Source organism: Myripristis murdjan, chromosome 15 (genome assembly GCF_902150065.1).
Source record: "Myripristis murdjan chromosome 15, fMyrMur1.1, whole genome shotgun sequence".
Taxonomy (NCBI): domain Eukaryota; kingdom Metazoa; phylum Chordata; class Actinopteri; order Holocentriformes; family Holocentridae; genus Myripristis; species Myripristis murdjan.
Window position 1 is genome coordinate 22,755,976 of NC_043994.1, and position 143,170 is coordinate 22,899,145.

Consider the following 143,170-nt stretch of genomic DNA (forward strand, 5'->3'; position numbering starts at 1 on the left):
ACTCTATCATCTATCTGCCATCACAGCATCAGCTGCCTCGCAAGACCCAAGACACAAACACAAATAGCTTGAAATAGCAATCTTTGATCCCAAGAATTGTCCGTCCACCTTCACAAATGGGGAAAGCTTTATAATGGCCATAATGTGTCGCTGATGTGTGTGCACATTGTAGTTGTGACAGTGCCTGCCATGCTGAAATGTGCGATAATGTCATATTTTGAATGAGCAGTTGAATATAGAGAGTGTTAGATTTACCAAGGATTATCACAGTTTTGTCTGTGAAATAATTTGTTTGGCTCAAAATGTTTTGCACGGTTCACATTCTTCTTCTTTCTTTTTTTCTTTCCCCCCTCCTTCTTCTTCTCTATTTATGCCTTAACAATGGAATTCACAACATTTTTTTGCACCTAAACACAGACTAGCTGGTCCAAATGATGCAGTACAGGCCCAGACAGCAGTGCATAATCCAAGTGATCAAAGGCTCTTCATGCAATATGAGGGTTTTTTAAAGGTCAACTGCAGATTTGCCATTTCTTATAAGTCCTGCGCTCTCCTCTGGCCTGCCAGGCATTAAAGGTCACATCATACTACTCTCTTGCAGACAAAAAGATGGCAAAGGGCTCTGTGTGGAGGAGACCATTCTTCATTTAGCAGCGGCCACAAAAGTGGACACTTGTATTACATTCTATACTGTCATGCCAAATTCACAGAAGGCTCTCTCGCCGCTGACTTTTAAAACACACCCTTCAGCCTGTGAAATTATTAAAGTCATTCCAGCTCCTGCATTGTAAATACTGTAAGTATCTGCGAATTCCTCTGTGTGCTTTTTCCCTAAATGATCATTATCTGCAGCAGTGGATTTAAATCTTATCAGTGTTTGCATAGAGACTAAATCTTACAAGCATCAACATGTCATGTTAACCAACACAATCCTTGGTTTGACGTGTGTGTGTGTTGTCGAACACGAGATGCACAACATGTTTAAAGCCAGCTGATGGAGCCCCTCACAGCACCAGCGAGTGTCAATTATTTATTATTTCTTTTGTTTATTTATTTATTTATTTGCTGTGTCACAGCTGATAGTAGGTGAAAATGAATCTTCCTGTTTTTTAAGGGAAAAAGGTGTTAATTAACAGCAACACTAAGCCTGAGTTTAACTAGGAGCAGAAAATCAGATATCAACCCCATGTGACTCACATTTCAAAGTTTTTCCCTGCTCCAGCAGCAATGACAAGGTCGTATGTGGGTCACACAGGGTTTCAATTAGACTTTATGCTTTTCTGCAAATCCTTACGGGAATGATATTTCTTTCTTTTTTTTTTCTAAACAGTTTAAAAGTAAAATTATGGCTAGAAGATGTAATACAAGAAGAGCAAGCTGTTATCTTGTCCTTCAGCTACTTTTTAAAACATGTGACTTGGAGTTATCCTCATTTATTTAAGAGACATGCAGATTTATGTAGCTACACGTTGCCTTGATGAATGTCCTTGGTTTCTTACTTCATGCAGTTAATAAAGTTACTGTGATCGTTTATACATATTATAAGAACCAATACTTATGAGTTTGGAGTGACTGTGTGTGTGTGTGTATCTATCTATCTATCTATCTATCTATCTAATGAATTGGATATGTCATGCTGTATGTATGAAAATGTAACAGTTAAAATGAGTGAGATAATAAGTTAAAATACCATTTGTCCCAAAATGTAAGCAGACCAGCATCAGATTAAGTTGATTGGTTTAGTTATTGACATTTTACTTTTTGCCATAACAGGACAGAGAGCAAAATAGAACTAATTAAGAAATCAAATGAATTTAATTAATCCATTGTGGCTTGCGGGAACCCAGCAGAATTGCTAAGGCTTAGCCAAATAAAGCCTACATACATGGTGATGCATTTGTGTGGTGCAGTGTTAAAAACACTGCCAAGTGCCCTTTGGCATTCGTGTGTCTTCTTTTTTTTTCTGTCTGTCTTTGTTTCTTTTATTTTGGCTTTGCATGAAAAAAGACACAGAAGCAGATTTTCCATGTAAAATTGACCTGAATGAAGGAGAGTCAAATATGTTAATTGCTTAATCAAGCTTTCTCTCTTTCAGTAACAACAAGTTACAAGTTTTAAGTGACCAGCTGCAAAAAATAATGGCAGCTTGTGGAATTTTTTCAAAAACTCGAAAAGAGAAATCCACTCAGAGATACTCTTACACTGTTATATATCATCTATTTTCACCTCATAAATCATGACACATTGCTCTCCCCTATGTGAAAATAGTCGCTTTATAATATAAAAAGTATTAATATCAGTATCAGTAATGGTGGTTCTGGTCGTGGTATTTCTTGGAATCGGATCAAAACCAAAATTTGCGGTTTTGCTGAGCTGTATCTTCTAGATTTCCCAGAGTGACTCTCAGCACATAGAGGGGGCATGAACTTGTTGCATTCAGGTGGAGTTTACTTGAAGTGGAGAGACAGTGACAGCACAGTAAGAGCAAGAGAGAGAGACTTTTTCTTGTTGAGAAAAAGCAGATACTTAAACTGAGCGCAACAAGACATTGTTGCTGCATTGCGTTTTGGTCTACTGTGGCTACTGTCAGTGGAAAAATTAGTGTCTCTGCTTCTTCAACAACAGATTTCTCCCAGTGTGACTATTGAAGTTTGGTGAAAAATAGGGGAAAATAGAGAAAAATAAAGAAGCTGTTGCTCTTTGATTCTGAAGGACTGACTGCTGGGGCTGCAGTTTAATTAGAACAGAGGAGAAAAATAAATATGCTCTTAAACTCTGCAGTGTGAGACACTGTAAATATTTCAAAGTGACATCATGTCATTTGCTCCAACCCAGATCCACATGCATATATACATTTATGGATGTGCGCACACACACACACACACACACACACACACACACACACACACACACACACACACACACACACACACACACACACACACACTCACACATTCACAGATGTTCTCTGAATCAACATAATACATGCTTGACAATTTGCTAATGTTCATCGTTAAGTGAATACGCCTCATAGTTGAGGTCTCACTCTCTCACCCCCTTCTCGCTACATAGGTGTGTGTGTGTGTGTGTGTGTGTGTGTGTGTGTGTGTGTGATTATAACTGCTATAGCATAACCATGGAGATTTCAGCTCAGTTTCCGAGCTAATGATGATAAGGCTCAGTTAGTAAACTGCTGACAGCTGTGCCAGGTCATTTGTCACTGGTGAGAGAGAGATTTTGAGGCAAGACATTAATGAATGGTGCTGCCACACTGCGACTGTTCATACTGTGTCAATAATGTCAATTTTATTAATTCAAAAATGTATGTGACATCTGCTTGGATGACAGCGTGTTCACCAATAAAAGAATAACAGAGTCCCTCATGCTTCTGCATTGTCTGAGTTAACTCAATACAAGCACATCTAATTTCCACAAATGGCAGCTTTACCAGGCATGTCAGACCACACACATACAAATACTGCAGCTGACTGTGCCATCACATCCTGAGCAACCAACTTTGCTAAGAGTGCTTTCCTGTAAACGCAGAGCAATAGTGACAAGCAGAAGTAAATAAGTCCATGAGGTATTTAACTCTGAGAATAAACACACGCAACAACAACTTGATCTGCAATCTTACCCCTTCTCCCATTTCCCCCGTACCACCCCCTGTCCAGTATACAGTAAATAACTGAAGTGAAGAGAGTCCTATTTCTCCAAACCACATAACAAAACTAAGACAATTGTTTATTTGTGAGAAGGATCCATAATTTTGGCGGGTCAGAGGTTTTGTTTGCATTCTGTGTTATGGATGAAAAGTGTCTGAGTGGTGGTTTTACTGTAACTTTTGCATGTATTAAATATATGAATATATTAATATTTTATACACTTGTTTAAAAACAGAAGAAGTAAGTTTCCAGGATATTAATAAACACACAGAGGGTGTGAGGTTAAAAAAAAAAAAAAAAAAAAACATTATAGGGAAGAGTGACATGTCGGAGAGACAGAGAAAAAGGGGTTATACTAGAAGAGCATAAGGGTAAGGTCAGAGAAGAACGAGAGAGGAAGAGAGAAGGAGAGACCTCCCCCAAGGTCATCCCCTCTCCATTCATCACAGTCTCAGTGGTCGCCATGTCCCACCACGCTATGGCCATGAAGGTACATCATTCCCATGTTGCTCTCGGAGACAAATTTCCTGGCTGGCATGACAGCTACAATGAATGTCTTTTGATTATTCCCCACACACCTCCAATCCAAAGACAAAAAGCATTATTCAGGTACAAATCAGGAGCCAGGAAAGGATAATGTTTCCTGAAAAACCACTCATGTGTTGATAACTGATACCTTAAGTCATGCATATTGATTAAGGCCTGGAGGCATTAGCGACGTCAGTTGAATTCGCAAAATGGAGATGCGCGGTGAACGCTGCCTTGACAGTGAGTGAGAGACGCTTAAGCACATTTAAATACAAAGGGCTGTGCTGCAGTGATAGCAGATCTAAATAACATAGAAATGCAAATGCTGTGTAAAAACGGTTTATTTATCAAAGGAAGTAATGCTTCAGCCACTGCGGTTACGATGCACCACTGTGATGGAGTGTGTTTGTTAAATGAGAAACCGTGCGGCCAGGTGGATGAGTCATTTTGAAGTCATGCCCTCGCCAGACAGCCCCACTGTCCTTTGTAAAAACAGCACTAGACATATTTATGGAGGAGACTCTATCCACTTTATTGGCCACTTTACGTTAGCAAATTACCTCAGAAAGAGGCTGGCCGTCCTCTTTTAAGTCTCTTCATTACTGCTGTTATGATATGTACCATGCTGCTGCTCTCAGTATGCTCCCACCTACTGCAAGATGCTCTCTTATTTAAGTATGAGACGGCTGTGAAGCCCCATCATCTGTAATCATGATAATAACAACGCAGACATGCCTTTAATAAAGAGCTGTGGCACTCCAGGTGTTCTAGAGCCTGATCAATGTTTGTGGAGAGGTCACAGGGACAGACGGTGTTTGCAGCAACACATTTTTCCTGGAAAAGTGTGTCTGGCTTCTCGGCATCTACCTCAGCAGTGGAGTGAGGCACCTCTTCGTATTTCCTGCTGAAATCCAATGTGGCATCTTCAGTTTCCAGAGGGGCGCGTTATGGCTTTTTAGTCCTGATCATGAGGTAACCATCACCACAGAGAGGAGGTAGAGACCACATGAAACCAAACACCACCTTACACGTGTATGAAATGTGGGACTCTCCCACAATAAAAGGCATGCACGCTCTTGCAGACACGTACGCAAGCAAATATATATACGCACACACACACATACGTGCACACAAAAACGCCTCTCAGACACATACCAATCACAGCTCCACCAAGCTCAGAGGCATTTATTATTAATAGAGGAAATCATAGGAGGCTTTTAATTGGAGATGCTCTGGTGGTGTCTCAGAGGTAAGCGGGGTGCTGTCACTGTCGATCTGCAAACTTCCTCAGCTCGGAGAAAAACGGCAGGACGTCGCACTTTCATGTGCACCTCCTGTTGACTATGAAGGATGTAATTTGAAGCCGTCCTTCTCCCCTCACCACAGCCTCTGATTAGCAGCCCTGACTCCCAGACTGGAGCATGCTAATTCGGGAATGGCAGTCTGGGAATCACCACCATTAGTGGCAGGTATAGAGAGTAAACGGCAGGATATGCAAATGAAAGGCAAGTATCACCTTGGCTGTCAATCACCAAAATTAAATAAAAAATTCTGTAGGGCCCCTAATAATACCTCGCCAGAGGGAGGGAGTGGAGGAATGCAGATGAAGAGAGACAGGGAAAAGAGAAGTACAGAGGGAGGAAATGAAAGCAGCGTGGAATCAAAGCCTGCTGGCCTGCACGTGTGAGGATGTGATCATGGCAGGCATTCAGGCAATCTGTCTGAAACGAGCTCAGACACTGACGTTAGTTAATGACAGGGAGGGCTGTGGCGCCAGGCCACTCCTCATCATCAGTGGCGCGTTTATGTCTCTTGTCACCTGTTTTGTCTCCTTGGGACAATGTTGCAAATTCCTGTGTATTTTCAGCTCTGGTAACAACAGGATGGACCTGACCATTCATTACACGGCTCAGCTCGCACAGAGCCTCGGAGAAAAACCCTGCACTTTAGTTAGTAATTCAGTGGGGATGCAAATATCACACATACCATATGAAGAGAGAACAGTAGCTCATCCCTGCCTAAAAGGACTTGGTGGTCTGTGGATATTGCTGTTTCTGAACCCAGTCCCACTGTGCCACAGACTTGTTGGTCCATCACACTGTGTGGGCTGGCATGGGGATCTGAAAGTCCCTCTTGTTTGTCACATATTGACCCACTTTAGCTGACGCCTCAGCAATCAGAGCCCATTGGTCTGTGTGCTCTGTACATTCATGAGTGTGTGTGCATGTTTATGCACCCTCCAGCGCCACCTCTCTTCATGGAGCTCCCCAAGAGGCTCCCAAGGCCTTACCTCATTTGCACTCATCACAGCAACTTGGGACTGGGCTGACAGGCTCATTTCCCCCTCTCTGCATGGAGCAGCACAGCAGCGATGTCTAGGAACAACTAGGCACCCAGAGTGGTTTTATAATTAGCTACTTGCTCTCTGCCACTAATGTACAGGGAGAAAGTACGTCTTTGTGTGCGTGTGTGCTTGGCAGGCACTCAACATGTGCAAGGGACTGCTGATGAAAATACGTAGGTGCATGGCGGCGTATGTTGACTGAGGTCGCAGTGACGGGCTTGAGCGAGGTGTGAGAGGGAGGAAGGCGGGGTTGTGATTGTCCGCAGATAGCATTCGCCGTCTCACAGCTCAGCGGGTGAGAATTGTGCCTGGGGCTGGTGGCTGATTGCTTTGATGTGAAATGATTGCGTTTAAGTGCCTCTGGGGTGTGCAGACCACAGGCATGGCTCTCTGCCTCACCATCACATGGCCAGCCGAGGGTAAGTTAGCCAGTTCTGCAACCCGCCGGCTCCCCAGAGCCCAAAGGGCTAGGGGGCAGAAGTGGCTGCTGGTACATATGTTATGGGAGGTGGGAACGCAGCTGTTGGTTGCATCTCCAGGTAATGCCTCCAGATAACAGGGCCTGGTCATGGCAAGGAGGTGAAAATGAAACAGGGAGGAAAGGTCTCTCTAGGAAGGGTTAGTGAGGGCACCTCCTGCGTCCCTGAAGGAAATGTACCTTCAATGTCAGCGAATACAGCAAACACAGGATTGTTGCATGTATGAGAAAATAGAAAAAGTATGGAAAATGTCATCGATGTGACTTCAGGGTGTTTTGTCATTTTCAGAATTGTTTATAAGGTTGATTATGTTCACAAGACGAACCTTTGTTACCAAGATAATACAGGCTGTTCGACATCTGCTTTATTACCGCATACTGTACAAAGAAATAAGTTCATACTCATGCAGGCATTAGACATTTTCAAGCCACACTGGTTTACAATGTTACACCATATCTAATCTCATTTCATTTTACCTGTCTAGCACCTCTGTGCCCTTTTTTTCTCCCTCTATAGGACAGACAGCATCTGTTGTTGTTCAGCTGCGCTCATACGGTGAACAGAGCATCCACAGAGTGTAGAGGTGGAAATGGAGCGATCAATTAGATTTTAACAAATGACTTTCTAAGTGCATTACCCAGCAGCTGTTAAATCGGTCAACCCTAGCACTCTCTCTCTCTCTCTCTGAGGGGACAGAGGAGAGGAGGAGAGGGCTTGTCTGCGCTACTCGCTACATCATGGCAAACTGCAGAGAAAGTCAGCCGTGGCCTGGGGCAGAAGTGTGCTACTCGTAGCATGGCTGTGGATGGAGATGGAGGATGGAGGATGGAGGCGGGTCACTAGGACCCCTGGGGCCCCCGGTGGAGACGATGCGGGGACTGAAGGCCAGGAGACAGGCTTGCTACACATGGAGGACCATAGTCACCTCAGGCAAAGGCCGGCCAGGCCATTCGCTCACTGTTTCCACTCTTAAATATATAATGAAAATATATCCCTCTGTTTCTGCTACACACAGGCTCACAGCCGCAGACATATAATGCATAAATACACAGACACATGTGCATGTACGCATAAACACACACACTCTTCACAAAGAACAGACCTAGTTTTAGTCCTAGCAGTAACCTCAGTCTTTAAGGGCGCAGGCAAAACTCTGTTTCAGTTCCCTAAATGATGCAGTTTTATGGTGAAGTGCGACTAATGGCTCAGCAGTACATCTTAAAAGGCCACTTAAAAGCGAGCAGGGCCATAAACTGCGTGACACACAGGAGTGAAATCTGACCACACTGTGGGGTCCATCATTCTGAAGGAATGAATGCATTGTGTTGGATGTCTGTATGTGTGTGTGTGTGTGTGTGTGTGTGTGTGTGTGTGTGAAAGTGCGAGAGAGAGAAAATAGAAATTATTGGATGTAACTCCAGTTCTAAGAGTACATGCAAAGCCGCCTAGTGGACTTTGCTATTGGTTGACCTTATTAAGGCATTTTCTCACTAGGGTAAATAGGTTAAAATAAAAATGATGTTAAATTGCTTCTTTTCAGTCACAGTTATTTATTTTATCACATCACACCAAACTAAAAATGTAAGTAGTTGTCACTTCTCAAAGTTTTTTTTTTTTTTTTTTTTTTTTTTTTTTAATTTACAGAATACTGTTTTACTCTTACTTGAGTAAATTTTCTTACAGGATAATGTTTACTCACACTCAAGTACATTTTTGGATGAGTCAGTGTACTAGCTCACTCAAGTAGCATTATCCTCTACCCACCGCTGCTCCCACCTTGGAAAGAATGGTTCAGAGCTCTGACCTGCACATCGTCACCAAGCTAGGTTACTGTATTCAAAAAAAAAAAAAAAAACATCTTTCAAAAGATAAATGCCGTTTGTGGTTGCCATTTGGAGCTGTAGTCAATAGTTAATTCAGAAAAAAAATCTTTCCAATTGCACCGGCATTGCAATCATCGAACACAATAGAGCAGAAAGCCCCTACTTATGGAAAGTACTGTAAAAAGGCAGAGAAGTTGACAAAGTGTGCCATTAAGCTTTGATAAGACAGTAGCAATACTAACCCTTTAGGAGGTGGGAAAAAAAGATCCTGCCTCCCTGTCAATTTGTGTGGCTTAGTTCCTTAAAACTAAGGTTTCATCAAGATTCATTAGAGTAATGCTTAATATAGATCTGTGCAAATAATCACTTCATTTGCATAAGATGTGAAAATATCTCCTTGGTGTTAGTGGCCCCTGGGTAGACAACATGTTGATGTTTTCAAAGCAGACTATTGAGCATGTCTGACATCAATATGTGTGATAAGGTGTCTTTTTTAACAACCAGCTGAGCTTATTTACCCTCTCCCAAGCCTGAAAGTGAAAATGAGCAAGAATTCCCGTCTGGATACTTAGCATTTTTAACGTTTTGCGTAGTGTGTTTTTAACTGTTTTTGTCTCTTCAATTTACCACTTGCAAACATATGGCCAGGTATTTAGAGTACATGTCTGTATTTTCCTTGCATGAGGATGACTGATTGACTGACTAAAAAGATGAATTTTTTCATCCAGCCATTTGAAAACACCAAATTAAGAGCGAGCTTATAAGTGAGTGGATTCTCTCTGAGTCTTTCTGCCCACATAGGCAGCAAAGAGAACGCATCAGCAAAGTAAACATCTCTATTCCTGACTCATTCTGATAAAGCAAAACATAATTTTGTTTATGATGAGAATTACTCTCAAAATTAATTTCCACAGCAATTAATCTCAGCACCTCACCTTTAAGATGCGTTTTGCTCTTTGGGAGAATTGATAAAACGAAACATAATTAAATCGATTATTTTATATATTTTTGTAATGACCAAGCTCTAATGATTTTCTTGTTTTAATGGAGTTTTTCCATTATGAATGGCCTATGTTGTTTGTGATGTTCAACAGCTTCAGGGCTCACACATGATGGATATTTAATAAATATCCCTTTATTGAGTTTTATTCCAAAGGTACAGCTCAAGTATTACCTCTCTTGTCCAAGCTGACTTACATATCCACCTCCTCACATACCCCCCCTCCTCCTCTCACTCATCTCCAACCCTCAACCCTTATAACCCCAGTGAGAAGCATTTCTTAATTAAACCTTTATTTATCTACTTGATTGGTATATAAGAAGGGACAGGGTTAAGACTGAGATTCCCTATCTCATATTGGGACTGGGCTGCTCTCACCCTCAAGGGAATGGGTCTTTATAATCTGAACATTAGGCCCTCTGAGAGCTGCAGTTTGCAAAGGCGTGCAAGCGAGGGTCTTAATAATAAGGATAGAGGCCTTGCACAAAGGAGGTGGGACAACCGGGCATTGTGTGCAGAGATGAGAAAATCAAAGTGATGAGGTTTCCCTAACAAGAAAGAGAGAGGAAGGATGGAAATATGTAAAAAAGGAGGAGGAATGAGCATGCAAAATAAAATGGAGAAGAATTCTTACCTGATAAAGACTCTCTCATGTCTAACGGTTGGATCACATTTGGGAAAATTGTATTTGTTTGGATTTGAATCATAGCCACATTGCACTAGCATAGTATGGAATCAAAGAATGCCTTATTACCTTTTTCACTTTTTTACAGTGACTCGGAGGCAGAAAGCAATTACACAAACAGCAGTGCGGTGAAGAACAAATCCTTTGAAGGACAACTCCACTGAATTTCAGCACTGAAATGTTCACTCAACACCCCAGGACTTGAGGTGTAATGCATTTTTTGGTTCAGAACTCTTAGTACGACTATAAAATATGCATCAAAAATCACAGGTTAGAGTCTTGGTTCCCAGGGTTTTTGGATGAGACTGTTCACAGATATTATGCAGACTCTCACAGGAGAAATCCACTGTTATTGTCAGATGAAAATCTCTGAAATGTCAGCTATTCAGGAGCTAAGAAAAACACACTTGTTTTCGGCTTGACCACCATGCATTTCTGAATTTATTCAGTGGGTTTGTCTCAATGCACAGAGGAGCATGTAATCCTTCAGCTTAAATTAAAAAGGATGTTGTGCTCAAAACTTTAAAGATTCAGTATCGATTCAGGAAACATGTCTGATTTGTCGCTGAATCTCATTTAGGTCCATTGTGCAACAATCATCTGTTCACTTCCTCATTTTTGGATTGTACTTTTTTAGTATGGCATAGCAAAGGTATACATTGTTTCCTTGATATAATCAGATGGTATTTTTAACATCTGATTAGTAATTTGTTGTCACTGTATGAATTGCCTGCAGACGGAATTTTTTAGGAACCTCCCAGTTAGATATTTTGTTCCTAAATGTTTCTTTAATTTCCCCTCTTCACCTCTTCAACAATGATGGTTTATTAACATGCAAGACACAACGAGGGGGTCTTGTGCTGGTCTCTCACTTATTCAGTTTAAGGTTACGGACAGGGTCCATTTTTCTAAATCAAGACTGTCTGAAATGTACCCAGAAGTCAAGGATAAATGAGATAGATGTTTGAGCCCACATTGTCCTGTGAGCCATATGTTTTTCTTCTGCCCACCAATACATAATTTTTGGTTTGGCTATTTGAATGTCTACCATAATGGGAATACAATATATCTACAGCCCTGTCACTGATTGCCATCTTTGGGACCTCGGTTGAGTCAGGTCGATTACATTCTCTGCAAAAGAAAATTATTAATTTCACATATTCACTAGCCAGACATTGCCTTCTCCTACAATGGAAATCTCCTCACCCTCCCTTTGTTTTCGCACTTGCTGAAAGATACTGTGTTATTTTTCAAACTTGAGAAAATTAAATATACAAAGACAGGATATACTGTTAAGTTTTTTCACAACCTTTTTAAACACACTTTACACACATGCAGGTCCTGCTGGACTAAGGGCTTATTTGCTAAATTGTGTTGTCTGTATGTGTACCCTTCACTGTAAATGAGCCAGAGTGGGGTATGTGAATGTCGTGTTTGGATTCTTGGGGTTTTGTACTTTTGTTGGCTTTTCTTCTGCTGTTTTTTTCTTTTTCCCTGATAAAAAAAAAAAAGAAATTACACCCACATGCTCATTGTTCTGTTATCTATTTTTATTTTATTTATTTATTTATTTTTTTGTGAAAATATTTTGCAAAAATATAAATGTACGACTTTTTGTAAAACAGTAGTAATACATAAACAAAAGTATTGGGCCACATTCACACTACACCTACAGGAGCTTCTATGACATCTCATTCTAAATCCATAGGCATTAATATGGAGCTGGTCCTTCCTTTACAGCTAGAACTGCTTCCACTCTTCTGGGAAGGCTTTCTACAAGATGTTGGAGCATGTGGGAATTTTTGCCCGTTCATCCAGAAGAGCATTTCTGAGGTCAGACACTGATGTTGAACCAGACGGCCTGGCTCGCAATCTCCATTCTAGTTCATCCCGAAGGTATTGGATGGGGTTGAGGTCGGGGCTCTGTGCGGGCCAGTCAAGTTCTTCCACACCAAACTCAGCCAGCCATGCCTTTATGGAGCTGCTTTGTGCACTGGGGCTCACTGATGCTGGATGTGTTGGTAAGCTGAAGCATTAAGATTTCCCTTCACTGGAACTAAGGGGCCGAGGCCGACTCCAGAAAAACAAGTCCATGGCATTATCCCTCCTCCAGTTGGCACAATACAGTCAGCCAGGTAACGTTCTCCTGGCATTCGCCAAACCCGGAATCGTCCAACAGACCACCACATAGAGAAGCGTGAGTCATCACTCCACAGAACACATTTCCACCACTCCAGAGTCCAATGGTGTCGTGCTTTACACCGCTCAATCTGACGCTTGCTTTTGTGCTTGGTAAGGCTTGCATGCAGCTCCTCAGCCATGGAAATCCATGCCACGAAGCTCCTGGTGCACAGTTTTTGTGCTGATGTTATTGTCAGAGGAGGTTTGGAGCTCTTTGTGTGGTCTGCCACTTGGTGGCTGAGTTTCTGTGGCTCCTAAATCCTTCTGCTTTGCAGTAACACTTTATCGTTTATCATGGAATATCTAGGAGGGAAGAAATGTCACAAACTGAATTGTTGCAATGGTGGCATCCTATTACATTACTATTATAGTAGTACCACACCAAAATTCAGACTGCTAGGTGCTTGATTTTTTACATCTGTGGCAATGGGACGGAATGAAACACCGGCATAAGAGGTGTGTTCCAATGCTTTTGTCCGTATAATGAATCATTTCTTTAACATGATGGTAGCCCTTAATTCAAACAGGTTTTGTATGCGCACAGCCCCTGGAGGCCAGGATGTGAAACTGCATTGCAAATAGATGCCAAGTAATCTCTCATTAAAGATCCCCCCCCCCTTCCCTCCTCATCCTCACCCCTCCCCACTTCGCCCAACTACCCTCCTCACTCCCCACAGAGAACAGCTTAGGTCATTACAGTCTGCTGTCAAAACCTGTGACCGCTCCGCGTTGGAGCCGCCAGGATTAAGGGCTGTGAAAACAAGAACAAGGAGGGAAAGGAGGTGAAATCTGACAGAGGGAGCAAGGCCTTAAATATTTTCTCCTGCTTCCCCTTTTTTTCCCCTGCCACAGTTGACCGCGTGCTGATTCTTGCAGCCACTTTGCGGCGGACTGCACTAATGCGTAGGGAGATGGAGTAACATGGAAAACGTGGAGAAAAGAGACTATTGCTCTGAAATTGTGGAGCAAGTATCTCCACCTCACCACTGACTCAAATAACCACAGCTCTTGCTTATTTCTGGCCTTGTAGCAGAAACTATAAAGCCACAGAAAAGCCTTTAAAAGAAATGTAAATTCTCAGGAGTGACTTGTAACAAACGCGCCCAGACTTGGTCAGGTGGTGCCTTCACAAGAAAAATAATAAGCTGCGGCTGCAAGGAAGTGATAATATATTGAGCTGTCACTGTGCCAGCCTGAGATGCTGACCTAGGTTAAATAATAACTGCAACTAACTCTTAGCTTTTGTTCTTACCAGCTTGGCCAGATGGGCTGGACTTGCTGCGATGACCTCCAGAACTTTTTAGCCCATTTTAGAGTCAGTTTAGTATATTTTTTGTGATTTACAGCTGCCCCGATGCTGCAACCCCATCAATCTGGTGCTCCAAGCAAGTCAAGGCAAACAGCAACAATTACAGGCAAAAATTTTAACTAAATCTTCCTGATAGGAGGATGAGGTGGAGGATAGAGTCACCTCATTTCACCTTCCATTTGTTTTGTGAAGCGAATGGTCATTTAAGTCGTTATGATGTAAGGTCACATTATGTATTACGCTGGATGTAAACAACCAGGTCCTGCTGACAGACATAGCACGGATTGGAACGATGAAGTCGAGGCCTATGTGAAAATCATCACACATTGCTGTCTGCAGCTCATGACTCATCTGACAATCGAAAAAGTGCGTACGTGTGTGTTAATTTCCATTCAACAATTGTTAAGGTTGACAGCAACAGCAAATTGCATTCTGAATCAGGCACGTAGGGGTTGAAGGGTTGAGTCTGCATTCTTGCATCAGACCTTTCTCTTGCTATATATATATATATGTGTGTGTGTGCGTGTGTGTTTTTATCTGAAACGGACAGATCAAGCCATGTAGGTGTCAGTGAGCACAGGCCCAATTTGACTTTATCTCATCCGTTTACTCCTGTCACTGTCTATGTTGACAGCAGCATAAATTTTCCATTTCAGCTCTACAAAAGATCATCCTCCGCCTGTTACAATCAGCACCCCCGCGCTATTTCACTGGGAAAAAGTTCAGAAAAAGTAATTCCTTGTCAATTGAAAAACCTTAGCATAGCTGGTTGCATTAAGTCTTACGCTCTATATTAAGTCAGCTCCAGCACGTCGGATAGCAATAAGTTGAACCACAGCTCCATCAGCCACCAACATTAATTTGAAATGAGTGTGAAATCATTTGGTAACAACTGCTGCATCCGACAGCGGCTCTGAGTCTATTTGGGCCTGCTGTCCCGTGGAGTGGGCCTGTTTGGTGTTTTATTTACCATCACCTCCATGCCCGGGACTCCGTTAATCCTCTGTTTGTGTTCAAACACCTTAGCTGGTTGCTCTGCGTCAGTCTGTCTCCATGCTAGCTGCTGTGAGCAGACTGTCTAGCTGGATGCCAGTGGAGCTAATCTGGCAGGCAGCCTGCTGTTGGGGACGACGCTTGATTCCAGAGATGTGCGAGAGAGGTTGGAGAATCAGTGCTGTCTGTCTGCCTGCCCGTCTGTTTCCTGTCTGCATACAAGACTGTTCTTCTATACTACCTGACACAAATACATAATGCAATGTAACAGGCACACAAAGACAGTATCTTGCAATGCGTATATAAAATACTTAAGTATCTAATCTTTGGGTTTTAAATGTAGATTTTGCCAGGAGTGTCATGTTTTTGTGAGATGCAGTTATTCTTCAGTCTAGGGCTTTGGGATCTGCATTTTATGAGGGCCTTCCTGAAGTCTGGGAAACTCCTTTAGCCCTTTCATTTTGATTGGTTTTATTTCAATTTCAATTGCTTACCATTGTTTTTTTCACATTGTGCTCGTGTAATTTTCACTTTGAGATGTAAACTGTGCATGTTTTTTATGTTCTATTCTGTGCATGTAACTTTGTGTACACCTGCACTGTTTGAAGAACTACATCTTGAATGATTTGAACTCCCCTCTCCATGTGAACTAGAGCGAGACACAGGTCTAGCCTAGGCAGCTGATTGAATCTACCCTGTTATTGTTTATCTGCCCTGGCTTGGCATTTATATTAAATAATTAAAGTATGTTGCATGGGCCAGCTGGCCAGCTGACCATGTGCTGAACTTTTCTTTTTAAATTATTAAGTTAAAAAAAAAAGTTTTATTTTTCTCCTCAGTGTGACTTTATTCCACACCATGCTTATATATATTCGAGATTACACACGGCAACACTGAAAGCTTCAAAACCCCTACCGCTTTTGTGCTTAAACAATCAACTTTGCTTTCAACCTGTCGCCCCCTGTAGGCCAGACTTGGCTGCTGACCCTGTTCTGCAGGTCCAAAAGGGTCATCGGCAGAGCCTGCGTTCTGGCTGGGGTCCTTCCCCTCACCCCACTCCTGAATGGTACCCTTGATTATCTCATGGTTTTGCTGGATATTCCCCCATCTCCTCTTTAAAAGGACTACATTACTTCCAGCTCCCCTAACTTGTCAAAACCAATTTGCTTTCCTATTATCCCTCTCAACTGATTTCGCCATGACCCCTCCCCGCAGCCCCCCTCAACAAATCCTCGACCCTCCGCTTCCCTCAATCAAAACCCCCAACACGACCTGTGCACCCCCTAAACTCCCTCCGCCGCCAGGACTCCTGTGATTTTTAGACCCCGCCTTCATCTGTATCTCCCCCCTCTCTACTTATCTCACTCTCCAAATGCAGCAGAAGACCCGCTTTCATCTCTAGGCAAAACTTTAAAAGGGAAGAAAAACAACAGGTGGCACCCGCACCCATTATACACACTCTAACATACTCTGTGCGCTCATGAGAGAGAAAGTCAGAGTGAGTCACCAAAAACTAAATAAAACTTGTTTATGGAGACCAGCAAACCTGAAAAACTTTGTGGTTGCCAGTGTGGGCAACACTTCCACCATCATATCCTGCTCAGTCCCTCATCCCCTCACTTGCTGCCCCAGTCCATCCCTCTCCCGTCAATTAGCGCCTCACCAGTGACAACACAGAGGATCTTCATTAGAGGAGAATGCTCAATTATATCAGTTGATATTCCTTTCCAAAACTAATTATCCAAGTTGCATGGCACGGCTGACTGAGCCTGCCCTCACCCTGGGGCGCAGTGGTTACTGATGTGATTTGGTTTTGGCTCCAAGGTCTGCTTTCCTTTCCTCTCTTTTGTTATCCTGCCTCCCCTCCACACTGATTCAATACAGTTAGCCCTACTATTGCGTTACCTATCTCATTATAGTTCCTTCCCCCTCCGCAGCTCTCCGTATCTTTGACCCTGTCTGGATTTTTTAGGGTGCGTAGGTGTTTAGGAGGATTTTACAAAACGCTCACATGTTCACCGGCAGGTAACTGGCAATTATCAACAGTCAATTATCAGTTTTTTTGCCATTATAAAGTGATACACCATATATAGGTCCAATCTGGTTTCTTCTGTGGTAATGAGACAGATAGAATTAGTGGAAACGTGGCAATTCTACAAAAAGCTCATCATAGGAGCCCTCTCTATATAATCCTGCTCCCTTTGTTCATCCTGTGGGGAATAACAAAAATAGACAGCCTGTAAGACAACCATAGCTGATACAGAAATGGTGCAAACAGTGTCTTCTCATGAGAGGCGACTGGGAAGGAGGAGAGAATGGCTGAGAACATATGGAAGAGGCTTTAGCTGCTGTATGTTGGCTCACAGCATGTTTACTTGGCATGGATCCACTAATGAATAGCGATGACACCAGAAATATCTTGTTTATGTAGACAAATTAAAGAGAATGAATTGTATACTGCTCAAGTGTTATGTGCTCAGAAAGCCTTCCAACAGGGCTCTTTATTATGCTTTTTATGTTGCCGTTGTTGTTTCTTTTTTTTTTTCTTTTTTTTTTTTTTCATTTTAATGCGACTAATAGTCAGGTGGTTCAGTAGCTTTTTGGCTGCATGCTGACTTAAATGTTGACACCTAGTGACAGCATTTTGCTTCAGTTTAGTTCAGTTCAGTATAAAGTCGAGTATAGTTTAAAACAGTGAGCAGAAAAGAGTGAAAGAGACAGAGGGAAGGGCGACAGAATATATCCAAAAATTGTCTCCGAAAAATAATCTATAAACTATTCTCCAACTCGCTCAAGTTGTTGGAGGATTCTGGTTTCAGAAATCAAGCGAGGTGTGTTGTTTATTCCTGTATAGTGCCTTATTAATTACTGCAGGAACTTAAGGTAAATACAGAGAAATTGTTTTAATGGAAGTAATGCACACACAGGAGGGATTTAGCTGAAAAGAAAGGCTTAATAATCTTTCATCTAAAGAGCATCACATCCATATTAATCACTCTGTTTGATATTGCTTTTAATCGTTCATGGGATCAAACTCAATCATGCTGTTTACCTTTCCGGGTTTGCTCTATCTTTCCTGTCAGCTTCAGGTCCTGTCTGTGGATCCCTCACTGCCCTCAACTCAGGGACAGGCTTCACAGAAGGTGGGCCATTTAGTCACATTTCAAAGTAGCTCAGGCAGGGGAACACACTCATTACACACAATTCTCCTTCTCCCGTTTCCCCCTGGCTCCCTCTTTAGTCCCCCTTCTCCCCCTCTTGCTCTTTCTTTCTCTCCTCTTCCCTGTTTCAAAGACCCAAAGCCCGTGGTCCTCTGTCCGGAGTCCGGGGGTAGATCACTTTAATTCTGCTTCACAGATCTTTTTCAAAAAGACTTGAGACCCGGAGACCTCAGAACCGGTGACCGTTGGGTGAACCTGGGCCGACCAGCCAGGACCCGGGCGCTTGTAAACACAGCCATCGTCTCACATGCTCTCATTCCCCCCGAGTGCTTTTGTTCCCTCCCGACAATGGCACAAGTATTTGATGTTGCGCGGTGTGTGCTCTTTAACTAGGTTGTGTTTGTTTGTTTTTGTACCCATTGGTCATGTCCATCCACGCCACTGATATTGGCTTTCTCTTGGCAGACAGCAGTTGATCAATGATTTAAAAGCAGAGCGCTGCCACAAACAGACAACTCATTAAGTTGGTTTCTTGCTGTTGGTTATTTTGAGGCAACGCATCCAAAACTCAAGGTTGCCAAGACAGCTTTGCTCTTCCCAGCCAAAGTCAATCTACCGTTTCTCCAGAGAAAGGAGCAGTCAGGTTGGCCGGTGTCGGCTGGTCCTGGATTCCACTGATGGTTCATAAGTTCATGTCCACATGAGGGAGGAGCCAGCTGCCCGATGTCATCAACCCTGTACAGGACTCCCCATTTGCACACGACGGGTTTGAACACAGCCATTCATTCATTCCTTCATTCATTCATTCCTGCTGTAGAACATTATTGCATGATTCTTAAAATACAGGTTTTATCTGAAATTGTTCACATCTCGAACTGATCATCTTAATCAGTACTGTTGTCATACTCATACTCATGTCATACTCATAATCAGTACAACCAAAAAATGAGTTAAAATGATATTGATAATTGTAATGAACGGTTATAAACAGAAAAACCCACTCAAAAATATGGAAGATGATGGCATTCGAGATGTGGGCAAGCCTATCAAGAAAGGCATCAGTAGCATCTTTCCAGAGGGGGCTTGCATACACAACTGATATATCCTTTATGGAAACAATAATGCACAAAAAAATGCCACAAACATGTCATTTTATATAATGTTCAGTGGCTTGAAAAGTCAGTGAAATCTGGCTGGGTTGTTTAGGTCCTATTGCAAAAACCACACTGTTGACACAAGTTTTCTTTAGCCTGTTGCTTTCGCACAGCCTCCTGTAAAGGGCAGCCAGCTCATTCCTTTGATGAGCGACAGTGGGATTTGTGGTGATAATGTCTTCAGGTGCCAGAGGATTGGGATTAAACATACTCCAATTTAAACGGCAAAGTTGCCATGGAGATGACCTTCACTTTCCGCTCAGATGGCATACATGTGGAGAATACAGTGACTGGTGTTATTGTCCAGAGAGACTCCAATTCCACGGGGGCTTTTGCCGTGATTGCACCTTCAAATCCTCCATCAAATTATAAACTCTGTGCTAGAATATGTCTGTCTGAGAAAAAGACCAAGTGACATTTCACACAACAATAACGCAATTTAGGGCATGTGGCACCGTGCATGAACAACCTCAGTTCAGTGATTCATGACTGTAACATTGTTGAACATTTTGAATTGAACTATGAGCCCAAAAAGACAACTTCAGAGAGCTTCAGACACCTCAGCAGCACCTTGACCCACCTAACCCCCCTCAACCCATCGGCTCTGTAGGTTTAAGCAACCCCACACCCCTCCCATCCTAATTAAGGTGAAAGAAAACCTTCCAAATAAAGCTGATGAGGGCTGACGTGGGGCCACTCTCTGGGCTGTCTGCGGACATGAGCACCCAGAGCAGGCTCCAGCGGAACAGGCCTGGAGACTCACGGTTTGGGGTCAGTGTCTATCCCCTGCCAGGGCAGTCCGTTCACACTCTCACACCTGCCTGTCAAAGGAGAGACCTGCAGGACATCACTAGGGGGGCAGGGAGGGGAGAGGCACAGAGGAAAGAGAGAGAGAGAGAGTCAGAGAGAGCTGGTGAGGGAGAGATTTCTCATTTTTAAATAACAAACATACCCCATCAGATAGCAATAAACAGTACAACAATTATTATCACTATTGACTCAAACCTATCACAGTGGCACCCACGAGGCGTGGTTGGTCAATATGAACTGAAACTCTCTCACAGATTTGGCTGCAACGGCTCAAGTCAAAAGAATGGCTGGACTGCCTCACAGTGGTGAATATGTGAACTGCAAGCTTGGAAAAAAAAAAGAAGAAGAAGATGCTGGCCCAGATTTACTAAAACCATTAATGTGGTGCTAAAATATTTTCATCGCTCAAAGTCAGAATTAAGACCTGTCATTTGTGCAAGACAATCTTCTCAACCAATCAGAGTTGTTTTTTGCACACGGTTAAAGTTTTTGCACACTTCATTGAATCGGGGCCATTGCGTACTGTATAATGCTTACATGAAGTCATGCAGCCCACACACACACTCAACCACATGCGGTGCGACTGAATAATCACCTCCTTGTTATGTAAATAAAGGGCGAACTCCTGTCTATCATCTTATGGGTTTGAGAAGCTCCTCTGATGTGAGAAACACCACTCTGTTTGCATTTTCAGAAAGAAGCTGCTGATACTGATGAGATCCACATATACGGTGTCGTAGATAGTCGTTCATTTCCTGCTGAGTTCATAGTTTTGGATTTATCTTTTCCTGCACAGTCATACCCAGTTAACAAATAAATCTGCATGCATTAATAAGCAGAAGGTTGTGAATATCACCATTGCAAATAAACAGAAGCCAGGAGTATGATGCTCAAACATGATGCCAATATATCATATCACATATCATATCATAGTATATCATATCCCTGCTTTCACTGTTGGATTTCCAGTAACTGGAGTATGAACTCATCCTGATTAGGGCAAAGATACATTCACATGTACCAACACAAACAGAATACAGTGTGTCCCACTTATATCAGCTCAACACAGAACCAGTCACACAGACAAACACACCGATGCACAAACCACACATTCCCAAAGGTGCTGGACACATTGCTCAGAGAGACTAATTATCAAGATAGAGGCTGTCTAAACTGTCAATAATCTTATGATTGATTGTACAACAATGGCACGTATATATTCTGTATCTGCTGGCAACGCTTTATTGAAGCTACATCGTTTTTTTAGTGGCTGCACCTTTACATCAGATGAAAACAAAAATATCTAGATGTCTTGTGCGTCATTTTGCACGCATTTCCTTGTAATTCAGTGGGACACATTTGATATCTTTGGAAACCTTGGGATCTCTCCACTAGAATTTAAAATAAAGCCTTGTGGGTTTAAAGAAAGCTCAGGCACACAGTGTGCATTTGTAATGACAAACCCACTGATGGGACTGGCAGAGTTTAAGAGGTAATACATTCTAGCCCGGAAATTTCAATGTATATATATATATATATATATATATATATATCATCATTTTATATTTAACACAGCTTTTTTGGCCTGCACTATAGACTTAGAGATTATATAGTCTTTTGTATCCACTCCTCCAGCTCTCCAGAGAGAGCAGGTATAAGTCAGATCACATAATTTGCGCTCTCAAGATAAAGTGCAAAAGTCATTCTATTCTAAATCTTAGGATACTACACAAATGTCACAGCAAAACTATAAGTCCCTGTAGGAATATAAAGTGAGGTGAAGTGATGATAACTCGGGAAAATACCATAAAATACCAAAAGATTACTAGAAACCCAGCCCCATGTACCACAGAAAAATGTGAGGATGCTGTAGGAATAAGACGCAATTAATATAGTGTTTTATGAGCAGCATGCGTTTGTGTCAGATACATGTTTTTCCATGAGTTAAGTGTTCATTTCCTGAAAGAAAATTGCTTTTAAAATTTCAGTGAAGCAGACAGAAACACATGGATGGTACTTCCTCATGAAATGATTACACACACATAAAGACATAGTTTAAAAAAGACTGCTATATTGGTTGTATTTAAAACAAACTGAAAGCAAACACTTCTAACCTCTGGTCTTTTATCTGTCAATGCATACACTCAGTATTACCTCCATCGCTGCATGCAATAGTGACATACAGTTCCATACAATATAGAACATGCAATAGACCAATGATGGGAATAATGTCCAGTTTATTAATGATTAGATTTAATTTGCACAATGACAAGTGTACATAAAGGAGCATGTAAAAGAATGCAGGAAACAATATGAGTGTGCAGCTGAGACTCAAACCTGCTAGGGCTGATAACAACACTTCACCTACACACTTTCAAATGAATGTCCTCATTTAATACTAAAAATGTTGTGCATGGACATCCAGCAGCTGAAGGGGTTGCATGTCATGTACATTATATTACATGAGACAGAAACACATTATGGACTATGGAAGTACAGTATGTTCGAGCACAAGTAACAAGCCAATTACCGCAGAGGGAAATGACACAATATCATGTAAAGTATATGTCGCCCACTGGACACACTCTATAGTCAAGGTGCAGAGCTTCTACAATCTTTCTATCTTTATATATAGCCTCCCTCCTATAGTCCATCCTCCCTTGGAAAAAAAAAAATGCACAGTAATTCTTTAAATGGCTTCAAGTTGAGTGGATAAGCCTCATCAGTGTAATGCACCTGGCCACAGACATGTAAAAGGCTTATGTGGATTTGCAACACGTGAGCACAGTTGTCTCACTAGTGTTCCAAAATATCTCAGTCAGACTGTAAGTACAGTCAGTGTGTGACTTGCAGGTAAAAAGCTAATCGTTAAGTATGCACAAGTTAATGGATTTCTCTGTACCACATTTAGCCACGGTAGCATCAGCTGTAATCGGGGATATGGCCCCTAGTCAATGAAAAAAACCTGAGGAGGGCGTGGCTATTTGAGATCCAAGATATAGGGTACATTAGTGTACAATTGCACATTTCGGCATTATATTCAACTGATGACTGTGTATCTTAATTGTTAAAAGGATTAAAAAAAAAAAAAAAAATCTGAATGGGACCAAGAATTAACAGTGATGGAATGGTTCTTATTTACATTAGTGTGGTAAACAGACAGGCAGGTAGGTAGGCAGGTACGTTATGAGGAAGGGCTGCTGCAGATATAGGTATCAATGACTGAAGCAAGCAGGTACATAGTTCTACTTTTGTCCTCACACAATCATTTAATTGCATGGGTGACACATCAACATCAAACAAGGAACCTGAGATCCAATTATTTCCTCTTTAACGTGGACAACAAACGCCAAACGCCATCCATGATACTGTAAATTACCCCTGCCTGTTGTTTCGGTACTTTCGGCATGATCTTCTTGGCTCCACCAGTTATTGGCTTACTGAAATCTACTGAAAGACGCATCTATCTGAGTGCCTCTTAATGGCAGCAGTCCAACATAGTATGCACTATCCACGCAGTCACAACAAACTGCTCAAGGTCTTCTTCGTGCCTCTTAGAGAGATACGAGGCTACAATAGGTATGCACAGTAGCTCAGAGGGCAGGAGTTTGGGAAGTAGGTAAAAGAGCATGTGCATGTTGGGGTAAATGGGTACAGGTGTACTAGTTGGCATCTGTTGTGTAGATAAGGGTATACAGCAGTTGTTGGCATTTCTGTTGCAGATGGATACCAGTGCAGTAGTTGGCATAGCTGATGGACAGCCTTCTGTCTACTTAGAAAAAGATGTGGAACAATAGTGGCAGAAGCAGCAGTAGACTGTTGAGTCCCGGCAGCTTGGAGGCGAAGCCCGACACGTTGCAGTCGTCACTGTAGCAGCAGTGAACTCTGACGCCCGGTGCCCTGTACCCCTGGCTGTTGGCCTGGCTGCAGAAAGACCTGTAGGAGCACGATTTCATCACCCCGCCTGAGAGAGAGACCGTAAATACATGTCAGCTACACTTGTTTAGTATCCATCATAGTCTGTCAGGTTTTCATTCCCTTAAGAAAAATTGGAATACACATGCTTTGGCATCTTGGCATGCTGGCTTTTTCAAATATAGCTGTTTGAAAAATTTGTACCTTCATACCCAAAAATGGTAGAAACCTTGAAAGAACTTCCGCACTATAAAGAGGCCGACTGATGACCATAAGGACAAAAAAAAAAAAAAAAAAAAAAAAGATTTATTCCATAATTGTGCTGAGACAAAAACTGCAAAATAACTAAATAAATAAATAAAGATTCAGAAAAAGAAAATGAAAAAAGCCACCATCAGTATTTTCTTTTATTGCAAGTACCTTCAAGGTTTTTTCTATGTCTGAGCTTTGGAGCCCATTTTCTCTTTGTATTCAAGAAATAAGAGTTTGGACATTTTCGCAAACTCAACTTCAATATCCAGAAGTCATGTGATGTGATGTCAGTAACCTGCACACAACATGCTCATGCTTATCAACCCTGCTGTTTTGTGATGCTTAAACTGAAAACATATGCCAAAGAGGCAAAAGATCAAACATCGATGGGCCCAACTGGATGGTGCTCACCCCTATTTGAGGAGCAAGTTTGTTTTCCTCTCTTAAGTTTTGATTTGTCACTTCCTGTGGGTTGAGAAGGTTTCCCTGCTGACACCAGAACATCACTTTGAGAAGTAGGGTAAATCTGCGGGGTCTCAATTAAGGGAAATGGGACACTCTCCTCTGTGGCAGCCTCACTTTGTGATTTAGGCTGATATTTTTTAGATAAATGTTTTATATTGCCTTGAGCAGCTTTAAATGAAAATCTAAGTGAATTAACTTATCATAATTTTGTGAGGGGGAATTGTCTTTGTGGCAAGAACACGTGGTGTTTTAATTAAGGATATTGACTAAGCAGCGGAAGCAAAGCTGTTCATTCCCTAAAAAGCCCCAGACCACCTGCTGGCTGAGAAGTGTTTCCAGACAGCAGCCTGTCTCCCATTTACACACACACACACATCCACACATCCACAACCACATCCACCCATTCATGCTGACTTATGCATTACTCTATTGTTTTATTGTTTTTCTACACTGCATTATCTACATCTAGGCTTTCTGTGCTCTCTCTGTGGATGTTTATACTCTGGATCCTCAGTTAGAAAAGCAAAGGTCAAGCGAGCTGGTTGGACTCACTGTCATGGCCAATCACTACAGCGCAGGCGTCCGAGTAGCTGGGACAGGATTTGGAGCCTTGCCGGTTGCAGTCATCATTATTGGAGCCCATACAGGTGTAACATTGTAGAGCCTCACCTGAAAAGCAAAGAAAAACACACAGTAATGATACAGTACATGCTTAAGCATACACTACACTGTAATCAAAACAATCACATCACCTGTCCACATCACACAATGTGAAGAATATTGTATAATACTGAATCTGGGAGATGTTTGAGATTTTGAGCTTCAAAGATTTGACAGACCAAACAATACCGCCTGAGCATGAAGTAACAATAAAGATCATGAATATGTGGCTCACTCAGTTTTGATAAGACCTTGTAATTCCAAGTTTATGAAATGTGGCAAAATCCCTGTTGATGCAACACAGAGGAAGAAGGGGTAAACACTGATGGCAGTCCTCCACCAAAGACAAACATTATCAAACCTACTAATAGGCAGGCGGACTCAGTGCCGTTCTTACTGGTAGGAATTAATGAGCTGACTGTGCAGTGAGTGCAGTCGTTTGATCGTTTTACCCTCTCTTTTCAAAATGAGAATTACAGCATGATTGGAGTTTTTGCTCATTTCCTGCATTCCCTTGTGGAAATCAAAGAAGGTCCTAGATGTGTTCCCAAATATGCACATTAATATGAAACAGTGACCAAGACTGCTTTTGAAAGGTGAACTATTATAATCTGATATTACCATTATGAGGCACTTTCACAACACAGTCACGATGATTACCTTTACCAACCAAATTTGAAATCTTTGGGGTTATCATCTGTGAACCGAATGGGAATGAAGACGTGCAGGAGGTATGGCAAACCTCATTAAGAAATATCCCTTTTTGAATTTAAAAATGGCATATCAATGTAAACATTTTCAAGATTACCTTTAAAAGCATGCATATATATATTTTTTAAAACGAGCAAATACTCAAATCATGCTGAAACTGTCCTTTAAGGCAAGCAGAGCTGCAGCTGTCTGGGGACATTAAGGCAAGAAACACATGGGGTTATTGTGACTGCATTACATAATAGCATCAACTCCATTCGATATAAATTCAGAGCCACTGTCAGGTAATGTCAAACAGTAAAAGCACAGATCACAGCTCTAGATTGTTTAGTTGTATAATCTTTATTTACCAGAGGTACATGGGTTGGGTACATGCACAGGTAGGGTACATTCACATCTGGTGATGGGTGTTGGAGTGGGGAAAGTAACATTGCTGCAAGACACACTTACAGTAATCGTCGAGGGAGCTGAAAGCAACAATCACCTACTTCCTCTTCCCATATCTTCCCAGGTCCTCCAAGGAATGGAACTAGCAACCTCCCATCCTCCCTCAAAAACCACAGCTCTCCAGACTGCGGCTACACAAGCCCACCCCCACCCGCAGCATGACTAAGGCACTAAAATGTCTTTCTAAATCTTTCCAGAGAGAAGAGCAGAGAATCACTTGTGACCTTTTGAAACATCTCTTTTACACTTCCTTTTGAAATCCTCCATCTGTCTCTAAAAATCTGAAATGGCTCTCTTCAGAAACAGCCTTTCATGCTCTTTGCTAAGAGGATCAAACAGAGCCTGACTCACAGGAACCATTGAAAGCAACAAACGGTCTCCACAACACCGCATTTCTTGTTTTGGCCAACAAAACTAACCTCTTTTAACCCGGGACACCTTTCTCTGATCAGTCAGTTAGGGATGACTGGAGGGCACAAAAGTGTTCAGCGCTCAGAGAGTTGAAACGCTGTTTCTCCACACAGGTTCAGACAAGTGAAATTTTCAGATCAAACCAGCCAAATCAATTTTTTGTGACAGCACAGGAAAGCACTAAAATTTCAGCCTTTGGAACTGGCCTGTTACAGCGCTAGCACAATTTCAACTGTAAAACAACAAAAGATGCAGCAGCAAGCCAGAGTTTCACATGTAATTATGAGTAGTTGATCTGTTTTTCTTGAATTATAACATTTGTCTGTGTGATATAGGCATATAAATGCCCCCTGCTGTCTCTGGTTGACCCCAATCCATCATGACAGCACAGCCGCTCTCCATGCATGCTGGAAGAATTAGCCTCCAGGCCTATTAGGAGATTAACTGCTCGGATTGCATGCTAGTTACAGAAGAGGATGGCAGATTAAAGGGAAGCAAAACTCAAGGGAATTACTGGAGATATTAACAGCTTGTTGTATATTAATCAACTTACTGTATATCAGTGTTAGAGATCGGGGTTTTAATGTCAAATTCCTGGCCAAAGTGAGTCAATATGCATGTAATTTTTTGATCCGGGCTGTTTTGTTAAGCATCACTGAAAGTTGGGGCCTTTTAGCACCAGTCGCCCTAATCAACAGGTTCCTGCTTGTCATGACGATCAAATCTTAAGTTCTGAAGAAGACAAAAGCTGAGATACAAAGGATGAAGAGACCAGACAGTCATGGGCAACATGGACAAAGCAGATAAGAAGGTAAATTTGAAGGAACTCTCACAGGGGAAACCAAGAAGGGCTGAGGGTTACAGACAGAGGGCAAAACAGAGGCACAGAGGGAAGGTTAAGATGGAGAAAGGCAGGACAGACGTTAATAGAGTAAAAGAAAATTAAAAGTCCTTACTATGTGTTGCTAGGAGGACGATAGTGAACAGGAGCAGCGAAAAGCACTGGACAGCTCTCATGTCGCTGGTGGTCCTTGGTCGTCCTGATGGTACAACAAAAAGCAGGTTGTTTGCTCCTAAAGCCCCCTGAGCTTAATCTGAGTGATGAAATGAGCTAATATCCCCCCGCCTGTACCGGCAAGGAGATTACCAGCTCCTCTACTGGGCCCTGCAGCTCCGTCTTGAGATCCAATAGTCGTTTCCTTGACCAGACTGAGAGGGTAATACAGTGGGATTCATCCTGTGTCACACACCTTGCAGACTTCCATTCTTCAGCCACACCCCCTTCCACACCTTGGCCCCGCCCTAGCTTGCCCCTGTCCTGACCTGATCCACCCTTTCCTCGTGTGTCATCCATAGACCCTCCTCATCCCTGCTGAACCAGGATTGGCCACGTTGTCGCGATCACGTGTGCTCATGTGCGTCTCAGACTGACAGAGAGCAGCACATTGAGAAATAATCTTGGGTCAGGTCAACTAAATTCGTAATGCTGGCCTGGAGAAATTCTTGGTACCCTGTCTTGCAAGGTGCGAAACACCAAAGACAAGGTTTGATTTTGGTGTACGTTGTATCAAATGGGAGCTCCTAATTGCATTTATGTGTTTAAAAAAGACAGAGTGACACCAGTATGCTGTATTGCCATCTTTTATTGCACTTTGTAAGCAGATGCTGTACAGTAGCTGTGCAGAGAAGTCAGAGATGCTCCTCGGAGTGACACAACAACCATTGCAGGACTAGGACAAATCCATCCAAAATTAAATTACCCCTGGTCACGACTGATTACAGTAACAATTAGATTCCTTTATATCAAAATAAAATCAAAAAATAAAATCCCACGATTTCATCAAGAAAGCTATGACAAGTATGACAAGTATCTACAAGGTTACATGAAGAAAGCAGGTTTTGAATGACAGAGCAGCTGTATCAAAAATGCATGAGTCTTTTTTTTATAATTTGAATTTCCTATATACAAACATAAACATTACAAGTTTATCTTTCCTCTCTCACATGCAATAAGCTATTGTTATTGTTTGTATTCTCTTAGTGGTGTAATTCAACATTTTATTAACTGATCTTTACTCTTTTTCAAAGGCTATCTTTCTTTTGTAATAAGAAGAGACAACAACAGTAGTGGGTAAACAGTCTTCTCCATCAGTGGCTGTCATGGCAACATCATTGTAGATGATTTAACCCACAATCAACGCTCTCAGCTTCTTTCATTTTCATACTAGCACACGAAAACACACACTCTCATACACACATGCACACATACGCCCATTAGTGATATGGTATGCACATATTTTAAAACTTGAGACCAGACCCCTGATACAGTAAAATACACTGACACATCAAAATGTACAGGGTGATAAAGAGGAAGCCGCTCCTGTGGATCCTGTTATACACAAAGTCAGTAGGAAATATAACTCCAACACCATTTTGGCCTTAGATGTCCATCAGTCCAGTGAGGAGTGGTAAAATATTCCCTCTCCTCTTTTCCATGTCCCAGGTAAATCTCTGACAGCCGCTTCCCTTCTCTGTGAGATTTGGCCGGGATGTGGCGTTGCCGCTAACTCTTCCCCATTTTGGCGATCAGCTCATCACAGATCTTTGTCAACTCCTCAATCTCTTTGTTCTGTAGAAAGAAAAAAAATCAGGAGCCGTTATATATATGCATTTGTAAACCACTGTCATTTTCATCTTTAAAGCAACAGTTCACCCAAAATATAAAACTAAGTTTCTGTGTGATTTGTCAAGGTTTCCGGTCTGCCATGAGCTCCCCTGTCTCCCAGCACCTCAATATGCATGTCTTGGGTAGTTATAAAAAATTTACATGTGCAGCAAAATCTCGTTGACATGAATAAACAATATAATCCACAGTTTTTAAAAAGCAAAAAGTTTTTCTAGGAACTATTTTCTGCTGGAGAATGCCAACAAACTCTATCTATCCACTGCCCAGAGAGGCAGATAGATAGAGTACGGTTTGTTTGTGTTGTACAGCTGATCTTGAGTTTTCTACATGTAAATTTTGGACTTTGTGCTCCAGAAAACAATACCCATCCAACCCCATTGTATTGGCGTACTAGGACACAGGGGAGATCGTAGCAGATTGGAAACCTCATCAAATCACACAGAAAGTCTACGGATGGACTGTATTAGGATTAAGTGGGAAATGTCTTTTCTCTCTTTTTTTTTTATTTGGTATTATTAGGTTGAAATGCTCCTTTAAATTGTAACTGTGAACTCTGAAATGCGCTCTCTAGCTCTTAACATTTACTTTCCACGTTTTTCAATAGCGTATACTCCTTCCTGCTGCGCCCAGAGACGATGTAGAAAATAAACCCCTACAATCAATACCTGCCTGAAACAAATGATGCTGGCTTAGCATATGCAGTGTGATTTCATTTGAGACACCCTGCAGCTTGGATTACAGACTGGAATTCGTATTTTTGCAGGTCAGGGCTGGTGTGCTAATGAGGAAACTCACTGACCTTCTGCTCCAAGGTGCGCTCCAGAGAGTCCACCTTCATCTGCTCCTTCCTCAGGCTGGCCTGGTAGGCTGCCTGCTCCTGCTTTGCCTTGGCTCGCACCTGGGCTATGTCGGAGTTGGCCCTGGTAACACACGTCATGGGGATTTCACAATAACAGAATTTTAGTGGTTGACACCAATAGCAGTGAAAATCCATGGTTAACGATACCTGATTCGATACCATGGCAAAAACAGAAATCCCATTCAGCACACACTCCTTTATTTGTGTGTTTCAAGCATTTAAACATACAGGCTACACTACAATACGAGCACTGAGTTACAAATGCAACACTGACCTGCAGCATTCAAGTAGAAAACAAATCACCCCAGCAAAATTTCCAATCAGAGGAACTGCATTAAATGTCTTGCTGTAACAGTGACGTTGATACAAGCCACGCTAGTAACAATATTATTTGTAGCTGTATCATTTTCAAAGTAGGAGTACAGTATGCAACATCTACAGCACACAGATAATTATAATGGCCCAAGTCTGAACAAATGTAAGCTCGGCATTCAGCCGTTGCGTAGCTCAAGTGTACTGTGGTTATTTTCTTAGGGGAAAACCATACTTTCATGGCTGAATGAATGTGAGACAATTATCTGGACTCACTTGTCTAGTTTCTCCTCCGCATGAATCTTCAGGGCTTGATAGCGCTGCTCCTCCTTACGGACCCTGGACAGATACTCTTGAGCGCATTTCTTCAGCACCTCCTCGTTCTGAATGGAGCAAGAACAGTTTCATTACTGAACATTCAGTTGAAATAATATTGAATCTGCAGTCTGGCCAAGTTCAATGCCCATATCGCAAGAGCTGCAATACTTTGAAAAAGGTAAAATGTGTGGCAAAATTTAAATGAAGCGTTGTGGTGCTAGAGATGCCCTGGCATACAAATTATATTCTGTATGTATGTTTACTACAGACCTCAATAAAAATCACATTATTATCATTTTAATATTTTTTTTAGTGAAAATGAAAACTATGATGAAAATATTATCATTCCCACTAGAACAGTGAATAAGACTGCAAATGCAATATCTGTCAAAATAATCTCAATTTCAATTTCAATTTCATTTTTTTTTTTTTTTTTTTACCATATTGTACGGCCGTATGAGCTGTAAATTTTGGATGACTGTGAAAGTTGGTCAGGCTGTGAGTGCTCATTAGAAGTGACTAATTTCGGTCAGTGTCTGCATGCGTTTGTGTGTGTGTGTGAGTGCGTCCTGTACATGCATGTGCTCTTCACCTTGCGGAAGCCCTCCAGCACATCTTTCATCTTCTCGTAGCGTCGGAAGAGATCTGCCAGAGACTTTTCCACTGAGTTGAGGTCTGCCAAGGCCTGGTCCTTCTCTATTATCAGCTGCTGGATGGTGTGGTGGGACAGAGACTTCTCTTTCTGCTCATCCTCTGATGGATATGACACAAATACACTGTAGATCAGACCATCACTGTACATAATAAAGACACTAGTCTAGAAGATCCACACAGAGTAAGCGCATCTACGCCTACACATGGACACATGTACACACACTCACACACACATCCATGCACTTGACATTGTAGAAAATGGATTAGTTGATTAGTACAGAGCTGAATGGCATTTTTAACCGTTTACTAATGAGACTTACGGATAAACCTAGTGGAGCATGCAGACAAACAAAAGTTGGGAACAATGGGAAACTCAAAGAGACCCGCGAAGAGTTAAGGCAGAGGTGGTTGCTGGCTTTTCTTAAGCGGCTTCAGAATTAAAATGACAGCAGTTTCCAATGTCACCCCCTTCACGGTTTTCCTTTCCTCTCGATTCCTTTCCTTTCCTACCACAGGCTTAGATAATAAGCAAGCTTAACTCGCTAATCCTACCTGAATGACTTAGGATTTTAGGGGCTCTCCAGAGTACATAAGTGAATGTGTACCAAGATCTCAAATGTTACAACCAATTTTTTTTTTTTTTATTACGTCTTTGCCAGGCAGCAGCCTGGAGGGGATAATGTGGTCAGTTGTGCACGTGTGTGTGACTGTTTGTGTGTATGTGTGTGTGTGTGTGTGTGTGTGTGTGTGTGTCTGTGTCTGTCTGCAGCTTATCTCACATACTAATGGGCCTATCAGCTTAATATTTTTTGTTCACAGCTATGACTGTATGATCAAGGACCTGTTGCGGTTGCGGTGAGTCAAAACTTTTGAAAAACCTGTTTTACTCCACAACTCCTCAGCTGTTTTTTTTTTTTTTTTTTTTGCTGTACAAGCACCAGAAAAGGGGAGATATGCAGGCAGTGCCTCCGTATTTTCCCTTCTCCCAGCAGGCAAAAAGGGGTGGTTTACTGCCAAAGTCTGAGCACTGGAGAGGGGGAGATACGCCTGGTGGAGATCTGCCCCTGCCGCCTGCACTCTTGTAGTTTAAATTTGAGATGGCTGAAGGTTTTATTGAATTAAATGTCAGGATCTGAACAAAACAGAAAATACCAAAAGCTGGTTTCCTTTTCTCAGTTTCAAAAAGTACAACCAAAAGCCTTTGACATATGAAAAACAAAAAAAAAATGGCAAAACAAATGTCACTGGATGAAGTGAGCACATCTAGTCCCCTCCCTCTGATGGACAGATGGACAGATGTGAGCAGACACAAACAACCGAAGGAAGATTCCACGTTACTTACCTGGCATGCCTGACAGGGTTATCAAATAGTAAGGGGCAAAGATGGGAGCAAAACAGAAAAGAAGGGACTGTGTTAAGTCAAGCTGGGAGGGCAGGACGCGTGAGAGAGCCGAGTGTTAAGCACAAGCAGAGACAGATTGCTCTTTTTGTGAAAGTGCTTGAATGAAAGTAAGAGAGCAGAGAGCAGCAAAATCAAATCTTCACAAAAGTCCAAAGGTGGCAAGGATGATGTAAGTGAAAGCAAAGATAATGCAGAGAATGAACAGAATGGACTTAAAAGTGGAATTATCTGAGTCCGGCAAGCCTGGACAAAAGTGAGCACAAGTGGGCATTTCTCTGTCCACTGGCATCATGTTTTCATATCAATTAATCAGAAAAATAAGCACAGAAAACAGCAAAGCTAGCATAAGATAGAGGCTCAATAAATAGCTAACTCTCTGGAATCAGCACCAGTGGATTAGGGTACATAAATAGCTCATGTATTCTGTTCAATTTGCAAATAAATGACTGGGGCAAAAAATAGTGGTGGAGGGTGAGAAATAAAACCATTTGCTTTTAAAAGAAATTCATGTGCATTGAGAAGAAAGACTGGGCTCAGTAGCCCATGACCAATGTTGGCTTTCTGTTCTGTGAATGTGTGTTTAACCTTGAACTCACCTATCATCTGAGCAATGGTCTTCTCATACTCAGCAACGATTCTCCTATAAAGAAAAATTACATCAATAGATGAGATAAATAAGATCATATCGGTAGGACACATTTTAATGCGTTTTATATTGCACTATTTCAAATGTGAGAAGTCTCTAAAACAATTCTGCTTTGCATGATTCATATGATTTATTTTATTTTTAACTCCACCAGCAAAGTTGGAAGGAGAATATGTTTTATCCCTTTTGTTTGTTTGAAAAATATCTCAAAAAGTTAAAGATAGGTTTGGCTGGAATTTGGTGGGCGGATAGTCCTTAGCCAAGAGATCAGTTGATTAAATTCTCTCAGCTGATTATTTTCATGGTGATCCAGATCTGGGATTGTCCCCCCTAAGACAATTTTATGCTGTACTCATGGGCTGGTGGGATGGTCCATCTGGGATTTGGCTCTGAAACAGCACTGCGTTAGTGTGCTATTTTTTTTTTTGTAAATCAAACCATGAAAACAAACAATAAACAAACATGCAGTAAAGTGCTACAGGCTTCAGGTAGCTTCAGCTTTGCGAGTTGCAAAAATTGTTCCAAATTGGATGCTGCTTTGCTTCTAGTTGTACAGGTTACGTTTGTGTTCTTGAAAATGAAACTAAAACTATATTTAGAGTTGTATTCTTTCATCTCATCTACACTGTTTTTTTTACAGTTGCCATCTGATTCTTGTTGCTGGAAGTTACCCTAACAGTCCGAGCCAACGTGCAGCAGGAGCCAATAGGAAACCTTGTTTTGGTAAAAGCAGGTTGCCAAAGAGGTAAGAGGATTGATTAGCCATGCCTCCCCCTTAGCTTTTTAGCCCCTCCTTATCCCAAACCCAATCAGTCTAATGAAGTAAGCTGTGTCTTATCCACACAGACCAAGCTGTGGCCAGCTGGACCCCCACCGAACACCTGCTGACAGACAGCAGAGGGAAGAGGTTTCAGAGCTGCCTATCTCCATCTCTCTGAACCACCATTAGTAGCATTTTGCTGGACATAGATTTATCATTTCTAGACATAAATGTGATGGTACTTAATCCCAGTTGTGAGCCGCAGTGAGGTTTTAGTGGTGTAAGCCAAATGGCAGCAAGTTAAGTTAAAGCCCCTAACACATGCCTCATGGAGCACATGTGATTTATCAAATAGCTACAGTACAACATGTCAGCCACATCCATAAAACCACCAGAAACAATAAACATCGTCTTGGTCTGTGTCTCCAATGTCCACTGTTACCACTCCTGGCATGCTAATAATTCATGGACATCTTTAACTGGCTCCCCACTACTTGGTTGTCACTGGCTTCGGTTTTCCTTTTGAGAGCGATAAACCGATTGACAAGCTCAGGTGTCAGTAATGATGGGTGGGGCCTGCAAGTGGGAAACTAAGCATCATCAGGACACAACACAATTTAAAGAAGGTGTCAAGAGGCTGTAAATCCACAGTGTATGGGTGGGACCTGGCAGCGGTGACGTGGTGGTGATTACGACCCTGTGCAGCACGCCTTACCTCATCTCCACCACTTCTTGTCGGCTGTCCTCGTATTTCCTTTGCCACTCCAGCACCTCCTTCTCTTTTGTCACAATCTGAGGAGAAGGGAAAACGTAATTAGGTAAATCTGCGGCATCCAGAACTGAAACGTGCAAAGATGCTACAACTATGCAGCACATATGCTACAGCTAGAATTGAATTGAGTGTCCTTGTGTTGGGTACCTCCTCTCGTGCTATCCCCAGGGAGTGGTCCAGCTCTCTGGGCAGGTAGGGGCTCTCCCCCTCGCTGTAGCCGGTGGACGTCCTGGTGTAGAGGGAGGACTTGGACACAGCACTCTCTACTGGAGACGGCACATCTCTCTGCTACATCCAGGAATCAAAGAAGAGGCGCGGGGGAGAGGGAAACATACCATTTACATATCAGGCCAAGCTACAGATGGGACACAACACACCCTTGGATGGGTGGGCACACACACATTCTCACCAAGATTCCTGAACCAAACCACAAGGCAGCATCAAGCTGTATCAAAATATACCACACAGCAAAATCAGTATGTAAATGAGGCAGGCTGGTGAGATTCCTGAAGACTTGGGGCAGCTGGAACATGATTGGATGATAGTCTTCAATGCCACAGTAGTGGCCAAGCGATTGGCTGATGCTGCCCATGGCCAGGAGGTTATGACCACCTGCTCATCAGTAGCTTGAATGTGATTGGGTCCAGGCAAAGCAAAGGGGAAGGAAGAGAGTGGTTGATACAACAGAAACTGCATCTTCTACAGTAGAGGGGTGGTGGGCATTGGGTGGCAAGGGACATACAGTAAGTGTTAGTCTTAAATGATGTTAAAGGGCACATCATAATATAATAAACTGGCTTTACCACTTGCAAAACAACATAATTACATCCACAGAGTTGATTGTCTGTACCCCACTATGACATTTGATGATCCATTTATGAAAGTCAGGGTATAATAACCACAAAATTCAGAGGATTTATTATTAGAGAAAAATTGATTTTGGATGTAGTGGTGAGACACATCGACAGACTCTGAAAGCCAAACAAAAGCACAAATGTCCACTAAAAACACACTCACAAAAAAAAAAAAAAAAAAAAAAAAAAAAAATCCTTGCTTGAGCAACAATTTGGGTCCCCTCTGCTCTGATAGGGATTTAACCATCCCCAGGAGAACAGGATTACAGGAAAAAAAAAAATGATTAAATGGTTGGGGCTCACAGGGAGACAAAGAGACTTAGAGACTTCTAATACACGGCAAAGAGAGGGAAGTGCGAGAGCGTTTGCTCCATTCCACTGGACGTGTTGACCCAAGTGCTATAAACCTTGAGAGATATGGTTCAGGTTATGTAACCAAAGACCTTGGCCTCCAGGCAGCAACCGATTGGGCTTACCGTCCCAATCCAGCAGTTTAAAAAGAAAAGGAAGAGCAAGTCATTCCAAACCTGTCCTGCAGTGGTAAGACTCATTATTAACCTTACCTTAAACCTCAGGCTTACATTACAATCCGCATGAAATCCCCCCAAATCTCATTACTATAAGTTGGCAGTGATATTTAAGTACAATAAAACAAAATGGGGTGCAATGGATGAATAGATGTGTTTTAAATGTGTGTTCTACTGGTTCATATGGCATATAAGCTGGATTGTGCATCAGGTCACAAGGAGCTCATTGTAAAAGTTATAGTTTGAGCACGGTTAGCAGACGTCCTGTGGACAAAGATCACAAGAAATTTACTATGGTATCTTCCTCCAAAGCTTTGCATTGAACAAAAGCAAGAAAAGTTAAGTCAGTCCTTAACATAGATGCAGATGATTCAGACAAAAATCATCACAAAGTGAACAGAAAATGGGACACAGTGGATATACTGTGAATCCACTGAAGACAAACTTTTGTCAAGACAAAAATGGCCAGACACCACAGAGTAACTACAGTATTCTCACTCAGGTAGATAAAGACACTGTACTGGAGACAACTGCTTAAGCCAAGTGAGGGTTACATTTTCTCACAAAGACAAGGTGAAGCTACAGTATGGGTAGGGAGAAGTAGCAAAGGGAGTGAGGTTCCTTAGGGATGAAGTGAGAACAGTGAGATCTTACAAAACATCTCAACCTACATGGATCTCAGGACTCAATATAAAAGCACTGGAGTCTACAGAAGCTGTAGTTGGATTAGGGCAGGGGTAGCAACTGGGAATAATGTTACTCTTCTTACTTTCATAAGGGGTGAACCGCTGATTTTCCATCGCCGAACGGTGGGCTTCTTGAGGCGGGACTGTGAAGCGCGTAAGACAAAATCATGAGCCATGAGAGAAAAGAGGACCAGAAAGTGCGGGCTCCGTCTTTTGGATGAATTTCTCCTCTGACCTGATAAACCTGACCCACCACTGATCAAGGTCCAAGCTTTTACACCATCAAGTAGGACAGCCGTCATTCTCAGTATTCCACGCGAGTGATACAACCAACAAATCCCCAAGGACTACCTGAAACTCCAGCCAACCTGAATATTTACAGTCGCCTGCCCTGATCTTGATAGTTGTTAGTGCTGTTAGTTTGGGTAAAGGACCAATTCACAAAACAAGAATGTGACTGGGACTTTGAGTGATGACGGCACATCATCAAACAAGCATATTGTTTTGATCGCCATTGCATGTCTGAGCTGCTTGTTGTAAATGAAGCATGACACATCCCCAGTCACATTCATGCTTATCTAGCTACTGTAAGCTTCTCCCGAACGGGCAACATGCATGTTGCCTAACATGCATATATAAGGCAAGGGACTGAGAAGGCACAGCAACAGTGGTCCAAAAGGAGAGCTGATCCAAAAGGGCTTGCTGCTAGTCAGGGGAAGGGGTAAGGGCATTAAGCCATGTTAGAGATGTCATATGTAGGGACTGGGGAGAGGTGGCAGGGCTGTAGATGTAGTGGTGCAGCCACCATGTTGATAAGGCCATGGGTTCACAGTCACACTCAGAATGGTGTGATTAAGGGACGGATAGGCAGGCTGAGACACACTCATGCACCCACACTACCATACAGTCGCACACTCATGCATAGACACACACCCACTCTCTCGGTACCATTCGCTCAAGATGCATCCTCGCACACAAACACACACACACACACATACGTTCACACACACATACAGCAGGTGCAGGCTGACTCAGCGCAGTACCTGTGGGGTTACATTGGAGAGGGAGGGGCACTGAGAGATGTTTTTGGCTACCTGCAGAGCCTCTATCCTCAGGGCAGCAAGCACCAGCTCCTCCTGGGCCGCACACACAAGGAGGGAGGGAGGGAGGGAGGGAGGGGGGAGGGATGAGGCAGGTGGCGGCCCAAGGATGAGAGAGCAAGGGGGAAGACATACAGAAACTTGAGTTGAGTGCACACACTTACTTTTCTGTCGACATCGCACACACCAACAGACACTCACACACTAAACAAAAATGCAACTCAAATAAGTGGAGGAAAGGAAAAATAGGAAATGGAAAAGGTGGATAACAATGGGAAATAAACACATTCACACAAGTACACTTTCTCACACCAGGGCCACATCTCTGCCAGCAGAGGCCATTAAGGTTTGTCAGGAAGGGTCATGTGCTCGTACAGTCTGTCAACACACCTGTAGCTTGTGGGCGAAGGCAGTGGGGTTGGTCTCAGCCAGGTCAGGCTCCAGGTACTGCAGGGGGTCGCCACAGTCAGACAGCCTGTCTAACAGGGGCATGGCCAGAGCCGGAGCAGGGGCCTCCACTGGGCTCTGGCTAGGGGGCTAAAGGGGCACCAAGGGGTAGGAGGCAGAGGACGGGAGAGGAGGGCAGGGGTCAGCGTGGCAAAGCAAGCGCTGGGCGTGTCAGTGGGAGCGTTGGGAGCTGAGTCACCGAGCTCAAGCTGGGAACTGAGTCACCGAGCTCAAGCTGGGAACTGGGTGTGACTGGCTAGCCAGCTGTTACCAGCAACGAGGCTTCAATGAAAGTCAGTGTGATTGATGGCGTTTATGTTGGGCGTAATGAGGCTACCCTACAGAATGTGGCACTCTGTCTCCCCCTAGTGGGTAAAAAAATGACATGGTATGAAAACTACAAAATAAAACAGCGGTACTTTTTTTCACAACACATGATAATGACTAATGTGAGGACAAGACGGCACATACTTATGTAAAGAATACTGACATCCCCTCAAAACAGACAGAAATCTTTAACTCACCTGCTCGTCCCTCTCGGCGCTCTGTGTTCGGCTGAGTGCCTCGCTCTCCCTCTTCTTGCCCTTGTCTCCAGCAGAGCCCTCAGGTCCGGGCCGAGAGCATAGCACCGGTGTCTTCATGCCTGCTGTTATCTGGGCCTCCATCTCCTCAAAACTCCTACACAGAGTGAGAGAGAAAGAGAGTGGGCAAGAGAAGGACACAGAGAGAGAGAGCTATCACAGCTATATGATGGATAGGGGTGTTAATGACGTATGTTGCAGGTGCAAGTGAAATATGTACTATTCTGCAGTGCACGTCATACTCGTTTAAACTAAGCAAACAAGTGCAACCAGCAAATGGCTGAATTTTTGTAAGTAAAATATACTTAAGTAAGCACTAATATGCACAAAAATGCTGTTCAGTGTGCATAGTATGTTTGTGTTGTACCCTGTGCAAGGAGAGCTGGGCTCAGATCCATGCATGCAGGTATTTTTGGCCAAGTTGTCAGATACAGAGTCCAGCTTCAGGTACAGAGATGGCTTCTTCGCCGACAGCAGCTAAAGGACACACAGAAAAGAAAACAGAAACAGTCTTCAGTCTTCCAAAAATCACATCACACGCAAGAAAACACACAGTTATGACTGTACAAAGCAACAGAATTATTCAGCGCACTGTGTACATGCTTCACAAACTCTCAGAATAACATCAAATACTCACAGGCAAAGAAGAGCCAATCTTCTCCATGTACTCAATTTCATAGTCTGGCGCTGAGAGTGAGAGAAAGAGAGAGAGAAAGAGAGAGAGAGAGAGAGAGAGAGAGAGAGAGAGAGAGAGAGAGAGAGAGAGAAAGACAATATAAGTGCTATCAGAAAAAGAGGACAGCCTGGGCTAGTGCAATCAGACGCTGAGAGCAGGTCTGAGGCAGGACTGAGGCAGGACGGTCTGTTTTTCCACCCCTGACCCAGATGGCCTGAGCCATACACAGCCTCTGGGAAGGGCTGAGGGAAAGTAGACCAGACCAAAAATCAATAGTGTTGCTCGATGAATACAGAGTAGAGACTGACTGCTGAATACAAAAAAATGACAGACATCCAATATTAAGCAAAACTGATCTTTGGTAGAGTGTTGAGTTGTATAGTTGGATTGTATAGGAGTTGACATGGCGGTGAAATATGCTTATTAGTTCCCCCCTCCCTCCATGTCTGGCAATCCAGAATACTCTATTTGTGTCTCTCCATTCCCTTCCATAGCATGGCAAATGGGATTCCAAAATAACAATTTTTGCACATAAACAAATGCGAACAAATTGGCTTATGCCGATATAAAAAAACAACCCCATTGTGCAATTACAATTATTTATGCAAGTACTGTCAGGTCGTATTTTCCTGGTACAAGGTTACTATATGGAGGTTTCCTGCAGACACCACCTGCCAGATCTGCTTTCCAATTCAAATAATAAAATAACAAGACATTGCTTCAAAAATGGGTGCCAAGACATATTTTTTATATTGGCATAATCTTCTTTATTGGTGCTCATTTATATGATAAAATGCTTTTCGAGACACACAAATACAGTATTCAGGATTACCAGTCCAGGGAGGCATGAAGAAACTAATAAGGATATTTCACCACCATGTGGATTCGTTTCACACCCAGGTAACTATACAACCCAACGCTCTACCTTTTGATTTTCCTTTAAGCTTAAATTTCCTTTATACCCTTTCTGTCTACAACCAGCAGCTATTCCTCACCTGGAGTCTGATGAGGAAGACTGTTCTCATTGACAAAGGACGTGAGGTCACATGGTTGAGGGAAGTCCTGCGAGTTGGAGGTCAAATCTGCATCCATGTCATGCAGCGCTGCCCACTTCTGATTGGTGGAGGAGGCCAACTTCTCCTCATCTGTGGCATGGTCATCCTGTTGGTGAAGAGAGGGGGCTTCCTCTACAGGTGTGGGTTCCTGTAACGTGAGGGAGAGAGCGGTGAGAAGAGCAAAGGAAGAGGGAAGAGGAAGAGATACAAAGAGATAAAACAGATAGAGCTGAGTCAGTGAGAGAGAAAGAGGCAGAGACATACACAGACAAGAGTACTCACTTGTGATGGGTCAGAGATTGGCGATTTCTTTGGAGACCTCTTCACTCTGAAAGTGTTACTGACAGAAAGAAAACACAAAAAATGATTACAAATAATCCAGAATCATGCCTACAGCAAAAAGCACTATTTTATAAAATCTAGTACCATCTATCCGACACCATATCTCTGATGTAAATGTGAGTCACAAATGCAAAATTATGAAAAAAATTGGCAAGATTCCTCTATACATAGCACCAATGCTTTTGCATAAAACAATTTGCATAGAACAAAAGTGCTGTATTTGCGAGTGTGTAACTTACTGTACTCTATGTGCAGCTGAACTGAACTGAGGTTTTTGAAGAGGGTTTGGTGAGTCAGTTTAGTGATTACATGGTCAACAATTGTCATAAATGAATGTCAGTTATGATTAGACCCAGAATGAGGTCATGATTTGATGTTTTTTTCCCCACACAAATTCTCAAATAACCGAGATCCTGGGTGGCAATGCGTTTGGAAATGTAGTTTGTTAGTGAGGAGGACAATGATGAAGGTATCATCTCCACCCTAGACTAACTCCACCACAGCCTGACCACAAACTTTTGCTTATCTTTTTTTTCACAGAAACTTTGTTGGTCGTCACAGTAGCACTGAATGAAAGGGTTTTTAAAAAATCACATTACGATTAATTTTAGAGATATTGCAACAGCGATGTGGTTCACAGTTTTAGTTGGAATGATAATTTTTGCACAATAATTTCATTTTTCACCGAAAAACCTAAGAAATTGGCAATACAGTGATTTTTCTTGGGGTCTGTACCAAAAAAAAAAAAAAAAAGTTTTTTTTTTTGTTTGTTTGTTTTTTTTAACATCTGGAGAGTACTACTTGTAGGCCAGGGCATGCCTGAGGCACCATAATACTTTATTTGCAACAATGTTTTGCCATACAGTTTATCATTATAAACAAAAATAAAACAAACAAAAAAAACTGTAGCTCCTGCAGTTTGGTTATTGCACTTCTCCATGTTACGATTCCAATAATATTTCAATTAATTGTCCAGCCTAAATGCAAAATACAGTATCTTGTAGATCTGAGCTTGCTGTTACATAAGATGTGAGGAAGAAAAACAAAAACACAGAAACCTTCTTGGGTCCTGATATACAATTTTTCTCCACGCTGTCACATATCTGTCCAGTGTTGCACTGCTAAAATAGTCTGACCTGATTATACTGTAGTTCCAAAATAGACTGACCTGATTATATTGTACACTCTTGGACAGTACTAAAAACAGGTATCGTGAAAACACTGAACCAAATCGACAGGACTAATAAAATTTAAGTGGGATTTTTTGATATTGGTTACGAGGGATAGTGATGTTTCTGTTAATACAAAGAGGGAAGGACTAATTATGACAGGGCAACATGCTGGAAAAAATGAGCCACATTGAATTAGGGGTCAAAAGGGGTAGAGGCTGTGTTGTCCCTGTACTTACAACAGACAACATAGAGAGGACACACCCTTGGACTTCCTGTGACATACGAGAATACACAGACACAGGTGACAGAGAGACAGACAGAAGACACTGGCATAACAAACAAGTGGACCACAAACACACACACACACCCACCAAGGAAAACTCACCACCACCAGTGTACACATTCTTACACACAAACACAACACAACATACTGTAAGTGAATGGGAAGCATCCCGTAAATGTTTGGTGATTCCATTATGATGAACTTACGATTTGATGGGAGTTTTCTTCTTCTTGGCAGGTTTGTTTTGATTGTGGTCTTCCAGCTCTGCAATGTTGTCATTGTCATTTTCAATGTCATTGTCATTGGCTGGCACCTCAAAGGAGGCAGAGGCTTTGGGTGGGGAGTTGGCCATCTTATTTGAGGGTTTGAATGGGTCTGTGGCGTCATCAAAGTTATTTGGGTCAAAGTTATAGGAAGGCCTAGACAGTTTGGGGGAATTGGGAATTCCTTTCTTTGAAGTGAAAGGGTTGAAGTTGGGATCTTCCCACTTGTCAGGGTCAAAGTTATAAGATACATTTGGGATAGGCATGTCCTCCTCGTTGCCATTGGGGACAGCTGGATGGTCATTGTCCAGCTGCTCTGTCTGTGCTGGTGGGGCCTTCTTCAGCCCCAGCTTTGGTTTCCTCAGAGGCATCTTGCCACCGGGCTTCTTGCCCAGTTTCTTGGGCGGTGGTGAGGCCTGGTGTGATGCCTCACTATTCTCCTCAGAGTAGTCAAACTCCAGCCTTACTGGCTGGCGCTTAGTGACAATGGGCTGCTCCTCAGGGTTGGTAATTGTCTCTTTATGAGCAGCTGGAGGATCGTGGTGAGGCGGCTCTACAGCAGGTACAGGGGGACTCTCTGGGGGGGTAGGAATGGGGGCACCCTCAACAGCTTTACGACCCAACACGGGAGAGTTAGCAATTTTACTACCTCCTGTCTTAAAAGGGTCGATATTCTCAAAGTTGTCTGGGTCCCATTTGTAGGAGGCACTAGGGGGGATGGGGGAGTCCTCTTTGACTGGTGGACTCCCAGAGAGAGAAGTCTCCTCCTGACACAAAGGTAATACAGGGGTTGGAAGCCTCTCCTCTGGGCTGGTGTGACTGGTCTCCTCTGGGAGAGGAGGAGGAGTCTCCACACGGCTCTTCCTGGCCCTGCGGAGGGTTCCTCCAGGACTGGGAGCGGCAGAGGCTCTCTCTGGTTCGTCCTGGGCCTGGAGAGGGCTGGCTGTTCGAGGTTTGGCCCTCTTCTTCACCTCTGGAGTACTGCTTGAGGAGGCTGGCCTTGGACTCTCAGGGTTAGAAGTCTGTCTGAGGAGAGGCTTCTTCTTCACAGACCCAGTACGTACTTTCTTGGGCCTGTGGACAGATCCAGGGGTACTCTCAGTGCCTATGCTGAAGGACTCAGCATGTGGACGGAAGCCCTCGGCTATAGATTCGTCTACTGAACCAGAAGTGTCTAGCTCTCCTCCCTGGAGACTGAGAGAACGGGTCAGAGTGCGACTTGGCAAGTCTGCAGCAAAAAGGTCAATATTGTATGTGCCACTGGCTGCAATGGGCTTGTCCTCATCAAAAACAATGGAGAGAGAACGGCTGGGTGCCTGAGCTGAAGTCAGGTCAGAGGCAGAATCACTGACTGCGGTGTCTGCTACTGCAAAAGATGGAGAAATATGGAACAACATGCACATAGGTGTTATTTATTTAACCCTGAAATGGCAACTGCAGTAGCACTAAAGGTTAAAATGAGAATGAGGTTACAGTGGAGGAGGGTCTAATAAAGCCTGTGCGCACATAAAAGCTTATAGATGATTTTCGACACATTCAATTATACCGATGCTCTGAATTATTAAGCAAGAGACTCCCAGTTGGGCAGTCAGTTCAGAAATAAATGAAGGCTGACCACATGAGAAGTGGAGAGTGTGTTGGCTGTTAAAAATATCCCAGAGCCTCAGTAGTGTGCAGTGGGGATGCTTGTCTCAGCAAACAAAGACCTTTTTTCAGACATGTGGAGTAATACTTAATTCCACTAGATGGTGCAACAAGCCCTTCTTTCTCCCTCTCATTTCCTTGAAATTCTGCCTTTTCTGTGAGCTTAGAATAGTATTCACTATTAAAGCATCATATGAGGGCTTAGATAATTATGTTACTATACCTTGTTCCTCGGATGGTTCCTGCTGCTTGGGGAGTTCTGTTGGGGAAACAGCTTTCACAGGAGTTGTGGATTCAGGGGTCTCAAATGCTCCATCAGAGTCTGAGCTCCTAAAACAAAAGATACAGGACAGACTGGGTCAGCCTTGCTATTTCAGATTAATATCACTTGAACTTTGATAGCTGCTATGACTTGGTCTGGATTGTTGATGTTTAATTCACTCATGTTCTCTGCTTCGGACACAGCATATGATGAAAGATACATTCCGTCCTCAAGTACCAAGTAGTGAACAACAACAAGAGATAGGCTTGAGTATCAACACAGATAAATGAGTTACAGCATCCCTCATTAAAAAAAATTTATGAATAATTTTACTGTGTGTAGTATATCATGGATAGCTAGTAAGTGATATTACCCATGGGGTACTGTAGTGTTTCACTGTAATGAAAGAAAATTTTATACTGATTTACCTCAGTCAAACAGAGTTGCTGATTATCTGATGCCATACTATTTGAATGTCTTCAGCACACAATGTGCTAATAAGGCATTCCTCGTGCATTATGACCTGCTTTACAGTCCAACAAATTCACTCGATCATAATTAGATAAACAAAGCCCCTGTCCAGTACGTGTTCATGTGAATTAGTTTTTGGTGAGATTTTTATGGCTAGAAATGAAAGTGCTAAATCTGCAGTGAGGAGACAGATAATGCCACGCCTGAGACACAGAATCAGCCCACCAAACCCAACCCCCATACACACACAAGACCACCTAGAGACACCACAGCTATGTCCAAAATTAGACAAAGGGAATGAAGGAAAAAATGATCAATAAATTAAGGCATGAGTGATTACTGCATGATGACAGATTGATAATAAGATCACACAGATGTTATCATCCTGAAACAATATCAATTGATCATATTCGTCTACTGCAACCACACATACAGACACATACATATGTGTAACATAGCTTGCCACACTCCGCCGACTACCAAACACCGACCACCACACTGCGCCGATCAATGTATTATTTGGCGGTATGCAGCTCAGCCTCCCATCCTGCCTCACCTCTGTCTGACTGGCTCCCCAGCAGCCTTGATCATGCTGTCGTGCCGTGAGCCCCAGCTGAGACGCCGGAGGAGCCCCAGAGCAGGATCCGAGCCTGGGCTGTCTTCATCCCCTGCCCCTCCCAGCAGCGTGTCCCAGCCCCAGCGAGCCCACTGCAGTGGAGACAGAGCCTGCCACGCACTCACTGCCATGGCTGCCGGCTGGCTACACCTCTCCAGACCACAAGGCTACCGCCTGCCACACAGGTAGACACCCACCGCCTCCTCGACAAGCTCTCTTCCCCCTGACAATGTCTAGGACTTGGTCTACCCTTTCCCCTGTCCTCCCTTCTTTCTCCCTCCTCTCCTCTATAGTCTAATGTCTCTTAATTTCCTCCTCTTTATCTCAGTCCTGTCACACTGCCCCTATTTTTAATCTATACTCTGTCTCCACTCCTCCCCAGTAGGAAACAATGCCGTCCAATCCAAATGAGACTGGCTGCAGAAGCCCACCACCACCTGCATATATTCTGGCACTCTCTCTGCCTTTTCTCTCTCTCTCCCTCTCCCTCTCCCTCTCCCACCCTTCCCCTCTCCACTTCCCTCCCTTCCTCCATCTCTCTGGCTCCCCTGAATCACTCTCTGCGAGAGGCGATTGCAGCCGAGTGTTACTATGTCAGAGGCAGGTTCCAGTTCATACAGTATTCACACAAGAGGAGAGGCAGTGTGCTGCACACCAGTCTAGTCTGCTGCTGATGTGATAAAGCTTGCTCATTATTTTAGCCCCTGCCACCTCTTTAACATATTCTCTATCCCTTCAGCTCCTCAATATTGCCCTTCTTCGCCCCAAATTCTAACAAGAAAACCAAAGCTGACGGTATAAATGCAAAGAACAGACCCAGATGCTACTCTATAAACCCAGTACGTCTTAACTGAAACACTGAAACAGAATAGCTACATAAAGCAGAACGTCTATAGACATGGTTTTTAGGTACTACTACAAGGTATTATTGAAAGCACTCCTGAAATACAGTGTAAGCTGGATTTGGCATCGTCCTACTGAACAGATTTGCTTACATAGTTGTATTTAGTAGCTGTGAGATTAACATACTGCTCAGCCTTGTGCAGAGTAATGGTTTCTCCAACACATCCTCAGACAGTATAATGAAATGAGCCTTTTACGATGAACTATAAAAATGGGAAATGATAAAAGCAATGCCTAGGGCAAGGTTTACTGCTAACATTACAATTTCAGCTACCTATGTATGGTGAAGCCCCTCTTAAAAACACTTACATACACACACAATCACGAGAGCGGAGACCAGAGGGGGAGAGGAGATGAGACAAGGCGCCTCATTAAAATGAAAGCTATGAGTCTGTATTGATTGAACTTGTCTATACAGTTTCTTTACAGATCATATAGATGCTACCCACCATCCTGTGGGGGTATTTTGTCACAAACGCACAGAAACACGGAGCAACTAACCGCTCCTGTCATGAAAAAAGGGTAATTGTTGGCAAGGGCTCCAACATCTGCTACCCGGCATTATGTTCAGTACGTCAATGACAAGGATTCAGAGCTGAATGAGACATAAAGTGCATCTAGAAGGAACAGAAGAGGAAGGTTGGGAGATATGGGCGCCCATATCTAATAAAACCCTCTGACTGTCATGGTCAATATGTCCACAATATGGCCACTAGGCATGTCACTGCAGAGATGGGGGATCTTTCCAGCCAGCGAGGTGGTAGGATAACACAAATTCTACTTGAGCTCCATGAGCTGGTATCAGCATTTTCACACAGAAATCTCAAGAATTTGTCAGGCTGCACAAATGCGCCAAACAGCAGGCTAAATCTGCAACAGGGATGCAGCAGCACCTGCTTAATAAATTTTTCACAGATCGACTCTGCTGATGCTTTACAATAAAACACATTGATAATGCCTCTAGAACTTGGTGCAATAATATGAGATGTGACAGGGCATGGCCAAGAAGGGAAGCAGGTCTCTAATCTCTGTGAAGGCCCAGTGGGTCCAGCAGGATCACACTGGGCTGCCTGTGGATCCACCTGGATCAGTCACTGAGAGCAGGGATCATGGTGTCAGACAGTCACAGGCAGTGACACAGACAGCCTCAAGGACAGGGCAAGTGTAACGGAAAAAAAATCAAATACACATGCACCATAGAAAGGCAGATAAGAAGGAAATTAAACCACTCAAAGGAGTGAAAACTAATCCATGAATCAGTTTAGATCAAGATTTCATTTTGCCAGCATGTACACTGCTCCCTCTTGAAAAGGCAGAGCTGGATAGAAATATCACTGAAACAACAGTGAGGTAATCTGGGCTCTTTTCAGCGCTCCGTTTATATCCTTGCAGAGGACACGTTTCATATGGCTGCAAACACAGTGTTGCCATGGCAACTGGAGGCTGTTCACGCCATATGTTCCACTGAGGCGGAAGTGCGCGCGCACACACACACACACACACACACACACACAGAGATACACACAAACAACTGGTTTGACTAACCAAGAAGGGCCCAGTAAAGCCTGTTTTTATGATGTGGAAGACAAATAAAGGCAAATTATAGATAAATTATTCCAACAGCTGCCTAGAAAGCAGTCTCTTCTGCAAAACCATTCTGTTCACAATGGCTCAAAGACAAAAGAAAAATGATATTGCTGAATTTTCTTTCCTAATACTTCTATTCCTACCAGCATAGCCAAGGCTAATTATCCTTAAATAGCAACACTCCATGTAAGTGCGTTATCATTAATACAAAGGGAATATAGAAAGCATGAAATTATTCGCCAAAGCGCACAGTAATATATAGATGAAAAACAAATGAATCAGGTGCATAAGAATTTTGATTCTTGAAGTTTTTGTGTTAATGTCATCAAATCCTCAGAAGCCCTTGTGTTTACCTAGAGGCAGAATAAAACAAAGAACCAGGAAAAGTAACATGTGTGAGCAATCAGGATCTGGGGGCGAATTGAAACAAAGAGAGCAGCAGTTAATAGCAGCCTCTCACAGGCTGAGATGACTGCCTGGAGAAAGAAACTCTGCAGTAGGAGGTTGAAAGAGACGCTGCCTTTCAGAGCGCCAGACATGTCTCTGGTCCCGGCCAAATCTCTCTCGTCCTATGTAAACAATCTTTTCAGTGCTGGAGGGCGAGCAATCCTCAGCCCCGGGGGGAGAGGGGGAAACTGGGCTACACCTGCACACAAACCCAGTGCCACCTGTCATTCTGTAGTATACACACCCCTCCACAAAACATGTAGCAAACACAAAAAAATGAATGAGGAGCGGAAACAAATGTATCATTATACTGGAGACCTTGCAATTATCTCTTCTGCCAGGAGATTTTGTAATCACAGCATAGCAAAAGGTCATGGGTAATGATTTCTTTATGCGGAAAATGTGAAATTAATAAATGTGATGCCACCTATATGAAAGAGGAATGATGAGACACAGACATGGATCAGATGGAGGCTGGTGGGAAGGCTGCTGAATAAAGAAGTGGGGGGATGAATGGAGGAAGGGTGCTGGCTGCTGGTCTGCTGGCAGCTGTGTGATTAGCGGGTCATTGGATTAGCTTCTGCAGACTCCCACCATCTTCTCTCGACTGTCAAACGCCTCTAAAAGGCTGTCTGCCTGAACACTGACCATGACTGAGGCCATCTTCCTCAATTCCTTTAACTTGCTCGCTCTCCTTCACCTCTGCCTATCTCTCCGGTGCATTCTTCATTTGTTTCCTTAAGCCTCTCTCCTCATTCACCCTTCCTTCCATTACTCTTGGTTTTGACCATTCCTTATCAGGAGGATTTGTATGTCACACAGGCTTCCTGGAAATCCATTTTTCTCTGCCGTTTGAATTCTGGACTGGTGCTGAGGCCAAAATGTTACACACAATAAGCTCTTTTTTGGTCTGTCAGACATTAAATAAATAAATAAAAAACGGAGAGGCACAGCAGCACAGCAATATGAGAATCAGCAATTGTCTTCTGTCAGCAAGTCAGCAATGTGACAGGTCAGTATACTAAAAACCTGCACAAACAGTCTGCATTAGATGTGAGAGACACCTCGATATGAGTCAACTTGGACTTTGTCAGGAAATTTAGCAAAAAAGAGATGTGGACATTAGTAGTAAACATTATGCAGAATTTAATTTGAATGTCAGTTAATAGGGGTAAATGCCTGATTTGTACTGTATTCTTAAAAGAATTACATAATAGCATGAGGAGTTATAATACTGTATATGACATAAGGTACAGGTGAGAGCCACCGATGAGACCAATAGAGGGAGCTCTTGTGCTTTTTTGACACTTATGAATGAATCTCTGGATACCGTATATCAAATAGGCACTCCACCATATGCAACTACAATCAATCTTCATTTTACAAGATATAAATGTTGCTAAATCTCGTTAAATTCACACAGCAGAAACAAAGAGAGAGAGAGTGAGAGAGAGTCAGAGAGAGAGACGCAGGGACTTTGATCAAAGTGCTTCTCTCTCCAGCCTCTTCAGCTTCTAGACAGATGTGATTTAGAGGGTGGAGAGCAGCCAGTGTCTAAGTAGGGGCTTTGTGACGGGACAAGAACACAAAGCAGCTCTGTCCCCTGCAAACGATTCTTCAACCCCAGGAAATGAAAACTTATGGAGAATCGCTCTCTGTACCTTTTGCAGGTCAGATAAAAAGAACCATGCGCTTTTCTCAAATAGCAGATGTCTTGAAATTTCTCTCTCATCCTCATTCAGCCCCTGAAAAAAGTACTTCAATTGATCCACAGAGACAGAGAAAAAAACAACAATTTCTGTGGAGTGTAGTCCATTCACTCCAGATCCATGTTCAAAACAAAGAAACCACTGAGACAAAAGAGTGTCAGACGAAGATAATCTCCATTCAGTAATGCCTCATCTACTTTAATCTGAGACTCATATGGAAGCAGATGGCACCAAAAAAAACAATAAGCTAGGGTGACGCCTGTAAAACAGAGTATCAGCAAGGAGGAGGTGCGAGGGGTGTGTGTGTGTGTGTGTGTGTCCATTTTGATGACGAGATCAGGAGCTAGGTTAATTCATAGCACCAGTGCCTCCTCCAGTGAATGCAGAGACAGCACAAACTCATTGGCCTTGCAGCGTGGATGATGTCATTCTTCCATTATAAAAGTCAGACTCACAGGAGAGTAATTCCTTTGAACACAGTGCACAGTTTGGCCCATCCCACCTAATTGCCTATGCATTACATCAGCCTAATATGTGTAAAATAATCATTTGAGATGGATACCAGTAGTAGACGTCCATTCACAAACTTCACAAAATGAAACTAGCTGTATGAATAGAAGCTGTGATGGCAACGAGGATATGGGATGTCTTTTTTCAGCAACTGTGTGACTGCACTTAAGCTTTGACTCTTTATATATTGAACAACTGAAATGGACAATACAGCGTGATCTTATTCCATCTTATCTTACATAAAAGCACTCAACATTCCTGATCAGAGCTGTGTTGTGTACTTTCAGGTGTGCTTGACTCATGTAAATGCTCTTGACGCTGTTACATAACTAAAGTGATATTAGTAATGGTGGGAAAGGTGGGCACAGTGCTTCTGTTCTGTGCAGCGGCTGGATAAACTGGCTCCCAAAGTGGCGCTGCTAAGAGCAGGACTGGGCATTGTCAGCATTTTACTGATTCTGGTGCCATTTTCAATTTCGTCCATCCAGTTCTGTATTGATTCCAGTATTGATTCCAACTTTGTATATTGTCAGGGTAAAAAATTCCTACATCGATTCCAACTGTGAATATTGTCAGGGTAAAAGACATGAAGCTCTCGTGCAGTTAATGTCTTTCTATTATTCAAGAGAGACTTTTAGCTCAGAGTTGCGTTTCAAAACTTAATTATTACAAGACCAGGTGGAAAAATCTCAAGTAATTAGATTCCTGTTTGCACTTAACCTGTATTTACCACTCTATTGTGTTGTTCAATCACAATCTACTCTTAGTTACAATTTTTCCAACATCTAAGAACTGCAACATCTGTTTGCTACTGTAGTTGATGGTTGCAGAAAATGCAGAAAATCATAATATAGATACTGGATGCAAAGTGCAATAATTAACTAGCTTCAGAACACTTGAACACTTTTTTGCTTTCCTGGAGGTGAGATTTTGAAACTCCTAAAAAGACATTCTCCAGCAGCTTCTGTTGTTTTGGAGGCTGGCTTACTGGCTTGCTTTCTGTGTATCATGTGGAAATCCAAACATCACCAATGCTTAGACTGACACAAAGGAAGCCAACATCCATCACTGTTTGTGACTGACAGCACAGGAGAGCTTCAGAAACATTGTTACACAGCTACCTGTGCGGCATCCAGCTGTTCCACAGTCTTAATGACTGTTGGGATTTTTTTTTATCAGCTTATTGGATTATCAAATGAATTAGCCAGTTTGAAACCAGGAGTAAACTGCAGCCAGCTCTCCATAGACAGGTCTAGCTAAGAGCCTGTTGTTGCTGCTGATGCATTTATGAATTATTCCTATCCTTTAAGGCAGAGATAGGCAAACATGTGCCATGGTGGGCCTAGATCACTCAGATTTTTATTCCAACTACAGACTACAACAGGTGATTGAGTGATTCACCGACTAGCACAACCCCCCCAAAAAAGAGAAAGTAATTACTGAAAGTCACCCTCTTATGCAGGGATGAAAACGGACACCTTGCACCTACATGGCACATGGCTGCTTGTCCCTGCTCTAACCTTTTAAAGTTAGTAGAGCTATGAGATGAAAATCAATTATGTTATGCTAAATACTCACACACCCCAGAAAAATTAAATGTACACCCACTCCATCTGCCTCCACGCATGACTCCCCAGGCCCTTGTTCCCCTGTGCAGAAATGTGTCTGGATATAAATAAAACCCAGCAAAGTGGAGCACTCTCCCTCTCTCCCCTTCTCTCACCCTCTCTCTCTCATCCACCGTTATCTTCATCTCACCCCACAAAGTATTTCTATTTCAGCACAGTCGCAGCCTCCTGCTCCCAGTGCGGCAGTCGTGGCCTGTTTCATACAGCAAAACATCACCCCACCAGGCTCCCAGCAGCATCTACCCACTGCCTAATTCTGATTCCCACAGCTTCCCTTGTAGCACTGTTATGTTTCATCTGTACATACTGTACTCTGAACTGACGCGCGTATACATGCGCCTGCACACGTGCTCCAATGCACTCATCCTTATTTACATCACAAAAGAAAACAACAAAAGTGACGATCAGCGATGACAAAAGTGCATGGAAACCCAATTCAGAACCAAACACAAGTAAAAGCCAATATGGCAACAGCAGGAGCTACCCTCCACTCCTTCAACCTTCATTTCTAAGAGGCATTTCTTTGGAATTTCTCTGTTTTTTTTTTGTTTGTTTGTTTTTTGCTTTTTCTTTTTCTTTTTCCCTGATTTTTGGTCACCTGACCACATCCCAGGAAGACAGGTATTGTGGGACTCACATGTGTTCTTGAGAGGGACAAGGCGCCTGTCCTTGCTCCATGGACTCGTTGGCTCCCATCCTCTAGCTAGCTCTGCCCTGTCTCCCAACCCCGGCCTGCTCCTGCGCACCAGCCGCCCTCCACATCCACCTGCTCCCCAAAACTCCTTCCTCCTTTTCCCCCGATCCTTCCAGTGAGGCAGACAGTGTCAAAGGCAGCGAGCGCTGGCTGAGCTCCGTGGTGTGAGTTACCGTGCTGCAGTGCAGTGGATGAGAGAGTCCTGCTTGCATCAGGAGCAAAACAGGGGATGATTCAGAGCTCCCCACTTTACGCACAGCATTCCTGATCCTCTCCTCTGGTTTTATGACTATCTCATCTGGTGGAAGCAGGTGAAATGATGCAACAAACAGCAGGAAGGATAGATCTCAAACAGTGAAATGCAAAAGAGAAAATAATCCAAAACAAAAAAGCATGGAATAATAATCCTGTTCTCTTTCTCTCTCGCATGTGAGAGAGAGGTGCCTGCTCTCTGTTTGGTGGATGTTATCGCTGAGCTGTGTTGCTGCTCTGACTGCCTCCTCCCCCATCGCTCCTCCACTCTTTCCCCTGACACCAGCCTCCTGCGCCTTTAAAAAGACAAGCAGCTTTTTCTAGTCCGCCACCGCGACTATGCAGGGGAGCCAAACAATAGCAGCCCCCAAACCGCACACATTTCTCCAAGACATTGTCAGTCTCCTCCTTTCTCCCTCCCACAGAAATCATACCTCTCGACCTTCTCTCTCTCCTGCTAGGGTCCCCCTCTCGCGGCCCAGAGAGTTGCACAGTGAATATGTCATTTGTGCCTCCTTTTTACACAATGGAAGCTTCCAGCAGGCAGCATGGCCAACCAGCGTGATGCATGAGGTAAACAATAGACCCTGAGAAACTATGTGTGTGCATGTGTATTATTCAACACTTGACCCATTAAACTCTCCTTCTTTGAAGCCCCTCTACCAGCAACTCTCAAAGAAATAAGCTTTACTCTCTTTCATTCAGAGAAAAAAAACAGTAGAAAATCAAATTAAAAACTTTGACATCCATGTTGCAAAGCACAACTAGCAAGGCGAGCAAGAAAAAATAACAACCTCTTGCCATGCTCATAATATTAAATGGATGCATACACAAGAAAGAAACAGGGTAGGGTATGTGGAAAGCTATATGTATCTCTCGTTCATTTTGGTTCATGGCAGCTTTATTAAATAGCTGCCATCCCTCCCCCAAGAGGCAAGGACAAAATGTATTCTGGCATATGAGCATCTCTCTCCCAGCCATTTCAAAATTGATGCTGCCGCTATGTTGCCTCCTTGAGGAGCAAGCTGGATTGGTGATCTAATTTACTGGCACTCACACCAAACCTTGGCATGCATCAAAGACAGGAGGAGAATTAATCACTACCTGTCTGCCTGTGTCTGACAGTCTCTGTATTTTAAACAGCTGTGCTTTAAAGACACAGAAAGCAGGTCCTGTAGGGTGGAAATAAGAGCTGAAACAGGTTCGGTGCTTCCCACCATTTGTCTGTGAGCAGCGGGACACCAGATTGAGAAAGGCGCCGGAAATATGAGTAGTATAAATCCATTGTACACTCCTGGGAAAGAATGAGGACGCACAACAATAGCAACTTTGGCCTAGAGCGTCTCCCGTCACACAAACCTGTTGTTTGTGGGTTTCAGGTGTCACGCCTCTCCTTGTCACAGCTAAAAGGCAGATTAAAATGGGTAATCTCCAATTCCATCACAAATCACTGCAAAAATCTCCATCTTAACAAGTCATTTAGTCTCATATTCAAATTCAATTTTATTTTGACATATTTTTTCCACAAAAAAAAATCTGTTGGGATGAGGAAATCCCATTTGTTTTCTAGAAACAAGAATAAATGTTGAAACAAGGTAGAATGAGGCACATCTGCCCACTAGTATCAAGACAATGAATGAAATAAATTGATTAGCAAAGGAAACAAGCGATATTATATCATCCCACTGACAGATTTTTTTCACCTGCTTTACAAGATTTTAAGAACGACTATGAGACTAAATAACTCATTAAGATGGAGATTTCTGAAATGCAAGGGCTGTTCTTTACAGTCACCCAGTTAGACCCCATGGGAGAAGGGGAGATTTTAAGCGTAAACATGGAGTCCATTACCATGAGATCATAGAGGATATTGATGTGATTCCAGTCCCTGATGGGTCTGTCAGTCAATGTTTCACAGCCTTAGGGAGCAATTACACATGTTACCCACTCTACCATTCACAACAGAGATCCCACCAGAGTGAGAGTATTGACTGCCACTGCCAACCACAGCCCCATAACAGTTCAAAAACATATCCAAAAAAGCAAGGCGTGTACTCTGTGTGTGAAGTATAAGTTCCTATTCTTCTTAATAACAAATGAAAGGGGGAAAAAGGTGTTTCACGCTGAATAAGTAACATCATTTCTGTTTCTGTGGTGCTGCAGGACAGACTCTGGCTGCGCACTGAAGCTGCACCCTCAGACTTAGAGGATGAAGAAATGAAAAATTCAACAAACTCAGGCACTGGAAGATATGGCCTTGGCAGGTTTTTCTGAAAGATTCATGACCTTGCTCTAGGGGAATCTGGGTCGCTACAGTCCATATACTCGTAGGCTGCAAGAGGGTTCAAATGCACTAGCCTGTGCTCTTAAGCAGACTGTACTGAGGCAGAAGAATTTATGCTTTCAGGGACACCGTTTGGAGCTTCGGTGGAGAGCTTCAAATCTTAAGACAAATCTTTACTCAGCTAAAGAACAAGATATTACAGAGGGATAAAAATCTATTCTATAAGTGTCTATGAAAGAGGTTTATACTCAGGGGAAACAATGTCTTTAAGAAAAGTTTCATTTTTATAAGCTTGTCCTACTGAGCAATCACAAGGCTTTTTGTTGCTACTATCTATCTATTTTAGTATATCAATATTTTATCAATATCATGATATGAGACCAAACATCGTTTTTGTTTGTTCGTTGTAATATCGTGATATGGTGTAAGTATTGTCTGTACCTGGTTTTAAATGCTGCATTACTATAAAGGGATGCAGTATTCTAGCTGTTATTTTTTCCTCTATCTGCATGGTTATCATATCCACTTTACTAATGATTGCTTATCAAAATTCAAATTTTTTTTTTTTTTTTTGGTACAGTATCATCACTTTATTGGTATTGATGTATTCAGTCAAAAATATTGCGCTATTTGATTTTGTCCATATCGCCCACTCTCACTTTATTTTTATGGAGATACTAGCATTACTAATAATTTCTAACAGAGGGCTGTGATCAGCAGTATAGGTCATTGTGCAATCTCAGCCCTATCTGTCTACATCAAAATTTCCTTCAGACACCATTTATAGCCTTCTCTAAAATGTAAAACACTATTTACATGGTTTTAAACAGAAATCTCTGATGATATGCTGTAATCAAGTGGCCATCAGCAGTAACCATAAACAAACTAAGACTCTTCTTAGTTCCTTCTTCCTTAGAGATTGCTATAGCTGTGTGTAACATTAACATGGTCCAAATATACTGGAAAATGGATTTGAGGTTACAAGATGTTTTGGGGGATATCTATGACATGATGCTGGATGGTGATCTGGCTTTCTGATCCTCTTTGGTACACAAATCCTCCAGCTGTCTGATCAGGCAGGGAAAGAGCCCAAGGGCTTTGCATTCCATATGTTAAGAAAAAGCTTCAGTTTTACCGTACTAAAGTCTTGAATTGACATCCCAAGGCAGTCTCTACAAAACATCCACGCTGAGGGCTGCAAACCTGATCTTTTCTGCATTAATATCATCTTACAGCACTGCACGTCACTGCCAACCATGTACACATGTTGAACTACTTTGTTGTGTTCAAGACCATAAGGACAGAGATAATAGTTTTCCGTGTGAGACATTTCAAAAACTACTTTGAGGTTCAGACGCATGTCTGTAGTTGTCTTTAGTTTGGCAAAGTAAAGGATGAGAGCAAAAACAGTGGAATGATCAAGGCACTACAATGGGAAACTTCACACACTAACATCCAGCAAGGCAGTGGCACAGATACCCAACAGCCTGTCTCTTAAATCACAGGTGGTCAAAAAAGCTAAAGGGGCTGATTATGTTTCTGTGCAAAATAAAGCATGTAAGGAAGATAATCTGTTAAAAACTAGTAAGCAAAAGCAGAATTTCCCCCACAGGAATCACATTATTATGATTCTGTCATTTGTAGTGTTCCCTGCCATTATAGTTAAAGAGAGCAGATGTATATTTTAAGGGTTTGTATGACTTTCACTCTAATGATATATACTAGGTTGACTAACTGCTGATGCATTGGCTGGTCAAAAAACAGACAAAAGAAAAAAAACATCTCATACACATATTTGGTCTTAGGACTTCTTAAGCCAACACCTGCCTGCCCTCTGGTGTCTGCAGACACAAACAGTTAAATGCATGATACCCAATCAGAGTATACACACCTAGTTACCATGTTGATCTCCTAATCTGTGGCCAATAGCTGAGATCTCTGTTGCTGCTGCTCTCTAACTGTCTGTTCTGGTGCACTTTTGCTGCTATTTACGCTCCATCATAAATAATATAGCAACACAACCAGCAGCTCTTCTCAAAATCCTTGCCTTCACTGGGCAAAGGAGGCATTTAGCAAGCCAAATCATTTCACACATCAACGCTGACAGACGTGACAGAGATGACATGTATCATTCAACACAGAAAATATTATGGATATTATGTTTTGCATTTTAAGACTGATTCATAGTGAGATGCAGGGGTGTTTGCCCGTGCACCAGCTGACTGCAGCATTCAGACAGCAGAGTGCAGACACAGGCTGGCAGCAAAACATGAACTGCTGGACTCTGAGAGGGGAACACACACACACACACACACACACACATACACACATACACACCCTCTGCTGGCTGGAAACAGCACTGCACTGTGAAATGAAAATGAAGTGGCTGAGTCATTCCCTCTTATAACAAAAATGAAGTCCATACGTAATGAATCCCACAGCCAAGAGGGACCACAGCAGAATGTTTAGTACTAGCATCAAGAAAACATCCAGCACTGATACCAAAATAATGAGCGGCATTTAAATGCAATCAGCGTCACTGAATGAATAAACAATGAGCATCATTGTGTTCTGACACTGAGGTGGGGCAGCAGCTTTCTGCCATGACTAGGGTGCTACACAAACACACAATTAATGGCACGAAATCTGTGATACTACGTCAAGTGGTTAAGATGGGGCAGACAGAGCCCACTGTGAAAAAGTGTGGTGAATAAATACCCTATTTAATGCTGTTGTGATGAACAGATTCATAGATAAGTGAATACAGCAGCACTTTATTTTAGCCCCCCTCTCTCCCTCCCTTTTTATTACACTGAAACTTAGTGGTAAGCACATGTGAGAATATTACTTACCATTTCTAAGCGTGTTTTAAGTAGTACATGTATGTTTCTACATCCGTGTATGTTTAACATTTATGTTTGTTTTGCATTATAAAGTATTTGCATTAGAAAGTATTTGTTAACCGTTAACACACCATTCATAGATGCTTCAGGGTCGGTATGTGCGTGTGTGGTAGATGCGAATAGCAATGGTTAACTGCAATTTTACCAGAAGTTTGATGAACAGGGAAAATGAAGTGGGCTGAAGAAATAGCACAGACAAAGCCTAGTTGCTATGGAATTCATTCATCATACGGCAGCTGATGTATTTCTAAGTCTGTGATCAGCAACATCTAAAGAAAAAAGAGACAGCCACACACTGCTATAGCTATGTAAAGGATTAATAAGGTATACAGCAATAGCTATTTGATTCCTCAAATTAAAATTAGCCTGGATGATGACACTCCTTACCTCTGGCCTGTGTTTGATCCAAAAAAAAGACACTATAAACTTTAAATTGAAGTTGAAATAAAGACTAGAAATACGCTCTTGAACAAAACCCATGGCTATTTTAAAGGCATTGATTAAATTCTTCAAAAAAAAAAAAATGCTTCTGCTCCAGCTTCTAGTAGTGCTAGTAAAAGTAAAGGACCATACCTTGCAGGGGGATGGCAGGGTGCAGCAGAGGGTGGAGGTGGGGAGGCAGGAGCCGGTGCAGGAGGGCGGGGGGATGCAGGTGGGGTCACACGAGCTTCGGGAGTCTGCCTCTCTGGAGGGGTTGGAGGAGGAGTGGGGAACTCGGTTGTGTCCTGGAGGTGAGGAGGAAGGGCAGGCGGGAAATGGTGTCCGGAGGGAGGAGGAGGTAGGGAGGCAGAGGCAGGAGCAGGGTCACCTCTGTGTGCCTGCTCAGTGAGGGAGGGCCTGCAGGGGAGGGAACACCAAACATCAACACACAGTCCGAAGTAAGACGGCCAAGTACGGCGATTTGGAAAGCCCTCTGAGGACACATTCCACTTTCCTCCATACAAATGAACCATGAAGGAAACTTACCTCAAAGCTGAACAGACCACGGCGCACTCCACTAAATCACCAGCGAGTCAACCCTCAGCTTCAGTGACTCTCACAAAACACTCATCCTAACAGCGCCTCGGTGCTTAAATTGCACACACTTGTTACACCCCTTGCATTTTGCTCCATGTTTTCCTGGTTTGGTCGGCTTGTCCTCAGCCTGTCTGAGGCTGCTAGCTGTCTGGCTCTGTCATCACCAGCCACCTGGTGGAGTGGATTTGGCTCCGCTCCAGGCTCATCTTATCAGGAGTAGTAGGCTCTCTAATCTGACAGGCAATGCGATGGCCGCCCATGCAGCTGTTCCCCACTTGGGGCCTGCCTCCTGTTCAGCTCTAAAAATATCCCAACACTCTCCACTCCGCAGAATAAAGCCCCACAATACCTTCAGAAACTACAAGTTCACATAATAGATTAGCATCAACTCCACCCTCCCCCTGACCTGCGCCGTTCCAACAGGCCCTTCCAGTTTCATTTCAGATTAAACATGGAGCTCTGTTATTCCCTTCCTCCATCTCTCTCTCTCTGCTGCAGTCAGAACTTAATAACATTTAATGAGGGCGCATGCTTTTCTTAAGGGCGGAGCAAGTTACAGTTTATATCTAATGGAGCTCTGGTTCCTTTTTGCTGCCCTCGCAGTTTAAAATATATAGAAAACATCAGAAGCCTTGAATGCAGATATGAATGGTTGCAACAGGACAAAAGATCTGTCACTTCTGTTTATTGTGATGTAGTCCCGTTTCACTTATTGCAAATCCTCATTCAGTGGCCCAGCCCATTTCCACAGCAATCCAAAGCCATATATATGTCAGCATCTGTGAGCAACTTGGCACATGCAGTTTGGAAATAGATACAACTAAGTCACAACACAGTCTGGGCACTTTGTGACTCAGAGACCCAGCAGTGCCCATAAAGATGAAAAAAAAAAAAAAGGAAACAGAGCACAGAGAATGGCAGAAAAAAAAAAAAAAAAACAGTCACACTGAAGGTTGGAAAGGTGCAGAGCAGCCAGTGGAGACAGGATCAGCTGATTCACAGCTGCAGCTTTCCAACTTTGCCAAATAAGTTGAAATAAGTATGAGCGAGTGGGGCTTTAACAACATGACATGACAAGATGAAATCAGCGACAAGAGCATGAGACACAAACCTGTGCCTTTTTCAGCGCCTGATTCCCTCACATTCATACAAGCACACACCCACCAATCCAAACACACACTTCTACTGTTGGTTACTGAGCAGCTGTAGCTTTTGAGAAGAGAAGAGAAGAGAAGAGAAGAGAAGAGAAGAGAAGAGAAGAGAAGAGAAGAGAAGATTTCTCATGCATTTTAATTTTTCCAGATCCCCTCAGCCAGGTCAGGGATTCAGATTGGTGATTTTCTCATCACAGGACCAGGTCACAACCCTGATTCTCTAACCTCCACTTTCATGACTGAATAGTAAGTAAATGAAATAAAGTCCATGTGTGTGTGAGCCACACAAACACACACACACACACACACACACACACACACACACACAATCACACTAATCTGCTGGAAGCAGCTGGAAGCAGAAGACAGCGAGGCCAGGCAGAGTGTTTAATGATAAACAGAATGCAGTAAATAAAACCAGCTGAAGGGGCTGGAAAAAAAGTGTTTTTAAAAGATATAACATGTGAAGACTATTTCTGTTCTGCAGCTAGTAGCTAACTCAAACTGATCCACTCATACTGATCCTCACACATGCATAGACATTTGACCACAAAGACTCTGTAGGTGTTGCAAAAAATGACATCAGAATTAATGCACTAATTCACTTCTGTCAGCCTAGAGACTGATCAAATATGGGGGTCAGTAAAACCCACACCAGTGCTGATCAGATGCTAGCATTATGGAGGCAGTCCTGGAGATGGGGAGAGTAGCTGCACACTCACAGTAGCTCTGATTCAAAGAATACTTGTTGTAATAGTAAGTAAAAAAAACATCACTTTGACAGACAATGTATGGTCAGGCACGTTATTAAAGACAGCCTTGTGTGGTTAAATAAACGACAAGCATGATTATCCACTTCATTCGCAAGAAGAAGAACCATATGAAACTACGGTTGCCATGACAGCTAGTCTATTTGCAGCGCAGTGTGGGCTATATCACATCCCACTTCCCTCTTACTCTAAAAACTTGGATGAGAAATATCCCACATACCGAGTTAAACGGCGCCATGGCCATTCCCACTCCTTCAGAGCCCACATGCTGTTTCAGTGGTATTTATTTCCCACCTGTATTCCTGGCAGGACATGGAAGTCGCTCCCAGATTCTTACGGTAACCGAAACCACACCAAACCCATGCTGAACCTTGCATATATCTAACCTGATGCCTACACTTAACAAGTTCAGATTGGTTTGGTGGGCCAATAACAGCATTTCTGCAAGGAATATGGGTGGGAAAATAATTATGCTGCATTTCAGATGTTAGGATGGCTTCATAATAAATACATGTTATTTAACAAAAGTACATGTGCACCTTCATAAAAGTACAAAGTAATTTTCTATGCCATTATTTATGTTATGTTAAGGTGCTTTTTTGGCAGATAAATACAAATTGGATTATCTGCCAAAAAAGAACACTGAGTGCCATCCTGAACTCTTATTTTGTGAGACTGGTACAGTACCACAGGCCTTCATATTTTCCATTTGGCCCAAACTGACACGTTTTTTAAAATCTGCCAATCATAAATCTCTGCTATTTACTTATAAAACAACAGATTGGGATTGATGTCAAGAGGATCAGGTAAACCTACAGGCATCAGGTAATCAGCATCTGGACTGTACGTTGGTTAGATTCTTCACTGTGTCTATATCAAGTGTGAAATTACACAGAAACGATGAGAGGGGTGGGGTTAGGAGGGCAAAACATGCTCTAACCTGCGCCACGTTTTGCACACCGTGTTTCATTTCACAACTTTGTTCCCTCTTTTCCCACTTCCCTCCTTTCATCTTTGTATTTGTCCTTCCCTCCGCCCATCTGGTGAGGTCAGCAGAGGCACAATGTAATTAGCAGTAGTTACCTACAGCCCATCTGCTGCCGCAAAGACACACACACTCACACAGGAAAAAGCAAAAAAACAGCTATGACAACCACTTCTCATTAACTCACCCAGCACTCAGCCATGTAGGAATCCATCAGGCAACTTCAAACCTAAATGATAGAAATGCCTTCTCTTTAACTCCTGGTGCACTCTGAATACCAGAGCCACTAAACTGTACCTCCCAGTCCTTCTCCTCTCTCTCTCTCTCTCTCTCTCTCTCTCTCTCTCTCTCTCTCTCTCTCTCTCTCTGACTCTGACACACACTCACACACACTGCAGCACATGCTCAAGTGTTTCTCTGAACTCTGGCTTTTGTTCCACTCTGTCTGGCCCGTACGAATGACTTCAGTGGGGCTGAGTGCCTGCCCAAATTCCTCCCACAACGGGCTTCACGGCTTCAGCTCACAGAGCCACACAGACTGAGCAGGACTGACAGCTAGGACAGCCTCTGGGGGCGGGGTAAAAAAAAAAAAAAAAAAAAAAAAAAAAAAAAAACGCACACACACACACACACGTATACATATGCATGGACACACATTCTTGACAAGCACATTTCCCTCACTCTCCGTCTTTGTCGTAGACATGTATGCAAGCGTAACACTATCCATCGATGGGACCTACAGTGGAAATGTCTGTCCCGCTCCTCCTCTCTCAAACTCTGCCAACCGTCTTGTCTCCAACACGACTGATGGGACAAGTGTTGTGACTGACAGGCAGCAAGTGCTACTCTGGCATGTGGGATGGCTCCTGGGCATGCAGCAGGCAGCAGGAGAGAGTGACAAATAGAGAGATGACAAAAGGACACGAGAAAAGTTTTAAAATAAGGAACTCAAACTCCTGAGAAATTACCAAGGAACGCAAGAGGAACAAACTCCTGAATAACTCTGAATTAAGCACTACATAGCACCTAAAAACAGAATGTTATTACCATGTTAATAAACTAGTATTTAACTAGAAGAGAGCACTATCTCCCCTTTTCCATACAATAGGCCCTACATGTATCATTCTACCCTGTATGACTCAAATATGACACATCTAAAATGTTCTTAGGTAACTTATTATTACCGACTATATAGCTAGTTCTTGATTCAGAGTTATTCAGCAACTACGCATTAATGATTTGTTAGCTAGTGGTTCATTCTTGATTTTTTCCACATTTGGTCTTGAGTAACTCTTCACAAGTTTGTGCAACTTATTTAAAATATTACTGATTAAGTAAAAAAAAAAAAAAAAAAAAAAAAAGATATAGAAGTATAGAGTGGAAATGTATTTAAGTCATTGCCTACATGATTTATGGTAGCTGAAATGGATAATTCAACACTGTAAACAATCTGGAACTGCATTATTCTTGTGATATGACAAAGCCGTGTAGTATTTTTATAGCTCATCCGTGTGTGCACTCTGAACAGTCCACTGGCATAAATAAGTTGTACAAAAAGGGAATGACATACATGGAAAGTTATTCTAGCCAGGGCTGCTGAAAGTGTTTAAATAAATACCGAGTGCCCATATGGAAACACAGATAGGTCAAGCTGAGCGGCGCATGAGTTTACAGTGTGTATTTTTCTTAGTCAGGGGTTTTAACAACATAGAGGGTTCACTGCAATGACATCAGCCACTAAAAATCTGGAGGCTCCTGAAGCTGGAGCTCCCTGTCATTGACCCAATCAGACGTCACAGACAGCAACAAGCGATCAGACCCCCTCGAGGTGTCTGCAAGCCAAACAAAGCCACTGAGGGGACTCTCCAAGCGTATGGAAATCCATTTTAAAAGTGTGACAGGCAGGCAAGAGCTGGAAGCTGTTGAGCTGTAAAGCATATGCGCCCCTGGGATTCCCCCCATTACAGAGAGAAGTTAGGAGCAGTATAGTTTCTCTGATATGTCTGTAAGAAAAAATAAAATTTCAAGAAAAAAGAAAGAAAAAACTTTCAACCCTAAAAAGCAAATCATGCACAAATCACCGTGGTGCATTTTATTTCTGTTAGAAACCCAACCAGCCAAAAAAATTTGTAATTTTCCTAAAACCTTTGTTATTCTTGCGGTGACTGACTATAATCCTTAGATCTCAGTCAATTAGGGATTACAAGAGCACTGTTTTTTAATCCTGTCTGACTGAACTGACTGAAAACAGGACACCCCCTTGGCATAAGCCTCGCAGGGAAACATTACTCTTGTGATTTTCACAGTTTTGCTCACATTGTGAACAAAATAGGCCTTAATGACAGAAAAGCTGTAAAGATCAGCTCATAATATAAGCCAGATGACAAAAAATGACAAATGATCTCTGCCATATATTGGAAAACGAAGACTTTGGGACAATAAACATCTTGTTGTTGTTACAGTCACAAGAAGTAGACATAAAAACAATTAAATCATAATCTGAGTTATTTGCGTCATTATATTTTGTTGTGATCATTCAAGAGCTGTTAAGACCTAATGCAGCAGTCCCCTTAAGACTCATGTAATCTAATTTTAAGTGGAACTCACATGTTTATTCCAAGTTTTTTTGTCAGCTGAGTCTAAAGCATCTTTAGTGAAATCAGCCCTTGGAAATTTTGCATCATGCACCTTTAAAATCACCGTGCTGGGTGCAGGTTTACAGAGACACTCACCCACTGTCCCGCGGCTCCTCAACAGGATCCTGGACTGTATCTTTCACTGGAGTTTCCCCAGCTGGCTCCTCTGATGCGTCTTTTGGTGGAGTCACTGCTGGTTTTTCGTCTAGTTTCTCTGGCAGCTCACTGATTGGCTCCCTCGCTGGGTCCGGGAGGGTCTCTGCCTTCTTCGTTGGTTCGGGGAGCTCTTCTGCCTCTTTTGTTGGTATTAAGAGCTCACCTTGCTCCTTTACAGGTTCTGAGTCTTCTACTGGTTTCTTTGTTGGCTCTGGGAGCTCTACTGGCTTTTTTGTTGCTTCTTGGAGATCTACTGCCCACCCTGTTGGTTCTGGGATCTCTACTGGCTCCTGTGTTGGTTCTTTAGGTGGGATCTCTGTTGTGCTCTCTGCTGCTTGCTCCGGTGGCGGGATCTCCTCCTGCTGTAGAGGAGCAGCTATCTCCTCAGTCGGAGTAAGAAACTCTTGTTGAGGAGAGGCCAGAGATGGGAGGGGTCTGGAAAAAAAACAATACAAGAGAGAAAGGGGTTGGGTGATTTGTTGTTATGCTTGCACAATACACAACATACTCAAGGACTGAGTGACAATTGACAAATGTGTGTTTGTGTGTGCGGGAGCATTTGTGCTTGTGTGTGTGTGTGTGCGTGTGTGTGTGTTGTTTTTGTTTCCACTGCATTGTGAACAGCTGTGTGTTTTGAGCGAGAAAAGGCCCATTCTTGCCCCGAGGAACAGAGCTGATGTCACAGCTGATGTCATCTTTTGGATGTAAAAGGCTGCATTACCTCCATTAAAATTCAACAGGCAGCATCATCTGACCCGAGCTCCACTCACTATAAAGTCCAGCTCTGTGTTTACTTGCTCATTCATATTCATTGCCACAGTGTTCTCTGTAATATCACTCATAACAGCACCTGAACATGGTGTTGCTTGAATGCTAAATTTAAAAAAAAGGAAAAATCCCTGAATGCCAAATGATTGCTAAGTAGGCTCTTGGCATTTGCCAAATAGAAAAATAAAAGCTGAAAGCAGGGTAGCCATGTGCCTTGTGTCCTCCAGTGTACTTGAATGGATCATTTGTGACAGTGTGCTAATAAATAATCTTCCTTTTGTAACACATTAGGAGGCCGTCACAATTACCTGCAGTGACCTTTTCACCAACCAGGAACATACAGAGACATGGCATTAATTTGTCATCAGCACGCGCCTCCCACCAGGAAGGAATATGAGTATTTTTGAAGACTATTACTACTGCTGCTGGCACTACATTTCCTCTAATCTGCTATTGTAAATGCTTTTTAAACACACACTTTCATGTTTACCTCAAAGATGTGCATGTATCAGAGGTTTCCACTGTGTCCTCTTCAGACTGAGAGAGGCATGCAGCTTCTCGCAGAGCTTTTATCCAGTCTGTCACTGGTTCTTGAGGTTTTTCTCCAGGAATGGGACTTTCTGACACACTGACATCTCCCGCACTCACAGACTCTTTTTCATATGTAGAGGCATGGGCAGAGGCTTTATCGATTGATATCCCTGCTGGGGGGTCACACTGGGGTGCAGCAACAAGTGGGGTCACTATGATATCGTCTGGGGGCTTTGACACAACAGCTGAAGGATTTGCAATCACTCTTTGATCTGTGTGTGATTCCGTGACGGCCCCTTTAATCATAGACTCTTGGTCACTGGGAGCAAATGGGAGAATGTTTTCATTTTTGTCCAGTAAGTTTTCCTGTGGCTTCTCCGCCGCAACATCTTCTGAGGACTTTGACAAAGCAGCTGGTGGATTTGTAATGACATCATGGCTTGTAACCTCATCCATTACATTATCGTCATTTGCTGCTGACTTAACAACAGCAGAGCCCCTCTCCTCGCTGACAACGTGACAAACAGAGGTCTCAGCGCTACCATGCGGCCCCCGACTTCCCTGGAGGTCCAAAACTGTAATTGATCCAGAGCCTCCGACTTCAGCGCTTCCAGTTGGATTTATGAGTCCCTGTTTTGTCTCTGTCTCATTGTTTATCAATGTCATCTCGTTCTGTCCCCTCCCCTGGCTGCTCTCTTTCTTTTCATCCAAAGCTGCTTTATCTTCCTTTGTGACCTCCTCCACAACAGGGCCTTTTATGGGTGTCTGTGCTACTGTGCTGCTTTGTATGGCTGCAGTTTTACTGGAGCTTTGTAGCCCAAGAGGCTCACGCACTGCATCCTCAATTTCACACTCCTCGATTTCACGAATGTTGCCTTTCACAAAAACAGCAGAACTGAACTCCTTTTCCACGGTTCCTGGATGCCCCTCATCGTCAGCCACAGCGCTGGATATTTGGGCTTGAATTTCTCTGGCTTGTTTTGCCACAGGTATATCCCCTGTATGAATGTCACCCCTATCTATGCTGACCTGTGATGAAACAGCAAACGCCAGGGGTGAAGTCTCATGTTCATGTGATGCAGAATCAACAGGAGCATCAGTGTTCTCTGTGGCCTCAGGTTTTCCATGTTGGCCCTGACAGGCTGCTGACAGAACGCTTTTTCCCTGACCCGTATCACCCACATCACTGCCTAACTTGGCATTTGACATAAATTCACGGTCTGACTCAGCTATCCCTAAACCAGCGCTTTGATTTTCACCCTCCCCCTGTGTTTTCTCACTTATATGAGAGCAGGCAGCCAAGGCATCTCTCTCAGCGGCCATCCCGGGCCCTTTTAAATCATTGGCAAGGTGAGTAGGCACATAAATTTTGTTACCCCCTGATACGGTACTTGCTCCCTCTCCCTTGCCTTTCTCTGAACCTGTCGCTCGTTCATTGCCACCACTGTCATCACCCGTCAGCTCATCCCTGCCCTCTGACTGACATAAAGTCCCAACAGAGTCATCCTCTCCCCTTGCTACCCCTGTGACTCCTGGAAATGGTGCCGGGGCCTGCCTCGTTTGACCGTTAGTCTTATCTCCCCCCTCACTCCACTTTAAACAATCACCTGACAATACATCCAGGGCACGGCTGGATCCCAGCTGCTGCTGCTGCCGTTGCTCTTGTTGCTGAGCAAAACAATTTGGAGCTGGTGTGGGCTGTGATTGGTTAGAAGCCACACTCCAATCTGGTGCCGTGTCCCTGTCAGAGCAGCACTCCACTGTTGCCGTCGGAGTTTGGTGCAGACTCTGGTCTGAAACAGGCTGAGGTTCGGTGCCAGACTCTGCCTCGCCATTTCGCGTGTCCTCAGATACCCCTGCAGGTCTGTCCGGAGATGAGGAAAATGTATTTGCCTCCTTTTCAAAAGTAGTCCCACTTTTCTTTCCTCCTTCCTCCTTTACGTCCACTCCTGGTGACTCAGTCTTTTGTACTTTATGTTTATGCAGTGGCTGCAGGTTTTCAATTTCCTCCTCTGCCTCTTTATCAGGCCCATTAGTCTTTTGTGATGTTGTGTCTGTGTGTCCTGTCTGCTTGCTAGCCTCTGCTTCCTCTGGCTTATGCACGATTTGTTTCTCTTCTTGATCCTTTTCCTCTTCACATGGCACGTAATCATGACCTCCCATTTTCTGTTTATCTCTCATGTTGTCTTGTTTGTCTTGTGTAATTTCATCATGTGCCTCGTTGGGAGGCATATCAGAGCTGAGCGCTGGGCTGACATTTATGAGGTTATCCTGAGCGGATGCATCATAACTGGCAGGTTTACTGCCAATGGGCAATAATGTAGGCTCCAGTTTAGTTTCAGATAAAGAAATTACATTATCAGATCCATCCACTGTCACTGATGAACCGAGAGGCTGATTTTCTTCTTGCAGTGGAGTATCTGCACTAATATCCACACTATTCACAGGTTTATCGATGGGCTCTGGGGGATCTTTTCTATCCTCCAGCATTTTGTCAGTCTCATTCACTTTAGCAGCGACATCACCATGCTCCATTTCCTGTGTCAAAGACGCCTGTGTCGTTTCTCCCCTCTTGTCACCATCCACCTCTCTTGAGATTGTAATACTGTCACTGTCAGCACCACAGCTATCTGTCTCCTCAGGAAGCAAGATGTCACAGTCATTAATGAACTCCAAGTGACTCAACATTGGCCCGGGAGGCCTTAGCACCACGATGGGTTTATTGACACTTTGCTCGCTAACAGAAAAGGACCGGTCAGAGGTTGTCACTTCTGAAATCACTGACTCATCCTTTGCCAGATCAGCAGAGGCCATTGTACACGTAGACCCCTTCATAGCTTGCGTGGGATTTATGATAACTAGGCCATCAGGAGTTGATTGATCTAATTGGCTTGAGGGCTGATCACTGGAGTAATTCGGCTTTATCTGCATAGAGGACACACTGGTCGGGGTCATGCTTTCAGGATTTATAGCATCAAGGTCAGTAGAAAGCTGCTCAACAGACAACTCAGTGGAAATATCACTTAAAGACTTACAAGGAAGATCATCAGCCAACAGCGGAGCAGGTGAGGAGAAAGAACGTTGGTTACCATCTTTTTCCTCAACGATGACGGGATCCACAACGGCAATATGACCCGTCAAAAGTGACTCCTGGGGCCCGTCGGCCTCGACTAAGCCTTTAGAGTCTCCACATGGCTTTTCTGTCTCCGGTCCTTGTGGCAAACATGTTTTTGTGTCAGGATCATCTTTTTCCACGTCTCCCAGCTCTGTCACTGTTGAGCTTTGAGATTGAGCTTTAAGATGATCAGGCTCAGAGAGGGCACCTCCACATTCAGCTGCATGCAAAAGGTCACAACTTTCCTTACAGTCAGTCTCTTTCTTCTCTGTAGCACATATAGGTGGCTGCTCGGTGATATTTTTATTTGCACAGGTCTCATTCACTGATTGTACATCCACAGTGTTTGCTTCTGAGTCGTCATCATTACCTGACTGACCTCCATCTAGGGTCCCCTTGGTGTCCCCTGTCCCAATGCCTTTCTTGTCCAACTGGACATCTCTGGAAGTCTTAGGGGAGTCAGCTGAGCTCTGTATTGCTGGTTCATCCTTGGTAGGAGCTGCCTGCAGGTGGGTTTCTGGCTTCTTCAGGCCGAGGAAGTCTTGGAAGATATAGCTGGCCTCCACAACAGGATGGTGCAAATCCTCATGGACAGTCAATGGAGGCAAAGAGGCACAGCCCATAGCCGGCGCTGAGGTTTTCCTGAGACCCGCAGAGGAACTGTCCTCTTTTTTCACAGTGTCATCAAAGTGAACTCTCTTGTTGCCTCCAATGTTTTCACACACAGACACACCTGCTCCAGACATAATAGGGCTAACACTATCGCTCTGGGCCCAGATCTGCTGGAGGAACTCAGCTTCAGTTTTGGCTGTCCCGGCGCCTGTTGCAAGTTGGACCTGTTGATTGTCGCTCACGCCCTCCACTGCGCTCTGCTGTGATCGAGTCAATGGATGAGGTGAGATCAGAGAGAGGAAGACATCGCTGTTTTTTTTCTCCGTCTTTGTTAGCGAGGATTCTTCACAAGTAGCTCCTGACAACAGTATTTCCTCTGAAATCACACTTTTTTTGAGATCAGCCCTCAACACTCCCTCTGCATTGCTGAAGCTTTGTTCAGACTGAGTGGAGAGAGGTGAAATAGCTGCTCTGTGCTGCTCCTGGCTGGGGTGAGCGAGGCGGTCCTGTTCAGTGCAGATGCTCCCAGTGATGGTAGCAATCGGCTCACTCCAGCTCTGTGACTTCAGTTGTGACTCGGCAGCATCAGGGGGCGGACACGTCTCAGTCTCAGCTGATGACACCCCACTAGCAGAGCCTTCTGGCTGGCTGAGTAAACTGTGCTCTCTAGCCAGCCCTCCTCTCTCTCCCACCGCCTCTCCTCCTCCTCCTCCCTCTCCTGCTCTCTCCAATCCCACAGCGCTCTGTTCCTGGCGGCCAGGTCCAGTGAGCAGCACAAGCGGAGAAGAACTGACACAGGCTTCAATCCGGAATGGCTCCTTTTCGATTTCCCCCTCCCTATCCGGAGAGAGTGTCTCTGTGCTTGTGGTGCTAATGGTTGTCTCTCTCGGTCCCTTCACTTCAGTGTCGACAGAGTTGTGTGGCATTTTGCTGCTGCAGCTCTTCTCAGATGCAGCCTGTCTCTCCTTGGCTGAGAATGCAAGTGAGCATTTTTCCTGTGAACAGATTAATGGGAACTGAGGGACGCTGTCCAGGAGTTTCTCTCTCTCCCCTCCTGCAGAGCTCAGGCACTTTTCTATTCCTCCCAAATCTATGTCTTCTCTTCCTCTCACGCTCTCTGCGACTGCTACAGTAGCTACTCTCACCAGTGAATCACGCCTCTCGCTTTCTCCCTTTCCCGTGCATTCTATCAATTCTGGCATCGTGGGTGTTGTCAATGGCAACACAGCAGCCACGGCTAAAGCCTCTTCAAGGGCACTCACCACGCTCTGCTCTCCTACACAAGTTCGGCTCTGAGAGAGTGGGCTCGGCTGCTCCAGCATGAGCATATCTGCTTCTGAGGTAACTATAGCCTCCTGTGTTTCCACATCTGATCTCATATCAGCAGCAGCACCTGAAGCAGCGCTGAGAGTCACTGGATTGATATCTGTGGTTTGGGAATACGTAATGGGTGTACTGTTGTCGTTAATGACTCCTCTGGTTGCATGTTGCTTCCGGTGTGGGGTTTCATCTTTGCCGTGACTCATGCTGCACGGGGCATTTGTATCGTTGCAGTTATCTGACTGCTGGGGCCCCTGTGAAAGAGCCTGGCTGGACACAGGTGAACAGGCCGAGTCAGTAAAATGATCCAGCCCGCTGTGGTGGGGTTGTACTGGGGGGCTGGAGCACGGCTCTCCCGTGGGGCTCAGCTGTTCCTGGTAATCCAAACCATTATCGGGCTGTTCCCCATATATCACTGTCTGGGTGTCTGCCGGTGACACAGGCTCTGCCTTTGCCTTTGAATCTGAATTAGCCTCTGTGTGTATGGCGGCATTTACAGCTGACACAGGCTCTGTATCATTTTGAGGTTGTGTGACTGCCCGTGCTTTCTCTCCCATCTCCACACTCTTATCTGTCTTTTTCTTTTTCTTTTGTCTCTTTTTTTCTTTTTTCTTTGACTCTTTGTCATGCCCAGCCTGCCGGTCAGTCTGTGAATGAATCTCTGTCTCCGTCTTTAACTCCTGATTTTGTTTGTCTACTTGCATCTCCGTAACAGACTCTGTCTCCGGCATTTCATGTCTGTCTTTAAGATGAGGAGTACTGCACTCTAATGTTTCATTACCCGAATCAACTTCCTTTCTAATTTCCTCTTTACGAATCTTAATGGTGGAGTCTGTCTGTTTCTTTAAATTAAGATCACTTTCTTCCTTAAGGTCTGCCATCTCTATTATGGCTTCCTCTGTGCCTTTCTCCCTAGTCACGATATTACAATCTGCAGTGCCAGTTTCCCCAACGACTGCATTAGAATCAACATGGTCCTCTCTCAAAGTCTCTCTCTGATCACTGAACACAAGATCCTTTGGGGTCTCTTTAGATAAATCTGCAACGGTCACTGCCTCTGATTGTGTGCAGGTGTGCGCTGCATTCTGCTCATCTATCACAGTTTCTTTTAACGGCTTAATGTCTGGACATTTATCCTGGCTCTCTTTTGTTTCTTCTTTGCTCTCTGTCTCTGCTACAGCGGCACCATTCTCAGTGCCCAGTATGTAATTCCTGAAACTAAACACAACTGTATCCTTCAGACTGTTTGCTGCCTCACTGTTTCCATGTGTACTCTTGTTTCCATGGCCCCCGTCGCTATGTCCTGGCTGCACTACGATTGGAGGCAGCAGTGATGACTCATTGGACTTATTAACCATCACTTCTCCACTTTGCTTTTCCACCTCAGGCGTGGTGTTAGTGGGTTCGGAGGGACGAAGTATGCCCAGTGAGGCCATTTGCTCCTCACATTCCTGGAAAGCCTGTTGGAGCTCCTGGTCTAGGAGTACAGATGGAGGAAGGGTCAAGGGTGGGACACCAGAGATAGGCGTGGCGTTGGGCTGAAGTGAAGCCTGGACATCTGTGGGAACTGGGTCGCTGTCATGAGGCCTGAGACCGGGGCAGGGTGACACAGTTAGAGTCTGGACTGGCACGCACACACAGTTGTTCATTCCACGATGCCACACAGCTCTGCTGTCAGCTGGGCAGACCCAACTCCATGCTCAGACACTGCACACTGCATATGCACACTGCAATTTGTACACACAGCTGCACAGAGGAGGCCTGTTTTAAGATGCACATTCCTTATCCAGGAATAATCCCAGCCATTGCCAAGCATATGGTAGTTAATTAAAGAGTAGGCAAAATCACACTCACAAAAACACAGCTTACTTAAGCGTAACACTAAATAGCATCTATGCGATAACATTTCAGCTTCCGTTGGTGTTTCTGGATGTGCAAGACAGCATTCAAACACCATTGCTTATATTGAACTGGTTATTTCATTTTACAATCATACTCAAAGGGTTAAAGATACAAGGGGTTGTTTCAGCCAAGTAATTTGATTGGTTAAAGATGTGTTGCAACTGTTCTAACAATCCTTGTAAAGTCGTGCTGTGCTTTATTGGTTGCCATGCTAACTCTTGTGGTAACCAGGGGGCTAGCTAGTAATCATAATTAGTTTCTCCTGTTTTTATTGTTATCTTGGTGTACTGCAAGGCAATCCTCAGAGAAAACACCAACAGCAGTAACCATATATGAACGTTAATATCATTGTGGATGTTCTTTACAGTGATCCTTTGCGCAGTATTACTAATAATAACAACAATCCTGATTCTAAGTTGCTACATTAACAAGCTCCGTTACATAGGATATAAATAATTACAACCTTATTACAAGGAAAAGGAGTCACTAATCATTTATGTGACTGGAAATAAACTCACATATACAAGCTCATAGTGGCAACTCCTTGCGTAACTCACAAAGTAATTATTTCCTCATATCAGACATCAAATGAGTGACAGGGTATTATGACACACACTGCAGAGTACACAGCTGGCTTTATTAATGCGATAGAAGCGATGATGTAATGATGTAATAAATGTCATCAACGGTTGGTCTAGCTTTGTGCCATTCAGCCGTAACTGCTGAGTCACTGCAAGGTTCTTAGTCAGAGGTACAGTACAATGCAGAGGGAGCACTTTGGTTTTTAAGTCCCAGTGAGCCCATAGAACCAACATTATTCTTATTTAAGACCGGATAGGATAAGCTGCACTCCTGCTCCATCATTTCTTAGCTTGGATCTCTTGAACTAAACCGCCCTGCACAGGACAAAGTCTATATTTATTCATGTAATAAATGAAACCATTAGCTCAAACTTATCATTCATGTTTAACCACAAAAGGAGACAGTGGAAAAAAACGTCAATACACTGCATGGTAATTGGTTAATAACAGTGTCACATGCCCCCCCCCCTTGCTGGCTCTGTCATTTCCTTGACAACACAACCTCTGCCCTGACAACAAGCCACCCACTCACCTCACAGTCTGGCCGCTGCGGCCCAACCCTGTACCTAATTCAGCTGGCACTCCCTATTACAGGGCTGAGCAGCAAAACAGACTGAACTAAAGGCATGCATCTGGCAAAAGACTGTACTATGTAACAAGCTGTTGCCTGTCAAATAGGCCTGGGGTGTGATGGAGAAGGCAGCTTTGCTTTTTTAAGGCTCTCGGAGCCCCGACAGAGCACTGTGCAAAGTGTGGAAGCTAGAAAACAGGCACATCCTAGCCTTCCAGTGCATAATCTCTCTTTTTGTCCTGCTTTTGTCTTCCAGACAGATAAACTGTAGTTTTGGGTTATTTTTTTTACTTTTATCTAACTTGGCATGTTTGATCATTTTCGTCCACCCCCTTTTTCAAATCCATGCAGTTTCACACATCAGTTGACAGGCTTAGACAGTATTATATCACTGCAGTCCTTCAAGATGATTCAGGTTATTAGAAACACATTCAGTGCTTAGATATATTAGTGCAATTAACCTTAGCACTCAGTGCAGTTAATCTTAATGAAAAGCACCAGCGGGTGCCAGGCAACACATGTAGCAGAACATAACTCAACCTCCAGATAATCCACCCAAGCACAAAAAAAACCCAAATAAACTACCACATCCCGGGACCGGTCTGGCAAAGCACACAGCAAAATGCTCACACACTTATCCGTCACACTGGAGTATAAACTAGCTGCATTCTGTCATCCTGTCTTTTTTCCACTCCATGCTTCATGCCTTTGCTCGGTATCATCCTGTCTACCACAATGCCACACAAACTCACACAATGTGGTACCTTTTGTCTACAACCACCAGCGGTCGACTGACTTCCATGTGATGCTGCAGGCCAGCCAGCAGGGGGTTCACCTGCTCGCATTTCCCCTCACCTGAGCTAGACTCTGTGCTGCTAACACACATACATACACACAAACACACCGATCAACACCAATTCAACTTTCACACTGACTGGGAAATTAGCACATATTTATGAATGAAACTGAATGAAACATTTTTAAAACCTGAAAACTTAAAATAAGCAACAATAGATTTACTTATATTTAAGACATTTGGCAAGTTAAATAATATAAGACATTTTAAGACTTTTTCTGAATCTGTTTCTTCCTATTTTTACTACAGCATAAAGCTCCACATATGATGTGACTACTGCTTAGTCATTGCACAAATCTGACACACTGCAGGTTATGACATGTAACATAATGATACTAACACGTGGATTTCATAATTTATGATGCAAATTTGCTCTAAAATTAGCTTGTACCTTGGCAACAATGGCTGCAAAGGCAACAAATCACTGGATGACTTATTGGGAAACAATTTTGGCTGACAACACTGCACACGGAGTTGCCTTGGCATTGTTGTATCGCCCGCGTATGAGGGGAGTTCCTGGGAATCCCGTGCAAAGAAGGAATTGCAGTATTTCACTAGAAGTTTGCGCAATGCGAAAATGCATAAGGATGATTATAATGAGCACGAGTTTCATTCTTTACACTGTAACCTCTTTACAGTCTCAGTACAGTATCTTCTAACATTATATTCAATACAACAAAACAGGGTCTACAGTCGAATGAGGATCTGCTCTATTATGGGGGATTCCTGACATGAAAAAAGTTTGAGAGCCCTTGACCCTCTCTATCACAGCCACAAGAGTGACTTACAGCTGGTTGTGCCTTCTCAAGTTAAGCATGTGCAAATCTGAATTTCCTGGGAAAGCAAAGAAAGAACATAAACAGCAGCCATTTCATCAGAATTGTAACAGCGCTCAAAAAGCCAAGCCAGAACTTGTCTTCTTCCTGCTATCACAGATCAGAGATCAGATTTACCTCAACTTTACCGGAGGAACTGGAGATTACAAATGACGTGATCTGGAGGTGTGTTTATTTATTTGTGTGTGTGTGTGTGTGTGTGTGTGTGTGTGTGTGTGTGTGTGTGTGTGTGTGCATGAATAACACATCGATAAGAAGAAGAGGCCTACCCCAGTGAGGACTCCCAGATGTTGAGCTCACTGCTGAAGTCTAGACTGGGCAGCAGGTCATGGGGGAACTCGAGCTCCTCTTTGTCCTCCTGGTCTTCAGCTCCTCCTCGGCTCTCCTCCACTCCAGTGACGACGGGGACGTCTGGGAGGACAGGCTGAGAGAGCAGACTCTGCTGGGCGGTGGAGGGTTCAGTCAGCACCGCTCCGTTCTCCCTGTGAGTCAAACTCTCCGCGTGGGCTTCAGCCTGTGGAGCAGCGAAGAGCAATCATGTTGGAGCACATGCTGAAGAGGGAGGACACTAAAACAATGGTGAGCGCTTTGCAGGTGCTGTAAGGGAACACCTACTAATTTAATGTTCAAAGCCTAAGAACACAAACAAACACCTCCACCCATGTGTTAAACTGCACTTTGTATAGTAACGCACAACCTAAAATATATTCATGCCAGACAAAGTCAGGAGTCAGTCATTCCACTCAAGCAATCTCACCATTAGTCACTCAGCCAACGCTGGTTATACGACTGCAGGGATCAAAGAACAATATAACGTAGAATTAATGGTATCAAGTTCAAAGCATGCTGCTGATCTGCGACGGCTTGTTTAGGCTAAGCTCTCGATCGTTTTACAACTAGTATTGTCAGAAAGTTATAAGAAGTTATCTCCTGTTTGTCTGCGTGTCTCTGTCTCCGCGTTTATCAAATCCAGCATTAAGGAGCTGACATTAAGATTACCTTAGAAACTAGTTAGCCAGAGGCATAATGCAACTCAATTAAGTGAGTGTTACAGAAAGACAAGTCAGTCCAGTTGGACCATGACAAGCATAATTAGTGGGCACCTTTTCAAGCTTCATGCCATTTATTTTTCCTCAAGTAAATCATTAAGGTAAAGTATAGAGTGATATGCATGTACACAAGCTTGATCATATTCTAAAATGATGCATACCAGTTTGGTAAAAATACCCTCTTCAGCTGACTTTACTGAAATCACATGGGCAGACATTACTGACAGACAGAGAAGAAGCACTATTCCTGTATATAGACCAAGTCTAGACCAAGTGTCGCTGATTCCCTCTCTGTTTCTCTGACGGACAGACGGAAGGAGCGATCCAGCCACAGCCACCCACCACAACACACGGCTGTGGCATCGGGTTGCAGTGACATTACCTTCACCACTCACAACACGTCAGTCTGAGCCCACCATGCGGGGTTTTCCTGACACACACCTCCTCCATTTGGAGAGGACAAACAGTTTACGCTCAAGCTGCCTTCAGACATAAACCATGGCGTGCAGGTGCATACACACACACACACACACACACACACACACACACACACACACACATAATACAGCCAAACTTCAGACTCAACATTCAGGATTTCTGGCACATGCAGAGATCCTGCTTTACGAAAATCAGGATTTGAGTTTATTTGTCTCCACAGACTGAAAATACAGCGGGAGATCATGTGAGAACGCCGTCCAATCAGAGGCCCGGCTGAGATTCAGAGTTCAATCAATTCATTTATCATTTATGATCCAATATTACACCACAAGGCTGCATACAAGCACAACTGATAATCATGAGAAAGAGGCAATGATGAGTAAACAATGACACAATGAAAACACATTTTACAGGCAGGTTTTTACAGAATTTGATTTTACCATTGCTTTTTTTACTAATCCCTTGCCTTCCCTTAATTCATTGTTATTCTATCGCGACAAAATCCAATTTGAAGACAACCAGTATATTACAATTATTACTCAAATATAATAATCATATAATATATGACATCATCAACAATACCAATTACTCTGTAAGTATGGCCTAATGTGCATGTAGCAGGTTCGAAATATTTAAATAAATAAATAAATGAAGTAAAACATTTAAAAATGCAGTTGTTATTCACACTGGGTCTTGAACTGCAAAATGTCCTCTCAGGCCTCTTGCTCTAGTTTCACCTCAGCAGTTTAGTTACTGGACACTGGAGACGTGTAACAACACAGTGGCGCTGTGTGTGACGAGGCTCTGAGAGTCACCTGTGTTTCCACTACAAAGAGCCTTTTTCTGTGTGACACATACAGCACCCGTGGAGGATTTGGTTTCTCTTTCTCACACATCAATGATGCCCGCATGTAAAAACAGCTGCTAGTGCTGATTAAAATCTCACTTGCAGAAAAGTTTGACAGTTATATAGCCTGCCTCTACATTTAGTTATTCATCTGTATGTGTATAGGTATCACCATAGTGGGCTATTTTTTCTGAAACAAAAAAATGGTTTCAAAACAGTCCAAAGTTGAGAAAAAAAAAAACAGAGAAGACAGTGAGAGAAGGCAGGATAAGATTCTGACCTGGATTCAAACCAAGTGTGTTACATGTACATGGTATGTGCCTCAAACCACTGAACCACCTGGATGCTCTTCAGAGGCCTATTATTTCAATTTATGATTTGAACTTTATCATGCTATGATCAACAATACTATTTGGAAGGGAGACCTGACCACACATTTAGCAACAGGAGAACCATAACACGGCATAAAACATTAAAGAATGTCAGAGAGGAAGCCAAGAAGTTTTTAAAAACCCACAAATGGCTGCAGCATGCAACGCTGGAGGTCTCCTGATGTCAGTGATCTTCTGTGTAAGTGTTATATAATCAGATAAAAGTCTGCATTCTTTCACACATTGTCATGCATGCAGAGGTACACACATATGAGATCACCGTGTGTCTACATGTGTGTGGGTTTCCTGTTTGCTGCCTGAGCTCGCCACCTGTCCTCAGACCCAGGCGTTAGACCAGCTGTAAAAATGACTAACTCTGCTTTGCAAGCCCAGCAACTAGTGCAAGAATCTAAAATGAAAATTGAATGTTGTATGCATATGACAGGCTAAACCTCCTAGATATAAGCTTAGAAAAGCCAAAACATAAATGACAAAGAATGGCTCCAGGTTGCAAAGCAAGCCCAAGTTTATGGCCAGCACTTAGCCGTAATAATGGCCTTTTAAAAAGGTCATTAGTTGGGTCGTCATACAACCATTTGCAAGATCAGTGGGGTGGAAAAGCAGAGCCTTGGTTTCACTCTGTGTGACCCCCACATGGAAAGCATAGTCTGTTATTAATTAACCAACAAGAACAAAACAGCAAGCAAGCTGAGGTTGCCTGGAGACTGGTTCCCGTCCAAGAGTCGGTAATCAAACCAGCACTCACTGTTAATTCACTGTCAATGTCCATGTGCTACCAAAAACTTTAATACTGTACACATGGCTATTTTACACACAGACATGGCTGTTCTAAAGCAGGAGCAGGGCCTGACTTGGCCACTCAGTCACCAACATAAACACAAGTACAACAGATTCAGCAGATACAATCTTTACGCATAATATTCAAACTGCTTTTCAGAACAAAACCGCCCCCCCTCTTTCTCCTCTCTCTCTCTCTCTCTCTCTCTCTCTCTCTCTCTCCCTGTCATGCACTCACGCACATTCACACACTTGCTTGCTCACAGACAAACGCTGCAAGTTTCATTCAGCCGTCTCTGTGGTGTTTGTCTTACCCAGCAGGCCTGAGCTCCACTGTGCTGAAGGTGACTCTACAGCAGTGCAGCTCCTCTGTTACCCCTCTACCTTGCTCACTGCACAGGCAGCCTCTGCAGGGCTCTGTATTTTGACGGGGGCAGACGACGACACAAACATGCTGCAACACATGCTGCTGACGCTCTCTCTCCTACTGACTCAGCTAACTTCCTCCTCCCCCCCCCTGCCGCCTTCTCTTCTGATCTCTCCTCTTCTCCACAGTCCTGTCCTGTCCTCCTCTCCTGTCTCCTCTGTGGCTGCTGCTGCTCCCCCTGTTAAATTTCCATGAGCCTCCTTTCTGTGCGGGGCAAGGTAGAGCCGGTGCATGCACAGCCCAGAAGAAACACTATACTAACAAACACAATGCTGCTGAGACTGAGTGACTGGCTGCCTGGGCCGGCCATAGGGAAATGCTGAGAATTCTCCACCCCCTCCTACCGTAAACTCTTTCCATGCAACCCTCTCTGTCCCCTCCTCCTTTCTCTGCCTTTCCTCTTTTCTTCCTTCCCTCCCCACCTCTGCTCCCTCCTCCTCTCTCTTTCCCTGCTGTGTCTTCTTGCTGCTTGGATTGAGGGCAGCACTCTGATAGTCTCTCTGCAGGTGAATGCTGGGAAATAGGCCAAGGGTCGACCTGCAGTGACCCCCAAAGAGAGGATCAGGTTACACTCTAAGAAGCTGTGGCTCTGTGTGCATGCACGCACACACGCACACACATAAGCACCCAATCTCCTGCACCACTGAAACAGTCCTTTGCTTATCCCACACTGACCTCGCAGTGTTGCTATTGTGCGCCATCAACACCATCATTATCAGTATACACGGATGTGACAGTCCCTTTATCCCCCCAGCACCTAATTAACACATCCCCCCTGCCCATTTGAGCAACTAGCCTTCCACTTGACTGCCTCTTAGACAACAAGCCCACAAATCCATATCCGTCATCGCATTCCTCTTTCTGTGCACTTTGTGTTCCCAGCGCCTAATTAGTTTTGAAATCAAATCAGGATGTTCCTACTTGAGTTTCTGATCACCCAACAAAACTAACATTGTCCTGGTTGCTTTTTTTTTTTAATAAGTTTTTTTTCATTTCTCCGTAAAAAAATAGATTTCCAAAATAAAAAATAGGCCTGATCACAACATGCCACTAATGTTCATCTTTATCCTGTTTCCAGAGCAATAAAAGGCATTTGAGGCACAATGACTCAGCAGAGACTATTTTTCATTCTTGTGCATGTCTTGCGCATGTCAAAGTAACAATCAAACACAAGCTTATGTTCATGGAAACATACCCGCACACAAACACACATTTTACCTTCACAGAGTCACTCTGATGTTCTTGAGGTGGAAACAGAACAACATTTTCTGTAGCGCCCTCTTCTGGCTGTAATAGGGAATTGCAGCATTCACCAGCATATCACAAGTGTTGAAACCTATATAGCACTAAGGTGCATGCACAGTGGAAACAAAGCATAATGTTGTTTCTGAAGCAGCAAGAATGTTAAATCCTTCTCTGCAACCAGACTGCATGAGGTCCAGCGTGCATGCTCTGCGGATTCTATAGATCATGAGACAAAACCCCCCAAAACATTAATGTTAATCCTATTAAGATAATCCTGAATTCCCCATTTGAAATGCTCCAGTCACCTGTGGAAATGTGAAATTTTTGTAGCTGTCTGTTTTGTATTCATTATCCTCAAAATAGCACAATAAAAAATATTATGAATTTACACCTAAACAATAAAAGTTAAAAAAAAAAAAAAAAAAAAAGTTCATTGCAGCTGCAGGGCTACATGCATAGTGCAGGCATACACGGGCTTATTAGGAAAGTAGCAGAAGTAGCAAACCAGTATACATATAGTGGCTTTCATCAACTCTGGCAAGGAACCAAGCTTGGAAGTTAGGGTTGCAGCAGTTCAAACAATTATGGTCGATATTCAGAAAGCCATGGCATTAACATCTCCATAATATTTATCTTGAAAATCCCTAAATAGCTCATGGCATTTCATCTGAAGGTTGATTCGACAGATACAATCTCGGTTAAGCGTGGGAATGTGCAGTAAAGCCTACAGCTGCACTCACATCCCATAAGCATGATCACACTGAGGCTAAAAGTCCAGTTAGTAATCATGCGTGGAAGCGTTAGTTTTGTTAGTCCTCGGCTGCATGGAGGAGTCCAGAGTATGTAGCAGCATGGGGCCAGCGAGTAACTGCCCAAGCCATGTAGTACCAGCGAGGTCATCCTTACCACTGCCTCGGCTGTGCTGCTCTCGTTCCCCATGGCTCAGTCAGCTGCGGGGCGACAGGGCCCGAACCAACAGCCTGTCACATCAGCTGGCTGAAAGACACTAACACAGGAGGACCATCAGGATACAGCAGCTCCCGGCCATGAGAGAGACACAGAGCAAAGTGGAGTGGAGCTGTGGTCCCTCAGTGGTCACAGATTCCTACTCCACAGGATTAACGTCTTTGGTATGAGGAAGGAGTGAGGGAGTTTGGCGTTTGTGTGTGTGTGTGTGTTGTTTTTGAGATTAGGGACCTGTGATGCAAGGGCTCCCTCACAAACCAAAGTGCAGGCTTTCCTTGTCCTGATGTAGGCTTAAAAAAAAAACGGAGCAGGGCAGAAAACAATCTAGCATCTCCAATCATATCATAACTATCACATGCTTAGAGCCCCATTTTTACTCATTAGTGCTGGTAGAGTGTTTTAGTGATCACTTTACAGTCCCGCCGGGGAAACTGAACACTGATGAGCTACGAGGCCTTTGTCACCTGACTTCCCCTGGTCCTGAATGACCTCAGCTAAATGGTATCATCTCCAGCAAAATGACCATCTTTATCTTCAAAATGAGCTCATCAGGCTCCAAACACAGCTATACATGCAGCCCAGCCATCTGTGCATGTGCAAGTGTGTGTTTGTGCGACGACTGAGTGTGGCAGACTGACACAGTGACTGGGGCCGGGTAATCCCACGAGGTAATCCTCTAGTGGTAGATAACAGATTGTGGTGTCTGTGGGCTTCCAGCAGCCTTTATCTATTAGAGAGCTGTAGTTAGTGTTTTAGATCTACTATCAAAATCACCCAGGAGATTGTCTAATTCTCTTGGACATCACTACGTAGTTATACATACATGGAAAACTTTCTGCATCAACTTTCAACAACAGGGAAAACAAATGACGTCATATCGCTCTGGGATAACTCTCATAACCTTGTATGACCCGTGAAACCCATTCAAAACTCATAATAAAACACAAGCTGCAAATATAAAAATGTCTTTTTTAAAATTTCTTACAAAGCTGACTTTTTAAATACGCAAGGCTTTCATGTGACAGCACTGATGTTTGTATTGAAACGATGCTTCCTTAGAGGGCGAAGTGGAATGACAAACACAGAACAAGCTGAAGCGATGTGTGCTGTGTGGCTATACATTCCTATTGAATCCCCTCTGATAAGCACCTTTCTTAAGTGTCATGTGAACCTAGACATATTGCACACAGCTAAACAGTAAACACTCCGCCCTCACACAAAGGTTGTGTGTGACTGCAGGGGAGTGTATGGTGGGTGTGCGCTCAGTCAGAAAGCACTGACCTGAATATAAAAGACTTTATAAATAGAGTTCTGCTCTGTCCTATGCTGTCAGACTTTATTCTAGTCTTCTGCTCTGCAAAATTCGTCATGCAAACGTCATTCGAAGATAAACGCGCAGTCGTCATGTTGTTTATCTGCATGTGAGCCATCAATCTAATAAAGAGCTGCAACCAAAGATGATCTGCACCATCTATTAATCAATTAACCCTCCTGTTATGTTCAAATTTTACTAACACCCCTTATGTTTGGGGTCAATTTGACCCCAGCAGTTTAAACCTCAACAAAATTATTATAATTAAAATTTTTACCAAAGTTTTTGTGTCAGGTACTTTATGTTTCTTTGTTGACTACCTAAATAGTCCTTTAAATAAAACATAACTCCCCCCCACCCCCACTTATACATCCAGTTTTCCTATTACGCGACTATGGAAAAATATGCAAATCACCATAAAATCTCACTGATTGACCTAAAATTGGAAAGAAATATATTTTTGGTGTTTTAATGGCTTAATAATATTTCTAAGAACAGATTTCTGTTATTTGTAACATTTGGAAAGAAAATCAATTTCTATTATCAAGGATAGTAACATGCCTTATGTTCGGGGTCAATTTGACCCCAGGAAAAAGAAACACAACTTCTGAGTGAGTAACCCAATGTAGGCCTGCAAATGGGTCACATCCAAGTCTTTCCAGCTGTCCCCATACACACACCTCCCCTCTAAGTTTGTCATCACAAGTATATCCTTTCCAACTTATGGTGTTACAAAGAGCTCAAATGCTGATTTTATGTCTTGGACATGGCTGACAGCGTATCTGCTGGGCCCTGGAACCATTTTGATGACATTAGCAGCACTGAGTCTACCCTGTTGTTCATGTGGGGAGAGGGACCATGATACCTCTCCATTTTTGGAAGGTAACGTGTCTGCTGGTGGTTGAGAGACAACAGGAGGGTCAACACTGAGGGTTTCATTCTCATCAGAGGATGCCTTATAACCAGGGTCCTCCTCAACATGATCCTCTGTCTCAGGCACATTCTCCTCTGTGTCACTTCACTGTCAAAGAGCTGTGACAAAACCTCACTGGCAGAAAACCTTTGCTTAGTGTTCATATTCAACTGAGAGAGAGAGCATAAAGTGAGAGTACACAGAGCAACAAGAGAAATGATTTAGAAGGCTGCTGTGCAAGCTTCTATATGTTTGCTCCTCCCCCATGTAGTGGGAACTATCAATGTCCTGGTGGGAACCATATTTCCCCACCCTCACAGCATGGGAAATATCGAAGTTCTTGTAGGTATTATGTTTTCCCCTCCCCAATATCTCCCCCCATATCCACCCATGTCAGTGGTTCCCGTACTACTTCAGGTATGGTTATGTTAGGTTAGGGCCCTAAAGCAGAGGGAACTTTTATGAAGATTATCAAATTGCATGTTATAGTGACCTCAGTATCATCGAAAAAAACCAAAACAAATGTGTGTAAAATGGTGTTTTTACACCTAAAACAGCCTGGGGTCAAATTGACCCCAAACACCACCGATGCGTACAAAATGCGTACAGGACACTGAAAACATATCATCATGTGAATTTCATGATTACAAGATAGTATCCATTAAATTAGGAAAAGTCATAAAATATGAAGCAAAAAAAATGATGTTAAGCATTTATTTAGAGACGTTAAACATTGATTGGGGTCAAATTGACCCCAAACATAATAGGAGGGTTAAAGACATTCAGTTTTCTGTCACAGAGGACAAAAGAGATGAGAAAATATTCACATTTTAGAAGCTGGTATCAGAATTTTTTTTACATTTTCTTTTTAAAAATGACACAAAATGATTAATCGGTTATCAAAATAGTTGGTGATTAATTAAAAAGTTGACAACAAGTAATTATTCAAGTAACTGTTGCAGCTCTGATCTAGTGTTTGACTTAAATGGATATGATTTTGTGAGGGGAATAAAAAAAAAAAAAAGACAGAAAAATAAACAATTTTGTATTCTCACCCATACATTTTCCTTCTGTCATATTCTGTAATGGAGCAACTCTCCTCCTCTGCCCGCCTCGATGCTATTTGTGTGAATGGGATGTAATTTCAGCCTCTGTGGCGTGTTTGTGCGTGGGTGGATGTGTTTGCACTTTAACTGGAGGCAGCGGTTCAGGGCACATTGGCAGCACAGAAAGCGCCGGGGTAAATCATATGATTCAAGAATGCTGCCAGATCCCTTGTCACATCATCAGTGGCCTGCCCATCACTCAACACCTGGCCATCCATCTCTGAAACTCGTGGGTTTGGATGATCACACCACATGTCTTTGCTCAGCCCTGCAGTATATATATCAGGTTAGGGCCTGCTGCCTTGTATCTGACACCTCCACTGGCAAAAACTCAGATCTACCAGTAAATCCAATCTGCTTTTGTGCCTGGTGATGATTTCAAAATGACAACCTCCTGTCTGAAGGAAAAAATATTTGGGAAAACACCGCAGATGTCTTCCAGCCATGGAAACAAATTAGTTAATATTTAACTTGGTCGTCTTGTCTATTAACAGGCCTATCATGTATGAGTGTAAGTTGAAGGTCATCTCTCCTTACAGGAAGCCACACACTTCTTTAAAAAAAAAAAAAAAAAAAAAAAAAAAAAAAAAACACTGTCACTCTGCCAAAAGCAGCCACCAAATAAAACAAGGCTCTTCATGCTTATAATATGTTCTTCATACATTTTATAAAGATTCGGCATGGTGATATTCCCTGAGTGAAGCAGGTGGACATAGAGGGTCTCCTAAACCGTGTCCTTCTCAATCATGTCCTGCCACCTGTCACTGTGTATATTAAATATATTGCACTGTCACACTGCAGCTACACAGGCAGTCTGTTTGTGCATGTGTGTTTATGTGACTGTGGCACACAGTGACTGCAAGTATGTCTGACAACTGCAACTATTTACTGAATTTTAATATGGGATATCATTCTAAGTCAAGCCAAATGTATATAGGAGCATAAAGTACTGCACTTAATCAAGATACACCATCTAGATATTAAGTATGTCGAACTTCACAATGACTACCATGACGGCTATTCACCTCCATGTCCTTTGTGTGAAGGTTTACCACAAACAAAATTAGATAGGTAGATAAACAAACAAATGAATTCTAATCCCACAGTTCATAATCTACTCACCACCACAAACCAGGCACAGTTTAGTTCCAACCACAATGTTTGCCTCTGCGTTTTAAACAACCCTCCAGTCTGTGTTTACAGCAGGACTCAAGGCCAGTGTTTGTTTCTCTCCTCTCCTCTGAGGAGCCCCGGTCTTTCTGTTGCTATATTTGTACGGCGTGCCGAGTGAGAGGACGGAGGGCCAAAGGGGGTGATAGGTGGCGGTGAGGTGGACGCAGGACAGGAAGAGAGGTAGGGTGAAGACCGAAGGGGTGGGGGGTGCAGACTGAACTGGAGCTGTGGAGGCCATGTTTGAGGGTGGGCGTGCAGTGGGGGGACTTTCTCTGACAGGCTCGGGACGCCTGGCTGTCAGCTGGACGGGACACTAGTTCTAAGGCAACACTGTAAACAAACAAGCATGCAAGTTGAACAGAGGGTTGAGGGGTCAGCTCTCCTGTGGAGCCCTCAGTGACTTGCTACAGCTCCCTTGTTGGTGATGTAACAGGCTGTGCCTTTCCTTTAAATCTTCATCCGGCCTCCTCACCCTTCCTCTTTGGGACACTTCTTTCCTCACTGCCTCTCTAGATGTGACAGTGACTTGCACCTTCCCCTTTAATTCCACCTACACAGATATTTGAAGGAAACAGGTGGTGCAGCCATGTGCAAGAAGCAGTGACAACAGACACACACACACACAGACACAGTGAACATTTCACAGCAGCATTTCCGGCCACTTATCATGTTCACATACATATAAACTACCATTCTGCCATATTAACTACAACTGGGTGACAAGCCCAGTCTGCTGTAACAAAGCCACCAGTGGCAAATATAATAAAGTAGCCATACAAGCAAGAGACAGCATTTCCTCATTTAGCAGACAGAGGGTTGGTTTGAAATCCTGACTAATTTTGGTTGCTCTTTTATCTGTGTCCATCACAAGCTGGCTTCAGCAGGGTGTTCAGTCTGTGAAGACAGCAGGCTTATTATCATCTCTATAAATATCTGATTTGCTCAGCCGTGTTTCTGACAGACCTCCCAGCACAATATCTGAGAGATGTCCGTATCCTCTCATTCTGCCAGGAAGCAGCTTCACACATTCATTGTTTTCATGTTTCTCAGGCATTCACATCAATGCATTCAATCCATCTACACTTTCCATCCTCTCCAGGATATCTGTCATCTTGTCTCCCTGTCCTCCCATCCTTCCCCTCACTGTGATCCTGCTTCTCCCATCTCATGCTGCACACCCGGCAGCGTCACCCTCCCGCTTTTATTTTCATCTCCTCCTTCCCTCTTCCCCTCTACTCTCCATCTCCACAGCTCCGTTTCCCTGCTGACGTCGCCCCTCCTCCAACACTGTAGTACACCTACTCTCTCCCTGCCTTTTCCTGAGTATAGACCATAGACACACTGCCCTCGACCAGAAAAATCTATTGATTCCATCTCTTCTTGCTCAGTGTCATTACGCTGTTATCCTCCTCTCTGTCAGTGCCATGCATCCATGCTGCCTCACAGACGGCTTGCGCTCAGCATGCTCTCTTGCCTCATTTTACCTGGCTGCGTGCAATTCCAATGCAGCTCCCCATCTTGTATTCCATGTCCTCCTCTGGCGAAGTGACTCTGGCGCTACACGGTTGGCAAAGCACCTTTCTGCAGAACTGCATCGTTACCAGCCAGGCGCAGCATTGCAAAGGCAAGCAGGTCTTTGCAGGAGCGACAGAGTGAGGGTGTGTTTGTCTCTGTGTCTGTGCAAGTGTGTGCGTGAGTGACTAATAAATGCTCTCCCCTGCATTGCCCTGGATGCGCCTGCATGTGACATATATTTTCAAGCCATTGTTATATAAGATCTTCATTACATAAAGAATCCAAACTGATCAGATGGATGTGAAAAGAGAGCTGCTCTCTCCATGCTCATGTGAAGCTTTAGCCTCACATCGCTGCACAGTGTGGCAGCAGCAGCTCTAAGGAGGGAAAAAAAAAAAACGCTCAGAGAGGGAGAGCGGGAACGGGAATGAGGGGAAACAGTGTGAGGAGTGTGTGTCCCTTTAAAAGACCCAGGGGCTAACTAGAGGTTTTCCCACACTGCAAAAAAAATCTCCTTATCCTCTTTTAGTCTCATATCCAGTATTCAAATCTTATTTTTCTTTAAACAATCCAAAAAAAAAAAAAATCTGTCAGTTGAATAAGATTATCCCCATGCTAATCAACTTATTTCCAGAATTATCTTCAATCAAATGTCATTTTCTTGGTACCAGAGGGCTGGTCTGCCTTTTTCTATTTCAGCATCCTGATAAATGTTCCTGAAACTGCACTGGAAACAAATGGGATTATATCATCCCACTGGCAGATTTGTTTTTAAAAGAAAAGCAATATGTTAATACTAAAGATGGGGATTTTTTTTTCTTTTTTTTTTTGCAGTGTAGAAGATAGTGATGAGGATGGTGATGATACCAGAGCCCTCGTCCAATCATGTGATCACAGCAAAGTTCATCCGGTCATGACCACATTTATTAAAAATAAATCCAGTGGAAAAAATGTCCAGGTGATTAAGAATGAGTCATATCCCACACCCTCATTAGTGCTTATAGAAAAACTACCCCCCAGTAAGTAAGTAAATAAATAAATACTATTTTTTCCATCCCGAGTGCCTGTTTTTCCTCCATATTCGAGAAGTGGATCCTGATAACATCCCAACATACCACTAGACATTGTTTACATTGTTTTACTGGTGATAAATATAATGCAATTAAGGCTACATGTGAAAATTGAACTTTTTTTTTTTTAACCATTTATCACCAGATCTATCATTCAGGAGCCAACAAAACACTGACCGGAACAATTGTGAAACCATTCAACCGGTTATGAAACTGCTCTCTGCAAAACAGTATCACGCCTGTCAGAAACGTAGACAGGTTTCGGCTTCCAGCTTTGGAATAAAAACAGATTTTAATACAGTTCAGCTCTTGCATGTGTGTGCATACAACATACGGACAAACTGAGGCTTGACTCACTGACCCACTTTGTAATTAATTTATAAATTCAACCATATGCCTGGAGTGGCAGCAGCATTATGACTGCAATGATGCACTTGAGCACACCTTTTGAATTCCCCTGACTAGGATGAAGATACGAAGCTGAGCTGGAGCTGATGATGGAGACAAATGTGGAGCTACAGGCCAGCGCTCTCCCTATATTTACTAAGCAATAGTGCATCAACACAGGAAGAAAGCTATAACCTCACCTAAAAAAGACATTTTGAAAAGAGGTTTGTTTTTACAAAATTATCCAGATCATAACAGCTGCATTGCTGCAAACTATGTTACAAAAAACAGGAATTAATGTGGAAATGAATCCATAATTTAGCCTGAAATGTCAGAGACAAGAAACGCTGGGACCTGAAACACCTCTTGTTCCACTGAAAGGGATAAATGCCAGCAGCAGAAAATGAAATGCTTCTTTCTGCGAGCTGCTGATGTCTAAAGGTAAAGGTAAGGCTGCATATTAAACGACAAACAGTATTAATTTATCTTCCAGGAACCATTACAGAATAAAGTATCCATTACCCGTTGCCTAGGTCAGATTATCACAATCCTATTTTACACTGATACATTTTATAGAGCAGGACTGATTACACTCCTGCCTATTGCCTACTGTTGTCAAACACTTTTGAAGGCTTTACATAAATGAAACCAGACAGAGCCCAGTTGCTTTTATTTTTCCTTTATTATTCAAAGTACCTAAAAACAGTAAAAATAAATTTTAAAACAAAATGTACAAAAGCGTATGACCTCAAGTCATAATGTTGGTTGCTTGACCTAAAATATGGCCTTTTAGAATTTGTACTTGAATTAACATTAAAAAAAACACTATGCTTAAAAAAATGTACTGCCTCTGATGACAAAAGCAGTGCATCACTGAGACACACTCTGCGATGTTGGAGGATGAATCAACGGCTCACTGATGTCCAAGGCATCGATGAGCTCCTGAGAGAGAAGGAGGAACAATAAAACAGTGTATCTTTGCATTCATAACAGTGACAGACATGTTTGTGCAGTTTTACTGTTTTGTAACTATGACCATTAACTTACTGTATCAGTTCATCTCATAAAAATGTGATAATGTGAGGTATTTTGCTAAAGGTTATAAATATCATACATATGAAGGGTGAAGAAAAAATGATGACGCCCACTCAATGCACTTTTAAGCAAAAGAACAGCTATTTTTAAGACCTCTCAATCAAAATTTAGAATCCCTATGTACCCGCAGATTTATTTTCAGTTATTATCAGTTATATCAACCTCAGTAGAGGCGTCATTGGCTAAAATAACTGAAAACAGCCGCATGGGTACCCATCCAGTGGCCTATAGCTGGCCACATTTTGAGATTATCAAGTGACTGAGTGATAGTTTGTCAGAAATTTTCATGCCAATGCTCAGGGGCTCTTGTGAAGTGAGCGGCAGTTCTAAATTGGAAATTTGATGCTTAAGCTCTGAGCTCCTCACCCTCCAGCTCCTGAGGCTGATAGAGATTATACACTGTTTACGGCTGCTCAGTCCTCCATTTTCCACCTCCCCTTCCTCCACAGGAGCTGAAACACAGAGACACACAACCTTGGTAACATTGTTTAGGTAAGGACACTGCCTGCATCATCCCCTGCTCAGAATAAGATGCCAAAACAAACGTTAGACCTGCTCACCTATACAGGGCAGCTTGGATTCATCCAGATACATTCTTGCCAAACCATCCTGAAACACAAAAATCAATACAGCCTGAAGCATCCCATTACTCACGTTCAGAGGTGGGAAGTAACAAAGTACAAATACTTCGTTACCGTACTTAAGTAGATTTTTCAGGTATCTGTACTTTACTTGAGTATTTAATTTTCTGCCGACTTTTTACTTTTACTCCCTACATTTGAACACAAATATCTGTACTTTTTACTCCTTACATTGTCAAAACAGGCTCGTTACTTCTCTCTCCCTCTCTCTCTCTTTTTGGTGGGGGCGGGCGGGCTCGTTACCACCAAGAAAAACATTACAACACCTGCACCGGCACCGTACGAGAACAAAAGGCAGAGAAACTTTCCAGGCTACAGCAGCGCACTGACATAGATTGTGTAACAAAGTGAAGAGTCGCCACTCCGAAATATTTTCACTGGCTAACAGCAGCACACTGGCTTAGCTTGTCTATTCATAGAAGAGGTATCACTTCGGCTTATTTTTCATTCTATGTTATCACATACATACTACTGCTCATTCACTGATAGTTGAATTGTTAGGTCTGTTTGATAAGTAATTTACATTTTTAAAACAAATAATAATTTAACATATTGTTAAATTATTGGAGTCAAGCTTACTGGTAAACATCTACTCCTTCAAGATAATTTATTATGTTCTACAACTCATAAACATACACTAACACTACATACTGAGTGTTTGAGCAGCATATCTCCTCTGTGCTACACGAGATCCATGGTAAAAATTATTAACATTAACGCTGAAGCCCTCCCCCACAGTTTCCAAAAATCCTGGAGGAAACCCTGCACAGAGAGGGAAAGGGAGAGAGGGCGCGGGGCGTGAGAGCAGTTAAGAAAAAGAAAACCATAAAGAGAAATCTGGAGACATGGAGGAAGACAGTTGCCAGGGAAGATAGCCGACAAAAAAACAGAGTCGGAGAAGCAAGAAAAAATCTCTTAAAAGTCATATATGTTAGGTATAGGGTTGAGAGTACCAAAGCTATTATCAAGGTACTCATTCAAGACCTCTGGGCAGTTCAGTCTTGATTATTGTGTGAAAGTGGGCTTGCAGCAAAACTGTACCAGCACTTTGCAGGTTGTTAATAAAGAGGAAAAGTTCCTGTTTTGTGTGCCCTGAACTTTTTTCGTCAAAAAGTTATCGAAAAGGTATATGTATCATTAATGGTAAAAAAAAAATCATTTTACTTTTTACTTTTGTACTTAAGTACATTTCAGAGCCTGTACTTTCTTACTTTTACTTGAGTAAAGAAGTTGAAGTGGTACTTCTACTTTTACCAGAGTCTTTTCTCACACAAGTATCTTTACTTCTACTTAAGTACAGAATGTCAGTACTTTTGCCACCTCTGCTCACGTTCAGCATGGAGCCATTTATGATGTTGTAATACCTAAATGATAAATAAAGCAAACTTAAAAAATAACTATGCCTTACAGAGTAGGTTGGGTGCATTTTATCTCCAACTGTACAACACAAAACATCTAGTGGCTGCAGAGCATTATGGTCTTCTGAAGCTATTGTGGGTGGAGAAACTGGTATATCTGCTGGTCCTGTGGCTGATTTGTTCTTATGTGATTACTGAATCTCTGTGTAAAATGTTGAATGTTGAAAGAAGCCCTTATTTTGAGAGGCTGACACCATAACCTGACACAACAAAACTATTAGGCCTGGCCAAGAATGCAAGGTACATCACCAATAGCATTCTGAATTGTAATCATGGGTTTTAAGATATATTTTTCCTTTCTGAGATTTCACTTTTGTGCTTGGCTGCTGAAGGCAGCATGCATCAGCTCAAACACAAGCAACTCACCCTGATTAGAAAAGATGTGTGGAAAATATTCTCTACCGTCCGGGAAAATGACTTGGGGTCAATGACAAACTCATAATAGGATATTGGTGATGTTGCTGTAATAGAAACAGAGAAACAATGATTATCAAATGTCCTCCTTGAAACGTCACTGACATCTTCATTGCAAAGGCTGAACTTACGCTCATCTGCATAGTAGCCCCTGAGGTATCCCAGTATCCTCTCCACCTCCTTCTCAGTCGCCTCTTGCTGGGATTCTTCCATTTTTTTCAACTAAAAGACAACATCAACGAGGTGAAATAGCCGTTTGATCAGTAACTTGTCAATTTGAACACACCTTAAATGCCTTAACTCAAAATAAAGCATGACAAAGAGTCTTCAAAGGATCCTGCTGGCTTTCAGGTATAAACCTAACATTCATGCCTATTATTTCTGTTTGGTAACTGTAAGCCAAAGTGGTTTATTACATAATTACATTACGTGTAAACAAAGTGACAAGTCAGACAGGATACTTTTTGTTTGAGTGTTAACATGTAAAACATGTTGGTGAGGAGATACATTTCTGTTTAAGAGTACCTTTGATAATCAAAGTCGAAAGATTCCAGGTTCAAAAGGTTATAAATAATTTCTTAACCATCTGAATGCAATACACAGCGTATTGTATCCAAAACAGAAAAAAAGAGCTTCAGACAGAATGCATAGAAGTTAGCACCTTCACCTGCAGGCTGTGAAGTAATTTAGTCAGTCGTACTTCCTATAGACGACTGAGGCCGTGTACACTGCGTAGGAGAGTATCTACCTGAGTGGGCATGATCCGTTTGACCTCCTTGCTGGGGGCTTTCCTTTGCCGCTCTATCCGCTGCTTTGGTGGAGGAGGCTCAGCGTGGAACGAGCCCATCCTGAGGACAAGAAATGCAGCAATGAAAAAGAGAAAAAGGAAAATACAGGACAACAATACAACCATTGCTTCAATGCTAGATGACAGTTTGAGAACAACCCAATAAAAAAAATAGACACAGAACAGTAATAAACCCAATAATAAGCCTATTAAGAGTAATTAACTATTATTATAGGATCACAATTTTATTTTCCATGACTAATTATAAAACTTTTGAGTTAGTTTAATTTATTTCGAATGCCATCTGCACAATCAATTCAAGTGCTAATAATTATCCTCCACTACTCATAATGAGCAAATGCAACCAATCACAGCCCTGCAATACACAGCTCTCTCCAGGTGACTCACATCACACACGCTGCCAGCGGGTGATAAATAGCCCAGCTTCACCTAGTGGCTTCAGGTAGAAACTATACAAAAATTGAATGATTAGCTGGCGTTTTATCGGCAAAAATGTTGGGAGAGACTCGATAAACTCACCACTGACAGAGGAGCAAATATATTTGTCAACTGCAAACACAAAATAATTTTTGTCAGCCACTCATGGATCATCGTGTGTCATTTGGAAACAAACCAGCTGACAAGACCCCAGTGCAGACACTGTGGACACAGTGTTTTACAGCTGTTGCTGCACCCTCTAATAACATGATTACATGACCAATCTAGTCATCTCAAGAATTATAACAAGATCCAATGCAGTGAGCACGTAAAGGTCAAGCCTGCCTCAAACTCACATCCTCATTCTTTACACACAGCTATGAGGAGAGCACTGAGGAATGAGTCTTCCTAACTGTGATCACAATAGGAGGCAAAATGATTAACAATAAATGGAACATAATTTCATAATTTATCATGGTTATTATGGCTACATGTATAATATATTACACTTATACATTGTTATAAGGCCGTCAAGCTAATTCATGCATTAGCAAATATTTAAATCAACATACTTTCCCTCTAATCACACGAGTGGTATTGATATGAACTCTGCATCTTGGAGCATTACAGAATTACAGTAGTTTCAAGGGAATATGGGGAACATGTGGTAAAAGTGTAAAGTTTCTATCATGTTCTTGAATTTTACAGCGGTGATTGTGACTTTTCAAAACGTAAGCAGTTGCCTCAATACGTAGGTAGATGCATTGCTGTAATAATGCAATATCAATGTGCCCTTCATCAGGCACAAGCTGGCACATGAGGTGATGACCACTTACATGTAGTGAAAGCAGGGCGCTGTCCTGAAACAGCGCTCTGCCCTTTCGGCCACCCTGTGCCAGGCATCCTGGGGCAAGTAGCCATCAACTCCACCTCCATGCTGCTGCTCCTCATCCCCTTCTTCCAGTCGGTTCAAACCCATGAAGGACAGCTGTCAGACAAAAAGGAGATCACAAAATGAGCACTGTGAAGACTACTGGCCAGTGAAACATTGTTGTGATGACTCTGCTGAGTCTTGAGCCAATCCTGGACAGAACTGCCTTTCTGGATCAAAAGCCCGTCTGCAGGGTAGACGCACATCAAACCCTGGACGTTCCCCATCCCCAACTAGGGCTGAACTATATATCATTATTATATCATTATCTACATATGAACATGCAAGATATTAACGTCTCAAAAGGAAACAATATGGACGATAACAAATGTAGGATTAGCCTAAGACATTGATTTGTCTGTTCTGATCAGTAAAATATTTTGTGAAGTAACTGCATTTTCTACATTAATTTGATATTATGATGCTATTTTTTTTTTTTTTTTTTGAGGAATGCTTAGTTTTCACTGTTGCTACACTTAAAATTTGAAAGTGTGAACCCAGTCATATTGTGTATCGTGTTGCTATCAAGATATGAAATTTTGTCGATATCGTGCAGCTCTACCCCCCAAATAATCCGTAGCTGTTCATTCATCACTGCAATATACTACATATGTATCCAGACATAATGAAGTCAGACTCACGAGGTGCTCAGCAAAGGCAGACGGATCAAAAGCGTTGCCTTCAACAAAGAGCTGGCTGGCCTTCTCCTTACCCAGGTCTGTGGCCACAACAAGGAGCTGGGCGTCCAGAGCCGCCTCTCTCGCCTGACGCACTGTTGACGACAACATTGTCATATGAGAGGTACCATGACCAAACTGTAGAGCTGCATGTTGTTGATGAAGATGGTATCACGTTTTGAACTAAACACAACTACAAATCACAGGCATAATATGCCAAATTTGAGATTGTTAGGTCAGTATCACTTATTCACACTACCATCTCTAAAAAGTTTGTTTGCCTCCTCCAAAACCTCGTGTAGTTTGTTATTGGAGGGACTCAGCATATCTTCTCTGTTCTCTGGAAGAAAAAAAAAAGACATAAAAACAGATCAGCTGGTCAGACAGATGTCAATAGCGACAAAGTCATTAAACACAGCATGCATTGTCCTCTTGACTCACGTTGCACTGAGTTGATCAGGTCTCTGTACTTGCTCCGGATCTCTCTCCTGAGACCCGGGTCATTGTCTTCCTCCGGCATGTCGGCTGGTCCCAGGCCGCCGCCGGCATCGTCGCCGTCACCTGAGTCCGCTCGCTGCTCGCCTCTCCTGCGGCCAGCGGTGCCATTCTGCCGGGGGGACTCCTCCGCGCCGTCTCCCCTGGCTCGCCTCATCTCGTGTCAAATGATGCTCTGTTTTTCTTAAGACAGTGAAAGGGGTCCATCAAGTTGCGGCACCAACATCAACACAGCGTGCTTGTAGGTTTGTTGTTCTACTAAAACACACCTGTTGATCCCAGTTTCCGTATAAACCGTAGAAACAGACACAAAGTTTAATTCGCTTTGGAAAACCGCTGCATAGCTGCTTAGCTAGGTGGGCCAAAGATGATTTAAAAACACAAAACAACAATCGTCTGTTGTAGTCCGTCTGCAAGAAAGCTCTTGTATTGGCGCATGATGTGCAAAAAAAAAAAAAAAAAAAAAAAAAAGCAAAACAGATACGATCACATAAAATCGACAGACTTTTTTGTTCAGTATATCTATTAATAATGATGAACAGCGCACAGCTATCGCTAATCTACTCACTAAAAAATAACTGACAGTTCCAGTTATGAAAACGACAACAAAATAAAGGCTGCTCTCTTGTTATTCATTTAAGTACATTTGATACTAATCTCGGACAACGAAATCATACATATAAGCCCGTCGCAGACTTACAGTAAAGCCTAAAGGGGAAAACAGTTAAACTGAGCGATTCTCAAAGAGTAAGGTAAACAAAGACGGAAAGTAAAGTGAGAGCACCATCTCGTTCCAACACAACGTATTTCGTCTTTGATGGTTAGATTTTCATGTCAACTGTTAGCAACATGGACTGTCAGCTGCCGTCCGTCTTGTTGCCAACCTGCCCTGACGCCGAGAGAAAAATGTTACAGTGTTGTAGTTGTTCTTTAAATAACGCTGGTTTCCACTTTTTAGATGAGTTAAACTTACCTCTTTGGGTGGCAGATACAGCGCTTGCAAGGCGCGCCAGAACCCCGGAAGTATTGCCAAAGCCGAAGCTCGTTGTTCATTAGTTAACTGTTTTTCCCCGAGCGGAAATTGTAAAGTAAATGATAACAAATAACTAAAATCCAATAACAATAACAACAACAACACATTGTACCTGTAGAATCGACATTAGACAGAAGAAATATTAATACAAATGAAAATACACCCATGCAAATTTTTTGTTTGTTTGTTTGTTTGTTTGTTTTCCAGGTCTGGTGAATCTAAAAACAATCACTACATGCAAAATTATCAACTTCTAACATGATGAAAATATGCCAATCTCCAGTTTGAAGGATTTATCATTGTCTTTTGAAGGACTTGGGCCATGGTGTGGCAGCTGGGGGAGTAGATAGTTATGTGTAAAGGGCATTGGTGAGACATTACTTAAAAAATAAAAAAAATAAAAATAAAAAATGGAAATTTTCAAAAACTCTTGTATTTTACAGTTTAATGCCACTTGTAGGCACACCATGATATAATGATAAGCTGTCACTGTATTCTCGGCTTTCTGTTGAGCGATATAGTTGCCTACATATGTGTTTAGTAAATATAATAGAGTCAAGTGTAATTTCACAAGACTTTCAAAGGTTGAAATAAACGTATACTCTCCTTGTTTTCATTTCCCCCGACTTGAAAGCAAATGATGAATATGAAACTGACTTCATCTCTATTCGACACGCTTCAGTCTTACACACCAGCAGATGGCGTGCTGACAAATGTCTGATAAATATCTAGTGAGGTAGCGTCTCTCTTTGTTTGTGTTTCGTTGTTGTTGTTGTTGTTGTTTTTGCCATGGTCACCAGATTAAGCGTCCCTCTAAAAGTCTGAAGTTTTATCTATTCGTGATGAATGCCACTTTAAAATATATCTAAATTATTGTCACTAAAAAAAAAAAAAAAAAAAAAATGATAGAGAGCATTTACATCATACCAATGACCTTGAAAAAAAAAGAGTTCCTTTGCAAAAACAGATAAAAGCCATTCTTAAAATGAATACACCTTTTTTTACTGATACTGCCTGGAGTACACACACACATACACACACACACACACACACACACACACACTCACACACACACACACACACACACACACACACACACACACACACACACACACACACACACACACACACAAAGCATGATTTAGGATAATAAAAATTATGCCAGACTAAATAAACATATAAAAATAGAAATAAATATAAAGTAAATTTTAATAAAACTCCAAAAAGTTTAAAAGGTTTTAATAAATTCAAATGGAGATATCTGTTTTTTGCAAATGAGCTCTTCATATATAAACCCTCAGTCATTAGCTTTCAAGAGATCAGAATCAGAAAGATCTTTATTGCCAAGTTTTCACAAATAAGGAATTTGACGTGGGGTTAAGGTGCTACGCATAAATAAATAAAACACAATAAAAGGATCTGGAAAACTAAAAATTTAATTTACAAATTTACAATTGAAATATTGATTGAGATGTGTCTGTTACTCATTATTCATTCCTCCTAAAATAATCAAATCAATTAATAGATCTGCCTGTGATTTAATTTGTAGAAATAAGTCACAATAAAGACTGAGAAAATTAATTTATTTTCAAAAAAAAATATTTGGGTAAGAGCAATTTATCGGTTCTGTCTATTTTGAGTGAATTACAGGAGAGCCGACAGTTATTACAGACAGTAATGACCCACAAACAGGGCTCTCTAATTTCCAATTTAGGCCGTGGTTTTAAGAGTGGGGAGTATTTTTATTTATTATAATGACAAAATGTGTCCTGCACCTCCAATTTATAATAACCACAGAGCCATAGTTACTGGACTATACCATCTTATAACATTTTCTTGCATTCTCTTACATTTGAATAAAGTAGGCTAATCTCTATAGGCCTGATTAGAGTATAATTTGTGTTTAATTAAAGCCTGTTTGAATGTGGTTTTCCTTTCTTTGACGATGTTGTTGCGGTGAAGCCAAAGGAGCGCACCCAGCCTCGACCAGCCCACATGGAATAACCCAGATAATCCCGTCCTCGGCCTGCTGGGAAACAGGTTGTGCTTCAGAGGTAGGCTGTGGACGAGCGTGTAAAGCTGCACATAATCTTTTGCTGCAAACTTTCGAGCCAGTGCGTTGATTTGCTGTTATTTTGTCATGGGGGAGATGAGGTCGCCGTCTCCTGTGCTTCATCTGGATCTGAACAACTTCGAGAGCACAGCGGCGGCCAGGAGCCGCTACGTCCTGACGAGCCCCCGCTCGCTGCAGTCCTGCGCCAAACTGGGAGTCAAACCTGTTGAACTTCTCATTAAATCACTAAACGAGTTCATTGCCGAAGGCCATGACAGGCCCTTTGAAACGGTGGCAGTCATGCATGAGTCCTACGAAAAGGAGCGCAGAAGGCTTTTGCAAATGTGTCGCAGGGAGAGGGAGAGGATTATCAAGACTGGAGACAGGGGGTCCGACAGTAAGAGACTGTCCACCTTAGAAACTGTACTCGAAGCAGCCAGTAGGAGCTCTGACTCCAAACTGAAGGAAGATTTTGAGACGACGTCCTTCCCAGATGTTCATCAGTGCCTGAAAGTGAAATCTCTGAGCAGATCTTCCTGTTCTGTTGTCAGTAGAGAGCCGAGCAAGAATAAGTTCTGCAGCCTGAGCCTTCAAGACTTCAGACACTCCCCAGGCGCTGCGATGCAATTGCAGCGCCTGACAAAGAAGAAGGAGATGTATATCACAGTATCAGAGAAAGACCGTAAAATAGCAGGTCTCATGCTGGTGAAGCACCAGGAGGAGCAGGCCCATCTGAAGCTGTGTCAGCAGGAGGAGCAGGAATGGCTGGAGGCACGCAGGAAGGAGGAGGCCCAGAGGGCTGAGGCAGTTAAGAAGAGGGGGAAGAAGCTGAAGCGAAGCATGCGGCGGTGGCATGAGGAGCTGGAAACCCGCAGGAGGCAGAGGGAGCTTCAGGAGAGAGAGCTGGCAGGAATACGTGAGCAGGAGGTGCTGCAGCAAGAAGACCGCTGGGGGAGGCTGGCAGAGGAGCTTAAGGCACAACGCAGAGAAAAGATAGAGGCTGCACAGAAGAAGGCGGAGCTGCGCAAACGCCACCAGGAGAGGCTGCTCAGAGACCAGGAGAAGATGGAGAGAATGAGGAGAGAGAGGGAGAACCAGCTTGCACTGGAGAGGGAGCAGAGAGCCAGAAAGAGCAAAGTGTCACACGAGAGAAGAGAGAGGAGGAAGCGGCAGCAGGAGAACAGGAGAGAGGGGCTGCGGCACATCCTGCTGAAGCAACAGGCAGTGCAGCAGGTAGAGGAAGAGGAGGCCCTGGGGAGGAGCACTCTGGAGCTTAAGCTGCACCAGTCCTGGAGGAAACACGTCCAGACTGTGGAGGCCCGGCTGAGGGAGCTGCAGGAGCGGGCAGCCCGAGAGGAGCAGCAGATCCATAAAGCCCAGCTGAAGGCCAAACTGCAGAGTCACCAGCAGCTCAGACACAAGCAGCTCCTGGTCAAGCTGAGCCAGCACCGCATGGAGAGAGCCGTCCAGTACACGTCTGTCCGGCACAGGAGCACAGCTCAGCGAGCACGCCAGCACAACCAGGAGAGGCAGCTCTGCCATCAGAGGCTGAGAGACAGGGTGCAGAGGGAGGAGGAGGCAAAGAGGATCCTCAGAGAAGAGTACATCAGCATGAAGGAGTACAGGAGGGACAGGCTGCAGAGACAGCGAGAGGAGATACAGGAGGAGGGGCACAGGGTGGCTCGGGCCTCCTTCCACATGAGGGACAAAGTGAGACAGTACACACAGCGCCGCACCTTTGACCAGATGGCTCAGGAGGCTCAGCTTATTGCCTCCATGGCTCGCATTAAACTCTGAAATAAACAATGTCCAGAGGGACATTTCTGCACATCAGTGCTTTAGTCGGCTAAAGTGTAACAGTGCAGTTCCTCCTGCTGGACTGAGTTGATCTAATCATGTTTCACTGGAAGCTTTGTATTTCAAAGCAGAACAAAATTAAACAGGGTAGAGTAGCAATAGAAGATAAACAAACAAAAAAATTATAGCTAGTCAATGATAGTCAAATTGCTGCTTTTTTATAAGTAGTGTTTTGCAAATTCCAATTTATTTTTACCTTTTATAGTTTTTTTTATTATAATATCCTCATTTGTAAAATTCATTGACTATGCATGTATTTGACAGCTCTCCAGAATGTGTGGGCAAGTGTGAATTGCCACCAAATGGCTTTGGCAGGCATTCTATTAAAAATTAATTAGCGATCACAGACGGTCTGTCTACTTCATCAACAGTTTTGTGTGGGGCAAATCAAAAGGACACTACATTAACTGGTTGTATTAGCCATCACATGACTCAAGAAGGCATTTTATTGTATGATAAATACAGAATACACTACGGAATGCACTGCAAGAGAAAAACAAAGAGTCCTCAAATGAGATTCATGACGTGTTATCCTCTAACATGCCAGTTAGTGCAAAAAACAATTATGTTAGATCCACTGGATTACCAGATTTGTGTTTTATACATTGCAGACTGATTGGCTGCCATTAATCAAAGTGTGGGGGAATATATGCACATATTAAATAGAGATCTGCTTTCCAGCAGGATATACACAGGAGCTTAAAAATATTTTAAAAATATGTGTCCTAGATCTGATGTTGTTCTAAAACAGACACAGACCATATCTGATTATTCTATTGTACCTCTGTAAATCTATCCGGTTATTTAGATGAACTTTGGCAACTGAAAACTCCATGTCCTCATTTTTTTCAGTTCCCTGATAAAAGGTAACGGAGCCAGTTTATTGAATTCACTTTTGGCAGCAAATGAAGCCCTTTTATTTGAGTGGTAACTCAACACACCAAGGACAAAAGATGCTCACTATATCTGGGCTCTAAGGGAAGTTCCAGAGACATATGATCACTCCAGGAAATGAAAGTTGCACTCCAAGCACACTCTTACCAGTCTTGTCTTCTATGGTATAAAATCATGCTCACCTGTGTACTTTACCCTTTACCCTAGTTTCATACAGCACTGTGTGGACTGAGCATGTGTTCACAGTTTGCCCTCGAGGTGCAGCATCATGCCCTGCCCACTGCACTGCTCTAGCATGTTCTCAGTCATCTATGAGCGCCAGACCCAGCAGAGGGAGTCCCGCCCCCAGAACAAAAGTGAGACTCTCCAGGAAGCCCAGGTGCTTGTGCTGCTGCACCTCAGCTCCACTGTGTTCCTGGAAAGGTGGAGGGGGCTGCTGCTGCCCCTTGCTGCTGACCTGAGGGAGAACATGCACTGTGGCCACATAGAGGAAAGTCCCAGCAGAGAAGAGCATTCCCAGTCCTGTTAAACTAAATCCTAACCCGGATGCTTCACCCTGCAGAGAGAACAGAGACACATTCCCATTTCAGATCATACCAAAGCGCCATTTCCTCACGTCTTCCACTGATTAGGGCTGGCTATTGTCACTAATTTACTAATTTAATTCAATTCCAGTTCACAAGGTCCCAGTCCAACTGAATACCAAATTTGACTTGTTTTGATTCCATTTCAGTTCAATTAGGGATTTTTCAGTTGGACTACTAAATTTTACCATAAAGGTTTTTAAATCCAAAATGCATCATAGGATCACTGGATTCAGTGGGGGAGCTCCTGCTATTGTTTGTTCATTTGTTCAAAACATGTAATATGGTCAAGTGAGTTTTTGTTGGCTAGAAATTAAGCAGATGACATCTGCTGGACAGGAGGTATGCTACAAATAACATTTAGCAAAAAGCTTCACATATCGACTGAAAAAAAAGGCATAGGATTTTAAGTATTGTTCAAATGAAGGCTGCAGTTAATTAAAAAAAAAAAAAAAACATTCCTGCCCAGCCGTAACGGGGATACAAGGGTTTTTGACTGCACTGTCACAAGATGATTGATATGTGCTTCTCACCATGTGCAATATGACGTACGTGCATATGGCAAATAGAGGTGCAACAGCTGAAAAGCACAGCAAATGTACTTGTATGCACTTCCTCCCCAGGCCTGCATGCATCAAAAAGGAGACCAAACCAAAAGCTGTAGGTGCCTATAGGAGGAAACACAGTACGATAGGATATATGTGTTGGCGCTATTACATCTTATTTGTGATCAATACTATTTCACTGTGATGTTGTCAGGGGAATCTCACCTTGTGCAGAATTACAGCAAAAAATACCATGACATGTGCTGTCTTTTCAGGAGTGGCCATAGCTGCACCCAGAGCAATGCCATCAGCTACAAGCACAACAAATATTTAATCACTGGTCACAGCAATTTACTTTTAAGTTTTTGCATTTCTTATTTTCAACCACCACATCATTGCCTTATACTTGAGGCCATGCAATAATGACAGTGGAGTAATTTAAAATGTGAACAGGATCACATGGTGAGTCATGAGAGGATGTTCAGAACAACTCCAACACTATTTAGGGCATTTTCCAAGCTTGTGGAATGATATTGCTGAGAACAAAGTCTAAACTTCCTGAAACTGTGCCCATCCAATATCTTGTGAGCCTTGAGCAAACACAAAATGTGCATGTGAGCAGGTCTTGTGTGTGTGATACTGTACAGTGTAATACCTGCAGAATGAAACTGTAGCCCAAGAGTTGTTGTGATGCTGGTGCTGTGAGGCAAATCAGTACGTGACACTGAAAAGAGACATGATGCAGACATTGCGGTGATAGGACAAAAAGATTCTTGTAGGAGAGACATTCTGCAAAACGAAGCACACATTGAGAGTTCTGCTAAAATGAAAATACTTGCAGCGCATCGAAAGGTAAGTTCCTATCTGATCCACCACAAACATGAAGGTGAACCCGACAACTAAGGCAACGCCAATGCAGACACGAGGAGGGTAGCTGGTCTCTGAGGGGGTCTCCTGCACCTCACTGACGTTTGGACTGTGACGTGCACTGGCGTTTGGACTGTGACGTGCACTGGCGTTTGAACTGGCTGGTGCTGCAGAGCAGGACGAGGCTGCAGAGACAAACAGAAAAACAACCATTTGAACAGATCCACATCAAAGACAATGAGGCACATGCATATAGGGACATAAATTAGATCACTGAGCCCCCTTTCAAAGACCCCTTTCATCCTGATGTGCTCTCAGTACACTGCAGCAGCTGTAAACACAGGCATAAATTTGTTGGGTGAGAGTGGCATGAGAGCTCTTGGTTTATTCTTTCAACACATTTACATATCACCCCATAGAAATTATGAACAAACTGGCAGATGTGGGTGGGATGTGGGTGCCAAGACTTAGCACCCACATCCCACCCACATCTTGTTTTTTGGAGTTGGGGAGCCAGGAGCTGCCCCATGCCACTCCAGCCCACCCCTCACCTCGCCAGGACTCCTCCATCATATGCACTCCCTCAGGGATGATGAGAGCCAGTGCTGTCCCGCACAGGAGTCCTGCCCCCAGGAGGGTCACAAACTTCAGCTTTACCTAAAGGACAACCAGCCACCTCAGTCATCACTGTATTTCTAATATTGTTTATTTATTTCTGGAATAAACATCCTTCCGCTCACAGTTACAGCTGGACTGATAGCTATTACAAATTTTCACGCCGACAAAGAGGAAAATGTTAGAACACCGCTCAATTGTGAGCAAGTGTGCAACACTGTGGCGTATTTCTTTAAATATGCTGCACAAAGCAGCATATTTAAAGAAAAACATGTGGAAACTGTAGATTTAAAGACATTTATATGTGATGCCATTATTCAGTGTCATCATTGCGGCACTTCAACGTTAGCCTACGTGAGATTTTTTTTTCAGGGTGCCGACTGACGTTACTGTGTGAGGAAATTGGACACAAATGAAGAAAAAAAAGGCATGACAAAAAATTAACTTACCTCTGAAAGTGGGATCCACAGTGGGATGAATCCGAAAATAAGACATCCGACAAACATCGCAACCGCGATGATAGTAATTGTACTCATCCCATCCATGATGAAGTTTTTGCTATTCTCTCTTTTCTTTTTTATGAAGCCAAGTTCCAGTTCAGGTCTGCGTCTCTCCTTTATTCAGTATCGGACCCCCAGAAAAAACAGCCCGTCAGCTCTTATGTTAATATTGTATTTAACTTCCTGGATTATCCAAGGTGAATGCCATGCTGTCTTCCCACGTCGCGCCTCTGTCTCTCTCTAGCTACTGTTGTGGAAAACAAACATCATCTCCAAGCAGCACCCAGTGTTGGACACGGAGAACTGCAGGGGCCTCAACCTGTGGCCCTCCACTCATCGACCCTAGTGGTGAGCAGGAGGTGCTACAGCAAGAAGACCGCTGGGGGAGGCTGGCAGAGGAGCTTAACGCAGAGAAAAGATAGAGGCTGCACAGAAGAAGGCGGAGCTGCGCAAACGCCACCAGGAGAGGCTGCTCAGAGACCAGGAGAAGATGGAGAGAATGAGGAGAGAGGGGGAGAACCAGCTTGCACTGGAGAGGGAGCAGAGAGCGAGAAAGAGCAAAGTGTCACACGAGAGAAGAGAGAGGAGGAGGCGGCAGCAGGAGAACAGGAGAGAGGGGCTGCGGCACATCCTGCTGAAGCAACAGGCAGTGCAGCAGGTAGAGGAAGAGGAGGCCCTGGGGAGGAGCACTCTGGAGCTTAAGCTGCACCAGTCCTGGAGGAAACACATCCAGGCTGTGGAGGCCCGGCTGAGGGAGCTGCAGGAGCGGGCAGCCCGAGAGGAGCAGCAGATCCATAAAGCCCAGCTGAAGGCCAAACTGCAGAGTCACCAGCAGCTCAGACACAAGCAGCTCCTGGTCAAGCTGAGCCAGCGCCGCATTGAGAGAGCCGTCCAGTACACGTCTGTCCGGCACAGGAGCACAGCTCAGCGAGCACGCCAGCACAACCAGGAGAGGCAGCTCTGCCATCAGAGGCTGAGAGACAGGGTGCAGAGGGAGGAGGAGGCAAAGAGGATCCTCAGAGAAGAGTACATCAGCATGAAGGAGTACAGGAGGGACAGGCTGCAGAGACAGCGAGAGGAGATACAGGAGGAGGGGCACAGGGTGGCTCGGGCCTCCTTCCACATGAGGGACAAAGTGAGACAGTACACACAGCGCCGCACCTTTGACCAGATGGCTCAGGAGGCTCAGCTTATTGCCTCCATGGCTCGCATTAAACTCTGAAATAAACAATGTCCAGAGGGACATTTCTGCACATCAGTGCTTTAGTCGGCTAAAGTGTAACAGTGCAGTTCCTCCTGCTGGACTGAGTTGATCTAATCATGTTTCACTGGAAGCTTTGTATTTCAAAGCAGAACAAAATTAAACAGGGTAGAGTAGCAATAAAGATAAACTAACAAAAAAAAAATGATAGCTAGTCAATGCACTGCAAAAACGCAAAATCTTACCAAGAATATTTGTCTTATTTCAAGTCAAAAATGTCTTATTTCTAGTCAAAATATCTCATTACACTTAAAATAAGACATGATCACCTCAGAAGTAAATTTTTTTAGACAATTTTCACTTATTTCAAGTGAAAATTCACTTGAAATAAGTGAAAATTGGCTAGAAACAAGAAACAAATTTTGCCAATGAAACAAGCAAATTTTCACTTGTTTCAAGCAAATTTTCACTTGAAACAAGAGACAATTGTCTAAAAACAAGTTACTTCTGAGGTGATCATGTCTTATTTTAAGTGTAATGAGATGTTTTGACTAGGAATAAGACATTTTTGACTTGAAATAAGACAAATAATCTTGGTAAGATTTTGAGTTTTTGCAGTGTGATAGTGAAATTGCTGCTTTTTTTATAAGTAGTGTTTTGCAAATTCCAATTTATTTTTACGTTTTATAGTTTTTTAATTATAATATCCTCATTTGTAAAATTCATTGACTATACATGTATTTGACAGCTCTCCAGAATGTGTGGGCAAGTGTGAATTGACACCAAATGGCATTGGCAGGTATTCTATTAAAAATTAATTAGCGATCAGAGACGGTCTGTCTACTTCATCAACAGTTTTGTGTGGGGCAAATCAAAAGGACACTACATTAACTGGTTGTATTAGCCATCACATGACTCAAGAAGGCATTTTATTGTATGATAAATACAGAATACACTACGGAATGCACTGCAAGAGAAAAACAAAGAGTCCTCAAATGAGATTCATGACGTGTTATCCTCTAACATGCCAGTTAGTGCAAAAAAACAATTATGTTAGATCTATTGGATTGCCAGATTTGTGTTTTATACATTGCAGACTGATTGGCTGCCATTAATCAAAGTGTGGGGGAATATATGCACATATTAAATAGGGATCTACTTTCCAGCAGGATATACACAGGAGCTTAAAAATATTTTAAAAATATGTGTCCTAGATCTGATGTTGTTCTAAAACAGACACAGACCATGTCTGCTTATTCTATTGTACCTCGTTAAATCTATCCGTTTATTTAGATGAACTTTGGCAACTGAAAACTCTATGTCCTCATTTTTTTTCAGTTCCCTGATAAAAGGTAACGGAGCCAGTTTATTGAATTCACTTTTGGCAATAACTGAAGCCCTTTTATTTGAGTGGTAACTCAACACACCAAGGACAAAAGATGCTCACTATATCTGGGCTCTAAGGGAAGTTCCAGAGACATATGATCACTCCAGGAAATGAAAGTTGCACTCCAAGCACACTCTTACCAGTCTTGTCTTCTATGGTATGAAATCATGCTCACCTGTGTACTTTACCCTTTACCCTAGTTTCATACAGCACTGTGTGGACTGAGCATGTGTTCACAGTTTGCCCTCAAGGTGCAGCATCATGCCCTGCCCACTGCACTGCTCTAGCATGTTCTCAGTCATCTATGAGCGCCAGACCCAGCAGAGGGAGTCCCGCCCCCAGAACAAAAGTGAGACTCTCCAGGAAGCCCAGGTGCTTGTGCTGCTGCACCTCAGCTCCACTGTGTTCCTGGAAAGGTGGAGGGGGCTGCTGCTGCCCCTTGCTGCTGACCTGAGGGAGAACATGCACTGTGGCCACATAGAGGAAAGTCCCAGCAGAGAAGAGCATTCCCAGTCCTGTTAAACTAAATTCTAACTCGAATGTATGACCCTGCAGAGAGAACAGAAACACATTCCCATTTCCAATAATACCAAAGCGCCATTTCCTCACATCTTCCACTGATTAGGGCTGGCTATTGTCACCAATTTACTAATTTAATTCAATTCCAGTTCACAAGGTCCCAGTCCAACTGAATACCAAATTTGACTTGTTTTGATTCCATTTCAGTTCAATTAGGGATTTTTCAGTTGGACTACTAAATTTTACCATAAAGGTTTTTAAATCCAAAATGCATCATAGGATCACTGGATTCAGTGGGGGAGCTCCTGCTATTGTTTGTTCATTTGTTCAAAACATGTAATATGGTCAAGTGAGTTTTTGTTGGTTAGAAATTAAGCAGATGACATCTGCTGGACAGGAGGTGTGCTACAAATAACATTTAGCAAAAAGCTTCACATATCGACTGAAAAAAAAGGCATAGGATTTTAAGTATTGTTCAAATGAAGGCTGCAGTAATTAAAAAAACAAACAAACAAAAAAAAAACATTCCTGCCCAGCCGTAACAGGGATACAAGGGGTTTTGACTGCACTGTCACAAGATGACTGATTTGTGCTTCTCACCATGTGCAATATGACGTACGTGCATATGGCAAATAGAGGTGCAACAGCTGAAAAGCACAGTAGATGTACTTGTATGTCTTTCCTCCCCAGGCCTGCATGCATCAAAAAGGAGACCAAGGCAAAAGCTGTAGGTGCCTATAGGAGGAAACACAGTACGATAGGATATATGTGTTGGCGCTATTACATCTTATTTGTGATCAATACTATTTCACTGTGATGTTGTCAGGGGAATCTCACCTTGTGCAGAATTACAGCAAAAAATACTATGACCTTCACTGTCTCCTCAGCAGAGAACATAGCTGCACCCAGAGCAATGCCATCAGCTACAAGCACGACAAATATTTAATCACTGGTCAAAGCAATGTGTATTTTTTTATTTTCAAAGAAAGAGTCAAAGTAAAAAATTTCACGAAACTGTGCCCATCCAATATCTTGTGAGCCTTGAGCAAACACAAAATGTGCATGTGAGCAGTTCTTGTGTGTGATACTGTACAGTACCTGCAGAATGAAACTGTAGCCCAAGAGTTGTTTTGATGCTGGTGCTGTGAGGCAAATCAGTACGTGACACTGAAAAGAGACATGATGCAGACATTGCGGTGATAGGACAAAAAGATTCTTGTAGGAGAGACATTCTGCAAAACGAAGCACACATTGAGAGTTCTGCTAAAATGAAAATACTTGCAGCGCATCGAAAGGTAAGTTCCTATCTGATCCACCACAAACATGAAGGTGAACCCGACAACTAAGGCAACGCCAATGCAGACACGAGGAGGGTAGCAAGTCTCTGAGGGGGTCTCCTGCACCTCACTGACGTTTGGACTGTGACGTGCACTGGCGTTTGGACTGTGAGGTGCACTGGCGTTTGGACTGTGAGGTGCACTGGCGTTTGGACTGTGACGTGCACTGGTGTTTGAACTGGCTGATGCTGCAGAGCAGGACGAGGCTGCAGAGACAAACAGAAAAACAACCATTTGAACAGATCCACATCAAAGACAATGAGGCACATGCATATAGGGACATAAATTAGATCACTGAGCCCCCTTTCAAAGCCCCCTTTCATCCTGATGTGCTCTCAGTACACTGCAGCAGCTGTAAAAAATTTGTTGGGTGAGAGTGGCATGGGAGCTCTTGGTTTATTCTTTCAACACATTTACATATCACCCAACAGAAATTATGAACAAACTGACAGGATGTGGGTGGGATGTGGGTGCTAAGGCTGCTAAGACTTAGCTCCCACATCACACCCACATCTTGTTGTTTGGAGTTGGGGAGCCAGGAGCTGCCCCATGCCACTCCAGCCCACCCCTCACCTCGCCAGGACTCCTCCATCATATCCACTCCCTCAGGGATGATGAGAGCCAGTGCTGTCCCGCACAGGAGTCCTGCCCCCAGGAGGGTCACAAACTTCAGCTTTACCTAAAGGACAACCAGCCACCTCAGTCATCACTGTATTTCTAATATTGTTTATTTATTTCTGGAATAAACATCCTTCCGCTCACAGTTACAGCTGGACTGATATTACAAATTTACACGCCAACAAAAAAACAGAAACAGTGTTACTACACAGTGTGCTGTGCGACACTGTAGCGAATATCGGTGCACAGAGCAGCACCTTTAAAGAAAAATAAATGGAAACTATAGATTTAAATACATTTACATGTGCAGTGTTAAGTGATTTTTTTTTTTACTGCAAGTGTGCCGGCTGACGTTACTGTGTGAGGAAATTGGAAACAAATGAAGAAAGAAAAAAGCATGAAAAAAAAAAACATTGACTTAGGCTACCTCTGAAAGTGGGATCCACAGTGGGATGAATCCGAAAATAAGACATCCGACAAATATCGCAACCGCGATGATAGTAATAGTAATCCTTCAGTCCATGATGGAGCTTTTGCTCTTCTTTTTCTTTTTTTTTATGTAGACAAGTTTCAGTTCAGGTCTGCGTCTGTCCTGCTGCTTTACTCAGTATCGGGTACCCAGGAAAAAAACAAAGTACAAACAAACAAACAAAAGCCCGTCCGCTCTTATGGTATTATTCTATTTAACTTGCTGGATTTTAAGAGGTGAATGCCATGCTGTCCTCCCACGTCGCGCCTCTGTCTCTCTCTTCTGTTCGGGAAAACAAACATCATCTCCAAGCAGCACCCAGTGTTGGACACTGAGAACTGCAGGGGCCTCAACCTGTGGCCCTCCACTCATCGACCCTAGGGACCTACCTTTCCGATTTAAACGGGTCCCTCTAGTAAAATGTTAAACAGCTTGATTTCTTCTTTTATATGGCAATCAGGGAAGGATACAGAGATGTGTATTCTGCAAACAATCTTACATTCCTCTGAAAATCTCCTCAAACTGGTTTAAACTGGATCCATTGGGAGGCGGGTTAAACAAAGACATAGTGAGTCAGCAAACTTGATTAAATACAGATTTATTGTTCAAAGAACTGGGGGAAATGTACAGATATATCTGTTGTACAGACAGCCCTTTGGGAAGAATGAGAAAGTGAGACACACACTGTCAGAAGAGTAGGGATCCACTATTGTTAATCCTACTGTCTAGCAAAGGCAGAGAACTAAAAAGGCAAAGCAAACACAAACACATTTGAACTGTGTACTTGTTGTGAGAAGCAAAGATATTACACTACCCCTGCTGAATATTCTGTACAAACAAGTTGAGAACTTTCATAAAGAGAACACTTGGCTTTTTACAAAAAGAGTCCATTCATTTCCAGACCGACTGACTATACAGATCTTGCAAAGATTATCTTTTAAGACAAAATAAAATGGTTTTAACTCATGGATGAATTAATACATTAATGCTTGACTTGAGACAGACCGAAATAACAGAATACTGGAAACCATTCCCATCATCAGACAGACAAATGCAGATCTGTATTTGAATGAAATGCTGTAACTTGTGACTGGACACCACTAAGTTTTGTTACATATTACAAAACTTCCCCGGTGAACGGTTCCACTTTTCTTTTGAAGCTGTTGCAATTAAACAATCAATACATTTTTCTTTCCCAAAGTCAGGGCATGAAACTACATTCAGTGTTTCAAATAGAAAAAAGAAAGAGAAGAAAGAACAAAGTGATTATTAGAAATCAGGATTCTTATGTTAAATATCTCCCTCAGAGCTGTACATGTTATTTCGACAAGAAACATTCAGAGATTTCAAGACATCTCAGAGGTATAAAAATGAAGAGGTATAAAAATAAAATCACCTTGTCATGACTAGAAGAGCACCAGAGTCAATGGTGTCAAACAATTTTCTCATTAGTACCATAATTAAGTCTTAAACAAGGGATAATCTATCCATGGACAAATTATGGCAGCAGTTCAGGATCACCATGTCTTCGTCATACCCACAGGGATAAGCCCTCCTCTGTCAATCATATGAGTGAAAGTAAAATTAGTGCACATTTCCCACAACGGTTCTCTGAGCAGCTAAATAGTACATCTTTCACCTTAACCAATCCCAACTTGTCCATACTGACAAACTGTGGTGATCGACTTGGTCTGTAGCAATGTGCCTTGCTTCACAAACAATCCTATCTATATTTAATGGGGTATACGTGTGGCGGTGCCATGATCAAGATGGTAAAAGGAGATGAAATTACAGAAACAAACCGTAAGAAACTTGATAAATCCTGAGTCAGTTTATAGTTGTGCAGGCACTCCACTCCACTATGAGATTTGTAACTTGGTGTATACATTTGTACAGTATGTATTTGTCTGGGCCGCTGCATGAGCCTTCCTGATGAACACAAAAAGAGGCTGCTTGGTATGGCTGAGGCATTACCAAAATAAGTGATAAGAAATTTCTCAGTGACACCTAATCTACATTTTACTATCATGTGCTGAGTCTCTACCTGCATGTCTACCATGTACAGTATCTAAATGACAATATTTGACAAAGCTCTGGCAGAGGATTTACAAAGCTGGCAACAGGATCCGCAAATGGAATGTAGATTTGGGGGGAAACACTCCATTACTCCGTAACAATTAAAAGAAAAATCATAGTTTTCAATGGGCAAGGCTAAATCATTTTCAGAAATATATAAAGTAAAGCTACAGTTCAACAATTAGTGAGCTGAAAAATTTATCAGCCCCAAGTCCACTGGTCTAACTGCAGGTCTCACTTTTGTGTGGCATAGCCTAAAATTTGATATGTTTGTCATCTCAGTATGAAATTTGACTTAACCGATCTACAACTCAGTACTCTTTGAGTAATGGCAACTGGGAGGTTGTGATGATGTGCAATGACCATTGGAATGTAAAATAAGTTAACTAAATGATGAGGTGTCTTCTACATAAAAATCATGTTAATACTGGAAAGAACAAGACAGAGGGCACAGTGACAGAGTGTACATTATGTCATTAAAATTATATGTACCACCTAAACTGAATGCTATTTTCAAAGTTGGCAGAAAGGGCCAACTGTCCCCAGATAACTTGATCTGCTTATTCACAATGGAGACACATCACCCACCGAGCCATGAAAAACTCAAGACAAAGATGTAAACATCTGCACAAAATGTTGAGAACAATGGTGGGAGAGATGCAGAGAAACTTCCTCAATGAGTGTTAGCTGAAACCAAGTCCCGAGGGCCAGAGGCCTGTGTTTCCAGAAACAGAGCCACACAGAGGGCAGGTAGGCTCCGCGGTCCCTGTCCATGTCCTCTTTCTGGGGCAGTGCAGGGATCTACCCCCCTTGGGGTGCCCATTGGGAGCAGAGTCCAACAGCAGTACCAAAAAAAGGTTAAAGACTGAACACCAAAAATCCTTACCAAGGTAAAGAGTGCCAAGATGAGAACTATCTTCATCCACAGTTTAGGGGTGTGAGCTTTCTCAATAGCATTTAAAATTCCATGCCTAAAAATAAATACCATGTCAAAAAAGGCTATTTTACAAATCCAGATTTTTGTAGCTGTACAGTGTCAAAGTGTCCAAAGCATGAGGAGTGTTAGTAGCAGTGTAGTGTTGTAAGTCTTACACAGGGTTGGAAGAACCGTTCATTGACCATCAAAGCCGCAGAGATCAGGTTAACTGTTTGTGTGAACAGCTCGTCTCTTGCTCTCCCTTCTCTTCTCTCTCGTAAGCTGCTTATTCAGCAGCGGCATTTAGTGCAGACAATTAGGGATACTGGCAAAGGATTATGGGGAAATCCCTCCACCCTCTGAAACTGAAGGCATGCCATTTAACCAATACAACTACCACTCAAGCTTATAGGAGGGGAGAAAAACTTGCCACATCACCCCATCGGTGCAGGGCACAGAGACAGGTCCTCTCTTTCAAGTGCAATAATGTTAAGGAAATACACACAGAAAATGAGTCCCCTTACATGTCAAGGCAAAAAAAAGAAACTAATTTCTTCATTTGTGCATTAGTGTCTTTCCTGCATGGGACCCTGTGCAGTGTCTTGGGTTGTGCCTATGCTATGTCAGGAGCAGAAGGATGTCTGTGTCCTCGCTTTGTCATCAGAGATTTCCTTTGACATTTGTAGATGTTGTTGATGTAGTGAGTCCTGTTGAAGGAGAGTCCTTTGCAACTATCTCTTTAATCCTTAGTAGATAGTGTGCTATGTTAGTGTTGAGTCCCTTGATGTAGGTTGAGATGCCCTGTACAACTCTTGGTTCAGTTCATAGTTCATTCACATATTCAGTGCACTCCTTAAGTATTTTATGTTCCTGGCAGCATCAGTGCCGCACTTCATTATCGATGAGGCTGTCCTCACCGGACTGGAAATCCTCATTCAGGCCGTTTCCAACATTGATTATTTCCTCGTCCTGCGAGGACCCCTGACCATCATCCTCACCACTGCCTGAACCGACCTCATCTGAGTTTGGGTCTTGTAGTACCTCAGCAATGTACATCTGCTGGAGAAGTGAAAAGGAAAAAGAAATATCATGTCAGAGAATATATATGTATATGTTTTGAACTCTTTAAATTCCAGTTGTTCATACAGTTTTACTCAAATAGCTTTCAATGACTTTTCCATGTCTTCTTCATTAAATTTGGCATCAACAAAGAAACACATTTTTAGAGCTGACACTGGAAAGATGTTTTGACACTATACTGTATAATGAATGGTGTGACAGACAGAGCGTACACCTAAATAAGTTTCTCCAGAACAATTGGAAACAACAGAATTTGTAGTTAGTTTGACCAAGAATGTGGACAGTTTTGGCTGCAGAGCTATTTTCAACTCTCGTCACTAGACTGAGACAAACTGATGCATGAACACACAACAGTAATCTTACAGCCTCACCACAATGACTCTACTCCGTTTTGTTATTTTAATTGGTCAATCAATCTTTAACAATGTTGATGCTGCTTTAGTCAGATTTCCATCACATTTTTCAAAATATTTATAAAACTGTATTTTTCCATAACTTTTCCAGGGCCTGGAAATATTATTTTCAACTTACTTCAACGTTTCAACATTTTCAGGTTTTTCATGACCATACAAACCTTGAAATATCTACTGTACTTGTAAATAAAAATGTAAATATAATAAAAAAAAAATGTAATGATGATCTCATAAATTAACCATATTCAGATACTTACTGCTGCCTTGCCAGTGGGAGAGGTACGCACTGGACGCCCATTCTCCAAGCCATCCACATCCTGGGTGTCAATCTGGGACAGAAAACACACATTTGGCATGAGCTTCTGAACGTAAGCGTGATCAGAAACATTGACATGAGGAATTCAGATAACATGAAGATTGTGTTAAAAAATGATAATAATAAGAAACTAGCTGGCTGGCTAGTGTGTTACCTTGTAGTTGTGAGCGCTGAGATATTTAAAGTGTCCAAAGCAGACGTGAGAGAGGCAGACAATGATTGTGATGATCAAAACTACAAACGTGAACATGGATGTTGGGGCTGAAAAACCTGGAGGAGAAAACAGCACAACACTTGTTTACTTGATTGCTTGACCTTAAGTGAGCATAAGGCCAAAGCACAAACAAGTGCGACGCATATGTTAGGACACGAGTGGCCTGTAGGTGGAGCTCTTTTCTTACCCGCACGAACAGTGGAGAAGAAAAGAAGCCAGAAGAGACAGAGGATTGGGGCTGCGACCACCTGGTTAACTGCCCCAGAGTGGATCTTTTTGTCCAGTTTGGAAGGCAGGTAGGCGTAATACATGTTGTACCTGTCCGCTAGGTGCTTCAACAGCATGTACATCAGGCCTGGGCAGGGGAGGGACACAGGACACTCAGTGGACATAATCCTATTAGACTAGTTAATAAGATTCTGTATAGAGACAGAGAACAGATCCCTGACATGCTCCCTACCTGTGGTGTGTGCTATTCTTTACTGCTATTTAAACCACAGGCTATCATGTAACGCTGTGGTAGCTGGTAGAGCCAAAGTTCATAAGGCTGTAAATAGCGGAGCTCACCAAAAGGGACAATGATTGGGCAGGTGATGCTGTAGGTCATGACGACAGTGAAGACACACATCATCCAGGCGTATGCCGCTCCAAACTGGAACTCATAAGCTTGATGCTGTGGGGACAAAATGTGATGGGACATTATACAGAATCAAAATGAAACATCCTTATTTCAATGTTCGAACTTTTATTGTGGCACAATTCTGTGTGAAATTAATACATGTCTGGAGAGTGTCATTGTGCATGCATTCTGCATCGGGTCAATAAATCAAGTAATACTGTACATAATACAAAGTGTTAAATTTGGCAGCTTTGTCACTAATCTCTTTACTACAGATTGAGATTTTTTAAATTCCTCAGTAGTCAATAGTTCAGCACAATTTCAACTCAAAAACTGAACTGATCTGAACTTTTGGCAAACCAACACAGAAATCCCCAGCAATAGGCTTCTAAGTAAATTTGCAGCAAACCAAATTACACTAACAAATGGCACAGTCCACCAATAATGTTATTACTAAAGAAACAAGGATGGCTGTAGTCCAGATGTAATGTGAGTAACTGCTTGTGCTCTGATGTGTTCAGCTCACATGTCCCATCACCTGCTTCACTACAGTTCAGACTGATTCCTAATACATTTGACTTTAGTGCAAGGACGGATGATAGGCCACAGTAAAACACCAATACCTACAGGAATATTTCTCCAGAAAAAAAAAAAAAAAAAAAAACAATAAACAAAATATTTCGCTGATAATGAGAGCAGTGATACCCACTTAACATACTGAAGACATACTGGGTATGGCCACATTAGTTAGTTTCTAAATCATTGGAGCAGCCTGAGAAATGTCCATATCACAGTGTATGCTCTCATTTTCAGCTAAGGAAGAGGCTTATTCATGTATACATGCTTATTTTTTCTGTCTGAGGTCATGGAAAGATTTTATTTCCAATTCAATTTAACTGTGGCTGTCTACTGTAAGGCACAAATTATTCCCAGCTGAGCAGTCTTATTACAAAAACTAACCCTCTTGACGTTCCTCCGCTCGGCAGCAGAGCGAGCCAGACAGAGGCGGATCATGTACATGAGCAGACCCGGGATCCTCAGCAGGTCCATGGCGTTACCAATGAACGCGGAGGCAATGACGTAGTTCACGAAGAAGGCCCCGTTGTCGGGAAGGAACACACACCTGCAGAGCAGTGAAAGATGACACCAACACTTAAGAGTGATGTCTGAATCCGTGTTCATCAAGTTTCAAGGTACCGACGCTGATCCTGGACCAGATTTATTCCAACGATCCTTACGAGATGTGGGTGAAGCAAATAATGTTTTGTTTATTCATGCATTTTGAACTGCTTTGTGTATCAGAAAGGCAAGGATGTCATAGGGGACCTTTCAATGGAAGACATAACATTTGGACATTGACAGAAAGTTTTTATGAGTTAGTTTTATATTTCCCATTACTGACTCAATCTTAATGTCCTGAAAAGGCCATTCAGTTGGCGTTCTAAATAGGTTAGCAATAATAATATAAAAAAAAAACCTACTGATTTGATCCCTCTTTCTTAGACTTGTTATGTTGTTGTTTTTTTCTTTCACATTTCTGCTTTATTTGATCATCATGGTACAGGTAGACAGGAAAACCAGGGAGGAGAGAGAGGGGATGACATGCAGCAAAGAGCTTTGGCTTGGCAGGCCGCTGCGGTCAGGACTCAGCCCTGCAAAGTGGTAAGCGCTCTACCAGGTGAGCTGCCAGGGTGCCCTGATTATGTTGTCCATTTCACAATGAATGGAAGCCTCGGTAATCACCAAAAAATAATTGGTTATCCACAAAAACAAATCAATATTACCTAAATAACAAATTTCTGTTTTTTTTTTTTTACATACAATACTGAAAACCACAGCATACCTCAGCTTGAGATGTTCCTTGTGTGGCAACAAAAATTTACTTTTCAATATTCCTACATCTCATTTTCAGCAATGGGAAAATTTCAATTACACCTGAACAAAAAGAAAACAGAAAGAACCTATTAGACAAAATGGTCTGTATATTATAAAGCACCCAAATAGAACCAAGATGGGAGACACAGTGATGAGACTGTAACAACAGAATAAAATGCAGTGACAATTGCTTTGTAGTAGACACTGCAAAGTCTGGTTTGCGGTAAAATCTAAACAAATGTGTCACTCAGTCAGTGTGTGAATGTGCCTTGTCCTTGCAGTGTGACACAGACTGAAGATGAAAGATACACAGGAAAGAAATCCAAGTGGAGAATATTCACAATTTTGATGACCGAACTGACTTTCCCCAGTCAAAAACTCTGGTATCTGGTCTGATTTGAAGTGTTTAAGCCTTTGCTCTGAGTGGTTTATGGTAATATCGGTCAAAGCCATGCTACTTACTCAAATCTCACTGCAGCATCTGCCAAGAATCTTTTGTCAAAAAGCCAGCGGAAGAAAACATCCAAACTGCAAAGACACAAAACATTATTTGAACTGAAGAAGGTAAAGATATAATCAATGTGTGTTGACATGCAGACAAAGCAGCTCTAAAAATTCCTTGTATTGCAGATTTGCAAAGGGAAAAAAGACATGCTATACCTGCTGAGTCCAAGGGAGGGCAGCAGCAGAACCATGAAGATTAAGAAAGTGTAGCATTTATGCATTGTAGTCCTGTTCTCTCCTGACCTGTGGGACCAAGACAAAAGAATTTCACATAAGGAACAAGAATACAACTCAGATAACACATTGAACTGTTAACTACTGCAGATTAGGCCACAGAGTGTTCTGGTAAGGGACATACCGGGTCCAGTGAGCTTCAAAGAAGGCCGAGTAGTACACAATAGTGGGCAGCAGGGCAGAGAAGGCCCACAGCAGGAGGGTGGGGAAGAACTGGGTGATGATTGGATTCTGGAGGACAGAAAACAGAGCGGTTCAGAGTTGACAGACATGCTGTGGCCAGAGAGTGGTGAAATCCCCGGCCTTAGCAATCAGAGGTGGGCCTGATGGCCTAGGATCAAATTCTACCAGAGATAACTGTGTATTGTCTCTCTTCTTCTGTTCCCTTTGCTATATCTCCACTGTCTCAATCAGTAACAATGCTGAGGGGGGTAACACTGTCAAAACCTCTTAAAAAATAAAAGACCACTAATCATTATTGAGCTTGGACAGATAGCCTTTCTCTCAAAGCAGCTGCAAAACTAAAGGAAAGCACTCACATTTAGGTACTCAACAGGTTTGGTGACATTGAATTTGTCCATGGTGGAGATGATGATGGCTGGGGTGGTGAGGAAGAAGAGGAGGAGGAAGAGCACACAGTTGATGATGAAGCAGCGGATCCACCAGGAGAATCCTCCCACTGACAGATGCTCCCTGTGGGAACAAGTTCATGCAGCGGTTAGACCGACACTGAGCGATGACCCGCAGTTATGGACACAGCTGGCCGGTAAACTGATACCAAGGCCCAGAAACTGGTTGGTCATCTAGAGAAAGAATAGCTGAAGTATTCTTCTTCTTCAGCCTTTTATTGAAAATTTTAAAAATCATTAAGTTTTTATTTGAAAGGTTTGCTTTGGGTACTCCCATTACCCATGTTTCTTGCATTACTCAAAAACACATTCAGAAGCTTTTGGGTAGAATATGATTTCAGTGTGCTCCTACCAGTAGACATTTTGTGGGTCAGGGGCATAGCTGACAGTCCAGTTCTGTATGTGGAGGTTACTGCTGAATGGAGATGACCTAGGCTCTCGACGACAGTGACAACCCTGACACTTGCAGGCATTAAAGTCCTTCAAGATTCTGGGAGGGTAAACGAACAAAAGGTTAGGTTTAGATGTTGCAATAGGTCAAATGTCAGAGAACGTATCAACTGAATTAAAAATCTATAAAAAATAATATACACATTCACTCGATAATTAACTTACATGGCAGTGATGGCCTCATTCTGGAAAGTAACAAAGGCCATTCCCAGTGGTTTGCTGTTGACCTTCTCTCTCTCTTTCCGATATTCCTCCTTTAGTTTTGCCTCCAACTTGGTATAGTAGCTCACCGCCTCTTCCTGTGGGATACATGAATATCTAGTCAGGGTCTGTGATTTTGTTTACTTAAGTTATTTAAATCATCAGTAACTTATGCCGTCAGGGACAGAAAAACTCCAAGGTCCATACATGCTAACTGCATAGTTACTCAAGACATATAGGAATAAACAATCTATAACTTGTCTGCTAGACGTAATAACTGTGGAAATAGTATTGCACTTCTTTTGAATGAGACCTAAGACCATGATTAATTGGGTAAATTTTACTCATGTAATCTGAGGTTTAAGATGTTATATCAAAAAACATTACATGGGAAGTGTTGTGGTTTACTTAAAATCAGAGACAATCTGATATATACTATTGTATGTCTATTATATAATGGCGCTTAATGGACATAAAAAATTATCCCTGCCGATCTTTATAACTACACGATGAATGTGGTGAACAATGTTGCAAACCATATCAGCTGATTTAACTTGTTGAGTAAGTAATGATCAGCTTTATACCAGTAGACAGCATGCTATGTACCTAAAAAAATTTGTAATACTGGTGTTTCTTGCTGATTTGGCACCTTTGATAACAGAGGCAGGGAAAGTTGCTATCTATGGCATAAATTTTGAGCCTGACACACAACATTTGATACTACTAGCCAGAGAGTCTTTGCTTTATACCTTTAAGCTTTAAAAAACTGATGCTGTTTGCATTAATGGTAGCATGACAACATTATTACTTGCTACCAATTTACATCAAGGCTAAGAAAAATATCAAAACAGATACTATAAATAGATGTTAATATACAAGCTCAGTAATTATCTGAAAATATGTGGTTATGATGGATATCTAGGAGCAAGTACACGTGTGTGACCCTGCTGACATGTTTTTCCTGCTTTGCCCCACCTCTCCACATATATCTATATGTTGACTGCACAGTCAGGTAGATGCCTTCCTTATCATAAACCCTAAAAATGCTTGCAAACAGTGGCAGATAGACATAGATGGAGCCCAAGAACTGAAAACCTGAGCTGTCAATCTGACCTGCTCACAGCCTTTGATGACACAGCAGCAGAGGTGTCCGCAGGGCTTTGGGTTGATCATGGTGGGAACGTGCTCTTTGGCCTGCAGGTCGGTGAAAAATTTCCTGCTGCGTTCTGTCTTCTTCCTACATAAAAAAATAATCAGCTGTGTCACACTGATGGGCTACTTCAATCACCTGTGGCAGATGGGACACTTTTAATATATGCCCATAAAAGTTATGAAAGGGAGGACAAACAAACATGCACAGACAAACACACATAATACCCAATAATACACAGATTTTTACCTTTCAGAGTTAAGGTACATCAGCCTAGCCACATTGTAACAGATACGAGCCTCTAGCACAGCACAGTTTTCATATGCGTGCCTGTGAAAGAAGGGAAGGGAGGGAGAGAATGGTAGATAGGATCAAGTTTCAACAAGCCTAAATGCACACACATTTTAACACATTCCTGACAACAACAGCAACAAGCACTGAGCTGACGTTATCTCGACAACACAGATCACCACTACTACAACAATCACTTTCATCAAGACTGGCTGTGTTTGTATTTTCTACTTTGGGGGTTTGGGGATTGAAATAGAGGGGGCAGATTCAGAAAGTGAGTCTGTTTTTTTATTTTTTGGTAGTATAGGTCAGAGAGTGGTGGAACAGAGATAAGACCTGGGTTAATACTATTTGGCCGAGTAGGAGGTGAGCCAGCCAGCCGCCCCCTCCCCCTCCAATCTTAGACCATCCTGACACATGACTTGCATAATACTGCTCATCTGGCTTCTGTTAGGGACAATTACACATATAGGCCAGCCATTGTCTGGTTCCAGCCACAGCTAGGCCAAATCTACTTTTAACAGGAAGAGTCATGGCTCTCATAGAGCCTAATACTGTTATTGCACCATTTACTGCCATGCGAAAAGAGCAAGTGTGCCGTTTTTGACCGCTATGGATTCAACATTGGTTTCTAAGCCAGGGCTGGGCAATACAATGACATTTCATTGATACTGTGATGTGAGACTAGATATCATCTGAGATTTTGGATACTGTGATATGGCATAAGTGTCGTCTATTCCTGGTTTTAAAGGCAGCATTAGTGCAAAGGGATTTAATTTTCTCAAACATACTATAACTGTTTCACTATTTGTCTGTAGCTGTAGTTGAACATTCTTAATGATAGTGTATGAAAAAAAAGTGTGTGTAAATGTGTTGTGAAACACTGGTCATTCCTACAATATCATCACAGTATCAATATTTGTTCAATAATGATGTGATATTTGATTTTGTTGATGCTGAAAACGAATGCGAAAGATGCCAAACAGTGCTTACTCAAAGTGCTGCTTTATGTGCTTCTCCTCCGCATATTTAGAGATTCCATTGACGAATAAAGTGCGTTTCACCTGCATGGAAATGAGGACAAAGAAGTTATTAATGTTAAGACCTAAGCATAATGCATATGCATATGATATATACATACATACTTCAGCGAGTGCATGGGAAGGTCAGGTGCCCACAAATGTAAAGCAAGAAAGCATGGGGTGTGTATGATACAACCATCTACAGAAGCCATGCAACCCACCAGGTCATCCTCTCTGTAGTGCATCTTAGAAGTGTGCCGTCTCATGCTGTACACCGTCAGTAACAGGTAGAGGAATGCAAAAGTAGTGTGCAGCCATAGTAGTGTATTTCTGGGAGGCACAAAGGGTATAAAGGGCTTAGTGTCACTCTTAGACATTTAAGACTTCTTCTTAGACATAAGATTTGAAAGATTAAGTGAAGAAATGACTCAAGAATCACTCACTTGGCATCTAAATTCGCTATAGTAGTTCGCCCAAAACTGTAGGCATTGTTTTCTGTAACAAAAAGATAGAAGAAATATGACATTTCACCTCGTGGTAAGACTGATACTGCACACTACACTATAAAGGCAACAAATGTGGAACATAGTCTAATTTGGTAGGTTAGTAACAGTGCTTTTTGTAATTTGTCATAAAGCAGAAATAATGAAATGCATGCTGTCATAGAGGACAGAGTAGACTCATGTGATACCAGAAAAAGAGACAAAGACCTCCAGTTGAGGTAGAGGTTGGCCTGTACTGGAATGCCATGGTTGAGACTGTCAATAGTAATTACCGGTAATAATAGAATGTTGAAAATTTGCACAAATCTGATTATAAATAACATGAAAACTGGGAACAAGTATTTTTAAAAACTATTTTCTCTCCGGCTATGTACACATATATTCTTTAGATATGAAGGGCCCAGAAACACTATTTAGGAAGATAGGGAATACATTTTGCATCCATTGGTCACAGTAACTGATGAATTTTGAAAAAATAATCACCTATCACTTTTACTAGACATTTCATTATTTGACATAAAAAAGAAACACCAAATTACACTTGGATAACCTATCAAAAGTGACTGAAATCCAGAAAAGCACCAATTACTCCCTAAATATCCCAGCAATTAATTTGTCATCAACTTACCAAGTAGGTTTCCAGAGAAGTTAACAGGTAGGACGATGCCTACAGAGAGCACACCCACCACGACCAGCAGGCCGATTATGTGGCGCTGAAAGGACAAGTAATGCACTGCATCCTCACCGCACTTCTCCCTGATCTCCTCATCCCTACAGAGAGCACACCAACAAAGTCAGCGACTCAAGAACATTGCAACACACACACAGGATAATTTCATAAAATAATTTTCATTCAACCAAATTCAAAGCATAATATTATTCAGTAATATCAGCTTTCGGCCACATTTTTTTGTTTTAATTTCTGCTATGTACTAATCCAATACACGGTAGATTGACTCACTTGATACGGAAGATGGCGGTCAGCCAGGAGCAGAAACCCTAAAACAGAAGAGAACAGAGAACTGAACATGCTCTGCCAGTTTTAATATAGAAACCTCTTAATGAAAGTGCACCATGTTGTTAATCCTGTAGGTCAGGAACAAAGGCCAACTTACTGTGTCTCTCTGCTCAATGTCCACTGAGCTGGAGACTGAGGTGAGGCGCTCGTAGCGTTCAGGTGTGTCTGACGTCATGGCAGAGGCCACGCTGTGCACAGAAGACAAAACACAGAGCATTTGCATGATGTTACATAACTCTCCAGCACCACTACATACCATGAAGGAGATGTTAGTTTTTCTTTGTGTTTCAGCACACTGGGATTATCATCAACGTGGAAGAGTTGTAAACATAACACACACACACAAACACGCATAGACACATGTGCCCTGAAATGGACTGAAGAGATTCATCCCTGTTCATCCTGTGCAGACACAGGATTTGGTTTGGTTAACCAGCCAACCACAGGAACAACCTTGAACCTCTGCAGTCCCATTCCATGCAGCGCCAGGAGCAGTTCAACTAGTTCACACAGGTTCAGTACAACACCACTGTCACAGCAAATTGTTGAGTTGTGAAACAGAGTTAGGAGGCTGGCTGAGCTCTAAGAGAAAAGGGCATTCACAGAGGAAACAAGAGAAACCCAGTGATCGTCAAGGGGACAGACTGTCCAGCAGAGCCAGAGGATCTACAGCACAACGTTTAGTGTACAGCAAATCTGATTTTACTTCCCAAGGAGGTCATGTCAGACCATGTGACTTTTTACTTATCTGGAAAACATAAGCAGGACACATGCTCTGCTGGAATTCCTACCATGTTAAACTACATTAAAGGATGACGTCATCTAGGGCTCTATGAGATTTCTAGTGGAATGAGAAGAGACCCCACAGCTTTCATTCGCCGTCAGCCTTCACTCCCCCACATTCCTCTGAGAAACAGGGATGGCTCTTGTCTCTAGCAGACCACATACAGATGCACCATGTTAGGGCCTGTCTACAATAACAGCCACAGATCAGGTAAGTATTACCTCTCATTGCAAGCATCCTGTCTGTGCGCCTCATGCGGTGCGCTCACACAGAAGAAGTCCGTGCTTGACAAAGAGGTCAACACACAGATTAGCACACACAGATCTGATTAGGACGGTGAGAAAGACAGGGACACCGAACAGCAGTACAATAGAGTGATAAGGAGCGGGTGAATAAGTAGGGGCCTGGCACTGGGAAACGCCTGAAGGAGGAAGAGAAAAACCACTACCACACCAAGAGTGAGAATAAAGCTAAAAAACCCACAGCGGCCTAGGCAGAATGGAGGAGAGTTATGAGTTAGAGAACTGGAAAAAGGAGCAAGGAAGAGGTCAAGAAAAAAAAAGGTGTGAGGCTACAATATGCGGAAACAACATACTATTCCCGATCATCCAAACGGCTGTAGCGCTGATCCATTCTTCTGGTAAAAAGAGAGAAACAAAACAAAGGCAGTCAGCTTGATTAAGAGGAGGAACTGATCCTGCTGCCAACAAGGGTGTCACATTAGAGAAACGGTTCTAAAAGCCATGTCAAAGCACTACATACTACACTAGAAGCAACATACTATACTAACAGAGGTGTATATCCACTTTGGAATATGATGTCCAGATCTATAAGTGAGTCCTTGGACAATAGTTAAATCTTGTGTTATGTGTGTACCTTGTGTTGAGACTCACGACTTAATTTTACATACTGTTGAACAAAATCCGGGATATCAGACATGTCACATTCAAACCATGTTAATAGATGATGAATACAGTTCACTTGGCAGTGCAACACTTCCAGCAATTGCAAGACATTCAAAAGACAGACACTGGTCCCAAGTCAGCACTTTTGGTGGTATCATGAGACAAGAGGCTACACTTTCTGTCTGTTACAAAAGTCCACCGCTCCCTGCCCCACTCCAGCCCCGGTCCTCTTCCACCCTGTTCTCCACACACACGTGCAGCTGTACAAATAGCTGCAACACTGGACAAACAAAGAAAGGGGATGTGGGCGATGGAGTACTGTGTCATGTAGTTTCTGGGGTTCAGAGTCAAAGAGGCCTGAAGAAACAACTGATCTCTCTCTGTCTCTCCCTGCTGAACTCCATCCTTCTTTCTGTTCCCCCTCTGTCTCGCACACGATATAGAAATTTACGAGTAGTTGAATCTGTTCTTGTTGGTGGGTGTCTCTCTCCCTAGCAACTTCCACAGAAAACTTATGGCTCTGCCAGTCATTTGATCATTATATGTAAACCTTATTTAACCACGAGCAAATTTTAGCCACATCAGTCCTACAGTACCTAAATTTATCTGGCAGCATCTTAAAATAGCAAGGAAACTACAGGCCATGTTGTCTTATGCAGACAGTGGCTCTGATGTTGCCCAGGGAAAGGCACTGACATGAAATGAATTAAGTTACTCATAATTTCTTTGTTTCTTGTTCCTTCATTGCAGCTTAATCCCAGCAGCAGTGTTGTCTCCTCAAGCCGTAGGAATCATGCAACAAGTTACCAAGCCGACCGCGTGACGGCGTCATGGGGGTGACACTGTTGTTCAAAGTTAAACTGCTGACTGTGACCTTCCTGTCTGCGCAACCACAGTCCTGAACCTCAGTGCACGCATAGCTAGTGATGTTTGATACCATCTGAAAACTCCACTTCCCTGACAAGAATGACAATGTCAAATTGCCAAATGCTGGCAAAATGTGCCTGACACACTGGTCAGTAAATTTACATCTGAATACTTGCAAGTCTTTGGTGTCTCTGCCTGCTGCTAAACTTTGTCTTTGCAGACCACCATACACTATCTCATCCAACTACTTCCTGGACAATTCTTTCTAAGAATTCACTCTTTAAAATGCATATCATGACATTTTAACAATATTTCTAGAAAAAAACAACAAAAAAAACAAAATAAAACATAAAAATAAAAATAAATAATAATGAACTGATTAGCAGGATACCGGATGCTGGAGCTTTCAAATAGAATAAGAGTCTTATCTTGCAGATTACCTGTCTGCATCAGTCACCAGTGCAAGACGTCCGTAGTCCCATGCTACCTTTCGTAAGATGGAGAATACAAACAGCAGCCCCTACAAGAAACAGAATAAACAGTGGTGGTTGACAAAACATCTCATCGTTTCACAGGGATTACTCAAACTGCTTGAACAAGTTTACCATTTAAAAAAAAAAAAAAACTATACACTCCCAGAGGCATTTTACATCAAACACATAAATCAGCAGCTTGTATTATAATTGGAATACATGTGAAGTGGTGCAAAAAATGTCTTGTTCTAAGTCCAGTCGAGTTAAGTCAGATCAACTCAAGTGTAACATTATTATCCAAAGTAGGAAATTCATTAAATCAAGCGATACAAAACAAGCAGCGGTTCTTTGTCTGCTTTCCTGTGTTACTTATGCCTCTCTTTCACACACACCCACACATATATATATAGTACAAACGGAAATATTTAAAAATAGAAAATACACCAAAATAGAATACAAAATACAAAGATGGTTCAAACCGTAAAAGCACAAAAAAACAAAGCATAAATGCCAAGAAACAAAAAGCAGGCTCAGAGCTGATAGCTGAAAGTGGTGATGGCAGTCTGTAAAAAGGACTGTTTTCGGATTTTACACTGCAGTAATTTGCTCCTCTGACTCATTTTGAAGTTTTGATGTAATGGATGTGAGCAATCACTGAGAATGCTATGAAGCTTAGCGAATATGTGAGCACGGTAGAGCTGGACAAGTGATTTCTGCTTGGTTACTATGAACATACAAGCAGGCTAATACATCTCAAACAAAATGCTGACAGAACGCTCCTTTGCCACAGCTCTGATCATCAGCCACTGCCTCCATATGAAAAAAGGACTCACCAAGAAGCACATAAAGTCGAGGGCAAGGACAGTGGGCACTCCACCGAACGGCAAGCCCTGGAGCACAGTACTGCGTATTCGAGCAGAGTAGCAGTATTCCTTGGACGTGTCGTTGGGCTGCATTGTGGGGCAGACCGCTGGGTCCGTGCATGTTTCAGTTCCCATGATGGCCATCATCAAAATCAGCGCACAGTGTATCACTCACTGCAGCATATTGAGTACCTGCAAAGGGGAGATAACAGTAGTATTTCATGCTTTTCACCAAACACCTTTAGCACAGGCCCTTTTTTGGTTATGTTTAGCACAGTATTAGACCAAGCAAACATTATAACACTTTTGAACAATAGCTGTAAATATCTAAAAATATTCAGTACAGTAAATGTACAAGGTAATGCTTTATTTTTGCCATGTAATCCAGAAGACATAGTCTAAGCTTTAGGCAATAACTAAAGTTTGACTTTTAAATGTCTGCATGTTGGAGCATCACTGTTTTTTCATGTGGCGATGACATAGGCTGTGTTTTATCTGAATACAAGGAAGAGGATTGTGAGTAGGGCTAGGCAATATGGACAAAATCAAATATTATGATATCTACTAATACTGTAGTGATGATTATGGATGATTATGATTACACACAAGATTTTTGACAAACAATCATCAGTAACATGGAAAATGATGATCAAGGAGGTTGAGGCAAGCTAGAACAGCATCTAATAAATCCAGAAAATTGTATGCCTTTACTATATCGCAGCCTTTTAAACCAGGAAAAGACAACACTTGTGTTTATCACAAAATAACAAATATCCAAAATTCCAGAAGATATGTAGTCTCCCAGTAATCTACATAATGATACATCATGAATATTGGCAGTTAAGATGTTAAAATACCTACAATAATACAACTTTTATTCTCACCGCCTACTGTAATGAAGTTTGAACACTCAACACAAAAGAGTGAGGTGTCCCAACCTCACTGACTGACCTTAATTTACCTCTTTGATAGCTTTCGCACTATGGTGGTAGCATCCTTGTAAACAGACACCAGCACTGCAGTGAGAGCAGAGAGTGCTCTCAGGTTTTCAGCGAAGTAGAGCCATGCCTGAGAGGGATGCTTTAAGACATCAGAAATAGGTCTGTTTTGGAACGCTGCGAACCTTGGTCACGAAACATACCCACTTAAATATCGTAACCACTTTAGCTGCAATACATTACATACTGACATTAGGCTGAGGCAGGAACTGTATCCCTTTAACTTACACTGGAAAAAAATAAAACTAAAGCCATCCAATCAATACATGTAGTCATCCGATGACAAATCAGAACAGGCTTCAGAAAATGCACAACATGGTATACACAAACAAACGGAGTTGTGAACTAGAGGAGCTCTCACTCTCACTTATTCCATCGTCTCAACACATGTAGTACCAGAAATACCTGTTCAGTGGCATGATGCACCACAGTCACATGCGAGTTAGCACTGGAAATCATTAGATACTGAGTCAATCAAAAAACAGGATTAAATGTATATGTAGCGTACCTGAAAGCCAATTTTGTCCTTCCCCATCATACAGAAGACGGACCCACCCAATTGGATATAAAATATGTAGAAGATGTAGTACTTCAGACAGATCCAAGGGCTCAGCGAAGGCCAGGCTGGGTGTTAGACATGGAAGATAAGTAGGTGGCCTGACAAGTGGTGGCGAGTGTGTCTGCACAGTCTCACTGCCACACTTGTACCCTTCAACCCACTATTACCAGCATGCACAATGTTGCTCATCTGCCCTAACACTAACTCATTTATCCTCTCCCTGGAATGCTGTGACATCAGTGGACAGGGACGCTGCTGGAGCTGAACAATAGACCGATAGAAAGCAGACGGTTCAAATGGACCAGTCTCAGCCCATGAAGGACACAACATACTCCCCTGTGCCTTATATAAAAATGACACCGCTGCACATCCTGAATCCATGGCAATAAAGTTCACAAGATGAACGTCAACCCATTCATCTAAAAAAAAAAAAAAAAAAAGCAATCTCTTCGGCACAGATCATCTCAGAACTCATTACTACACTTTAACAATAGATGTCACATGTAATGTAAGTAGGCAGAGTGGACATATTCTCTATTAAAATGCCAATGTCATATCAATATTAAAACAACCCGAGTCAGCGGAAAAGTAAATAACAAATGTAAAACTAGAAGAGTGCACTAAGTCGAATACATATCCCCCTCAGTTGTGTTGCCTTACCTCGGTGTGCAAATCTGGACAGGAACATTTCCAATTCCCAAAACCCAATTCCTAAACCCTTTTTTCCGCCCGCCGGGAGAAGGGAAAATACAAAAGCGTGGTCTGCTTATCTCCCTTTCTCCAGTGCTCACAAAAAAGCAGCTGAAGGGTTGGCACTCAGTTGAGGTATAAAGCAGGGCTCTTGATCAAACAGTCATAACTATGCACAAAAATAGTGGTAAAAATAATAGTAGTGGTGAAACTAAAACTGTAGTAGTAGTAAAAATAGTAGCCCAGTAGTATGCAAAATTAGTTATGGACAGCTACATGCAGACAGGGACAGATACAAATGACAAAATGCATGATTCCCTCCAAGCTGCTGCCTGGTGGAGATAACAAATGACTGTAACCTCAGGCCCCAAGGCAACAGGTGTACTCACTTGTAATGCCACTAAAATACTAACTTTGCATGCTACCCCTTCAGCAATAATCACACATAAATTATGTTCTTTTTAACTCTCATCCAGAAAAATACACAACATAGCTATAAAAGCATGTGAAATGGAGCTATTCAGAATTTTGTCTTAGACCTCAAAAGATGGACAACATACATGAATGACATTAATTAAAATATGCGTAACAATTCTGTGGGTTACAATTTAAGCACATTTTGTCATCACAAATTGTCTGATAATGTGGTGGAGATGTCAAATTTTGACAATTCAATAAGAAAATATTCAAAATTTAATGATATCAGTGAAATATTGGTGAAACACAGATATGCAGACTGCAGTCAGAGGACAGAAGCTGCAGCAGCGTGTACGTAAATGACACCGAAAACACGGCAGGGACTGTCAGCATATTTTTTTTAGTTCATTCGGCTGAGCTGTGGGAAAAAATGCTTATAATAGTAGGGAAAACTCTTATTTTTATGAACTGCATCCACATTTTGGCAAATTCTGCAATAAAATATGTTTTACAATTGATTCTGTTTTCACTATCAAATTCCGCAATTCAGCCCATGTTTCCTGCATTGCGAAAATCATAGGATCCTAAATTCCTGTCCTTAATGTAGATAAATCTGAATTGCTCATTTCAAGCCTGAAGGAAAATTCTATTATCAAGCCTCCCTGTCAGGCTAAACAGCTGTTCAGTTAAGGTCAACGACTCAATCAAAAGTTTCCCAAGCATTACATTATTTTGAGCCTCAAAATATCAATGATTTTCTTCCTCCCTTTAAATGTCCCTATAGATTTCTTCTCACAGGATGCATGGCTCCTTGCCATTTCCTGCATTCAAAAGAAAACAGCTGGGGTCAGGCTGAGCCTCCTCGTTAAGGACCATCTCTGAGGAACAAACGTCCTGCTGCCACAGGAAATCAGTCGGCTATTTAAGTCCAAACTCAAGACCCATTTATTTACTTAGTACAGCATGCAGTTCAGCCTTAACTGGCTAGCATGCCTATCTTAAATGGCAAGTAAAGTTGGTATTAATCAGATTCTGACCTCACAAGCCATTTTTTCACATTGTTTACATTCCTGCAGTATGTCATTTACTTATTTCTGCAGCTGTCCTTGTGTTGTTGAGTGCTATTATCCTATTATCATGGTGCTATATCCACTTACAGGTGTGCTAGTGGGCTTGCACACTGATACATATGTGCACACACACATTCAAGTGGAAGTTTGACTGGACAACTTTTCAACTCACATACACTTTACAAGGCAAACCATTTAAACTGAAGTGGTGGATGTATCACCGTACCATAGTACTTTGAACATACAAGCCTACAGCATGACTCAGCAGTGCAAAAATACCGTGCCACCTTTCCACTTGATGCTGGTTGCTATGCTACCATCAGTCTGGCATACATTCTCAAAATACAAATAAACATAAAGGGGATGAAGGCAGTGAGGGAGAAAAATCACATGGTTGTTCACTTGATACTCAACCTAGAGCAGGTTTGCAGTTTGGTGCTACTACTTTACAAGGCAAAGCAGCGTAGCATTGTCTAATTGTCTGGAACGACAGGTTTTTTGGTTTTTTTTTTTGCTAAGCAATATAACAGCGAAGCAAGAAAAAAAAAAACACCTACAGAGTATGTGGTTTGCTTCAGTTCCATTAGGGAGCGATACAGTACTTGGGACTCATACAATAGTGACACAGATCCAAAATATGTTGCTGCTCAGAGTACTTGAAAAGTGCACAATCTGTACATTTTACATCAACAGTGAACCTACTGAGCAGCAGAACACACATTCATGGTCTTAAACATTTAGACATGTGTTTTTTCCTATCAGCATACAAAATGTTATTCCTGTGCATTCACAACCTCTGAGCTGAGTCAAATGTTTGAACATGGCTCTTTCGATGGTAGAAATAAGCAAATCAAAAATCAAGTCTGAAGTAGTCTACTCATGGAGCGCCCAATTGAAATCCTCCACTTTGCCTCCCCAGTTAAATTAAAATTAGGATAACAGGAGGGACACAGAATAACTGCACGGATTTCTAGGAGTCAGTTAAACCAGTTTTGTTCAGCTCCACAGCGCTGCCCTATAGTAATATCCAGAAAATTATTGGAAACCTTCACCATGATGAGTCAAACCTCACCAACTGAAAGATGTGCTCATGATTATCTAGCTGCATCTAGTCAGACAAGCCACTCCCTTAAATTTAGAGAACTATGTATGCTCGTGACTAACTGCCTTCTCCAATTATGCCAAAGAGATAACCTTCCTTTTAAAATCAACAAAAGAGTCTCACTTGCACTGAAAACAACAATGATAACAATCAGAAAATCTAGGTATAGCAAGGCCTTCCAAAAGGGTTACATTTCATCATTCATCATATATTCATCTCAAAAACACAGTCCTGACTTTTTACTGCACCAGACGAAAAAACACCAGTTTAACCTAATCACCCTAGTTAACTGAATTTTCCCTCATCTCAGCAGAACAGCCACCATCCCCCTTCTTGAGAGAACTTGCATCAGATTTGAGAATAAGTGCTCTAATGGGCAACTTATTCCAACAAATCTACAACCCAGACACGTTTATGCCTTTTGTGCAAGTTACTAGTTCTGACTGATAATTGGGTGGAAGTCATACCCAAACAGGGAATGAAATGCATCCCCTTTAAGCAAAGTGCTAACTAGGCCAAATTTCACCAAATTTCCACACACATTTATGTAAATGTGACAAAATTATAGTAAAACATCAAATAATAAAAGTTACAATCAAGCACAGGTTTGAATTCATTATAAGCCTTGTTCACTGTGCAAAGTAATTATCAAAAAAGCCTTTACATTTGAGTATATAAGCTATGTATTCTGTTTGACAACATGTCAAACTTGACATGAGTCAGCCAATAATGATGAAAATTCCTTAGATAAGCAAGAGAGACCAGCAACTTGGCTGATAATATACAATTGCCTGTATTAGCCTTGTGGGTATTAGCATGTAAATCATTGACAACGCAAACACTGCTCAGCGGCTGAGCTTTGATTATCCCAGGATTATGATGTTGTCAATGCAATCTAGTGATGTGTTTCACAATTATGTAACAACTAATGTGTAATTAGGACAACACACACAAAAAATGGAGAATAAAGATGGGGCAAAACAGGCAAAGAGACAACTGCTGGCTAAAAAGAGAAAAATCACATCACTACTAAGGATCACAGATGTGTGTACATGATGAGCTTTTGTTGGTTAAGGAGAAAATGTTACTCCCAGTGAAATCAGACATCATAGTCAGAGCAGAAAAGCCACCAACAGGCCATGTTGGATAGATGGCAAATGCAGTCCGATGCTAATTGTGAAAGTAGTGATATACACTTGAGAGAGCAAACAATGGCTGCTCTCCAAGGTCTGGCTGCAGGATAGTACCGCTAGCCTCCTGCCTCAAATCAGCATAATGAGCCAAAGCACAACTAGACACACCATTGCCCGACATGCTGCTGAACAAAATACACCAAAATGACTGACATAACCTTGGATGTTACAAGGAGTTCTGTCATTGCAATTCAACTCTACCTGCAAAAGATTACTGTAAGTTGGTGATGCGCTCCATATTTAGGGTGATCTTTCAATGCAAAAGACTTCCCTTACTGTCAGGAATCTCATAAATCACCAACAGTTACAGCTGACCGGGCCAAACCTGGGAAATTGGATATAAAATGATTTCCCCTTTGACCAACTTGTATTTTGTGCATTGTAAGGGCATTACACATGAGGGATAAGCACCATTTTCCTTGGTAAACAAGATGGAGTTAAGCAAGTGAAGCCCTGTATGTTATGTTTGTTATCTCCTGTATGCTATAAGTCAGGGTCCTGACAGTAAGTATGTCAAAGTTTTCATTCTCTCTGAAAGGTATTCCATCAATATTTCATCCAAGTCACTCCATCACAGTAGTGCTCATGAATACAAAATTAAACCTGATAGAGGACGTCTCATGTTCTCCCCATTCTTTGCAATAGGAAAGGAAACATCTATTATTAATAGTCAAAACCAGATTCCGGCTACTCATCATTCCATCAGTCCATGATGAGGCCCAGTTTAGGTAAGTAATCAAGCTGGAGTGGTGCAAACACCACAATATTCCCATTCTACTGCTCAGCCACTGACGTTTAATAGCGATATCAGGGTTGACTGATCATTTGCGAATTATCTAATGCTATATTAAGCATTGAGCTGAGCTGAGGAAAACATTAAAACTAATGTTAGTTGAATTATTTCAGGTCTCTAGTCAAGTAACGTTACCTTGCCTCCCATGCATTATCATTTGCTGTTATTTTCGAGTGCAACACATTGCGGGCATTCACACCAACTTAGCTAACATCAGCTTGCATGGCAGCCTTCAGTACAAGGGCTCGGTGGGGGGTTTAGCATTCAACACCTGCCATTACTGTTGCTTTACAACGCTGACATCTAATATAACTAGAATTATATTACGAAACGTAGCTATGGTCAGCCTAGCTATCGTTCGCTATCAATCTGGCCAGTGCTGATAAATACAAAGGACGCTGATTACGTTAACCTGTTTACATCGCTTATTGTTTGTACTAACCGCTACCGCAAAGTTGCAATTGCCGCAATTGTAGGGAAGACACAAAAACAACCAACATGAATGACAAATAAATGCAGCGTTAGGTTACACAGCTAAATAGCAAAGTAACAGGTTACCTTGTTATGGTGCGCAGGGAGCGGATTTATCAGCCACTTAGCGACAGCTAACGAGAGCTAGCAGTCAACGGCGGCGTTAACGCTAGCTAACTTAGCTCGGCGATATGGCAAATAACAGGTGGAGGCTCTCTAACGCCCTGTGGCTGCTCCTCATCGAAGTAACGAGAAAAAATAACGTCTCTTTTCCCCGGACCACAACAGCAACAGTGACCGCCAGCTACCAAACTACCGCTGCCCTGTTCGAACTGGGTGTCTGTAACGTTAGAGTCCACGAAGGAGGCAGAAGCGGCGCTGTATCCAGGCGGCTGCGGCGGCGTCTGTGTCCGTCAGTTGGTTTAGCAGCTCTCGCTAACCAGCCCGACGGGAGGTGACGTCCTCCGCTTTAGGACGTGACGTACATAGATGCTGAAGATGTAGACAAGAAACGGATCACCCGGCTGGCTGCTTCTAAGTTGTTATATATCTATATTCTCTCTGCTGCGTTTTGATGACGTCTGACAAATGTATTAACTATTTTCTCTAATCCTTTGTTTAATTAAATTCAAGCCAAGTGCACGAAGTATACATGTTACACACATTTTTCCATTAAAAAGATGATGTGAGTATGCTTCGTTATGAAAATAAATTCGTTTCTCGGCGAAAAAATAGGGTCAAAGGCGGCTGGTCGCACTTTACTGACGCAACACTTTTGACATTGGCATGGAGTGCGGCTGTGACAGGAGGCTAACACGTTAGGTATTATAAAACTTCATTTTAAGGCTTGCTCACTTTATATGGATGCTAATTATCAAGCTGCATGCGTATTGGTATTATTGGGCAAAGCTAATAACCCCGCTCGGTCTGTGTAGCGTGTTAGCTAACGATACCATTAGCACAAAAAGCCATGTTCTCAATACGTAACCAGCTAACTAAGGGGCTAATTTATTAAATCCTCCTCTTTCCTTCCAGCTGGCTTTGTGTTTGTTCCAGTTATGGCTCTTCTCCATCTGTCAAAATTCGTCGCAGGAGCGTCGTCACTAAATCAGAGGGCTTTCAGGTATTGTTTCCCTGTCAAAATGTGTTTAAATGTTTGTTATGTTGTCTCAAATCTCAAACAGCACAAGCATGTATCTGAGAAGTAGTGATTTAGGCTGCCTTGTATTTTGAAATTGATCAGAAGGACAGTTCACCCAGAATTTTTTTTTTTTTTTTTCTTTTCCCAGAGATGTAATTCAGTAAACCCACGGTTCGGTTTGCTTTGTACATAAGGGAGAAACAGAACACTACCTTTACTAATGTTCTCTGTGTTTTGTGTTATTTGCAACAAAAAGGCACAAAATCTACCGGACCTTTAAAACAGACATAAAAATATTAAGTATATTCATTAATTTATTAGCTAAAATGACTCGCATACAGTGGATGGGTTTTTAAGACTGTACATTTCATCTCCTAGTTTAAGGATATCACTGGTGAGAAGTTTGCAGGATGTATTTTTTATTCATTTATTTACTTATTCATTATTACTATTATTTATTTATTTATTTATTTATTTATTTTATTTGTGCCCTCCCTCAGTACAGTGGGGCTACATGGGTACACCTTTGTGGCAGGCTATCTATTTACTTAGGAGAAGTGCAAACTCATTCGGACATCAGACAGATACTGGGTGCTGCTGTTCAATATGTATATTTTTAAATTATTTGAGATGCACAGAAAATACCCATCCAGCCCAATTGGGATACCAGGAAACAGGGAAGGTAGTGGCGACCTCACCTGAGCACACAAACAATTTGGATGGATAGATTGCACTTTTACCTCATTATCCCATTCAAACAGCATGCATGTGTCATGTGTTGTTTTTGCTTTTCATAATCAGAAGTTAATCCTCACTTTTCCCTTTCCTTGTAAACCAGTGACTTTACTGAAGATGCTTAGATTAAGAGGATCTATATTCTGCAGTATTCAGCTCAGTAGTCTTTCTGTTGGATGAGAGTGATGACCGATGTACCTTTTGTCTTGTCAGTGTATCAGCTGTTGCCGCCGCCATTCAGAAAATGACAAGAGTGCGTGTTGTGGACAACAGCACTCTTGGAAACACCCCGTATCACCGTGCACCGAGGGTCATTCATGTCTACACCAAGAACGGCGTGGGAAAAGTCGGTGACAAAGTTTTGCTCGCCATTAAAGGACAGAAGAAGAAGGCACTTATTGTTGGACACAAGATGCCCGGAGCACGCATGACTCCACGTTTTGATTCGAACAATGTTGTTCTGATCGAGGACAGTGGCAACCCTACAGGAACCAGAATTAAGGTCCCCATACCTACACAGCTGCGCAAGATGGAGGGAGACTACTCCAAGCTGCTGGCAATCGCTAGTTCATTTGTTTAGCTGTAGTATCTTTTGTCTAATTTCACTTGTTAACCTTGATCATTTTGTTATATTCATTCTCCTGTATGATTTTGTTGGTGTGCAAGCCTTACATCCACACCTGTTGGGGGGAAAAAAATAACACATTTGTATGAGCATTTTGTCCTTTGTCTCATCAGTGTCCTTGTCTGCTGCAGTTTAAAGCTGCTAAGAACAAATACACAGGCATTTATTCCTTTTAATATTTTATTGTGTAGTAGACTAAAAATCTTTGTCAACATGCAGCGCATTTCCCACTGGGGTCTGTATGCTTACAGTAAATTTACTTTTTCAGTGAATGCAAACCAAATGACATCTGGTGCAGAGCGAGCAGTCCAACATGCGCCACTTCATGTTGGCACGAATAGTATGTCATGAAGCTGTGGGATGTAACACATTGAGCTAGCACACATTTTAGGTAAAATGTTTATTTTGTCAAGGCACAACATTAATTCACAATACCTAAGTATGACTGGCACATTCCTAACTGGAGCTCTATAACATCGAATTGTGTTATAAGGCTTTCAGTATCAACTCGATGGGATTCACCTTGGTGAAATGACATCTTGACCACTAATCTGATGCAACTGCACATTACACATCACAAGCAGCTTCCAAAAATTAAATCACATCCCAGTGCAATAATACGGTCTATTATGTCAAACTTATCAGAGGTCAGATATTTGACTCCCACGTTCAACTGGGGGAGACAAGGCTAAAATAATTCCACTTCAACATTAAAGGCAAACAAGACCTTTCCTACAATGACTTTAGGTTATTACCTATACCGCCACCTATAGTTGTAAAAATTAAACAACATGAGTGGTAAGGTCATGTTAAAAATATGTTCATAAAATTAGAAAAAATGTAAAAAAAAAAAAAAAGTAACTAGTAAGACTTCTCTTACATGTATCAAAACATAATAGACAAAAGAAATTATGTTAAATTTCTATGACTTTTAAATGTTCAGTGATTGGTTGTTAGTAAATCAGGTGACATGCACACACCATACAGGCAGCAAAAGAAAGTGGGCTAATACAAAATGTGTTACAGCAAAGCACACGACAGATGGTGATTTTTTTTGTTTTTTCATGCTTTGGCCCTCGCCGTTTACATGGAGGTGACGGGTCGATGTAGCACAGCGACTGCTGTATACAGTAATTTTGCATAGCTTCCCTGGTATGGATGAGACACTTGGCTTGGTTGGACCTCAGTTCTCCATTACACAGCTCTCTCATTACTTAAGGTACAATAAGGTAGGATGTGTTAGACGGATCATTTAGCAACAGGTCACTAAGGCTGAGGGTCTTCAGGGCTACGGGTTTGTGGCGCTGTACCGTTTCTGTGCATCCCTCTTCTGGTAAAGGTGTGCTTCAACCACACATGGTGATGTATAGCCACTGGTAATTTTGAAAAGAAAGGACTCAGTTAGGTGAATAGAGAAGACTGAGAAATTTATTTTTAAATAAGTAAAAATAAATGGATAAAAAGAACTCAAAAGCTAGAATATGCTTGTAAGATCTGATGTAAGAGAAAGAAAGACGACATTCATCCGAGGTTGTTTTCCCTCAAGGCACATAGTGCTTGCAATGTGAAAGTTAAGAGAAAAAATCCACCATGAATTTTAAACAAGACTAGCTGAAAACCTAGGAAATGGCTGGACTATGGTCAGTGCAAAAACTGTGGTCAATTTATTACAGGGATAGTCACATTGCGTTGGTAGTGTGTGTTTGGAATGATGTGCAGTCAATGGATAGAGAAAATGGTCTGATCAATGCATTGCCTGTAAACGAGCAACAAAATATCCCGTTCATAGCATGTGTTAAATTTGTAATGAGCAGCTGTCAGTGAATGGAAACGCCCCCCTGAATGTGGGTGTGTAGGAAAAAACTGTTCGATTCATTTTGAAAGAGCAACAGCCACTGTGTAAACTCAACACTCAGCCGACCGATGGTGTAACTTCATCCCTCAGTCAGAAAGTCAGTGACTGAGTGACAAAGATTCACGTTTATGTTGGGCTGGCCCTGCTGTGGCGCTCCTGCCAAACATTTGACTCATGCATGCCATTCTAGACTAAAAATGAATCCTACATGCTTCGCTTCCAATGCTCAAACATATAAATAAGACAAGGTAAGACATTTCTTCAGTTATTAGCTGATGACAAGTGAGTGACAGATGCAGATACATCACCTCTCCTGCTGGATAGGATAGGATAAACTTTATTGTCTCCACAGGGAAATTTGTTTTGGCGTGGGAAGTCACAGACACATGACACACTCAACTCTCAGTAGCAATAGTAATTGCTACTGAGTATAATACAATAGTAATTTTTTTTTTGCAAATGAACTCAGTGTCTCACCTGCAAACCACTGGTACAGTAAAAGTGGAGCAACCATTCTGGGTAGAAGTATATTTGGTCTTTAAAATCAACAGTGTCACCAAATAACCTAAATATGTAACTTGATTTGTCGCCTTTCATATCTCAATCAGTGGAATTACTCAAAATACGTCTGTGTCTCTGTTCTTGCTGATGATCAATAACGGGATACATTCAGCAATGTGTTTGATAATGATTAAATGTGGGTTTATTTTATTTTGATCCATATTTTGTAGTAGGTTTTAATTACATGATTATAATTGGCCAGGTTGCTTGTTTGAAACATATGTCACATTTTTTTATGTCCCATGTGTCATTCCCAAGGAAAAAAAAAAAAAACTTTTTGAAGTACTGCTCAAGTGTTTCAGCCTTTTTTCTTGTACCATGTGGACTTCTTTACTTGTTGACCTTTGAAACAAAACTCACCTCTGTGATATTCATTTCAGCCACTCCTGTTCCCTCCTTGTCGAGCTGCTGGAAAGATCCTGTTGAAAACAATACAAAATGCGTCTTTGCTTAAACGTCTCCAAGAGCAAATAAGTGATTAGTATTTTTTGGTCCTGGGAACTTTACTCACTAAACATGGCCTCAAGTTTGACCAGGCAGCAGATGAAGTTGTCAAAGTCAATGATCTCATTCTCCGCATACCGAGCAACCAGAATCTGGTTCAGTCTGTTGTTCAGTTTAAAACCTACGTAAGAGGAGCGACAAAAGACAAGGTTAAACTTGCTTGCATGTATGTGGCTGAGGGTGTGTGTGTGTGTGACTGAGTAGTCAAGAACACTATACCTGCGGCCTCCACAGCAAGACGCATTTCATAAGAGCTCATGGCCCCTGACTTGTCCAGGTCAAACTGTCTAAAAACAACCTGAGGACAGAGACAGGCATGTGAACAGAAAAAGAAACAAAAGACATGGGGGCTACTCCACAACGCAGAAAAGCAAGTCAGCCACATTAACTTTAAAAGGAGCAATGTCTTCTGAAATAAGCAATCACAAGCACGGTTAACTGAATCATATTCCTAAAACAAATATTCAACTTTTGTTTTTAAGGTTCAAATCAAAATGGAAAACGATGATGCTATCTTTTCTACAATTTTTCCAGACATTTCACAGGAATAATAGCAAGCTACACAAAATATACCTCTCCACACTAGAAGGGAGAAATGTATATCTTTAGAAAACTAAAGATATACATTAGATAGATAGATAGATAGATATTGCTTACTTGTTTATTTTCTGCTTTTCATATCATACTCATTTTATTGCTACTATTAATTTTGCTATTTGACTTTTTTCCTATTTCTTATTGGTTTTAATCCTGCCTCTGGGGTTTTTCTCAATGCAAACTGATGAGATTTATAATGGTGTTTCCTCAGCTCCTGTTTTTATTGTCTCTTTTCCTTCTCTTTCTTTTTTTAGGGGGTGGGGTGGGTTGGTGGGGTATTTTGTTGTTTTAATTTGTGAAGCACTTTTTGTTACATGCATTTGTATGAAAAGTGCTCCATAAATAAAGTATGAAAT

The 143,170-nt window shown here is 42.4% G+C and overlaps 9 protein-coding genes across 16 annotated transcripts in view; 2 read left to right on the forward strand and 7 right to left on the reverse strand.

Moving 5' to 3' along the window:
• Positions 1-23,844: 23,844 nt before the first annotated feature.
• Positions 23,845-28,010, reverse strand: ly6pge (lymphocyte antigen 6 family member pge). The gene is made up of 3 exons (XM_030071352.1): positions 27,950-28,010; positions 25,317-25,433; positions 23,845-24,096 (listed from the first exon to the last, which is right to left on the reverse strand). The coding sequence occupies exons 1-3, from the start codon at positions 28,008-28,010 to the stop codon at positions 23,906-23,908; spliced, it is 369 nt and encodes a 122-aa protein (XP_029927212.1). The 3' UTR covers positions 23,845-23,905.
• A 608-nt stretch (positions 28,011-28,618) lies between these two features.
• tacc2 (transforming, acidic coiled-coil containing protein 2) lies at positions 28,619-89,315 on the reverse strand. Its single transcript, XM_030070400.1, has 21 exons — positions 89,238-89,315; positions 77,378-77,622; positions 65,957-66,451; positions 59,872-60,135; positions 45,256-45,362; positions 43,332-44,754; positions 41,611-41,668; positions 41,269-41,476; positions 40,235-40,284; positions 39,965-40,074; positions 39,541-39,694; positions 38,960-39,106; positions 38,513-38,605; positions 35,550-35,690; positions 35,346-35,422; positions 33,821-33,864; positions 33,165-33,173; positions 31,761-31,921; positions 31,127-31,233; positions 30,479-30,599; positions 28,619-29,622 (listed from the first exon to the last, which is right to left on the reverse strand). The coding sequence occupies exons 1-21, from the start codon at positions 89,280-89,282 to the stop codon at positions 29,557-29,559; spliced, it is 4,125 nt and encodes a 1,374-aa protein (XP_029926260.1). The 5' UTR covers positions 89,283-89,315; the 3' UTR covers positions 28,619-29,556.
• A 2,073-nt stretch (positions 89,316-91,388) lies between these two features.
• nsmce4a (NSE4A component of SMC5/6 complex) lies at positions 91,389-98,666 on the reverse strand. Of its 2 annotated transcripts, none has more exons than XM_030070532.1 (11): positions 98,595-98,666; positions 97,568-97,804; positions 97,386-97,466; positions 97,091-97,221; positions 96,355-96,506; positions 95,042-95,141; positions 94,425-94,515; positions 94,246-94,340; positions 92,381-92,429; positions 92,187-92,272; positions 91,389-91,667 (listed from the first exon to the last, which is right to left on the reverse strand). In XM_030070532.1, exons 2-11 carry the CDS (start codon positions 97,776-97,778, stop codon positions 91,596-91,598), a joined length of 1,068 nt encoding a protein of 355 aa, XP_029926392.1. In that variant the 5' UTR covers positions 97,779-97,804; positions 98,595-98,666; the 3' UTR covers positions 91,389-91,595. The 2 variants fall into 2 exon arrangements, with proteins under 2 accessions (XP_029926392.1, XP_029926393.1); XM_030070533.1 differs by lacking the exon at positions 98,595-98,666 and adding an exon at positions 97,891-97,975.
• A 1,984-nt stretch (positions 98,667-100,650) lies between these two features.
• Positions 100,651-107,979, forward strand: LOC115372540 (coiled-coil domain-containing protein 177). 2 transcript variants are annotated; one of them, XM_030070531.1, is made up of 2 exons: positions 100,651-101,700; positions 106,988-107,979. In XM_030070531.1, the coding sequence occupies exons 1-2, from the start codon at positions 100,795-100,797 to the stop codon at positions 107,789-107,791; spliced, it is 1,710 nt and encodes a 569-aa protein (XP_029926391.1). In that variant the 5' UTR covers positions 100,651-100,794; the 3' UTR covers positions 107,792-107,979. The 2 variants fall into 2 exon arrangements, with proteins under 2 accessions (XP_029926391.1, XP_029926390.1); XM_030070530.1 differs by lacking the exon at positions 106,988-107,979 and having other exon boundaries at positions 100,651-102,908.
• On the reverse strand, positions 102,965-106,748 carry LOC115372543 (zinc transporter ZIP9-like). Of its 2 annotated transcripts, none has more exons than XM_030070536.1 (7): positions 106,519-106,748; positions 106,006-106,111; positions 105,427-105,621; positions 105,243-105,311; positions 104,813-104,898; positions 104,576-104,710; positions 102,965-104,014 (listed from the first exon to the last, which is right to left on the reverse strand). In XM_030070536.1, exons 1-7 carry the CDS (start codon positions 106,612-106,614, stop codon positions 103,760-103,762), a joined length of 942 nt encoding a protein of 313 aa, XP_029926396.1. In that variant the 5' UTR covers positions 106,615-106,748; the 3' UTR covers positions 102,965-103,759. The 2 variants fall into 2 exon arrangements, with proteins under 2 accessions (XP_029926396.1, XP_029926394.1); XM_030070534.1 differs by having other exon boundaries at positions 105,427-105,639.
• A 1,353-nt stretch (positions 107,980-109,332) lies between the features above and the next one.
• Positions 109,333-112,154, reverse strand: LOC115372955 (zinc transporter ZIP9-like). Its single transcript, XM_030071124.1, is given in 7 exon segments — positions 109,333-109,687; positions 110,246-110,411; positions 110,514-110,599; positions 110,775-110,843; positions 110,959-111,219; positions 111,587-111,692; positions 112,059-112,154. Coding segments are annotated over 7 exon segments (1,020 nt in total). The 3' UTR covers positions 109,333-109,451.
• Positions 112,155-112,681: 527 nt separating this feature from the next.
• LOC115372582 (CSC1-like protein 2) lies at positions 112,682-137,244 on the reverse strand. 4 transcript variants are annotated; one of them, XM_030070604.1, is made up of 24 exons: positions 136,884-137,243; positions 129,474-129,695; positions 128,608-128,687; positions 126,991-127,032; positions 125,709-125,799; positions 125,555-125,592; positions 125,222-125,364; positions 124,534-124,585; positions 124,312-124,420; positions 124,062-124,132; positions 123,027-123,107; positions 122,741-122,864; positions 121,592-121,725; positions 121,329-121,466; positions 120,887-121,040; positions 120,472-120,578; positions 120,270-120,356; positions 120,072-120,137; positions 118,695-118,857; positions 117,683-117,788; positions 117,303-117,470; positions 117,056-117,171; positions 116,843-116,914; positions 112,682-116,151 (listed from the first exon to the last, which is right to left on the reverse strand). In XM_030070604.1, the coding sequence occupies exons 2-24, from the start codon at positions 129,648-129,650 to the stop codon at positions 115,972-115,974; spliced, it is 2,499 nt and encodes an 832-aa protein (XP_029926464.1). In that variant the 5' UTR covers positions 129,651-129,695; positions 136,884-137,243; the 3' UTR covers positions 112,682-115,971. The 4 variants fall into 4 exon arrangements, with proteins under 4 accessions (XP_029926464.1, XP_029926465.1, XP_029926463.1 ...); XM_030070605.1 differs by having other exon boundaries at positions 115,972-116,151; positions 126,991-127,029; positions 136,884-137,244; XM_030070603.1 differs by lacking the exon at positions 136,884-137,243 and adding an exon at positions 131,010-131,127 and having other exon boundaries at positions 115,972-116,151.
• A 275-nt stretch (positions 137,245-137,519) lies between these two features.
• mrpl14 (mitochondrial ribosomal protein L14) lies at positions 137,520-140,127 on the forward strand. The gene is made up of 3 exons (XM_030070611.1): positions 137,520-137,618; positions 137,832-137,919; positions 138,886-140,127. Exons 2-3 carry the CDS (start codon positions 137,855-137,857, stop codon positions 139,250-139,252), a joined length of 432 nt encoding a protein of 143 aa, XP_029926471.1. The 5' UTR covers positions 137,520-137,618; positions 137,832-137,854; the 3' UTR covers positions 139,253-140,127.
• Positions 139,689-143,170, reverse strand: part of capn1a (calpain 1, (mu/I) large subunit a) — a 12,428-nt gene continuing 8,946 nt past the window's right edge. For both annotated transcript variants that reach the window (XM_030070608.1, XM_030070609.1), the window contains 4 exons: positions 142,437-142,515; positions 142,225-142,338; positions 142,074-142,132; positions 139,689-140,670 (listed from right to left, as the gene is read on the reverse strand). In XM_030070608.1, coding sequence (XP_029926468.1) covers positions 140,644-140,670; positions 142,074-142,132; positions 142,225-142,338; positions 142,437-142,515 — 279 coding nt within the window. In that variant the 3' untranslated portion in view covers positions 139,689-140,643. The remainder of the gene's footprint in view (positions 140,671-142,073; positions 142,133-142,224; positions 142,339-142,436; positions 142,516-143,170) is intronic.

Bases quoted from the DNA above. Each gene is read 5' to 3' on its own strand.
- ly6pge (XM_030071352.1), bottom strand. From the start codon at position 28,010: ATGAGAGCTGTCCAGTGCTTTTCGCTGCTCCTGTTCACTATCGTCCTC. The intron at 25,434-27,949 runs GTAAGGACTTTT...TTTGCTTTTCAG, and splicing joins CGTCCTCCTAGCAACACATA to GTGAGGCTCTACAATGTTAC. The intron at 24,097-25,316 runs GTGAGTCCAACC...TCTCTCTCTCAG, and splicing joins TGTAGTGATTGGCCATGACA to GCGGGGTGATGAAATCGTGC.
- tacc2 (XM_030070400.1), bottom strand. From the start codon at position 89,282: ATGGAATACAAGATGGGGAGCTGCATTGGAATTGCACGCAGCCAG. The intron at 40,285-41,268 runs GTGAGGAATAGC...TCTCACTCTCAG, and splicing joins TCTTCCTCATCAGACTCCAG to CGCCAGACTATGAAATTGAG. The intron at 31,234-31,760 runs GTGAAGAGCACA...TGCTCCATTCAG, and splicing joins TGCTGGAGGGCTTCCGCAAG to AACGAGGAGGTGCTGAAGAA.
- nsmce4a (XM_030070532.1), bottom strand. From the start codon at position 97,778: ATGAGGCGAGCCAGGGGAGACGGCGCGGAGGAGTCCCCCCGGCAGAAT. The intron at 97,467-97,567 runs GTGAGTCAAGAG...TTTTTCTTCCAG, and splicing joins CCTGATCAACTCAGTGCAAC to AGAACAGAGAAGATATGCTG. The intron at 91,668-92,186 runs GTGAGGAGCTCA...CTTCTCTCTCAG, and splicing joins TCAGCCTCAGGAGCTGGAGG to GAGCTCATCGATGCCTTGGA.
- LOC115372540 (XM_030070531.1), top strand. From the start codon at position 100,795: ATGGGGGAGATGAGGTCGCCGTCTCCTGTGCTTCATCTGGATCTGAAC. The intron at 101,701-106,987 runs ATAGAGGCTGCA...CGCAGAGAAAAG, and splicing joins AGGCACAACGCAGAGAAAAG to ATAGAGGCTGCACAGAAGAA.
- LOC115372543 (XM_030070534.1), bottom strand. From the start codon at position 106,614: ATGGATGGGATGAGTACAATTACTATCATCGCGGTTGCGATGTTTGTC. The intron at 104,711-104,812 runs GTGAGATTCCCC...TTCCTCCTATAG, and splicing joins TTGCTGTAATTCTGCACAAG to GCACCTACAGCTTTTGGTTT. The intron at 104,015-104,575 runs GTGAGAAGCACA...TTCTCTCTGCAG, and splicing joins CGTACGTCATATTGCACATG to GGTGAAGCATCCGGGTTAGG.
- LOC115372582 (XM_030070604.1), bottom strand. From the start codon at position 129,650: ATGATGGCCATCATGGGAACTGAAACATGCACGGACCCAGCGGTCTGC. The intron at 127,033-128,607 runs GTAATCTGCAAG...TCTTTTTACCAG, and splicing joins CTGGTGACTGATGCAGACAG to AAGAATGGATCAGCGCTACA. The intron at 118,858-120,071 runs GTAAGTAGCATG...ACTGCTCTGCAG, and splicing joins GATGCTGCAGTGAGATTTGA to GTGTGTGTTCCTTCCCGACA.
- mrpl14 (XM_030070611.1), top strand. From the start codon at position 137,855: ATGGCTCTTCTCCATCTGTCAAAATTCGTCGCAGGAGCGTCGTCACTA. The intron at 137,920-138,885 runs GTATTGTTTCCC...TTGTCTTGTCAG, and splicing joins CTAAATCAGAGGGCTTTCAG to TGTATCAGCTGTTGCCGCCG.